The 113,144-nt window shown below is 41.8% G+C and overlaps 1 protein-coding gene and 1 non-coding gene across 3 annotated transcripts; one reads left to right on the forward strand and one right to left on the reverse strand.

Moving 5' to 3' along the window:
* The first annotated feature begins 2,212 nt into the window (after positions 1 to 2,212).
* Positions 2,213 to 2,316, forward strand: LOC111753887 (U6 spliceosomal RNA). Its single transcript, XR_002788656.1, has one exon. It is a non-coding gene; the product is annotated as a U6 spliceosomal RNA (small nuclear RNA).
* A 24,921-nt stretch (positions 2,317 to 27,237) lies between these two features.
* Positions 27,238 to 76,720, reverse strand: Slc6a2 (solute carrier family 6 member 2). 2 transcript variants are annotated; one of them, XR_010046917.1, is made up of 16 exons: positions 76,142 to 76,720; positions 75,326 to 75,653; positions 64,868 to 64,999; positions 62,872 to 63,109; positions 48,352 to 48,490; positions 40,997 to 41,131; positions 39,237 to 39,340; positions 37,283 to 37,407; positions 36,208 to 36,320; positions 34,940 to 35,068; positions 34,442 to 34,541; positions 33,373 to 33,473; positions 32,817 to 32,984; positions 31,516 to 31,587; positions 28,084 to 30,967; positions 27,238 to 27,496 (listed from the first exon to the last, which is right to left on the reverse strand). XR_010046917.1 is itself a non-coding variant. In XM_023560645.2 (15 exons), the coding sequence occupies exons 1-15, from the start codon at positions 76,586 to 76,588 to the stop codon at positions 30,944 to 30,946; spliced, it is 2,355 nt and encodes a 784-aa protein (XP_023416413.2). In that variant the 5' UTR covers positions 76,589 to 76,720; the 3' UTR covers positions 27,238 to 30,943. The 2 variants fall into 2 exon arrangements, 1 of the variants encoding a protein (XP_023416413.2); XM_023560645.2 differs by having other exon boundaries at positions 27,238 to 30,967.
* Between the last annotated feature and the right edge of the window lie 36,424 nt (positions 76,721 to 113,144).

Here is a 113,144-nt window from a genome sequence, read left to right on the forward strand (position 1 = left end):
AATAAATAGAAACACCACAGCTTCATACTTGAATATGGGCAAGCACCAAGACGGCAGGTTGCATCTAATTAAGGTTCAGACAATGTTTAGGCGATTAAATGTGCTTTCCAAAAATGTTTTTTTTCTTTATCTCAGGTCATTGTTCTGTTACAAAGAAAATAAGCTTGTTTTGGCCAACTTCATTGAAAATTCCTATCTACCTTTAAGTAGAATGTTTCCATTGGTTTGTTTTGAAATCGTGAGTCTTTTTTCAAACTCTCACCCATGGTCTGGACATTTTACTGGTCCTGGATCTTAGCACGCTTGGAGGAGATTGCATTTCTTAGGTTATAGCTTTAAACTATAATTCACTCCAATTTTATCTATGGCTAATTATTAAGAAAATGAAGAAAAAGAAAAAAAATCTCATCTTTTTTTGCTTTTTGAGTCTCCTTTGCTTTTCATGTAGCCCCCAGTTTTCTGACTCCAGGGCTGCTAAACTCTAACTCCCTGCCTAATAACACTGAAAGAATTTGAAGCAGGCAGTACATTTAAGAGAATTGTTATGGCTTGTACCTAGATGCCCCCCAAAATCTCACGACTCATAGGTGATGTTCTTTAGAATTGGCTAGACCTAGAGTATGTGAATGAGGATTAAGGGTGTTTGAATATGGGCTAAGGATATAATAAGTAAGTTAGTTCACTGACTGGGTCAGCATAATTCTGGGTATGTATAGTGGAAAGGCCCATCCTGGGTACAGGTGGCATCAACCAAATGGTTTGTAGCATGGATAGAATAAAAGGGAAAGAAACGCTCCATGCTGCTGCTTTGCTCTCTCCTCCCTGTTCTGTTTCTCTTCTGCCAAACTACCTTGCATTGGAGCTAGCTCACTATGAATGAAAGTCTCTGTAAACAATGAGCCAAAATAAATCTTTCTTTCTTTATCTTGTGGATGCCAGGTATTGTACTTTACTGACATGGAAAAGTACTAGTACAGTCAGAAGCAGATAAACAACCAGTAACAAAAGATAAATCAATCAACAACCCTCACTTAAAGTTAACATAGATGTTAAAAGTAATACACTGAAGACAAAAAATAACTTTTACACAAACAAATTGGTAAGTTAAGCAGAGTGATAGAAACTTTAAAGAGTAAATGGAAATGTTAGGAATTTTAAAAGAAACCTAAGTGTCTCTAATTGACTGTAAATTTATAAATCTGAGGAAAGAATAAATGAGGTCTATAAAAGTTACCTATCTTTAAAAAAAGAATGACATAGTAGAGGAGACAAAACAAGACAGATGATTCAAGTGCTATGGGATAATAGCTTGGTGCAACACATGTATAAATGAGATTTCAGAACAAGGAAAGAAAAAGAACAGGCAAGAAACAATATTTAAAAAGATAATGACTGAAAATTTTCTAAAACTAATCTAAGAAGTTCAGAGAACCCCATCTCGACATATAATAAGAAAATATTAAGGAGCCTAACACACTTTTTGTCAATTTGTGGCATAACCATGGATGTCTCACATTCACATTTATTCTTTAGAATATTTCTGTTGGTTAGCTATGAACTGTAATTTTATGAGCTTTTTCATTTTAAACAGTGAGTACTTAACACTAAAAATATCGTAAGAATAAAGTATTTCATGGTTAATATTTATTGAGTTCACATACAACCATCACAATTTTCAACACTGACTGTTTTGGGGGGTACAAAATCTAAAAAACATATTAGAAATAAATTCCCATATAAACTACAATAAAAATACCAATAGCACTCTATTAAAAGATCTTTACCTCAACTACCACACCTCAGGTGGTCTTCACTTATGACAACAGCACATTCCATACATGGGTACCACTTATACTGACAGTGCATATATTTTGCATTTCTGTCTTTTTTGTAGGACATACTTGGCATGTAGTTCTTCTTGCTATTTTATCAGGAGATTCTTATTTTATTATGCAATGTGTAGTTACCAGGAATATAAAATGTCATTAAAATAAAGTGTTAAATTCTTAATACTCATTGCACACTTAGAATAAACATCAACATTTTCACACCAGCTGTGTACTTGCTTACAAAACTTAAAAGATAATGTAAGAAATAAATTCCAATATGAATTATAATGAAAATACAATAACACTCTACAAAATAGTCTTTACTTCAATTATCATACCTAAATAATGAGAAAATAAGACGTCAATAAGATAAAATATCAAGTGCTCACTTCGGCAGACATGTACTAAAATTTGAACAATACAGAGAAGATTAGCATGGTCCCTGAGCAAGGATGACAAGCAAATTCGTGAAGCATTCCGTATTTTTTTGCACTATCAATGTTGAGTGCCTAGCCACTTTTTATGCTTTGATTTTGTGACTTTAACAACTATTTTTAAGATGACAATATGTAATGTATCAACTGGAAATTTTATGATGTTAATTTTTTAAAATTCTGTGTTATTGTACCTTTTTTCTTTTTTCTATTTTGTTTTTAAATTTTCTTTTTTTTTCTTTCTTTTTCTTTAAAAAAGATAATATGCAATATAACAACCATTGTTAAATATCTTTCATTCTGTTTTGAAAGTCCATAGTTATTGTTTGGGGTTTGTTGTTGTTGTTTGCCCCTTTTGCTTTTTGTTTTTCTTCTTAAAGTAAAAAACTAATAAATGAAATAAAGTAAAATATCAAATATGTAATGAGTGCTTAGAATAAACATTAACATTTTCACATCGGCTGTGTGCTTGCTTATAAAACCTAGGAGATAACATCAGAAATAAAATCCATGCAAGTAAACACAAACAAAAGTCTTCCACAAAAAGAATCATTTCTTCAACTGGCAGTCTTTACACGTGACAGCTCCATGATCCGTGCACACATCTGGCTTACACTGAAATCACATGTGCTTAGCTTTCCTTCTCTATGGGGCAGGCCATTCGTGTCACCTCTCTTCTCTTCCTGTTTTTTCAGGAACTTCTCATTATGTTGTGTAATGTGCACTTCAAAGGGAGATTATGCTTGTCACTGGAGGAGCTCGGGGCCTCCGTGTCACTGAGGATGGCTATGGTACCTTTCAGGACAGCCCTGGTCTTTCTTGTGAGTGTGACTTCTCAGCTCCAGCATAGAACCTTCATCCCACCAGCACAGCTCCTTCACCCTGCTGGAGTGGACTTTCTGGCTTCCACCGCTGACTTTGGGCCTTCCCAGCACAGATCCATAAAAGAGATTGGCGTGAGTCCTTCTTGTGGGCTCTGGACCTCCAGCTGGACTCACGGGAGGCATTGTCATAAGCTCTGGGTTTTTATCTGGACTGATGTGGGACATCTCTGTGGGATTTAGGCCCTTGACTAAATATTCTATGTCTTTGGTGTTGCAGATAGATTTCCTGCATTTTCTTGTGTTAACTGATGGTGACCATTACAAAAATAATACTATAAGCTCCATGTCCTGATTCTAATTGTTCTCTGCACAACCCTTGACTACAACACACTTCAACTAATTTCCAACAGGGAATGTCAGTACTGGAATTCTTCTCAACACCTTTCATCCTTGCCAAGAACTTTACTATATTTTCCAGTCCAGTTCCAAACTTGGATCATTCCATCTGGCTGAATGAACATTTCACAACATTTTGACTAGCAAATATATCTCACACAGCTGTTTTCTTCATCATCTGAATCAAGGAGGTGTGTATTCCCTATGTCTATATCAGTCGATTTTTGCTATATTTCACTGCCGCAGGAACTTTGGCTCACATGGTCAGTGTCAAAGTCATCATCATCATGATCGCCATCATCACCATCTTTATCTTCATCATCTATATGCATCACATGAAAGCATGACTTTAGCCATAATGAATTATCTTTGTCATCCGTGATTGAATAATCTGATGATTCACTTTTGACTTCTTTCAAAACTTGCAAACTTGGTTATTTATTTACTATTGTATTGAACTGGGATACTTTTACTAGAAAAATCAAAAAAGAAAACTTATTTTTAGCAAATCCTGGGATGGTGTGGGTCTATTGGACCCACTGTGGTGCTCAAGTAAATATATGAAAAAAACAGTTCCCTGGAGAATAACGTTGGTGCAAACCCTGATTTGACACTTTTACACAAGTCCACCCACAACGTTTTTCATTGTACCAAGTTAATTAACACAAAGATTGCTTCCTATCTCCTTCAAGAAAATTACTGAGGTGCACAGCTGGCTACTATTATGTTAAAGTAACAGGATCCATCAATATGCTGTATACATTTGACTCGAAACACATTTGACTCGAAAGAAAATTCATTGAAGGAAGTGGAAGGAGACAAGATAATGTTCCATGTGATGGGGACCCAGAAAAAAATCAAGGGTAGCTAGTACATTAACTGTGGGGTTGATAATAAAGTAATGGTACTTTTATACATTGGAAAGCTATTCAGCTATAAAGAAGCATAACTTCGAGGCTCTGATCATGTTCGTGGGTGAAATGGTTTGTACTCACATGGTGAACATTATGTTGTCTCCCTAGTATAAAAAACTGAAGGAGTTAGTGGGATCCAAAATGTGTATTAGACATTGTGAAGGTGAAAGGTGAGGAAATGTCCAAAAGGGGAAGGTGGTAGCCACTGTGAATTTCCAACTACTTTGTTTTGAAGTCCTGTATCATTTTCATTGTATTGTTTGGTTTGGTTTTACTCTGTTTTGTTATATTCTATTATTGCTGATGATATGGGCAGCTATTTTGAAGATAGCAAGATACAGTATTCTAACCATTGTTGATTTCCTATTATCTTGTTTTGAAATACTATATTGATTTGTTTTCTTTTGACTGACTTTATTCTGTTTCATTTTGCTTGGCTTTATTCTCTTTAAAATAAAATTTTAAAAAATAAAGTAAAAAGTTACAGTGGAAAAGTAAGGGGGGAGGTGTATGTGGTACCCTCTATTATGCTTGGAAGTTAAAGTTAGACAAAGGGAAATACCATTATATACATTGATGCCAAGAAAAGCATTATTGCAGACTTCTCATTGGAAATTACACAAGCCAGAGAATGTTGGAACACTATCAGTGATCTTCATGGTGCCAGAACACTTTCAACTCAGGATTCTAAATCCAGCCAAGATAAATAATAAAGACTTTACAAGACAACAATTGAGTTTTATTATTAGCATTTTCATGCTATAAAAATATTAAAGGAATTTCTTTATGAAGAAGGGATATAAGACAAAAAACAAAGACTTGCTGTATACTAAAGAGGTAAAGATCCACAAAAGTGTAAAATTAAAGGAAAATGATATCTCATTATCCTAAGTTACTGTCTGAAACAAAATACTACCAAAAACTGTGGGTTTAATGCATGTATAAGAGCAAAATACATAACAGGAACAGCACAAAATATATCATATAGGAATTTAAGATAATGGTTGTAAGGTTTTTACACGTCATATGGTTGGTACTAAATATAATGTAATTAAGCAAAGGTGTGTATTGTGTACCCAACCAGTGAAAAAAAAATTTTTTTTTATTTAAGAGGAAAAAGAGAAAAACACAAAACAGAACAAAGCAGTGTAAGGTTACACATAATACATAACTACAAAAAAAAAACATAACAGTAAGAAATCACCTGTTAATAGATTACATAATATCATCTTGGAAATAGTTGCTCAAATCACAGTATCAAAGAATACAAAGTAGACATTCAAACGGAGAGACTGCAAACAGCTGTGTTCAATGATCCAAAAACATTAATATAGTCAGCTATTTAACATCCCTAAACACACTTGTTGTTATATCCGTTAGAGCTCTTTTTTTTTCCCCTCCCTCTCTTTTTTATAACAAAATTTATACATTTTGGATTTTATTACTCCTCAGTTCTCATTACTCTCTTGGGGGGGGAGAGAATAAAGTCAAATATGGCAAAACAAAGCTGTAAGTCCAAACCAAGGATAGACATAGCACATGATGTAGAACAGAGTACAAGGTCATCAACAATGGTTATCAACATTGTCTCTTGTTTCCTTAAAAGGAATTGTCCATCTCATTAGATATTATAAAGCCGGACAAAACAGTGGAGAACAAGACCAATAAAACTTAGGCATTGTGAACATTACAGGACTTCCAAAGGAGACAATAGTCAAACCAGAATGGGCATCTTTGTGAATCTTATTGCCTTCAAATTAGTTGCCTATACCTTCAAACTTGCTACTATCGCACAGAATGGAACAGAGTCTGATCAGTCAAAACAAGATCTTGGGAGTATTACAGGACTTCAAAACAAGTTAATAGGAGATCAAAAAGAGTTACTACTATATATCCTAATTTTTTAAGTTTTTCCCTTAATTAAAATAAACATAAGAAATAGCTAAATAATTTTTTTTAAAGAATAGTAGTTACCATAGTGTCTGTCTTTTTCCTTAAAATATTTGGATAAAACTTCATATACTATAGCTTCAAATATTTCCATATCAAAAAGCCCAGAGTAAAGCCTTTCTAATTAATAAGTGAAAATTTTATAAGGCTTCAAGGCCACATAATGGGGAATCATGATTATCACATATTTTTATATATTTGAATCATTACTTACATTAGGGAAACTATTCGGTATTCATACATGCGAGATTGATTTATTTCACTTATGAGTATGGTCTCAAGCTGCGCCCATTTATTGATAAATATCTCAATGCGATCCTTCTTTATAGCTGAATAATACTCCATTGTATAGAAATACCACAACTTTTTTATCCATTCCTCAGTTGATGGACACTTGGGTTGTTTCCAAGATCTGGCGATTACAAATTGTGCTGCTATAAACATAGGTGCACATATATCCCTGTGGTATGATGCTTTCAGTTCTTCTGGGAATATGCCTAGAAGTGGAATAGCTGGAATAAATGGGATTTCCAATCCCAACTTTTTGAGAAACCTCCAGACAGATCTCCACAAAGGCTGTACCAGTCTACACTCCCACCAACAGTGCAGGAGAGTTCCTTTTTCCCCACAGCCTCTCCAGCATTTGTTGTTGTTGGTTTTCTTGATCCTGGCCATTCTTTCAGGAGTGAGATGGTATCTCAGTGTGGTTTTAATTTGCATTTCTCTAATGACCAATGATGATGAGCATTTTTTCATGTATTTATTTACCATTTGCATTTCTTCATCTGAGAATTGCGTATTCATCTCAGATGCCCATTTTTGGATTGGATCTTTGAATTTTGAAGGTCTGAGTTTTTTTAATTCTTTATATGTTTTAGACAAGAGTCCCTTGTCTGAGAGAGAGTTCACTAAAATCTTTTCCCAGTTTGTGGGTTTTCTTTTCACTATGCTGGAGATTTCTTTTGACATGCAAAAACTTTTTAATAAGAAGTGGTCCCAGTTATTGATTCTGGGAAGTATTTCCCGTGCAGTTTGAGTCCTATTCATGAATTCTCTACCTACTCCTATGTCTCCAAGGTTTCTACCCAATTTGTCTTCCAATAGATTTAGCGTTTCTGTTTTAATATTCAGATCTTTGACCCATTTAGATTTTAATTTAGTACATGGTGATAGACATGGGTCTAGCTTTAGTTTTTGGCAAATGGAGAGCCAGTTTTTCCAGCACCATTTATTAAAGAGACTGTCGTTCTTCCAGTGAACCTGCTTGGCTCCTTTATCGAAGATAAGGTGGTTGAGTGTGTTTGTAGTTGTGGTTGTATCTTCTAATCTATTCCATTGATCTTCAGCTCTGTTTTGATTCCAATACCATGTTGATTTTACTACTGTTGCTTTGTAGTATAATTTCAAGTCAGGGATTGTGATGCCTCCTGCTTTGTCTTTGCTGCTTAGAATTGCTTTTGCGATTCTAGGTCTCTTCTGGTTCCAGATGAAATTTAGGAGTGATTTCTCTAGATCTATAAGGTATGTTGATGGTATTTCTATTGGGATTGCATTGAATCTGTATAAGAGTTTTGGGAGAATGGCCATCTTCACAATGTTTGTTCTTCCTATCCATGAGCAAGGGATGTCTTTCCATTTTCTGAGATCATCTTCAATTTCCTTTTTCAGTGTAATATAGTTTTCACTGTATTAGTCTTTCACTTCTTTCGTAAGAGTAATTCCTAAATATTTCATTTTTTTGCTTGCTAATGTGAATAGTCCAGTTTCCCTTATTTCCCTCTCTGTGGTTTTGTTGTTTGTGTATAGGAATGCTATTGATTTCTGAGTATTGATTTTGTATCCAGCCACATTACTGAATTTATTTATTGTATCTAAGAGTCTTTCAATGGAGCTTAGGGGGTCTTCTATGTAGAGTATCATGTCATCTGCAAACAATGACAACTTAACTTCTTCTTTTCCTATCTTTACCCCTTTTATTTCTCTTTCTTGCCTAATTGCTCTGGCTAGTACTTCCAGTACTATATTAAATAGGAGTGGCGATAAAGGACATCCTTGTCTTGTGCCTGATTTTAAAGTAAAGGCTTTCAATTTTTGGCCATTTAGTATGATGCTGGCTGTTGGTTTGTCATAAATGGCCTTTATTATATTGAGGTAAAGACCATCTATTCCAATTTTCTGTAGAGTTTTTATCATGAATAAATGTTGGACCTTATCGAAGGCTTTTTCTGCATCTATAGAAATGATCATGTGATTCTTATTTTTGGCTTTATTGATATGGTGAATTACATTTATTGATTTGCGTATATTGAACCATCCTTGCATTCCTGGGATGAATCCCACTTGGTCATGGTGTATAATCTTCTTGATGATTTGCTGGATCCTATTTGCCAATATTTTATTGAGGATTTTTGCATCTGTGTTCATTAGGGAGATCGGTCTATAGTTCTCTTTTTTAGTTGGGTCTTTCTCAGGTTTTGGTACTAGAGTGATATTTGCTTCCAGGAATGACTTAGGCAGGATTGCTTCCCTTTCAATTTCATTGAATAGTTTGAGGAGTGTCGGCATTAGGTCTTCTTTGTATTTCTTGTAGAATTCTGCAGTGAATCCATCTGGGCCTGGGCTCTTCTTGGTGGGTAAGGACTTAATTACATTTTCAATTTCAGTAACCGAGATTGGGTTATTCAACAGTTTTACATCCTTTTGATCTAGCTTTGGCACTTCATATGCTTCTAAGAAACTGTCTATTTCTTCTGTGTTATCAAACTTTTGAGAGTAGAGGTTTTCAAAATAGGTGTTGATGATCTTCTGTATTTCTATTGGGTCTGTAGTGACTTCTCCTTTTTCATTTCTTATTGCATGAATTTGAGCTTTTTCTTCCCTTTTTAAAATAAGGTTGGCTAGGGGCTTATCGATTTTATTTATTCTTTCAAAGAACCAACTCTTTGATTTGTTGATCCTTTGGATTGTTTTCTTAGTCTCTATTGCATTGATTTCTGCTCTGATTTTTATAATTTCCTCTCTTCTTTTGGCTTTGGGCTTGACTTGCTCTTCCTTTTCTAGCTGTTTGAGGTGTAGCATCAAGTTATTTATTTGTATTCGTTCTGTTTTCCTGATGTGGGAACTCAGTGTAATAAATTTTCCTCTCAGAACGGCTTTCATTGTATCCCACAGATTCCGGTAAGTTGTATCTGCATTTTCATTTTCTTTTAGGTATTGTTTGATTTCTTCTTTAATTTCTTCTGTGACCCACTGATTACTCAAGAGTGTGTTATTCAGTTTCCATGTGTTTGTGGGATTTTTGCAGTATCTTTTATCATTAATTTCTAATTTCAGAGCGCTGTGATCCGATAACATGCAAGGGATGATTTCAGCTCTTTTGCACTTGTTTAAATATGTTCTATGAGCTAATATATGGTCTATTTTAGAAAATGATCCATGTACTGCTGAGAAGAATGTGTATTCTGATGTTGTTGGGTGGAACATTCTGTATATGTCTATCAAACCCATTTGTTCACAGGTATGATTCAGTTCTGTTATTTCTTTACTCATTTTCTGTCTGGTCGATCTGTCCCTTGGTGTCAATGGCGTATTAAGGTCTCCCGTTACAATTGTGTTACTGATAATTTGAGTTTTCATTTCTGTTAATAATTGTTTTATATAACTGGGCGCTCTGGAGTTTGGTGCGTATATATTTAAGATAGTTATCTCTTCCTCTTGGAGTTTTCCCCTTACGAGTATGTAGTGACCTTCTTTGTCCTTTATGGTCATTGTTGGTTTAAAGTTCACGTTGTCTGCAAACAGAATGGCTACTCCTGCCTTTTTTTGGATTCCTGCTGCATGAAGAATTGTTTTCCATCCTTTGACTTTCAGTCTGTGAGTATCCTTCTGGGTTAGATGGGTTTCCTGTAAACAGCATATGGTTGGATTTTGTTTCTTGATCCATTCTGCTAGTCTGTTTCTTTTGATTGGTGCATTGAGACCATTTACATTAATGGTTATTACTGTTAAATGTTGTTTAATTGTAGGATTCTTATCTCTCTGCTGTTGCATCTTTATCTTTCTGTTCTGTTTAATTATTTGCTTTGCTTAGTGGTTTTTTCCTTTGTGTATCTAAACTGTCTTTCAATATTTTTTGCAGGGTTGGTTTGGTGTTCATGAAGTTTTTCAGCTGTTCTTTGTCATGGAAGTATCGTATTTCACCATCTATTTTAAATGATAGTTTTGCAGGATATATCAGTCTAGGTTGGAAATCATTTTGCTTTAGGATCTGGAATACTTCACTCCATGCTCTTCTTGACTTTATTGTTTGTGATGAGAAGTCTGCTGTGATTCTGATAGGTTTTCCTTTATAAGTGATCTGTCTTTTCTCTCTGACAGCTTTTAATAATCTATTCTTGTGTTGGATTTCTGGGATGGTGATTATTATATGTCTGGGTGTAGTTTTATTTTGGTTATGACTATTTGGAGTTCTATATGCTTCACTGATCCTGATGTCAGTTTCTGATCTCATGCTTGGGAAGTTTTCAGCTATTGCTTCTCTAAATATCCTCTTGATATCCTTTATGTTGTCTCCTTCTTTTTCATTAATCCCTATCATTCTTATGTTATTCTTCTTTGCATCATCTTGCAGTTGTTGAATTGTTGTTTCCTGATTCCTTGTTATTTTTAAAAGATCTTTCCTTTCCTGTTCACTTGCTGCAATCCTGTCTTCAAGGTCTGAAATTGTATCTTCACTTTCATTAAGGCGGTTTTTACAACTTTCAGTGGAGTTTTTTATTTCCTGTATATCTCTGTGCATCTGCATTATGTATTCTGTTTGTTTCTTATATTGCTCGTCTAGGGATTCTATCTTTTTGTTTAATTCCTCCAATTTTTTATCTGTGTTTTCTTTAGATATATTTAGAATCTCTTTCATTTCTTTTATCATTTCTTCTTTTATCTGGGAAATTATTTCGAGTTTGAATTTCTTTAAAGCTTCCTGGAGTTGCTTGTCAACTTCAGTAGCTATTGTGTCTAATATATGAGGAGGATGGGATATATTTTCTTCTAAATACACTTCTCCTAGGGTTTCCTGAGATGGGCTGGAGGTTTGAGGTTGTAATTTGGTCTTTCGTTTTGTCATTTTCCTATATTTCTGTGTTTCAAGTGTTATTTGAAAGCCTCCTCAGGATCTGTTGAAAATCCCCTTCTATGTTTGCAGCTACTGAGACTCTGGCACCACTCTACCCCAGGCACCGATGGCCAGGCGCGGCTGGGCACAGGCCGAGGTTCCTCAGGAACCCGGGACCCCTCCTCCTCCAGACAAAGGAAGGGGCCTCTGCAGGCGGCTCTGGATCCGCGCAGCTCCTCCTCCGCACACCGACGGCCAGGCGCGGCGGCTCGCACCTCAGCCGCCTCGCGCTGCCTCTCCTCTCCCACCTCCTCCTCCGTTGCCGCCGCCGCCGCCGCCGGTCTGCCTCAGCCGCAGGCGCCGACGAGCAGCCCCATCTACAAACTCGGGGCTCCTAGTTAAGAATTAGAAACGCGCCTCTCGCCGCCCCGCGCCTTGCACTCCCTCCGCCTCTTTCTTCGCTCCCCACACTCCTCCCGGGCTCGGGTCGCTGCTGCTGCCTCCGTCGCTGCCGCTGGCTGCCACCGCCGCCAGCACGCGCGCGGCAGCCTCTCCTCAGCCGCCCTCCTCCTCGTGAAAAAAATTTTAACATGGTACAAGTAATACTCCAAGTGTGAAGATAAAATAAATCCTAAAAATTCTCAATCCAAAGACAAGTAATTAAACAGGAAATGGAAACAAAGAACACAAGAACAAATGGAAAAATGGTGTTAGGATAACAGATTTTAATCCAACCATATCAATAATTATATGAAATAAAGTGACTTAAATCCATCAATTATAAGAGCTTATCAGTTGGATTTTAAAAACCAGGGAAAACTACATACTGCGCAAAGAAAGTCTGGCTCCATTTTATGTTATTTGGTTGCTGAAAACTTTCAAGCCTCTCCTGCCCCTTCTTTGTTCCTTGTCTGGAGAGGCTGATAAGAAAGCCCAGGCATTTTTCTTTCTTTGGTGCCAGCAGAGAAACCAAATCTCATAAAGCTGATGATGGCCCATGCTCCAGTTAAACACACACACACACACACACACACACACACACACACACGGGGTGGGTGGGGGGAGAAACCTAAGCCAATGTCCTTTCCTTCCTGTCTCAATGCTGGCCCTGCTGGACAGGCCTGCTTTGCTTCCCTCGAGACCTCAATGAAGCTGTAACACAACTGCTCTCACTGTCTCACGGACGGGGTTTGGTATCATCAGTTTTGACTTGCAAAAAAATTTTGGGTAGGAATACACGATAAAAAATAGGATATAATAAGGTTAAAAGTAAAAGGAAAGAAAAAGACACACAACACACCTTTGAAGGAAAGTTTGGTGGTTATGATAGTGTTAGGTGAATCCTTGCATGAATATTACACAGAAAGAAGAGAAAGGGACATTGAACAATAACAAAGGGGCCAATTATCCAAGATGTGATAACCTTCAATGTGTACGCACGTAATAATAGAATCATGGAGGCTTAGTGTGATATCTTAGGCTTGTTCCCCTCAAGAGGAGGCTGTGAGACAAGAAGTTGAATGCAATCTTATGGTGTGTGTGTGTGTGTGTGTGTGTGTGTGTGTGTGTGAGTGTGTGTGTGTGTGTTGAGGGTGTCCAAGAAGTAGTGGGAAAGGAGTATATAAGAAAGACAAGGATAGAACTAGGTAATGCAGGTGTGCTGTGAACAAGTTTCCTAGTGGGCAACTGGAATCAGTGATCAGAACCAACAGGCGATAGTATAGAATGAACCCTAGACTTAACCTTCCACATGAGCAGAAGGGAAGATATGTGTACACCAATTCTCTGTCATGACTTAAAGACTGTTCCTGGGCACTACGACCTGGCTGGTGCATAAGCTCCTGGTAGCTCTGCTGCCATATCAAAGATGGAAAACCCCTGGCAACTCTACACAAGCACAGAGTGAGGCTTAGAGAGAAGGAACGGGTTCAAAGTCCCCTAAAAGTTAATAACAAAACCACTGGAGCCAAACTGAGGCCCCTTGTTCTTACACAGTATTCCCTCAACCACACTGCCTGGACACCCCACACTGACCGCACTCCACTTGGGTGTGACACACGTTCCCTCTTGATTACACTGCTGTCTATCGCTCTGCATCTGTCATAGCTGCTTCCCTCCTCACACATCTCCAAGGTGTGAGGCAGACTCATAAACACACATCACCACCATTCAGAGAGGAGTGAGGGGCCTGGGGCTCTGGAAGACTCATCCACAGAGCACATTCTTAAAACCCAAAGACCAACCAAGTCCTGGGGAAATGTGGCTGCATAAGTTTGACCTTCATCTACAGAAAGAGATGACTCAAAACAGAGACACTACAGCCAGAGAAAGAAAGGAAAACACACACACACACACACACAGAGAGAGAGAGAGAGAGAGAGAGAGAGAGAGAGAGAGAGCACAAGAAAGCAAAATTTTGAAGAAGAGATCGTAGATAAGAAAGTTGAAGAAGCATTTAAGAAGCAAACTCCTGCAGAGGCTGAGTTATTGAATGAGGACCCCCTACGTGTCTGCACATTAGTACTACCTGAGCCATTGCTCATTTTCCAACTTGATTCTGATTCCTATTGCCCAGGAAAGGACCTGGACATTGGAATTTATTCAGCTTCCTTGTTCTGGACAAAGAAGAAAAAGTATGCTGTGCTTCTCCCCTTGCCAAGGCTCAGAGAGTAAGCTCCTGCCTTTTGAGACAGAGCAAGCAGATATCAATTCTGCAGCGAAGAATGTGATGGCACCTTTGACCCATGCAATGCCCTCACACATCCCCATGTTGGGTGATCCTCATGGTGGGTTCCCAGAGGGTCTGACAGTTGTGGGTATTAGGAAAGAGCCCCCTGACCTTGCTTCAGCTCAGTTTTCTTTCACTGAATAGGGTAGGATGTGAGCAGAAAAATAGAAAAGGAGCCTGCCCTCTGGTTAGCAGGTGCTTGGTGACTTATGCAGCATTTGCAAGTCCACAGTTCCTCTTAATCTTCTGATAACCCAGGAGCAGGAAGTTGTTTCCCTCCGGTTGATCCTTAGGGGGAAGAAAGAGACCACATAGCAGGTATAGTGGAACAGAAACACAGGTATGGTGTCTCATCCTGAGAGTCACAGCCTTCAGTCCTTGTCCTCAACTGTGTTTGTCTATACGTTAGTGCAATGAATCAAAATACGGTCAGGTTCAACAGTGAACACAGGTTTCCCATGACATTGTGAGTTCTTGGGTGTGGGGACCAAGGTCAAGCTTGTTTTCATGGAGCCTTAACGAATGCTTGGCAATGGGACCAGAGGAATTGATTGACAAATGGCCAGCCAGGTAGGAGGACCTTGGCCTTTGGTGATTATGAATCACACCTTTGAATCCTAAATAAAGTAACTAAAATTTAATGACCATTTACTATGTATCTGTCATTATAATTTTATATTACTTTATTAATGTTAATTCACATAATTTTCAGGGCAAACCTAAGAGGTGAACACTGGAAATCAGCCCCATAAAAAGCAACTCAAGCCCTAAGAAAACTCATCTACTATATGACAGAACCAGCTACATAATTTTCTGCACCAAATAAAAATGCAGGATCCCTCATTTTAAAATAAATTAAGAGCATTAAGACAGTGACAACAGAGCACTAAACAACCATGGAATCTTGTGAGAGGAGGCCCTGTGGCCACAAAGTTCCATGACATGAAGCCAGTCTTGGTGACAGAGCTGGGATATGAGCCTAGGAAGCCCAGATACAGAGTCCGAGTTCGGAAGTGCAAGGCAATTCTGCCTCCTTATCCAGGGCTTTGTCCTGGTCTCTAATTTTAGAGGCCTTGATTCCAACCGAAGACATAAATGGACTGATTCTCTGCTGCCCTCTTGTGGGAAGTTTGTGTATAGTCGCATCTTCTTCAAGGACTGCGTTAAGGTTCCCACCTCTGTCCGAAAGTCATTAGGCTTCTTAGGGCACATTTAGAACAGCATTAAGACTGATTTCTTGCTTCTTTCAGCATCTGAAGTCCAAATAATTCAAGGTTCATATGGGTAAGAGCTCTTCAATTTAAGAGCTCTTCAACCTATATCAAATGCCTTTGGGTTCAATAACCTGCCAGCCTCTAAAACAGTGCTAATTCTGTTCCTGGAACCTCTGGAGTACCCAGAAAACTCTACAAAGCATTTTTCTGCACAGACTGTCTTTGCCTCTCACCTGATCCTCAATAAGGAATAATCAGGTTTTTTCCTTCTTTATGCACATGCTCCTTTCCAGTGAATCACTTCTGACAATTGTGAGGTATCAATTCTCCAGTGGATGCCACTCAACTGTCCTAAAATTTATCTCAAGTCTAAAATACTACTCCAGTAGATCACATCAGATCTCACAGATCTTGGGCACCACCTCAGAGCACTGTCCCAAGAGTCACATGCTAGTCACAAAGCTCAGGTTGTAAATGAGATGCAGGTTCACCACGCACTGGCTGCAAACCTGTCCAAGTCTGGTGGGACAAAATAACCTTCATACCAACTTGTGTGAAACCAGTGCGTCCTCTAGACAGGCAGCAAGGGACAATAGAAGCCAAGCATTTACTGCCTTTGTTCATTCAAAGCCCCAGTAAAGCTGGCTGGAGTAGATGGGGTCTCACTTGCTCCACAGCAGGAGGACCCCAGAAAAGCAGCTAGGCCTGGGTTTTATATCCTGGTGTTAGTATGAAACACTAGGTTGAACTGTCATAGCCCATTTTGTTCCAGGTGGAGACTAGAACAAACCCCGAGCTGTACTGGCTAGTAGCACAAACATGCACACACACTCATACATGCATACACATACACACACGGACAGTCCATTCCCATCACATTCTCCAGTCCTTATTAGGAATTATAAGCAAGAGAGAAGAGATCCTCGGCTGGTGAGCTGTTCAGTAATAGTCTGTACTCTGACCAACTGGTTATAAATCAAATGTTTCTTTGACCCCCTCCTTAGGTTTCATCAGTTACTAGAATGGCTGATAGAATGTAAGGAAATGTTTACATTTCCTGGATTATTAAAAAGGATTTTACAAGCATACAGATGAATAGCCAGATGAAAGAAAAACCTAAGGCAAAGAAGAGGGGAAGGGATGTAGAATGTTATGACCTCTCAGTGAGGTTCTACCTTCCTGGCACTCCTGAGAGCCCAGTAGCCTGAAGACACCAATGCCTTCCCTTTGGGAATTTGTGGAGGCTTCCCTAAGTAGGAATAATTGATTAAAACAGTGGCAATTGTGGATCAACTCAAAGCCTCTCCCTACTTTGGAGGTCCAGGCATGAGACTGAAAGTTGCAATCTTATACCCACATGGTTGATTTTTGGCAACAGCCCTTCCTTTGAATTCTCTAGAAACCCCTAGTCAACAATTATCTCATTAATATGAAAAAAGCAGCTATCCCTTCAGAGATTCCAAGTGCCACAGGGTTGAGGGAAGCAGAAGGCAGATACGTATCTCATTATGCCATGGTTCACCCCTTTGTGCCATGCATGTCAGAAACTACTTATGGCAAAATAATGCACAACTCAAAAGATATCAGCACATGACTAGGGTTCCTTCAGTTCATCATGACATTATATGTAAATTTCTCAGTTCTCTGGACTACAGACATACAGGGGTGGCTAATTTAATAGGTCAGTTAATAGGTCAGCTAATTTAATAGGTCAGATCTGCGGCACTTTCCAAGAGTCCCATGGATTCCTAAACTTACAACATGATTGTTCTAACTTTTGAGTGACATATTCCACAGCAATCTGACATTTATATACCATCTAATGCTGATAATAATCACATTGCTCTGCAAATCTAAAATTCTTTGATGACTCCTTATTGCCTTCTGGAAAATTTTCTATCTCCTTACCCCAGCACAGGAAGTTCTTCTTCTAGACTTTACTGCAGACATTCCATGCAAACCTACAAATTCCACTTGAATTTGCAAATTTCAGCAACTTCTGCTTCATGCTTCTGTACTGCTCTCTTTGCTAGTCTCATAACCCAGAATATTTGTTAAGGCTCTGTTAAAGGACCTCTATTATGAGGTGCTTGCTCTGGTCTCCCAAGGAAGGGCTCTGTGCATGATTTCTCTCCTGGCTGTCTCATTCAGCTCTGCTTTCCTAGCCATCTGTTGTATAATGAAGTGGTTGCTGAGTCTCCAAATTGTTGGTCCCTTGGAGGAACATATCAATAAATTGTGGTAAATGCAATGACAGCTTTAAAAATAAAAAAGGAGTGTGACAGCATAAGAGACAGAAGTGGTCCAGTTTCAGAGAGATGGGAAACGTCAGGGGTGAGGCCCACAGAGATAGTGTGTGTCTGAGGAACTGCAGCTGTTTCAATGTTTTTGCTGAAACACTGAGTTAGAGCAGGGACATGAGGTGAGATGAGAGAGAACACTGATCTGGGTTTGCATTAAAGACAGTAAGGAACCATTAGAGGACTTTAAATGGGGCTGCAGTAGGTACTCAATAAAGGTCTCCATATCTGCCAGCAGTCTCACCTGTTAAACTGAGGATTTCTCAAGGACAGAATTATTAGGTTCTACCTTCCTAGCACTTAGTAGGACTGAAATCCTGAATAATGAATGAATGCAAGATATACAAAACCATAAGAATCCAGACAAGAATCACTTTTCACTTTTTTGTTTCAGAAGGGTTCATGCAAACTCTGTGAAAGATCCAGAAGATTGCTAACCCTCTCCACTTCCTTCAGCCTCTGCTTAGCCCGAGAGTGTGTGCTGGTGCCACCTGGTGGCTACAGTGCAGTATTCTATTGTGACGAGCTTCCTTCATCAATTGCGAAAGGGCCTTCCAGTGCAGGGAAAGGAAAAGCGAAGACTGTAGCAAACAGAAACATTCCTAAAGACTTGGCATCTCAGAGGTGCCTCTGTGGACAGATATGTCTGTCCTAACCCTGTAAGACCTGTGTCCTGAGTCCCTGTCTCTTCACCCTAAGAGAGTAACTGACTCAAATCATGGGAGACAGAAGTCCTTACCTGTAGCCTCTCTGTCCACAGTACTTTCTACAGGGTCCTTCTTTTGCTCAGCCGATGATGGAATTCAGACAGGGAAACCATAGACCAGGAAACCATGATTAACTGTCCTCTGCAAATCCTTTTCCGAAGAGACTCCTGGTTCTGTGCAGAACAGCAAGGTACTTGCTTAAAGCTTCTTCCCTCTCTAGACTCGGAATTGTCATGTTTCTTCCCAGGATCTGGCCAATGGGATGTAGGCAGACACTAACATAGGGTTCCAGCATGACCTAACAGAAGTCCTTTGATTCCTACCACATTGTATGCACTTAAATGTATATCAACCTATTTATTTTTATTAATATATGCAAATAATATGGGTTTATAAATTATATATGTGCATGCAACTTTTATATGTGTGTGTGTGTGTGCACATAAGCAAACTTATTTATTGGTGCATGCACTATGGCTGGGAACCAGGGAAGACAGCATATCAGAGTGGTTAAGGGCACAGGCTGGAGTCAATGTTTTGGGTTCAAAACCCAATCCCAGTTGCTGTGGCAAGCAGAAACACTGAAAAAACACCCAGGATGTGGAGGCAGCTTTTTTTTTACACCAACAGTCACTGTTTTCAAAATATCGGGCCCTGATCTCTGCTGGTCTAGGGTTTATATGGGATAAGCAAGCAGGAAGTACTGAGGCAGAGTGGCTTATCAACGGGAACTGGTTCTTACAGTGTGCATCAGAGTGACCCCCTGTTTCTAAGAGACAGAAGCAACCAGAACTGGACCAGGAACTGTTACCTGGGCAACTAGGAAACTGAAGTGTACTGGCTGCGGGGTGCCATTTTCTGTTACTCAACAACTTATAGATTAGTTCACTTCTTTGTGTATCATTTTTCCATGTTTATAAAAATAAAAATAATATTCAACTGGTAAGTGGAATTCTCAGGAGGATTTATTGGTTGATACTGGTAAAGCAGTAAGAAAAACACTCCCAGCACAAGACAAGACAATCTGTTTGCTAATTAAATGTCAAATAAAGTCATTGCTCTGTCCGAGGTGCTGATGTTGTGGAGCTCTCAGCATCCCTGAGTAGCTTAGGCTTCTGTGACTGTGAAATGGCTCCACTTTCTCAGCTGAGTTTTCAAATAAACCATTATTGTAGCTTATATAAAGATCCCCCACCGCAAAAGGCCTCATGCATTAATTGTGGGGCTTCTGTGAAAAATTCCATGACTAGATCATGGGTATGTGACACTGGGTTAGTCCACTGAGAGTTTTAGTATCATTCTGGGTGGGAATGGTGAACTTCCTGAAGAAGGAATGTCCACTGAGGATGCAGGTGGCACAAACCAATAGGTTTCTAGCATGAATGGAATAAAAAGGAATTCTTTCTTAGAAGTTTTGCTGTTTTGGGCCAGGGATTTTTCAAGCCCTTGGCTGGCATGTGTGAAGTCATGAGTTTGATCCCCAGTACCAAAATAAATCATTGGGGCCAGGGGTTTAGCTCAGTGGCACATGCACTTGCCTGGCAAGCGTGAGGTTGTGAGTCTGATCCCCGTATTATGGCATGACATCCTGTCATACATGGATGGTTTCTCCTCTGCAATGTTCCCCATACTATGCTGACCATCCTTGAAACCAGTTAACTACTGGTTGAAACTTCTACAAACTATGGGCTAAAATAAAACTTTACACCTTCAATGTGTGGGTATTTTGTTCAGGCAATGACAAAGTAACTAATACAGTGAAGTACTTCAGTGTCATAGTTCCCTTCCAGTTCCAAGGTTTAAGGGGGTATCTGTGTATTTATAGAACCAGTGGTCTCTCCTTTAATCTCTGGCACTCCCTTGTCGACTCTGCCATTCATTTGACTTGTCTCAGTTGCAGTGCTTTCACAGGATCTGAGTGGCCATGCGTCCAGTATCAGCCCCACTCCATCACTGTTCCCCACAGGAAGGGCTTTGCAGTTCTCAACTGACTGGAGATGTGGCCTAGAGGCTGGTTGCAACTACAAGGAAAATTCAAAGGCTGTGATGCAAGAAGAAAAATGTGTTAGGCCCAGGATGTGGCCTTGAGAAGGGCAGCAGGTAGGTTCCCTATGGCGTGGCTGACTGTGTCCAGGGTGCAGCTATTCTAGGCTTCTCCTCATCTGACCCTGAGTCTGTTGCCCCTGAAGATGCAGGGGCATGAGAGGTGCTCTTCACCTAGTTGCTGTTCTCTAATGCAGAGTTCATGGATCTATGGTTCTTGCTATTTCCAGGCCATGGCTCTTCCTGAGACCTTCCCTGGGGAACAAGCCTGGCCTTCCTGGATTTCCTGCAGCTGAAACATAGCCATCACGACCTCCTACACTTACCTAGGTTAGCCTTTCCCAGGCCTGAGGCTGACAGACCCGACATCTAATGAGATTATCCAACATCAGAACCCAGGTAGATGCCAGTTCTTTGAGGAGGCTCAGGGCACATACCTCTGTTTCCTCTGCTTCTGGGCTTCAGCTAAAGTCCAGGCTTGCAAAGAGAACATCTCCCTTTATAGTTGGCTGTATGGGACAACAGAGGAGGGTTTAAAGGGCAGCTGGGTTCTACTGAGCGATGCTGAGGCAGGTGACTATTTCCAAAACCTCACATCTACTGTTCAAATGATCACTGAGTCCTAGGGAGACTTATATTGGCTATGTGGACCCACATTCAAACCTTGAGCACCATCCTACGGAAGAAAGACCAAGGGAACAAAAAAGCAAGTATTATCCTGGTTACATAAAACATCCATAGATGGATTGCCTTGGAAGTGGACAGAACTAAATGGGGAGGATATAGGCATTCAAGGTCTGGGGATTGAACTCAGTGGCACAAGCACCTTCCTGGCAAGCACAAGATTGTGAGTTCAATCCCCAGTACTGAAAGAAAGAAAGAAAGAAAGAAAGAAAGAAAGAAAGAAAGAGACATTCATCACATAGCTAATAGGGACCACTCATAGAATAATAGACTGTGTAGCAGGTCCTATTCTGGATATCATACTAATAAGAGCTCTTTCAAGTGATGGTCACTCTTGTCGCTCCTGTTTATAGATTATTAACTCAGGCAAAGGGAAGTTAATTTGCAGGCTGGTGGTCTCACGCTGTCGGGCGATGGCACCAAGGTTTTTTCTTTTTCTTTTATTCCTGCTTCCCCGAAATAAGGCCTCTGAAGGGTTGTATAATTTGTCCAAAATTCTGTAGTGGTGAGTAATAGAGCTGAGGACTGAGAGTGTAGTTCAGAGGGAAGAATGATGAAGGGAAGGAAGGAAAGAAGGAGCAGAGGAGGAAGGAAAGAGGAAGGCAGGAAGAAAGGAAGGAAGAAACGAACGAACTGGAAGTCAAACCCAGGTGCGATCTAACTTTGAATCTTTCACTCTCTCCTAAACTAAATACCTGCAAACCAGACTGCATTTATGATCCAGAACAATCTGTTTTTGAAGTAAAGTTCTTTTCATGCTATAAAAGCAGAGTTCTGACAGAGATGTTTACCAAAAGAAGTTTGCAGGTTCCCACATGAAACCTATAATACGGATAAAAAGCAACTGCTCCTACTTTAGTCAATCAATGTCTGCCTGGTGAAGCAGTCACTTTTCTCATAGTACGAATCAGTTAAGTCATCTGCTCTGTGGTGGGAGATCTTGCAGAGTTAAAAACCAAAAGGATTTTAGAAACTCATTTAGTCCAACATTCTCATTTTACAGATAGGAAGGCCAAGACTTACTGATAATTTACCCAGCACACGTCAGTCATAACATCAGGGTCCCCGCTCTCAAGTGGGTAGTAAAGATACAAAATGTTTCAGTAGTTTTAACCTTTCACCTCACTGATCCATCTAGACTTACGTGGACCATCCTCCTCTGGCTTATATGACAAAGTGATCTTTCCAATACCTGCATCAAGCCCCATTCAGATGAACTCAGCCTTAGAATCCTGCTGTCCTTTCCCAAAGATCAAGATTTTTCAGATCCCTAACCCTGTTTTATTTCCAAAATATACTAAAACAACAGGGAGAGCATTGACCCTGATGTTTGGGACTTGACTGTCCTTCAGCCACTATGTGACTTCCATGAGTCACTTCTCAACTCCAGCCTCAAATGCGTCATCTCTCCAGGGGGGACATTTTGATCCTGATTCTGCTGCCTCACAGGATTGACAACAGGAAAACTAACAAGGTGTCTGAAGTGGGATGGGTGGAAATGAATAGCCAGCATAGTGCAGGTGATGGAGATTCACAAACTGGCTGCATCGACACCTTCATGTCGTATGGAATATGAAAGAATTTTTCCCTAGATAGGATACTACAGCAGTGGGAGGTGGGACCAAGGGACATTTACCTTGAGGTCACTTTCCCCACCCCTAGGCAACGTACCTGTGGCACGAAAAGAGTTCCAATCAACTATTCGCACATCAGCGAAGCCACCTTTAGGCACCACCCCAGTCAAAAGGTATATATATGCCCCACGTGTCCCCAGCAGAGAAACCCAGACCCCCAGTGGTCATGGGGTTTCTCTCCACATTCTTAGAATAAAGGCCATTTGTACTTTATATTCTCTCTTTACCATGCCAAAAATCCTATCAGTGGTTCCCCGACTGGACAGGCAGTGTAAATGTCTCCTGGAGTCCTCCCAGTTTGAGTCTCCCTGCCAATTCACGGACTGGACCGCATTCTGGATTAATTCCTCATTTCTCAACATGAGGGAGCTGCTCAATTTGTCACCACCGGCCTGCAAACAACACTGGCCTACTTCATTTACCTCAGGTGAGCAAACCTCTGTCTGAGGGTTTCTCTGTGACTGTGGGCTGGGCTCACGCTGGGTTACCTATTCTGTCCCTGGACTGGGGTAGCAGTTCTTACATTCCTTGGACAGTCCAAGGCAGAACTGTTACTGTGGTCCTCTGGGACCCACCTGTGCCTTTTGGTGACAGCCAATAGGCACGAGTTGGAACCGTTCCTTTAACCGTGCATCCAAAAATAGATGATGACCTTTTTTTCTGGCTAGCCACGGTCTGGTTCTTGGCTCATTTTTATTTAGATCATGGAAAATACTTTTTCCTCTTCCCCCAAAAACACACCTCCGGGGTGCCTGGTTCATAACCTTGGCACCCTTGGCCTAAAGAAAAACCATATGAATTAAACAATTAATCTTTTACTGCCAGGAGGCTTGGCCAACCTACAAACTTAATGGCAGTCCATGGCCTAAAGAGGAGACGTTTGACCCATGTATTCTCAAAAATTTATAAGACTTTTGTTACATTGGTGACAAGTTAGCAAAAATTCCATATATACAGTCTTTCCTTACCCTAAGAACATGCTCTTCTCTTATTAAATCATGTACACCTGCTAAAATACTTTAGCTAGCTCTGCTGCACCACAAACTTTCCCTTCCTGCCCTCAAGACCCCTTAGACGATGTGCCCCCGTCTTTAACTCCCCCTCCTCCCTATCCCCAAGATCAAACCCCGCAGCCTTCTCAGCCAAAGGTTTATGTACCCGCTGTGCTGACCTCTCCTCCTCCCTTCCCTAGGGAGGAGGGTCTCTAAACCTTTCCCTAGGGTCTCAGCCCCCTGCAGACTAGTGGGTGCCAGGCATATTGGGGCCATAATTAACTATACTCAACTGGTGTTAAATGACACTGTAGCTGGTCTCTCTCCTAAATAAAAAGGTAAAATTAATAAAACAAGTCATCCTCCAAAAATCAGATGGCCTTAGACATTCTAACAGCATAAGAGGTTATACAATTGTAAAACCTAAATGTGTACATGTCAAATGAATGACATGTCAGTTTCTAAAATTCCCTGGAACTTATCTTCCTTATGGAAAGCCATTGCTAAAGTTGATATATACGTTATAAACAGTCTCTATAGGGAGTATTGATGGCCAACCTATGCATCCTTTACAGACAGGGCCTATTTCATGCAGGTTCCAGACTCACTTCTTCTCTGGTCAATCCCATAGTTTGAGATACCTCCAATCCCACCTGCTCTACCCATGCCATGCCTACTTTAATTCATCTCAGGTATCCTTCAATTTCTCCTTGTGTTCCCCAATATCCCATAGCTCCCAAACATTTACAGGGACTTAAACCTATAATTAAGCACCTTTAGACGATGGTTTCCTTAAACCTACACATTCACCCTATAATACTCGCATTCTCCTGGTACTCAAGTCTGATGGGTCTTACCATCTAGTACAGGACCCTAAGGTAATCAGTAGTGCTGTTACCCCAATCCACCCAGTGGTGCCAATCCCTTATACCATGCTCTCTCATATCCCTCCCTCCACACTCACTTTACAGTCATAGATCTTAAAAATGCCATTTTTATTCCTTTGTGCTTATGCAGACGGACCCAGACACCAGACAGTCTAAGGTCTCAACAACTTACACCTGTTATTTCTAGTAAAACCTCTCCTCAGAGACACATAGCACCCCCTTCCTTTCCTATTCATCAGTTTCTCAGAAACAAACCTGGTCAAGACTGGCAGGTAGATTTTGCACACATGTCCTGCCACAAAACTCTCAAATATCTTCTCACCTTTGTTTGTACTTTTTTAGGATAGGTAAAAGCTTTTCCCACAACCAGGGAGACTGCTGATATACTTACTAAAGTCCTATTACAGAAAATCATCCCAAGGACTATAACCAACGTGGAGCAGCCTCTACCTGGTCTTCTTGGCAACCCCAACAGTGGTCAAAGTTACTGGACTGCCATCCTGGTTCCACATCACTCAAGTGGTGTCCTCCTAGCACTAAATTTAACCATCCTATTGCCCACTCATCTCTGGTTCACCAAGGCCTCACAGCCACAACTCTCAGGCTAAGTCATGTTTTGTTATCCAGCTTGGTTCCTAATTTCTTACATTCTATTAATTATCCTTTTTACAGCAGGACTCCTAACAGTCTTTCCTAAAGACTCCCACATCATGTGTAAAGATCATCTTCATGTTTTTCTACATGACAACTGTCTTAGTTCTCTCTACCCTTAGCTGTTTAATCAAACATGAGATCCCTGAAGGCCTAGGCCCTTACCTTCCTTATAGTGACACAGCCATGGCCAGCCCCACCCTTCTTACTCTTTCCAGCTCAACTCCTAGACCAGAGACAAGCCCTACCTACCTACACTCTTAACTTTTATCCTTTCAGATGAGGGAATAACTATCTCTCATAGCTTCACTCGTAGAATAATCACCTCTCATAACTTCACTCCTCCTAACCCCATACTATCATGGGTCAAATCACTCTTTGCCCCACGATCCTTGGAAAGTATGTTTTTACCTTTTGCATTGTTGTGTGCAAGGCTAGGTCTATTGTTGTCCAAAGAGAACTCAGAAGCCCAAACAGGAGGTAGCCCAATGGATCTATAGCATCTCTCCTCAACCTCCCTACGTCACATTCCTGAGACCTTTCCTGCTGTCTGATTGATATAGGGGAATGAAACACCCAACCTACTATGTCCACCAGTTCGTGTTCTCTAAAACTGGAGAACGAATTTTAGGAACAATGAAGCTGAAGGGTAGAATATATTTATTGAGAGAAAGAAAGCTTCTGTCTGAGAGAGACAGAAGGGGCCCTGAGCAGGTTGCCAAGGTCTTTTCCAGGGATTTTTATAGAGTAAAACCATGGGTTCAAGGTGGGGGAAGACTGGGAATTCACAAGGCAGATGGGAATAAGGTGGAATATAAGTATAGTTAGCCAATAAGATCAATAGTTCAGGTAAAATTGATTACATTAGAGACAAATGGGGAAACGAGTCACAGAAAGCGGGCAATCTTTAAGAGCTGTGACTCTTTCCTAGGGGGATGGGAATTATTTAGGGTATGGATGCATTTGTATGGTCTTTTGTCTTTAGGCCTGGCCCACAACAGGAGGTGTCAGTCCCCCCCCCCACACACACACAAGTTACCAGGTATCTACACTACCTCCATTGAGGATCTAGCCCTGTCTCACTGCCTATAATATTTTTAACTAAATCAGCTGCCTGCAACATGATGGGGAGTTCACCACTTCCAGCAATGGTCTTCTCTTTGTTTAAGTCTAATCTTGCAAGCTGACTCCTCAGACTTCCTACTGTTGGCCTCCATTCGGCCATGAGACCCGAAACTTACTCTCTGATAATGGTCAAAAACTTAGAAGACTGAATTGTTATTTGATATTTTACTAGTTTTTTAAGCACTATTATTTCATGTAAGGTAAGATATCCATTTAAGACCACCACATGGACATCTTTCTACTCAATGTCTAGTTATTCGGGTACCTCTATTAGAGTGGTGTTATCATCTATCTGCTAACTTGTATTAAAAACAAAGCTCTATCAATTTATATCTTCCCCAAGACACTACTACACTCCCAGGACCTTAGTGTGACAAAGTCCTTCTTCTCAGAAAAATCCACATATGCACTATATTGCACATTTGGTTCAATCCAGCTGATCTGATTGTCTTGAAAGTCAGCCCTAGAGATGAAAAACAAAAACAAATCAAAACTAAATAGCTTAACCTGCTGTCCTTTGGTATCCACTTTCTAAGTGGTGTCAGGCTGTTGGTGCAACTGTCTCCAGCACTATATAAACACACACACACACACACACACACACACACTGCATCAGTCTGAGCTAAGATTTCAAATTTAACCCCCTATGGTCTCCTGTTCCACAAGTGATTTTAAAAAATTATTTGGCTGTCAAATGGGCTGCTATGACCAAAGCTTTTCTTTATTCGCTAGAGTTGATCATAAACAAACTCACTTACCTCAAATAATTCATAGCATTTTGCTTTCATAGCAAAACACATCCATAACCAGATACATGCCACAGGAAATATCATTTATTTTTCTTTACATTTATTCTTCCATGAAGAGAACAACTTTTAAAACAAATCCAAGTCAGACAATAGAGATTTGCGGGACACTACCACATCCAGGACACAGAGAGGACATTATTGAAATAGTCTGCATTTTCACAAAGACTGAGATACAGAGAGACATGGGCAGGCACCCCACAATGTCTTCACAGTCACCAGTGCAGTCATGCTGTTTATGGGCATGACGGAATATCACCCTCCAGTTCTGTAAAGAGAAGGGCTGGTGTTATTTAATTCAAATACCAAGGATTTCTGGCATCTGCTGGAGAAATATCTGAGAAAGTGGAACTACTAAATATCTAAAAATCTCAAAAGTTTTAGAGGACAAAAATCTGATATTTCTAAGTGGTCTGCTTATGATTATAAATCATTTTGGAAAATCTTATAGCAAAGAATGTATTTTCTTCATTGCAAATTTAGCACAAGAACACTATGGAGCTATAAAGGTTGTTTGGCTTTTTTGTTTTTAATTGGATGGGACCTTTCATTATCTGATCCAATCCCTGATTTTGCAAACAAATAACCTTGAACCAAAAAAGATGTGAAGCTTTTCTTCCCAGGCCACCCAGCTAGACAGTTGCAGACCCAGGTCTTTGCAACTCTTAGTGTTCTGCTTCTCCACCACCCTGTGTACACTGTGTGATTTTCCCCTCCGTGCCTTTCAAAAGAAATTAAAAACACATAAAGTGAGTCCAGTGGGATTAAAAGTAATGACTTCTTTGGTAAGAAGGCTTCAGTTTTTACATGATCAAAGATGGAAAAGAGATCACATGGCAAGAAACAGATTCCCACCTGGGCAAGAACCTTTCTTCTCTGAGAATTAAGGCAGTTTAGGGAATCTTTTTCAGCAAGATATTTGGCAAGAGTTGGCAGCTCCCCTCTTCCTTTGTCTCATTTGCATCTAGAATAAAGACTAACATGTAAATATTAAATAACTAGACATTGAGTAGAAGGATGTCAACATGATGGTCTTAAACAGATCTCTTACATTTCATGGAAAATAATAATTCTCTTAAAATCTAGTAAAATATCAAAAGTGTCTAGTGTCGTATTATAATACACAGGAGTACCCTGGTCCTGGGTGACTTCTCCTATTAAAAAAAAGATTACAAAAAAGATGTCAGTCATTACTTAGGATGAAGCATATAGTCTTTCTCTGTTATGTGTAGCTAGAAAGGTGAACCCAGAGGTCTCCCAGCACCTCTGTGAGAATCTTCAAGGCCTTTCTGGGTACCTCTACTCCCTCAGGGTACCTAGGATTGGAACTAGGAACTGCTCCATCTACCCCAGACTCAGGAGTCAACTTCACCCCGAGGCAGCACCATGGCATTAGTTTGATGATCATTCAGCTAGCACCACTCCTCTAATTAGCCCCGAGGACAGTGTCTAGAGGCAGAACGACCACAGTGCAGGCGACTAAGAAAAAATTAGCAAGCTGGCTGTGATCTAATGCACATGAGCCTTTCTGAGTGGGTGCTCAGGTCAGCCAGATGAATTTAGCTTCTCAGGCTCCACTGTTCAGCAAGTAGTTATTTTCATTAAAAGGGTGTACAGCAACTAAACCATTTCCTGTCTGGCAAGCAGCCAGGTAAGAATGAATGCCACTCTTTTCTCTCTTCTCTTTGTTCCAACACATTGTTCTTTGGCTAAGAAGTGCTCCTTTGCTTTTGAGTAGATTTCTGGGTGTTCTGTGTCTCAAGACAGTCCTAGGTGGGATGGACCATATGGTGAACATATTCTGAGTTCTCTGAGCTGAGAGCTGAGCTTATGCATGAAGCACCAACTCAATTCCTTGGAGGTCAGTCCTTCAACTACATGAACTGAAATTCCAGTCTTAGTTTTCTCACCAGGGAAGTGGGGAAATAGGAGCCAGCCTTGCTGTACACACACATGGGGAAGCTAGGGGACAACATGGGAAAAGTGCTTTGTTAAAATTTAAAAAATGATAACATTTAGGAAGGAATTATCTCTCATGGAAGGAGTCAAGGGATCTAGACCAGCACCTGATCCATTCTATCTGTGTGCAGCTGGCCTCCTCTTTCCCAAGGGCCCAAGCCACTTAGGCTACCTCAGGTCATACACTGGCCTTCTTTTAATGAAAGGTCAAAAAATTGTTCCTCTCTTTATTCTCTAAAGAGTGACCTCAAGATTTTGACTCAGCAGAAAAACCCAACGGCTCTCAGAGATAAGCTTTCACTGTCTCCAAATGACTCAATCTTGCCCTCAAATTGCAGTATCTAAGGGGCTCACAGACATCCTGGCTTTAGCCACAGCACATTCTCGAAGTTCTTCCCACTCCCAGGGTAAGTGAAGTGGTCTTATGTGCAACAGGGACTCACACAGTCAAAATAGGAATGCACAATTTCTCAATGACTTCCTGTGACTCAGCCCATAAATAGAAATCTCGAATGAATGCCACCAGTTTTCCAAACCACCAATCATTGCTCATCGAATTGAAACCAAGCACTTGGGAGTTTTACCAGAAGTAAAGCCAGGAATGTCAAAACCCACCAACCCTTTCTTCCACTCAGAATATTTTCTCAATTTGAGTGATTAGGTTGTGGAGTGTTTTGCCCCACTCCACCCCATCCAAGGTACCCAGGTGTCTAGATCTTAACAAGAGACAAAAGGAGTTTTCAGGGTCAATTCCCCATTACTCACGCTGGTGGGGTGAGGGAAGGTTTTCCTAGTGTCCATGAACAGTAAATAGGATAGTTTGTTACTCCTCTGGCCCTAAAAGGACAGCAGAGTTCCCTATGGTTTATCCTCACACTTGGCTTACCCAAGACCCTGTCCAATTTCCCCAAGAAGATCTCAGGAAACACCAATGAGTTTTTAGAATCCCATGTGTCTCATAGGATAAGATTAGCACGTGCATTTGAAATACACATTTGGCCTCGTTGCCTCTACCTAGTGCAGATTCTCTGGGACCCTGCTTTCCCTGCTTCACCTGCATTCTTTACCTGGCATCAATGGCTGTGGGCCATCTGAACAACAGAAGCCAGAAGAGCATTCTGGATCAGACACAAATCAAATTCAGATAACCAGGGTAAAAACTATGAAGATTTCTGCTCTAGGTCCCAAAAGCATCAATCTACTGATTTCATTTAAGGACAAATAAGCTGATATTCCCAAAATGAAGTTGAGACACCAAAGTGCTTGTGGTGGGCAAGAGAAGGGGAACATAGGAAATTCCCATTCACATACCAAATTGGTCTGGATACATTTTGGTGTCTGATCTAAAACCCATCCTCTCTCAGACTGGGTGAATGAGATTTTCTTCTGTGGCCCAAAATATAAGTAAACATGGTAAAGGATTCTACCTGAGCCATGGATTTCAGCTTGGGCGAGCTCCCAAAGTAATGAGACCTACCCCCCAAAACTGGGGTTCCCACACAAGTCCTTTTTACTGATTCCTCCTCTCCTCTTCTTTGAGGCTCACCAGTCCTTCACACTCATAGGCCCTAGGCCAGATGAACAGAGGTGAACAAAAATCATAGTTACTAAGTCATTTGTAACCAAGAAAAGAAGAGGGGATTGGAAAGAGCGTCTTCCAGGAGAAGAATTCCAAGACAGTGTCCAGGGTCAGAGTGAAGCAGAGGCCTTTGACCAGGACCTGGACACAGTGGACTCCTCCTCCTCCAGGTGAAGTTCAGATGGCCAACCAATGCTGCACCTGTAGAGAAAGATGTCAAAGTGTCTATGACAGGCCAGGGCAGGTGGAGAGCAAGGAGACCAAGCTCGCAGGGTTTCAGAAAGCTAAGAGAAGGCAGAACAAACAGCCCCATCCTTTCACAGCCCTTGGAAAACAAGCAGTTTGATGCTCTAGTTGTCACCTTGGCCCAGAAAGTGCAAAGCAGAAGGTGTGGGTGGCCTTTACGAGCCACCTAGAGCCTCCTCATTCCCAAATCCTGACATTTTTGGGTGAAAAGGGAAGGATGAGGGCTCAGCTTAATTTGATGACATTCCATATTGACAACTCAAAGAGGCAGAGTAGAGTTGAAAGAGAAATTGAGCATGTGACATCCCAGGACCAGGGAACGGGGGGCAGGGGAAGGCTGGGTAGAGCAGAGCACAAGCCCCTCTCCTCCACTCCAACACCACAGCCCACAGACCTGAGTTTTCAGACTGTGGAGCCCTATTCTTAGTTGGGTACCCTGCAGGGAGCTTGGAGGGACTGTTCCAAACCCCAGGCCCCGCCCCAGTTATTCAGGCTGCATCTACCTGGAATTGCCTGATTTCTCTCTGTGCCACCAGATGGTGCTCATTCTCCGGTGTGATGCCATAAGCCAGTCTCTGTGAGGAGGAAGAAGGAAGAGTCCTTAGTCTGGCCATGGAACACCTTCCCAGTCCCCCAGCTGACACCTGTGATTTGGTCCTCAGCTATCTGGACCTGAACTCCCACACAGATCTATAAAAGACATCCAACCCATCCCACCTTTGTTTGTGGAGCTGGTTGATGCTCTTTGAATCATGCATTAGTGACTGGTTCTCAAGCTGAGTACTGTGGCCAGTACTGGGCTGGGGCTGTGGAGCCCTGCAGTCTCCACCTGGGGGAGCTGACAGCCATGAAGGAATTGGCATTGAGCAAACACACAGAGATACACTGTAAATCAGTAAATGCTGAAGTGAGAATATGAAGGGGTCCCCTGCCCTTCATGAGGTCAGGGAAGACCTCCTGGGGAGACACTCCCAGGGATTCAGTGTGAATTCTGAATCACAGCTGGTCACTGGATTGCAGGAGATGTCTTCCCTCCCAAGTGTGAAGAATGAAAAGCCCTGTCTAGGAGAATGCATTGAATATGGATTCTCCCTGTGGCTCAGGACACAGACGTCCTGGACAGAAAACATCAGCTGAAGAACTGGGAGGAGAAGGGTGAAGACAACAACCTGTGACCCTCTTCCTTAAATTTCTGCATGGCTCACTCCCCTATGGGCCTGTTTTATCTGTCTTATCATTAGAATGGGAGCTTCAGAAGGTCCGCAAATTTTGTTCAGTGCCCAGAATACCAAGTGGCACATATTAGATTCTTAGTAAATTCCTGCCCCATGAGTAATGAGTGATGAAGGGATGATATCTTTGTTTTACAGTCTCTAGTCCATGCTGATCATATTATAATCAGGAAAGAGGCAAGTGAAACCAGAAAGACCAGATCATAGCATAAGGGACTTAGAGAAGGAGATTTGGGACAGGGAGAGAAAAGACAAACATTGGAAGACAAAAACAGAAGCCAAATTTAAGCAATTTGTCTGACTAGCCCTCACTGAACTACAGGGCTAAACTATGTGAACTTTGTTACATAGACAGCAACAGTCACCTAGGAGCAGCCGTAGTGGTGTGCCAGGTGCTGTACTGAGCAATTCCTTTTCCTTTTCAAGGTAAGCACTGTTAGCCTCAGGTTACAGATACAGAAACTGAGGCTTGGTGGGATAACAACTTGGTCAGTAAGGTGGATGTCTGACTCCCAAGGAATGCCAGCCACCGCCTGTCCCATCCCATCCCCACTATGGCTGGCCCAGCTCACCTCCCGCAGGGAGCCCCGCGTGCTGAGGCACTTGTAGATGATGTAGGCAGGAACCAGGGCCATGGATGAGAGAGAAATGGCCCATCCGAGCCAGTTGGCCCAGGTGGGGAAGACGTAATCATCATAGGTGAGTGGTTTGAAGTTGACGATGCTGACTACCACCACAAACTAGGGGAGAAAAAACAAAAGAGAAGGGTGGGGAGAAGAGGGGGAGGAGAGAGGGAAGAGAGAACATAGCAAATGAAGAGGAAGAGGTGAAAGGACAGACAAAGAAAGAAAGGTAGAAAAATGAGAAGCAGTGGGTGAAATGCGTGATAGGGAAAGGGACAAAGAAAGAAGAGTTAAAAACAGAATAGGGACTTGAAAGCTAGCACAAGTCTCCCAGGTTGGACACCCCTGCTAAGGTAGAAGCCCACCATTACACCAATCAGCAGACTAAGCATCCCAGGGCCGCTGTCTACATGGCCAGGTCTTCAGATCCCAGTGCCCCCTCCCTTAAGAATCAATATTCCCACCCTGTTCTACCTTGAACACACCCTGAACACAAGCTACTCACCAGGAGGAAGGCCGGGCTGAAGAACTTCCAGCACAATCTCCAGTACAGGCCCGGCTTAAACCCCATCATCTGCTGGATGTCATTGCTGAACCTGTCCACACCTGTTCACATAGAAAAGACTCGTTACGGTGGCCCACACAACCCGTGGCCCAGGAGTCCTGAGACGCTGGTCCTCAGATGGACAGCAAGGCAGTGATCTGCTAATAGGGGCTGACACTTAGCTGATTCAGAGCAAGGAAGAGGACAAAATGAAGGACAGAGTTACCCTTTATGCCTCACCCCAATTAACTTGTAAGAGGGAAATCAGTGTAGAGGGAGCTTGCCTCAGGCTACAGAATCCCAGCTTTTTCTTCTTGATCACTCTTTCTTGGAAAATGACAGTTTTGTATGCAGTCATTGTACCCGCATGTGTAGGCACATGTGAAATCCTGACTGTAACCATGTAGAAGAGTTCAAGTTCCTACATTGCATTCCTTTCTGATTCTTCCCCGGGGAAGGAAGGGAGGTGCAAGACGAAGATTGGGGTGTTATATGGGGTGAGGGTAAACAGTTACAGTACAGTTTGTAAAATATTTTTTCAGTTTGGTTCTAAGATAAGCTTATCAAAACATAGGATACACAGTTAAAATTGAAATTCAGATAAATACTGAAATGGGAAAAAACATTAACATAAGTATGTCTCATGCAATATTTGGAACATATACATACCAAAAGAAAAAAATTCAAGTTTAACTTTTTTAATGCGAAATTCAGGTTTAACTGGGCATACAGCATTTTGTTTACTAAATCTGGAAACCCTATGCTAGAGTGAATTCCACAACTTGAGGACCTATGGCTTCTTTTGGGTTCCTGCGCAGAGCTGACAGTGGATGCCTTCAGAAGTTTTTGTAGCCTCCACTGAAAGGAGTATATGTTTAAAGCTGAGCTGAGGTTAGGAAGACTTGTCCTCAATAAGCAGCCTGCTCATCTCTGGAGATCCAGGGACTGCCCTGGGAACAGAGAGCCCTTTTGTCCAGGTAAAAGGGCTCCACAAGCTTGGGAACCAAAGCTTTGTCACACACTCACATACCATAAAACCAGGAAACTCCAATGGCTTCTATGAGTACCGCAAACAGGATGGAGGTGCCTGCCGCAAAGGTGTCCAGGAGAGTTAGGACGTAAATTCCACCCTGGGCCATGGAGAGAAAAGACCTGAGGCCATGTTTGACTAGAAGCGGTCACTGACTGGTGCATACATCAATTCTTACCTATCTCCTTGCCCCACCTGTTCAGAACTGTCTGAGAACTCAGGTGACAGGCTTTGAGTTGCACTCTAAAGCCTCTGGAAGCCATTCAATCTAAAGCTAGGTATTTTAGCCAGTATACAGTGATTTGAATTTCAAAGGGATTTTTGCAGCCCCCAAATCAATATGCAGTTAGCAGGCAAAAAGGCAGAAAGAAAAAGCCATGTGTCTCTCCAGAGAGAACTGGCCTGGCTTAGGCACCCCAGCTCCAAGCCTGGAAATACCTTAACTTTGTTGAAACGCAGTCAGAAGTTCCAGGTGACACAGGCCGAAACCTTCCTCACCTTGGTTATGCAAAACAGAGCCAGAAGAAAGGTGCCAAGGGTGACTCCCAATGTGAAGAGTTTCCGGTGTCTCTTCAAGACTTGGAAGTCATCAGCCAGGCCTGTGATGACCGCCTCCATGCCTCCCATCTGGAGGGAACCAGGCAGATGGAAAGCAAAAATGAGGATCCACCACGTATATGATGAGGCCTGGGACTTAGGTACCCTGGCTACTGCCTGGTCCCCATCATCTCTTCCCTTTTCTGCCCTGCTCTCAACCCTGCTCTCAATCTGGTCCCTGCTTTTCTGCCACCTGCTCTTCCTTTGTCTGCCCTTTCTCAACCTTTGAAAATGTGTAAGAAGGTGAAGAGATAACTGAACTCTGATATGTTCCTGGTAACAAGTAGCTGCCTCCTGCTCATTCACTCAGCCTCCCTGAGGACTGATAAGTTAATAAAGAGTGAAGGGACATAAGTGACATATTTGAATGTAATAGGGTCTTCTGCAAACATCTACCAAAGAAGCACCCCAAGACATTTGGCTGTTTTTCCAATTGTCAGGAAATTGGTCACCTCAAACACAGTCTGAAAGGATGTCACATCTCACTGCTCTGAGCCCATACATTTCTTATGAATCACTGCTGTGACAGAAAAGAAGTGAGCATGCTCCAAACTCCCCTCCTCTTATAAGACCTTATTTATCAAAACCAGTATTTTTCCCTAGAAACCCCAAAGCAGCCTCCGAATCCTTCCCAACACACTGCTGCCAGTGAAAGGCAAAGGCAGGGAGAGGAATCTATTGGGAAGCCTTACCAAAAACTTTTTGGCAAACCTCCAACCATAGACAAAGACATAAGAAGATGTAAAAAATCTGCATTTACAAATGGGTAACATAAAAGGATCTAAGAAATTAATGAGGTTCGAAATATTTTTGTCGTTTTCTGGTGAATTCTAAATGAATGAGAAAGAGCCTAAAGAATAAGACTTATCAGTGTTCTCCCTGAATTTCTCTGTCTGCAAGAGGACCAAGTGTTAGGCTAACTTTTCTTAAGTCCTTTCTGATTTTGATTTTTATATTGCTAGTGGAGCTACCATTGGTTCTTGACTTTGACCAAATCTTATTTTTTTGAAGGTGGACACATTTCTCTGTTAGCATTTAAGTAGGGTCTTTGGAAAAACTACTAACCAAGAGTCCAAATGGTGAGAACTTTAGGCTGAGTACTATGTGTGTGTTGGGGTGAGGGTTAAAACCAGACTAGGGGTGGGGCTGTCCTGAATAGGGTCACTCACTGAGCTGTCAAGGCCCAGAGTCAGTAGCATGATGAAAAACAGGATGGCCCAGAATGTAGATCCCGACAGGGTAGAAATGGCTTCTGGATACAGGATGAACACAAGCCCCGCTCCTGTAAGAAACATCAAGGACCTCATCAATGGCTAGGACTGTTGATCAGAGCTGCAGGTGACAGAGGAGCATTTAGCTCCGAGGCCCAGTTAGCTCCCACCGAGCCCCAGAACACTTGTGGCCACTGTAGACCAAGAGTCTACAGAGGAAACCAATTCAGAATTTTAGTTCACTTGTGTTAATGTTTCAATCTTTATGTTTCCCAGAGGCCCTTGTATTAAAGGCTTCAAATCTACTAACACCTGCCTCACAGCATTGGAAGAATGAAGCAGAAGTGTGTTTCTATGGTTTGCATACAGTTTGTCTCTACCAAATCTCATGTGGAGGCTTTGTCTCCAGTGTAGCAAGGGAGAGAGGGGATGAGGCTATGAAGAGGTCATTAGGTTGTTAAAGAGATTAATGCTTTTCTTTTGGGAATGAGTTCTTCCTTCTTAGAGACTGGTTATTGACAATGGATTGTTACAAGGTGAGACTATGCATTTGGTATTTCCTACACACAAGACATTTCTTCTTCTCCTTCTTGGTTATGAATTTAGCTGTGTATTGCCTTCATCTCTCACCAGGAACTCAACAGAGGCTGGCACCAAGCTCTTGGACTTCCAGAAGTGTGAAGTAACAGAACCTTTTTCATATGTAAATTGTTCGGCCTCAGGTACTTGGCAGTTGCACTAGAAAATGGACTAAGATATATGTCAGCTGCCTAGCACAGGTGCTGGTAGAATAGAAACTCCAAAATCTTTTCTCTCAGACAGACACAGAGGAAAGTTCAGTTTCACACCAGGGCCCAGGATTTCTTAGAATCTCCATTGACAGACCCAAGGGAAAACCTATAAATTGGACTGTGTGAAATCTGTTATCAGCTTTCACCTTCCTATAGACACAGAAGAGTGGTGCAATCAGGAATCAGGTGGCTTTTCAAGCCTATTATTTTTTGACTAAAGTAAAAGCACTCTGCCCACCTACCTTCAGTGGCAACATCCTCAATGTTGACCTTGTGTTCATGGGCCATGTAACCAAGGATGGAAAAGATGGCGAACCCAGAGATGAAGCTGGTGACACAGTTTATGGTACTGGTCAGCATGGCATCCCTGCGGGAAAGAATTGCTGCTGGTTCAAGTTGACCTGACTGTCACACCCCAAACCTGTTTGGGGAACACTGACCCTGTATGAGAACTGAAGTCTAGACTCAGCCTCAGACTCCAGCTCTCCTGTACCCTCCTCTGCTGCCACATGGACTCAGGCCCTCTCATCACTTGATTAGAACCCCCTGGTGCAGGCAGTAGGTGAGTAGCTCATTGATGGACTAGTTTGACACTAGTCTCTGACACCAAATTCTTATTTGGGAATCAACTCATCAGTCACATTAAGCAAATTTTTCTTGGCTCCCCAAGGTTTCCCAACTCCTTGCTTGGCATTTAAAATCTTTGCTAAGAATATCTTTCATCTAGGCTTATTTTTCATGACTCCCAATATAATAATTTAAATAAACAAAAGCATTCAACTTACTGACCCACAAACACCACCTCTCTGCCTTTCTTCATGCTGTTTCTCGCCACACATGTCATCTATTTTGTGCCTGCCTATCATAATCCTAGTTGGTCCCTGAGCTTTGCCTCAGAGAATCTCTTGCTAGTATCCTACCAAGGGCTCAGCCATCCTATTTCCTTATCTCCTAAAGCTTGCCCTACTATATGCACTCATCCTACTCTTTCTTCTATCAGAAAATCTGATTCTGCCTTACTCCTAGGATGCAGTGATGAAGGTGGGCCCAAACTGCGCATCTTCGAAGCCCTCACAGCACTAGACCTGTAGGAAGCAGCAGTAAGTTTTTATTAATCTGAGTTGGAGCAAATATGCTGACTATTTGCCATTTAGTCTTATCTACAACAGAACCATGTTTCACTAGCCTGATTATTCTGCCTGCCAGAACATTTAATGGGCAATCAAGCGGTACCATTTTCTCTGAAAGCCACACTGTGTTCCTCTGTCCCAGGTACAGATCTCCATAATATCTTGACCATAATGACATCACCTTTCTCAATTTGGCATCTTTGTATTCTGGTTTAGATGTAAAATGTTCCCTGGCTTAGTTACTTTTCTCTCTCGTTGAGACAAAATACCTGATGCTCGAAGGTAGGGAGGTGAAGATTTATTTCTTACAGGTTGGAAGTTTCAGTCCATACTCACTTGGCTCCAACCAGCAGGGTGGCATGGTGGGGCTACCATAAACAACAAGCTAACAGCAAAAGAGAAAGACACATCTTCTTTCTGCCTTTACACTGTATGTGTGCTCCATCCCTGGGCGGGTACAGCACTCACACTGCCAAACCCAGTGCTAGACAATGAACCAATCACAAATGCCAGATTCAACTGCCTTCCTGATTGCATGAGGCTTGAGGGGACACCAAACATAAATCATAACATCCCCCTAAATATCTTATATATTTGGAGGCAGATTCTGCTCATAAGACATAGGTTACTGGTAGCATGATTTAGAAGGACATATTCTTGTCCCTAAATCCTCCTTTTCCTCTCTGGCTGTCATAGTGAATAGCTCTCCTTCACCAAAATGCCATGCAGTTTCTGCCTTGGACACAACCAACCATGGACTGAGCCCCTAAACCTATAAACCAAATTAAACTTCTACTTCTTTAAGTGACAGGTGTTGGGTACTTTTTCCTAGCCATGGGAAAGCTGACTAATACATTCTGTTTAGGAGGCATCCTGGAGTAAATGGTGCTCATTAGAAGCCCATAGACCATACCACAGTTCAGAGAATGCCTATGATGGCTCAAAAGAAGGAAATTTTACTTGTGCACGAACAGTTGGCTTTCAGATCAGTCAGAGTCCTCTGTCCTGTTCCTAAAAGGATCAGTACCCAGGATTCAGTTTTTCACAGCTCTGAGAAGAAACTTACCTGTAACAGTTGTTGTCAAATTTGTTGTAACTGGCAAATGCAACCAAGACTCCAAATCCAGCCCCCAAGGAGAAAAATATCTGAGTTGCAGCATCAATCCACACCTGAAATCAGCAGAAAAAGCCATTACTTTCTTCTTCATATGTATTTGGACTATTCCAGTGGTTGGGAAGGGTTGAAAAACCCAGGGAATATTCTGAAAATAAAGTACATGATCTGAAGTGGTGATGGACAGTCTTGAAAATCACATTTTCCCACAAGACAGGTTAGGTTCTCCTTAGAATCTCCTAGCCTGGGGTATTCATGAGTTCTTTGGAGGAACTCAATGAATCATTTAAAACCCTGATTTTCAAAGAAAGCAAACAAACCAAAAGTCTGAGCTAGAATGTTGATGGGACAATAGCAAAAGTTCTGTTCATTTCAGGAGTTTTGGGATAAAACATTTGCATAAAGGGAAAGTCCCTCATAGTAGACCTCGACCAGCACAGGATAGAGATTACTGAGGAAGAGAGCCTTGGGGAAGCAATGAGATTTACTTGTTCTATCCTTTTGGTGATGAAAGCATATGGCTAGACGTCTGAAGACCTGAGCCCCTCTCCAGCTTCTCTGTCTAACTGGTTATCCCTGGTCAATTCCTTCTGTCTAATACCCTAGTTTCCTCATTTGTATGCTGGAGGCATAATTATACCTCCCCAGTTAAGAGCTGAAATGGATTTTTGTCAGCTTCCCATTTGCATAGTTCCAGTTTCCTCAACTTTGAAAACAGCACAATGAAAGGAGCAGTTTGATCAAGGAAATCGATCTGCTCCTTGAGACTACACTGACAGTTTCATTTCTACACATCTGAATGACTAGGAGGAGCTAAACAACTGCAGAACAAACAGAAGTCTGCTGTGTTTCACAAGCCTGAAGACTGGTTCATGTCTTATGTTATCTTTCTGATGGTTACTAGGGAAATAAGTTTCCTCTTGGTCACTGTTTTATGACAGTGATGCATTTGGGGCTTGATTTATGGGAGTAGCACACTGGGGTGCTTCCCTCCTAATACCATGTTGCCTACTAGTATCACTGTGGACACAGATAAAATGTAAAAAAATTTCTTGAGAGTTGTGAGAAAAAAAATGTTGAGATTTTCTTTCTGTGGGAACCTGGAAGAGGAGACTAGAATAAGCTTAGCCATTATTTGAAGATGTGATGGTCTCTCCTCCCACTCTCATTCTGCCACCTTGGATTCTGCTATCAAATTTCCCCCCTTTCATTACAATTTGGACCTCCAGGTAGAATGGTGAACCAGAGGCTGTTGCAGGACAGAGGTGTCATGCTCATGTCTCCCTGATGGCTAAGGCTGCTCTTTACAATGACAGCATGGGACAGTGACAAAGGCCATATTAGGGATTAAGAATAGAAATAAGACAAGAGTGGCTGACATGGGCTAATATGCCACAGGTACAAGACAGGAATAAGTTCCAAGAATATCATGTCTCCTTCATGGGGTATGACTCTCCTTGCAAGAGTGGTTTGTGAAGGCCACCAAATAGAATCACAAATATCCCAGACCATCAGAACCAAATGGGCTCAGGGAAACTTCCGGTGCAACTTTGCATTTATTTCATGGAGAAGCTGCTGCTCAGAGAAGAATCTTTTCCAAGGCTAACTCCAATTTCATAAGAAAGCTGAAGACAGACTTTTTCCATTTCAACACTCAGTGAGAACCCTCCCAACCACCCTGGCCCAAGGCCATGTGGTCATGGGACACTGACCGTGGCGTCCTTTAGACGGTAGAAGTCGATGTGCAGGTAGGCGCTGATGCCATTGGAGGCGCCGGGCAGCGTGATGCCATGGACCAGGAGCACAAACAGCACGAAGTAAGGCAGCGTGGCCGTGATCCACACCACCTGGGGAAAGCACAAGCTGGCCGTGAGAGCCTCACACTGTGACCTAGTAGTAGGTAGTGGGGATCTTAAGTCTCTCTTTCCCAGAGAAACTACCATGCCTTCCCACCACCTTCCTTCACCCAATCCACATGCCACGGGCTCTGTCTCCAGGCAGGTCCTAAACCAGAGGCAGTGACAGAAAAGTTGATAGAAATTAAGCCTGGTGGCTCACACTTGTAATCCTAGTGTTTGGGAGGCTGAGGCAGGACGATCATTGTGAGTCAAGAATAGCCTGGGCTACAAAGTGAGCTCAAGGCCAGCCTGAATTGCATAGTGAGACTCTGTCTCAGAAAGACAAAAAAAAAAGAAAGTCAATAGACATGGGTACATTATGGGAAGGCTCAGAACCAAGTAAGTGAGGTGCTCGGGGAATACTCTTGAGATAGAAGTGAAGGTCACAAAGCAAGGGATGCCACTGCCTCTAAACAGTGCCTCTCTTGACCCTCTTGAGTTGCTTCAGAAAGAAGGAGCAGACCCACATTTTTGCTTTCCACTTTCCCTGCGAGTCCTGCATCCATCACACCATTGGTATGGGTCGCTGCACTTACCTTCCCCCACCCCAGTACTGGAAATTGAGCCTGGGACCCTCACACTGAGTTACGTCCTAGCCGTTTTTAATTTTCATTTTATGTTTTTATACAAAGTCTTGCTGAGTCACCCAGGCTGTGCTCGAACTTGCAATTCTGGCTTAATCTCCAAGAGTACTTAGATTTCAGGCATGTGTACTACACATAGTTTTTGCTCTCTCTCTCTCTCTCTTTCCCTCTTTTCCTTTTCTTCGCCTAATTACATACATCTCCTTACCACTGCCCAAGAAACAGAAAGTAGAATCTTTGGCTGTTGCCTCTCTTGGTAGGAGGTAGATGGATGGATGGAGAGAGAGAGAAAGAGAGAGAGAGAGACAGAGAGAGAGAGAGAGACAGACAGAGAGTGAGAGAGAGAGAGAGAGACAGAGACAGAGACAGAGAGAGACAGAGAGAGACAGAGAGAGACAGAGAGAGAGAGGCGGCATTTTTGGTGATCAGAAACACCAAAGGAAGCAGTTTTCCTCAGGGCGAAAGGGAAACTCCATTCACTGCCTTGTGCAGGTTGGGGAAAGGAGAAGGAAGCTAGGGCAGGGGAGTTTATGTGGACTTTTCAGTATTTCTTCATGTTGCAGCTACATTTTTGAGTATTCTGGGAGAAGTCATTGGTAAGAATGTAAAGTGCAGCCAGGCATGGTGGCACATGCCCGCAATCCTGCTAGTCAGGAGGCTGAGGAAGGATCCATAGTGTCACAAAAGAGAAAGGAAGAAGAGAAGGAGAAGGGATAGAGGAAGAAGAAGAAAAGAGAAAGTAGAGGGGCAAGAAGAGGGGAGTTGGAGGGGGAAGAGGAAGAGAAGCGTAAAGCTTAGTTTTTGGTCTTTAAAGTTTTTGATTTAATTGGCATAAGATAAAACCTTAACATCAGTATTTTTCAAAAGCTCCTCAATTGATGTCAATATATAACCAAGGTTAAAGACTTGACAGATGCCGCCATGAGAAGTCTTGCAGAATAAAGAACTGCACCCAATCAGAAAGTCACGTCAGGCCAGAGGAGTCAGACCTAAGGAAGACTCAGCTGAAACATATTTTAAGGACAGGCTGGCTTCTCCCCACAATACTCTGGCATTGTGCTGTCCCAAGTGTCTTCACACATCCCCTAGGGAGAAAATGGAAGTCTTAAAACAAGACAAAGGGAAAATAAAGTTTTTGTCAGCCTAAAAATGTTACAGGCAGCTAAGCTAGTTAGAAATATAATAGGCAGTCAAACAGGGCCAGGCCCTGGAAGAAGCCAGCAGAGCGGACCTGGTGTCTGATGACCTTGGAGGAGACACACATCTCTTGCTCTGGGCTAGATCCCAGGGCAGAAGGCAAAACAAATACAACCACACCCTTAAGTATAATCCATAGGGATTAAGTCTGGATCACCTAGAGAAGCCAAGAGTCACCATCCCAACTCCCTATAGGAAGAATCACTGACTTGCTTCCCCATTTGTCCCTGATTTGGTCAATTATACCTGAACAATTAAACTTATTGTTTGACTATAGCTCTGTGCTACCTCATGCCCATCTGCGTTGTGAGTTCCCAGTTTTCCCCCACTTTAGACCTGCCTTACCTCATGATTTTATTCTATAAAAATCCTGAAAAAATACAGAATCTTTGGCAATCCCCTCAGGACCCCTTCTGTCTCTCTCTCAGACAAAAGCTTTTACTCTCAATAAATATTCGTACTCTTAACCTCCGTTATTCCTAAAATTCATTCTTCTATGTTAGAGAACACGAACTCTTACCAAACATTAGTAGGTTGGGAGTTTCATTCCCCTATATCAGAAAGATATGAGCTCAACACAAAAACTGAGATGTAGAAAATAGAGCCATGTTTTCCATACCTCTTTAAAGATTGGGATTTATCCTGTTTCATTATCATGAGCCCCTTAAAAGAAAATTCCTACAATTTTTTCAACATACATAGGTCCTTTAAAATGTTTGTTGGATAAATAATTGGACAGCTGCACAGATGATTGTTAGATGGATGAACACATGGCTGGTTGCATAGTCATTGCTGGATGGTAGATGTTTAAAGTAAATAGATAGGTGGTGGATGGCTGCAAAGAGGGATGGACATATGGATGAGTGGGCAAATGATAAATCACAAGGTTAGTGGATGACTAAATTTGTCAAAGAATGAATGAACACATGGACAAGGGAGTGTAAGAGAAAATAAGTCAACAAGATAGTAGACACATCAGAAGTGATCACATCTGGGCTCCGGGGAAATCAAAGAAGGCTCCAATTTCAATGTTATCCAGTTGTTCCTCTATCACCCCCTTGTTCTATGAAGTGCTTTGTGGACTCAGCCTTTTGGCTTCTTTCTTTTTTTCAGGACAGCAAGAACAGGGAGGACAAACTTCCAATGACAAATGAGGAGAGAAAGATGTCCTGGAAAATAAAGCTGCCTCAGTTGGGTGGGCTCACATTGATCTCAGATTCAACCTCCCAACTGAGACAAATGGTCGAAGTCCTTGGCAACAGACACAAAGAAGAGCTTTTGCACAGCCCTGTGATGAGTTCTAACTAACTGTGGTCCCCTACAACTCATGTCAACAGCTGCACTCGGGCTGCACTGCCCAGTCCAGCTGGCTGGGTGTGACAATACTCCCTCCATCAAAAAACAACACAACTGTGTTCTTACTTCAGGGAACCTCCCATGGAGCCTGAAGGTGGCCTTGAATAGACCATGTGTGAGATTCCAATGTGGATTCACTTTCCCAAAGAAACACATCAGGAAATGACTGAACTATGACGACAGTCAAGCATCAGGAAGGGGGAGTTTGTTTTGACTGTGCATATGTGTTTAGTGCTAAACCATTCAAGTCTTATTGCTGAAGGTTCTCAGAATTGATGGCAGATGTGTGTTCAGCTGCCTAAGAGCTTGTGTCAAATGTGACTCCTAGCTCCTTGGGCAACATCTCACTCATGCTCATGTGTGCTCTGTATGCACACTGGGTGAAGACAAAGGAACATTCGAGTTCTATTGAACTCCAGCCCAGAGCAGCCTTTCTGCTCTCACACTTTCATGTTTCAGTGTAAGTATGGCCATGAGAACTCAGACTTCATCCATCTTTAAGATTTACATATAAAAGACAATGAATGAGCACAGCAAGGTATACCTATAACCCCAGATATTTGTAAGAATGAAGTAGGGGAATTGCAGTTTCAAGGACAGCATTGGTTGGAAATGTGGCTCAATGGTAGGGACTTACTGAGCATGGACAAGCTCCCGGGTTCAATCCCTAGTGCTGGAGAGATACAGAAATGAGAGACAGATGAAGAGTCAGAGTCAATCTGTACTGACACAGTGGAGGGAAGTATTGGCTAGAATCGTGATTCAAATATGAAAGTGACAAGGTTACTTATCTATTGAATGGAACTCAGGTGTCCTTTGAATCAGTCTGGCTTTCCCTTTTCTCAGTTCCACCAACTCTGCCAGAAGTCACAAACCCAGTTCAATCTTATTCCTATTCCCCCAATAGCCTAAAGGCTAGCAATGAAGTGGACAGAGCTGGGATCCCAGCCAGCATTGTCATCTTCATTAATCTCTAGGCAGAGGGAAGCCTGAGGCTTCTCAAAGTTTACTCCAGTATAAAAACAGATTGGGTGGGGACTCTGGCGATTGAAAGGGCTCAGCATTGCAAACACTGTACTGCTTCAGATCTCACTCGACACTGAGGTGCTCAATAGGCCAGCAGATTTGGAGAAACCCCTTTCCCTGGCTCACACTGTACCCCATCCTACACCATCTCAGGGACCAGCACATCTGCTTCTTCCTGAGCTCAGTCTTCTCTTGCCAAGTTGGGAAGTGTGTTTGCAAGTCATTTCAGGCCGGCTCTGGGGCTGTGGAAGTCCGCTAAAAAAGCTTGGTGTCCTGTTCCAGACACATTCTGGGAAGAAATAAGCAACACTCTTGGCTTTCTTATGAGCCAGTTTATGAAAGCAATTAAAGAGAGGGCATAGGAATGTCCTCAGTGAAGCTCCTCATTCTAGAAATACCCTCATGGACTGCCTAGGGCCTTTTCCTGCTCAACTGCCAGAACATTGGGAGACTTACGCAAAATGTGGCCTGTGGCTTCAGTTGGCTCATGTGAAGGCATATTACTCACTCCTCATGTTTCCACATGAGGGGACCTCCCTAGTATAACACTATGGCCCTGCCTCTCATGACACTCCCCTGGGTCTCTGTAGCACCACTCAGCCAACAAACTACTTATACTCTGCTTTGGGATTGGAAAACTAGATGGAGTAAGTTTAATTCCTTTGCCAATAGCTGTGGGAAGCTTAACCTTGGGTTGCATTATTAGGGCAGATGGGAGCTCCACACAGGTGGGCTATGACTCACCTGGCAGCCTCTCTAGACCCCAAGGGGGCCTGCTCCTGGTAACCAAGAAAGCTAAGGAAAGTGAGAACAATGCTAGTCTGGACTTCCAGAGCTCTGTGGCTTGGCTCACTCAGTTCCTTTCACTGAAAACCTATTCTTGACCTTGCAAGATCTGTCCTTGCAGATCCAGTAAAAATACCATCTTTTCCATAATCTTGGCAAACTGTCTAAGTTGAAAGAGCTTAATCTACTAATGCAGCATCTCACACTTTTTGACCATGACCCGTGTAAAGGAATACACTCTCTCTCATATAAAACCGCACATAAACACATAGGTAACTGTAACAAATACAAGTCCACAAGACAGCTCTCACACTTATGTGTGTGATATACTTTTACTACGTAGGCTATTTCATATTTTTAAATTGTGATAAATTGCTAAATGAGACAGTGACAGTTTAAAGACCAGCAACTTGTATTTTTATTAATGTAGAACTTGATCTCCTAATGTGAATCATTTCCAAGGTAAAATTAAGTTTAAAACTAAAAAATAAGATACATAATAGTATATAGAGTTTATGATTATTGATCTTGATTTAAAATAGGACACATGTACAGCTCTGAATTGAGACACAATACATTGTCCAATCCACAACTCCTCTGTATTAAAAAGCTCCTATAAGCAATGAAAAAAACAACTATCTTACTTACTCATTTTTCACTTGTATTAACATATAATTGGTGTTCATAAATGTTTGAAAGTTGAATTGAATTCCAAAGAATACTTGATGTAGTCCTCAAAACGTATTTATTCACCTTTCCTCAGTCTTTCAACAAATATTTACTGCAGACTGAGTATATGCTAGCTTTGGGATATCAGCGATCTTAGATTGGTTTTGCTCTATGCTCAATCTTTATTTTGTTTGAATACTTTTTTAGGGCTGACATTGTCTGTCCAACACGCTATTAGGAAATTCCATCTCCAGTTCTTGACAAGGTTGCTGTTCTCCTGTCCTAATCTTTGTTTTCAAAATTAAGACAAAAAACCAACCAACCAACTGACCACTAGAGTATTACAAAACACTCTGATGCATTCCCCTCCTTTTCAAAACCAGTGAATAGCGATGCCCTTGTGAACTCACGCTTCCGTGTATTGCCCTCCCATATGAACTCTAGGCTTTAACACAAGACACGCTTTAGTCACTGAGACAAGACAATAATAACAACACTGCAAGCATAAATTAGAAGAGATAATGCACACTGGGAGTTGCCTGCATGGAACATGCTGTGGAAACTCAGCTGCCACACTGTGAGATGCAATCTTGAAAGGCTTCATGGAGACAATGAAACGTATTCGACTGACAACTCCAACTTTGCTCCCAGCTAGTAGCAGTTCCCAGCAATGTACGTGCACCATTTAAACTGTGCCACCCAGTTGAGACCCAAGAGTTAGCCCACCCCAGTTAATTCTTGGAATCATCAGAGACAAAACATGGTCATTGTTTAAACTACTACATTTTGGGGTGGTTTGTTACACAGAAATAGTTAAATAAAATGTTGGAAAGCACAATTCCCAGCTACGTCTTCAAGTTCTAGGCACCACAAGGGTCCCATTTGTTCCCTTGATGTCCCCTAGACTAAGAATCAGCACAAGTGATTCTTTAATGTAGCCAACTCTGACAGGTTGACCATTAGAGGGCAGTGTCGCTCAAATTCAGAATGCCACCTTCCTACTGGCCCTCAAAGGTCATATGACCCTGTGTTCTTTTCTCCAAACCACCAACACCCTTGGTTGTGCATAAGATAGCATAAAAGGAAGCACAAAACCAAAGCATGGATATCTTCTGGAGGATTCTTTTATACTCAAAAATTTAAGGGAAGACTTATTGATTTGATAATACAGTAAATGGTTATATTTCAGAATAGACTGCAACATTCATAGTAAGTTTTAGGTCAGAATTCAAAATATATCAAAAATATGTTAACAGTAGCTTTAGACTTTGGCTCAAGGCCCTTGGTAGTATCCCATTCCCTGATCTCTGCTTTTCACAGAGATTTAGAAGTAAACAATGAGCCCATATTTATTTGTATCCACTCTTGCTGGCAGAGAAACTCAGGATTAGGAAAAAGATGTGCTTTTCTATATAAGAGGCATATCTCAGGCTGACCCAGGCTTGAGCTCCTAATTCCAAGTTAGCTTTTCAACAACCATATGGTTATAGCCAGAAAAATATTTTTTTTCAAGACCCGCCTCCCCCAAATATAGAAACTAGGAAGCATTACCTTTCCTGATGTCTTCACTCCTTTCCAGAGGCTGAAATACAGGATGATGACGACAAGCATCAGACAGAGTAGAAGCTGCCACTGGGGCAAGCCAATGTCGTGAATCCCGTCACTCTCGTGAAGATGTAGGACCCCGCGCCTACTCAGAGGAGAGGGGAGTGGACCAGGGAAGATAGCATCAGGGTAGATGTTATGGTTTAGATCCAGAATACACAGCAAAACTCTCAGGTTGAGCGTTTGGAAGGTGGTGAGGTCATGGGAGTGCTGTGTGCACCACTGGATTCATTGACAGTTGAGTGTACTGTTGGAAAGTGAGGCCTTGCTCAAGAGCAGGGCAGCTGGGGGCCTGATTTAGAAGCTTCTCTTCCCCCACTCTCCTATAGCCTCCCTTGGCCCTGTTTCCTGGTCACCATGGTGGGAGTACCTTTTCTCTACCCAGGCCTTTTCATGGAGCAGTTTCTGCCTTGAAACCAGTCAACCAGGGACCATCACTGTGAGCCAAATTTAACTTCTTCTTAAATGGTGGGTTTTGGACATTGTGTCTCAGCAACAAAGAGCCAAGGATAAGATGGAAGTCAAGCCGAAAAGAAGAGATGGGACAGAAGTTTAATTCCATCCATTTAAAGTGCTATACAGCTAAAGGCAAGACTAAACCAAGAGGTTAGAGGGATAAAAATGTATCCCTTGGGATGGCGAGTGGGAGTTACAGCCTGGAGGGGACTCGAGGATTTCTAGTACACTTGTCATTTCTACACCTGATCATGTGGCTGTGTTCAGCTTGTGACATTCTTCTCCTAATATGTTATCCTTCAATAAAATGATGTGTTTCTAAATCAAGGTCCAAACAAATAAGAAATACTCTGGAAGTTTGAAAATATTAAGGTCCTTTATACAATCTACAATGAAGGAGTCATAAACAGAATTGCAAACAAAATGATCATTTACTAAATAGAGTCTAAAATTAAAGTCAGTTAGAATCAAGGTCAAATAAGACCAATTGTTGAAACAATAGAGCAGACCCCAGGGAAGGGAAGTCCCTCACCACCGACAATTTCATACCCTGGCAGACAAAACAGGAAGAATGAGAACACCTTGCTGTCTGTGGGGTTTGTTCTGTGCCCAAACCATGCCATCATCTCTGAGGGTTGCCCTTCAGCTGGCCCTCAGACACACTCAGAGGACTGCTGTACACAGCCCCTGCTTTTGTTCTTTGTATCCTGAAGGTAAAATTAAATATACTTTAAAAATAGGGTAAGTTTGGGAAGGGTTCACGGATCTGCAGGATGCACCTCTATCCTGTTTCTCTGAGTTTCACATCCTCATGCTGTAGTTTACTAAATGACTGCCCAAGAACACCTTTAGATTCTCAGCTCCTATGTCACCTCCTCCTAGGAGGCTCTCTGGATATAAATCTTTCATCTTTTCATTTCCTGGGGCATCTGGCTCATTTGCTACCAGATGCTGCCACTATGACATCAATCAAGGTTAACTGTATGGATGGGAGGACGGCTCCAAGGTCTCCTCATGGACACCAGAATCTGTGACTGTTCAAGACCCTTTTATAAAATATTATTGCATTTCACACTTACTTTCTTTATATTTTAAATCATCTCTAGCTTACTTGTGATTGTTAATACAAAGGGATGTAAATTGTTGTTATATTGTATTATTTAAAGGGAACTAAAACAACTGTGTATTCATGTTCAGCACTAATACAATTTGTTTTCAAGTATTTGTAATCACTGTGCTGAATCCTGGAATGCTCTCAGATAGGAAGGCTGAGTGTGCAACACTCTTCTGAGATACAGAGGTAAATTAATCATACCCAGGTCCCCAGAGTTCAGCCCAGGAATAGCAGCCATACCTGCTAGAAGCAGATAGTTGGGTTAGGAAGACATAAATACCCCCAACTTTTCTTGCAAGCCCCAACAATCCATCTTCTACAAAAGATGATCCCCTAGGACCATCCCCAAGAAGTTGGAAAGATCAACTTCTTGTGTACTCTCATTTCTTCTCTTAGCATCTCCTGCCCAGAGTCATGGGAAACTTCCAACAATTTGTTCAGTTATTTCATACTGCCTGGGCTAAGCACAGTTTCCCACAGAGGAGCTTAACTTCCCTGTGCCTTGTTTCACAGGTGTTTTCTCTCAGCCTGTGGTTTGTTCAGAAAGAGGCTGATTGACAAATATTTACAAAAGGGATAGATGCAAACAGTGATTTAATATATCTCTTTCCCTGGCGTGATGTTTTAATCCCAAGCAAGAACTCATTGATGGCAAAAATGTTACACACTGCAATGGGTAGGTGAGTCTCTCTCTCTCTCTCTCTCTCTCTCTCTCTCTCTCTCTCTCTCTCTCTCTCTCTCCCCGCTTCTCTCATTCCTTCTTCCTCCTGCTCTTTCCTTTCTCCTTTTTCTCCATCTCCAAGGAAAAGTACAGGTAAAGAGAATCAATACAATTTGACCCCTTTCAACAAATGTAGTGTTCTTAACCCACACATAAGAATCATCTAGGGAGCTTTTAAAAATTACTAACTTAAAATAAAACTTTAAAAATATCTTATCATTAAAAAGTTACTGCTGGCACAGTCTGGGCAGCATTGGGTGTTGTGTCTGTGTGGTGCTGAGAATGAAACACAGGGCCGCTTGAACACAAGCAACTCTCTACTACTGGCTCACACCCCTAGCCCATGTTTTAAGTTTGTTCATCTTCTTAGTGGATGCCTGACTCATAAATGCTTAAGATTATTCATTTCTGACTTCCAGGAGAACATGGCAGATAGATAGCAGCAGCTATGGAGGCTCTCTGAGATACCCTGCTTAAAATCCAGGAATGGTACAGTATGAAGAGTCCTAAGCAAGGGGAGATACACCCTGTCGACCCAGGAATGAACTAAGCTAAGAGAAACCAAGTGGAAATCCAATCCTGGTGCTATAACAGGAACAGATAAAATCTCAGCACGGAAGCTAGAACCCACGTCACTGGAAGCTGTGATTTGAATTTCCTGCTGCCATTACTGTGTCCAAATCTGCAGGGCAGGGAGAGAGATGTGCAAAAGCTCTGAGAGCGGGAATCTGTGAATGGAGTTGAGAGCAGGACTAGCAGGGAGCCCTACATCGACTTGCGGTGAGTGAGCGGAACGGGGACCCTTTCATAGAGTAGGAAGCTCCAGCAAAGGACATACTGGGACTGGGCAGACTTGCCAGAACAGGACACTGTAGTGACATTAGCCGCATATTCCCCTCTCAAGCGGGATTGGTGGGGAGTGCCTGGCCTGTGTGATGCCACTGACTAAGACCCAGTAGGTTAGCCCAAACGAGGTCCCAGTGCCTGGAGGTGCACCCTAGCGGTGAAACCTTAGGTAGGTTGACCTGGAGGGGCAGGCCCAGCATAGGCTGCCCAGGTCTGTGTCTCCCTAGTACACTCCTAGGGAACACCTAGCTGGTGCAATTCAAACAAACTGTAACTGACAAAGAGAAAAAAATTGGGCCTCCAACATTTGCTTGTATGGAAGGAACAAAAAGTATGGGAAGAGGAAGCAACAAGAAAGGGTCCTCAGTCCCCAATCCTGAGAACACTGATCCAGGAAAGGGAAATGCAAAGGAAGACAGAAAACATGCAATATCAGACACGGCACTAATAGACATAAAGCGGTATCTCCAGAGCCTCATAGATGAGTTCAAAAGTGAAGTATTTAGTGCAATAAAGCAAGATATAAGTAGAATAGTGAGAGAAATGCTAAGTACCGCCCAAGAAAAAACAGATGGTGGAATGGAAGAACAGAAAAAAAGGGGAGAATTGTTTGATGGAGAAAATAGAGAAAACATAGAATACGTGAAGCAGGTTCAAAGAGATTACCAGGAAACTAGAAACTCTATCAAAAGCGGGCATAACAGCTTGAAAGAAACTAAGGATAGGTTATCTGAATTGGAGGGCAGATTTGTAAAATGGGAACAGGAAATGAAAAACTTAAAAACGACAAGAAAACAAACAGCAATAATACAAAGGCTAGAAGATGATAAGAGGATCTATAACTTAAGAATTAAGAATATAAAAGAAGAAGTAGGGACACAAACAAATGGACTACAAAAGCTATTCACAGAAATAATCCAAGAGAATTTCCCTAATTTAGCAAAAGGTAAAGATACTCAGATGTATGAGACATACAGGATCCCAGCCACCTACAACCCAAACAGAGCTACACCCAGGCATATAATAATCAAAATTCCAGAAATCCAATATAAGAACAGAATACTAAAAGCCATCAGAGACAAGAAACAGATAACCTACAAGAGAACACCCATCAGAATTACAGCAGACTTCTCGGCATAAACCATCAAATCACGAAGAGCATGGGGGGAAATAATTCAAGCTTTGAAAGATAACAACCTCCAGCCAAGATTGATATATCCTGCACAACTGTCCCTAGAAATTGATGGAAAAACAAGGTGCTTCCAGGATAAAGAGGAACTAGGGGAATTTGCAACCACCAATTCAACTCTACAGAGAATACTGCAGGATATTCTAAAAAAGGAAAATACCAAGACTTCAGAAACAGTGGCAGAGAGGCCACAATGAATGGAGCAGAAAGTGAAATGAAGAAGACAAACTGACAACAAACGACAGAAAAAGAGCTCAACAGAAATGAGGCAGAGAAGATTGGATGGTAGGAACAGCTATTTTGGAGAAAACAAGACATCATAATAGCTAGTGCTGATTTAGTATCATCTTGCTTTGAAGTCCTATCAAGCTTTTATTCTTCTGTCTCCATCAGTCTTAAAAGGTTGTATCTTATTGGATTTTATTATATATGATAAGTAAAAACTTTTATAGACAAGGAGATTATACAGAAACCACTGTTCATTTTCTGATAGTTGGTTCTAAATACCCTGTAATACTGTCATTCTCTTGAATGGTTTTACATTGTCTTGATATGTTTGGTGCTACATTATACGAAATTATACTTAAAGATTTCAAGGAAAGAGACACTATGGTAACTACTTTTATGTCAGGATATCTTGTGGTGCAACACTATTTTGCTTAAATGGTTATGCTTTGACCTGCGCTGGTTTGTTGTTATGCCCTCTTTTATCTCAATCTCCTTTTCTAAAAATTATTTACTTCTTTATCTTTTTAATTAAGGGAAAAATTTAAAAAGCAGGATACATTATAGTAACCCACTTTGATTTCCTATTAACTTGATTTGAAACCCTGTATAGCCCTCACCATCTTGCTTTGACTGATTTTCCTCTATTCTGCTTTGCTTGATAGTACCAAGTTCGAAAGTATAGGCAAAACTGTGAAGACAATAAGATTCATTATGACGCCCAACCCAGTTGACTCTTATCTTCTTTTAAAGTCCTGTAATGTCTCCAATGTTTTGGTTTTGTTCTTTACTGTTTTGTTCAATTTTATTATAACTGATGATATAGGCAATTCTTTTTAAGATAGCAAGAGGCAGTATGGTAACCATTGTTGATCACCTAGTATTTTGTTTTTACATTATCTATTATGTCCATCCTTTTGATTTGATTGACTCTGTTCTGTTATGTCACATTTGGTTTTACTCTCTTCAAAAAAAAAGTAATAAGAACTGTGGGAGTAATAAAACCCAAAATGTGTAATTGTCATTGTACAAAAGAAAGGAAAAGAAAGTTCTCTAAAGAATATAACTGCATATATATTTAAGTGTATAAGGTAGATAACTATATTACTGAGTTTTGTTGGATCATTGAACAAAACTGTTTCCAGTCTCACTGTTTGAAAGTCTACTTTATATGCTTTAATTTTGTAACTTGAACAACTATTTCTAAGATAACAATATGTAATCTATTAACTAGAAATTTCCTACTGTTTATGTTTTCTGAAATTCTGTATAACTTGTACCCTTTTTCTATTTTTTTTCTTTTTCTCCTTAAATAAAAACAAGGAAAAAAAGATGATTCACTTCCCACTGATGCTTTGTTTGCTTCCCACCAGTTTCTATGTGTAATGCTTTTGAACTGATCCATTCAGAACAGCTTTGATTTGCATTAATAATTTTTCATTGACAATAAATTATTTAGAAGTGTGTTCCTTAAATTCCAAGCCAGTGAAGTTTTTCTGGTGATCTCTTTGGTACCAGTTTCCAGCTTTCTTCCTTTGTAGTTAGAGTACTTGGTCTGTATGAAATCTGTTCTTTTAACTTTGGTAAGAGTCACTTTCTGGCCCAGTTTTGGCAATGGCATAATTGCTGTGTATCCTTGAAGAGTCTGTTCTGTAGCTGTTGGGTACAGTGTTTTATGCATATCCATCAGGGAAAGCTTCTTGCCTGTTACTGACTTTTAATGACTGTTTTGTTCACTTATCAGTTATGGAGAACGGTATGTTGAAATCCTCCACTAAGGGTGTCGAGTTACATTATCTTTGTAGTTAGGATGATGTTGCCTTAGCTCTCTTGAGGCTCTGTTATCCACAGCCAAAACATTTTAAATTGTTGTGTCTTTTTTTGAATTCAACCTTTTAATCATTTTTGATGATCTTCTTTATCTCTTATAATCTTTTTTGCCTTAAAGCCTATTTTGCTGAATATTAATAAAATCACATTAGCTCAGATGAATTTGCAAATTACATTGCTGTCCTTTTACTTTGAAAAAAAAAGTTACTGCTGTCTGAGTCTTTCAATCAACCAGTTAAATTAGAATTCTTAGGGAATGAGGCCTAGAATCCCAAATTTTTCAAGTGATATGAAAAGACAGGTAAAGCTTGAAGCTAAAGGATCAGAGACCCACTCAAACTGTAGATCAACTGGAGGAAAACAAAGTTGCCAAGAAGTAGAGTACTTGTGGGACAAAAGGCCCAAAGAAGCTTCTAAGAAGTGCTTTTGGAACTTTTTTGGGAGCTTGGTTGGTCAAATAAGCCCACAAGAGAGAGGTCAATCAATGATTACCTTTCCTAGAAGCAGTAGGAAAGGCCCTGTATGACACAAGGCATATGAAGAAAATACGCATCTCAAGTGTGGAAAGCTGTCTAGCTTATCCTTTACTAGGGTAATAATTTATTACCCTAGGTTTATTTCTGGGCAGATGAAAAGCCACCATTAGTGATGTGTAGTTTGTTTCATTCACTCATTATTCATAAGAAATGTCTACTATTTGCAATAACATGAAGTAAATAGAACAATGTGGCATACAAGTTATCCAGGATTTGGAATCAGACAAAGCCGGTTCCTGTCCTGGCCCTGTGTTAAGAACCTGAGATCTCTCTCCCTCTCTTTCTCTCTCCCCCTCCTCTCTCCTCCTCTCTCCTCTCTCCTCTCTCTCTCCACTCTCCCTTCTCCCCTTTCTCCTCTCTCCCTCTGTTACTGGGGACTTAACCTAGGACCTTCACACTGAGCTACATCCCAGTCACTCTCCTGTCTCTTTTCTTCCCTCTCTCTTTCTTATATTTTTTGAGACAAGATCTTACTAGGTCACTAAGTTCTCCAGACTAGGCTCAATTTACAATCTTTCTGCCTCAGCCTCCTAAAGTGCAGTTATTACAGGTGCCTGTCACCATATCAGGCTTCCACAGGCTCCCTGAACTCTGCTGTGAACCAGGAAATGTGCAGGAGGCTGGTGATAAGCTGAGGGCAAAAGTCTACACAGAGCTCCCAAGCAAGGGGACAGTGCGTATGCAAACTTGCCCTGTCTTTGAGCCTTGTACCACTTCAGTAAAATGGCTCCCATGAAGATTAAATTATAGAGGGTGACACACTGCAGGAACCCAGGAAAAGGTCCACAAATGACCGCTGTAACTCTCAGTATGACTGGGTCCACACCCTGTAGGCATCAGCAAAGAAGTCAAGGAGTGTCAGCAAAGCTCAACCCTAGGGAAGTAACCAGCTGGACTTCCTCAAGGAGGTGGCTGGAGCTTCCTCTGCAGGCCACTGGGAGGGCAAGATGAGTTGATGGGATGCATAGGTGTAGTGAAAGGAAAGGGGCATGTAAGCATATGTGGAAAAGTGAGCAGAGTTGTGTAGGTGATGAAGATTCCCCAAGGGAGGTGCTCCCTCCTCCAGAAAAGCCTCTGTCTTCAAAGCCCCAGGCCAACCACTATGGCTTTGAACTGCTTGCCCTGTCTCAACGCTCCATGCATCTGGTCACTACGCCTGGCCATCTTAAACCTGTCTCTTGCACAGCTCCTCACTTTCCCCTAAACTCACTGGCCCCATCTCAGGCCCAACCCATATTCTGTCCCTCCAGGACTATTGAAAGTTACCCCATAACCCCCCAAACCTTGTCTCTACCTCCTGATGGCCTCCTTTGATTCACAGTTTGTACTCCTGTGTAGCAATCCTTCCAGTGTTACCATAACTGTATGGACCCAAAATCTTGTAATGACTCTTGTCACCTAAAACAGTGTTTCTCAACAGGATCCCAATGTGCAGATATTTTTGGCTGTTATGTATCTGGATGGAAGGAGGATGCTGCTGGTTTCTGGTGGGTAGAGGTCAAGGATGCTGCTAATATCCAAATGCACAGGAAGTAGTCACCCTGCCCCTACTTCCCAAGAAAGAATTATCCAATCCCAAATCAAAAGCTTCAAGGTTGTGAATTTTTGATCTAACAGGCACACATGTCAGTCTTTCAGAATCTGAGATCTGTCATAATCCACCCCTGCCAAATTCATTCCCACTTTGCCACACCCTGTTCTTTGTTCCTGGCAATAGCAAGTCACTTTCTATAGTCATTGGATGTTCTGAGACCTTTGGGAATTAGAATCTTCTATTCCTGCAGCCAAGAGCACATCCCCAATCCAATTAGCCAGCCTGAAAAACCTTATCTGGATGGTCTCGACTCAAAAATCATCCCTGACTTAGATATTTTGCAAGAGAGAAAAGGATGGAAGAAAAAGAAGGGAAGAGAGAGGAAATAATGGGAAGGGAAAAGAAGGGAAGGGAAGGGAAAGGAAAGGAAGGGAAGGGAAGGGAAGGGAAGGGAAGGGAAGGGAAGGGAAGGGAAGGGAAGGGAAGGGAGGGAAGGGAAGGGAAGGGAAGGGAAGGGAAGGGAAGGGAAGGGAAGGGAAGGGAAGGGAAGAGAAGGGAAGGGAGGGAAGGGAAGGGAAGGGAAGGGAAGGGAAGAGAAGGGAAGGGAGGGAAGGGAAGGGAAGGGAAGGGAAGGGAAGGGAAGGGAGGGAAGGGAAGGGAAGGGAAGGGAAGGGAAGGGAAGGGAAGGGAGGGAAGGGAAGGGAAGGGAAGGGAAGGGAAGGGAGGGAAGGGAAGGGAAGGGAAGGGAAGGGAAGGGAAGGGAAGGGAAGGGAGGGAAGGGAAGGGAAGGGAAGGGAAGGGAAGGGAAGGGAAGGGAAGGGAAGGGAAGGGAAGGGAAGGGAAGGGAGGGAAGGGAAGGGAAGGGAAGGGAAGGGAAGGGAAGGGGGTGGCTGGACATATCCAAAGATATAGACCATCCTGATCCCATCTGATGCTTAATGCTTCATCTTCCCATGGTTTTGTTTACCAAATATTAAATGATGCCAACCATCATTTCACTGCTTTCACTATTAAAATCACGAAAAAGTCACCAAGACATCAGTGCTTTCCCTGAAACTTACTAAAAATGCTTCTAGTGACCAAACAGATGGCTGTGATGTACCCTTTGGGGCCTGGATGATCCCACACACATCTGTTGAAGGCCATTTTAGAGTGGCAGTGGGTGTCTAGACATTTTCTTGATAAGATCTAGAGTCCGGAGTTTATTGCCTGGAGAAAAAATGAGAATCTAGACTTGTCTGTCCAGCAGGCACAAGCCATAGGGGTTGGTACAAGAAACTTGGGTTCATTTTAGTTTTCCAGCAATTTAGTGAAAATGAATCATTGTTAAGAGAACTGTCCAGGCTTTCCGAAGCCTATGGCCAAAAGGGTTCAGTTTCTCACTTGACATTTGAAAAAGCAGAGCTCTAATAAGTGGGTAGGGGGAGATCCCTCTTCCTCACCAGGAGGAGGCGTAGGATAAACATTTTCTAGTGCCACTCACATGTTTCCACAAAACACCCTTACACAGATAAAGCCAGAGCTTCAGAGTCTCTTTTGAGCTGTGGGGCTCTTTGGCTTCAGGCCCGGAGCCCAGGGAGAATAACGGTTTTGTTCTCTTGAATGACATGTTCACCCTGTCACCTTAAATGAATGCAATATGGTAACAGAATGGGCCAGGAGGTGTGGGGAAAGGAAAAATTATCTGAGCTCCTCAGGGTTGGCACTGGAAGTCCCAACTGCTGGCTTCACAAACTGAGAGGTTTTAAGACAGAAACACTGAAACAAAAGAATCACTGTGCTCTAAGAATGCAGAGGTAACTCATGAGTTAGTACCATCCTCCATGAAGCACGCAGGCAGGGCCAAGGTGAGGAAGAAATGCAAGAACAGGTCTCCTATTGGCCTGAAAACAACCCTGTACATCTAAAATATAGCCCCACTGGAGACTCTAACATGACAGAGGATAAGGACAGAAGACAGGCTCCATATAGGGTGCAAATCTTGCATCAGCTTTGGTTCAGATCCTAGTTCTACCATATGCCTCAAACTACATTTTATTAATTTTTAAAATGAGAGTAATTTTCACTTCCATGATCTGTGACGATTAAATGGCACTTGGATATGAAGAGGTGCTAGGACCTAGTTCAGGATAGCTATGAGATTGCAGGAGTGGAGGGTGAGTTAAGAGGAGAAGGAAGGTCTACAGGGCAGAACACTGCAGAACTAAGGTTCTTCTCCCCACCATAATCCCCCAAGATGCCTTGACCCTCCAAACAAAAATGTACTATCCTGCCACCATATTCTGCTCATTCCTGGGCCTGGAGGAAGTTTAGGCTAGAATCAAAATTATCAGGTTCTTCAAACTCAACTCTCCTCTCTATCTCCTGTTGGGTGTCTCTGCTGGGGTAGATACACTGGCCATAAAGACATCAGAGCAGGAATCAGATACTAATGACCCTAGAGAGGACAAAGTCATCTTTTTCTGTTATGATTTATAAGGACTGAGATTGCCAAGAGCCAAAGGAAAAACATACTTTTTCCTCTCAGAGAGAATAAGAGGGAAAGAATGCAGCCAATCACATGGATTAGCAGCCCCCTCTGCCCTCCATCCTCACCGACTCCCTGTTGAAACCACACTCATAAAATAAGGAGACTTAAAACCTCCATGTGAAAGCTCTCCAGAATTTCTGAGATCTTCTGAGGTCATGCTTCTTGGGACAAGAATGAAGGTGATCCGAGATTTTTCCATGACATGAGACTGAAGGGGTCCATACTAATTCCTGTCTGACCCCAATGGGTGTCTTGTTCTAACACAAGGGAGTACTGCAGCGAGGACAAAGACCCTCAACATTGGCTCCCAGAACCATGAGAGAAACTATTAATAAAAATCCACATGTTCTGGTTATACCAAGAAATATGAGACCAAGTGTCTGGGGCACAGGATCCAGGCAGCAGTGTGCTTTAAGACCCTCTAGGTGATTCTAATGTGCAGCCAAGATTGGAACCTCTGGGTTAAGAGCTTGAGCCCTGTACCATGACTATTTGGATTCAAACTCACTTTGAATGTCATTTCTAACCTGGATGGCTTCACACAAGTCATTTACTGCTTTGTGTCCATCGATTCATTCGTAAGATAAGTTTAGACAACAGTGGTCAGTTTTAAAAGATAGTATAGAAGAACTACTTTGCACAATAACCAGGAAAAAAAACAACCTAAGTAACAGATAAATATAGGATGTGACTCTGGTAACACCTCTCAATAATAAAAGCCATTTACAGCACACAGACAGCACACAGGTTAAGGCGATACGCTTTTCAGTTTTGATGCCTGGAAGATCTGGGACCACAGTGAGGAAAGCCGGGCCCCCAGCTCCAGCATTAAACCAGATGTTCAGCCTCATGGTTTTCATGAGCAAGGGCAAGTACTGTCTCGGTCCAAATCTTGTCTCTGCATAGAACTAGCTATGTGGCCATGGGCTTTCTTGTCTCATCTGTGAGGCCTCTTTGTGTGTGCAGGAAGGAGAAGAGTCACCAAATCTTTAGTACACTGGCATGAAGCTTCAGTCCAAATAATTCAGATGAAAAAAGTGGCAGAGAATCCAATACCTGGTAAATGGTCTGTTAACATGTCAGTGAAGAAGACAGGAATTAACATGGATACTTATACCAGATGTTCACTTTAAGTAACAAGAGTATTTCTGGGTCCATATAATTTTGGGCTCGTCGTCTGGAAATCTAGTTGAGTCATAGATGGAGGCAAGTGGACATGCTGGCAAAGGACCCTTTATAAATTCTCCAAGCTGGCCCACTAAGGCTAATTATTGGTCCTGTGCACACAGATACACTATGAATTAGGAAACACCAGACTTTACAGAGATCATTTTTAGCCAAAGAGGACCTTCTGCTGCACCAAGATGACAAGAATAGAGATGATTGTAGGGTACCCTCAAATTCTAACAACCAGGACTTGTTTCTAGATCTTTGGCTTAGGGAATCCATAAGATGAAACAGAGTATGTCTAAAATTTTTTTCTCGTTCTCCACTCCTGCTTTCCCACATGCAAACCTCTAGTTACATGTATCTGGTGAAAGATAAACAAATTAAAATTGAATAAAATTAAATTTTCAGTTCCTCAGTTACTAGCCATATTTTGACTGCTTGGAAACCACACATGATGAGTGAATATATATCAGAGCATGAGGTTTGGAGCATTTCTATTATCTTAGAAATTGCAAAATCTTGCTGTAGACCAGGAAGAGCAGACCACACAGCTCCTGGGTCAACTCTGGGTTATTGCCTGTTGAGACATGTTAGCCAATCACTTTTAGTATTTTAAAGGGTAAAGTTAAACAAGAAATTATGTAACAGTGAACTATGTATTGTACAAGACCCAAAATGTGTAGAACTGTGTAAGGACTTTTGCTGTAGATCATATGATGTTAACATGTCAGTGAATCATATGAATCCTGAGGATGGAGATCCAATAGGATTTATCTTCTCTGCCTCACAGCTTATAACCTGTACTTTGATCATATGAATCCTGAGGATGAAGATCCAATGGGATTTATCTTCTTTGCCTCACAGCTTATAACCTGTACTTTGTGCTTGCTTGCTAGCACATGTATATGGGTTGCTCACATGGGACTCACCTATGTCTGAGTAGGTGGTAGTAGATGTTACAGTTGACAGTACAATCTCAGCACAGATCAAGGTGAATATTTAAAATTTTTTGTGGCTAAAACCAATATTATCATTTCCTTCCTCAAGGACATACAAGGATGCAATAGTGATGACAGGATAGAAAGGGCAACAAGTTAAAATAAAAATGATTATAGATTATTTTATAGAATAAATATTCAGGAAGCTATACTAAGATATATGTGAAATAGAAATCATAACAAGGCAAACACTATGGTAATGACTTTTGGTTGACATCATGTCCCCCTGACAAGATGCACTGAGAAAGACACAGCATCATCTCCATGTTTTTTTTTTTTTGCCAAAAATGCACACCCTCAGTCTAACTATGAAAGAACAACAAACAAACTTGAATCAAGGAATAGTTCACAGAATAACTGGCCAATATTCTTCAAAAGTGTCAAGATCATTAAACTCAAGGAAAGAACACAGAACTCTCACAGATTGGAGGAAGCTAATGAGGCATGATAACTCAGTACCAGAAGATGGAATTAGCTAGTAAACTGGGGGAATTCACATGAGGTCTATAGTAAACTAGCTAATGTGTACTATGTGAATGATAATTTCTGAATTCCATAACTGTTCTTACTTATATAAGGTTTCACCATTATGAAAAGTGGGTGACAGGTAAGTGCACAAATGTTAAAACTTTGCTATGTATAAAATCATCTTAACTTTTTCTTTAGTTTTTAACAATTTTCTATCTTTCACCAGCATCTAGAGTCCTTTATACACACACACACACACACACACACACACATACTTCTCAATCACTAAGCTGTATGTACTGACCTGCTTTAACTTAGCTTTCAGCTCCAACTACTTTCCCCATGGAAGCCCTCAAGGGGCAGCAGCACAAAGCAGATCAGAGGACAACTTTGTGGACAGGTTGACTTGGGTTTTAACTGCAACACCCTAACCTCGTGGGTGTCTCCTTGGCTGACAGCGTCAGTTCCTAGGTTGCCACCTCTGATAGGTCTTTCTTCCCTCCCCAGTTAAAGTCTTTCCTTCCCACAACCAACTTCTCCCACTCACTGGCTTTAGTTCCTTAGGGAATCTTTCCTCTCCAAAGTGCTTGTTACTTCTTAAAGACCACATCTGTTCTCTCACACCATCTTGCATCCTCGTCTGTTTGCAGGAATATCGGCTCTCCATTTCTACTCTCCTGCTTCACCCCAGAAGCTCCTTCAAATTTTGTATCCTCATCCTCTAACTCAGCCTATAACATCATGAAAGCTGACTAGTGTGCCACTCCCTTCTCTCATGATTTGTTTTAGTGTTGGGTTAAGATCTTGCCCAGGCCTCAGTGCATGCAACATGAGGAGTCTGTGACTTACTCATAAAACTCTGCTGCCGGTGTGAACTTGTACTTGGAGTACTTGGTGTGGTTGCCCAGCACAGAGCTGTTGAAGAGTTTAGGGTCAGTGCAGTTGGGGCTATTCCAGGCGTGGCCACAGTCCGTCCAGGGCAGGCTCAAAGTGAAGGAGGCAAAGAGGTAGTAGAACGACCAGGCGATGATGGCATTGTAGTAGAAGCCAACGTAGAGGGCCATGAGGATCACAGCATAACCAACTCCTGTGTGGGGACACAGAGGTTTGGCTTCCCCAAGCCCAGCCCTGGAGCCGCAGCTCCAGGGGAGTTGGCTCTGAGCACTGCACTCCCCAACACCTAAGACTCCTTTTCTGTAATGGAATGTCAGAGTCTCACTACATTCCACAGGCACCCACTATTCCTTTTCCTGACTCTGTCTTGCCACTGTAGCCCTCTGTGCTCACTTAATTGGGAGTTATGCCCCAGGGAGCAGCTGTGTAAGGAGTATCAGAACTCTCTCTCCCCTTTTCCAGAAAAACATGGTGGAATATTTCATACTCCATCCTCATGACCTGATGACATGCCCTTTATGGGATGACTCCCTTTCCTTATTCCTGAAACCGTTTCCCCAAATGATTTGTTACACTTAAGTCCTTGCTTTGGATCTGCTTTCAGGAGAACCTTCACCAATCAGAACTTAGCCCAGTTTGCTCTGTGAATTCCTCTCTCAATTACCTGCTTCACTGGCCAACATATTGCCTTTCTGAGTCCATGAACAGTTCCATTAGGACTAATTGTGTGGCTTTGTCATAAAGAAGACAATTTTTTTTCTTGCCTACCCAGCATTGCTTATCTATTGCTTAGACTATCCTTAAGCAAGTCTTATCCTGTGAGGTTTGCTTGAGAGTAATCACCTGAATCCTTTGTCTAGTCATAGGTACATGATGCAGGACTGGCCAATCAGAGAGCCACTTCTCTGTATCCACAGTTATTGGTTAATAGGTAAGCATGTGAGTCAAGTCAAACCAATGAGAGTCTTCTCTTGGACCTTCAAAGAAGCAATGAATGTATAAAGTATTTTTATTAAACTTGGTAGGCCATTGTTTATGGCTATCTTTGCTAGCAATTGAGAGAACATATGTAGGAATGATACTAATATAGAAGAAAACAGACTTGATCCTCAGAGAGAAATTTCAGACAATACAATTTTAATATCTGGAGTAAGCTGTACTTGACCTGATCCCTGGATTTTACTGTCACATTATCCAAAAACTTCCTCTTATGTTAATTCCAGTTTGAGCTGAGTTTATGGCAATTAAACAGAAAAGATACAATACATGTCTTGTAAGACTTGTGTATAGGACTGAGTATACAGAATATACTTTAAGACACTTGCAACTCAGAAAAGAGTCAAGGAAATCACATTTGTCCTCATCACCACTGGGAGACTCTAATCACTACTTGGGAGACTCTAAGTTTTGCTCAGTGTCACCAATGATCTAGGGGCCAAGGAATGACTGTTGTCATGGCTTTTTCCAGATATACTCTAAGATCCAAATGCAAGTAGGCCCATCTGAGATCCCAGTGGTAATTAGTCAGCTGTGGATATTGTACTAGGAATTTTGTGTGAGGTAGCTTTCTTCTTGAGCTTGAAAATATCCAGCATCAACTTATCAAGTCTGGAATGGTCACAAGAATAGAGAGCAGAGAGATGTGTGCTGGGTACTTCTGCCATTTCTCTAAGCATTTACCATGCATAAAAATAGACTCTTTCTGGTCATACAGCTGGCATAGTCTGGACTGAAGGCCAAGTTTTCAGACTTTCTACACTAATACTATTCTGTTAACTCCAAATATCTACATGTGACTTTTGAATTAGTGGATGCTCTTGACCTGATCAATACTTGTGATCCTCACAAGAGAGTTGGTCTATCTTATATCTCACCTTTGGAGCAGATTTCCTTGGGTCAATAAGGAAAAATTTGGGGAAAACCTTTGACTTCTCCCAGGCTGGTTGTTTACCTTTGAAGAAAGGGCAGATCTTCCACACTGTGGCTGCCCCCTCCCGGTTGTACTGCCCCAGAGCCAGCTCCATGTAGAACAGAGGCATCCCAGCAATGATGAGAAACAGGGTGTATGGGATCAGGAAGGCACCTGAGGGACACAGAAGCAGAGTGTGATCTATGAGACACCACTCCCTTGAAGTGCTTGGTCCGTGTCTACAAGAGCTGCTAGGATCCCAGTTCATCTGTTCACTTGGCCATTTCCCAGGGTGTGTTTTATGACAGGTAAATAGAGTTATGCATAGCAGTTAAAACAAATCACAGCAGAATAATAATATCACTAGTAATTGTGGTCATAATGATGTTCGATAGACAAATTAGTAAAGTCTAGGTTAAGCAAAGCTAAATAGGTTTATTTCTGGCAGACTCTTCCTATGAAGCACAACAAGGAAAATTCCAAGTGTGGCCTTTACCAAATTCATGTGAACACGTAAGCTTTTTGAAATCACTCTGGCAATGTCAATCTAACTCAAACCTTCCCTTTTATAGGTAATAAGTTGAGTTTGGAGAGAGACTAAAGCTAGCTACATATGAGCAGGTTTCCAATTATGATCACATGGATGTCAGAGGTATCACTGTAAAGTCAAGTACATGTGGCTGGGATCTCATTGAATTCATATTAGTCTCACAGCAGCCCACACACATAGTATGCAGCCAAGGTCACTTTGACACCTAGGAAATAGAGGGACAGAGAAGAGAACTGACTTTGTGGGTGGTGTTACTGGTACATGACAGAAGAGGATTTACATTCAAGTCTTCCAATCAGTTGAACTTACACTACTACAGGCAAGAGCTAAAACCCAGGGAACAGAAGCTCAAGGCTCTGACCAGGGCAGATGCCCACCCTGAGCATGGCAGAAATTCCAGGCATTCCTCGACAGTGAGCAGAAACTAATCCCTGGGAGAATCCCTGATGAGACTAGAAGTGTCATAGTTCCAGAGTCATCTCTCGGTGTACCCTGGCAACTTCAGGTGAATTTAGTGGATTCTGACACTGCTGTGTCAGTCTAGGCTGAAAACCACCAGCTCCTTCTCCACGAATCCTATTTTACAGTCAAGGAAACTGACAGTGAGAAAAATTAAGTTGCTGGTCAGAACTACTGAGTATGCAGTTTGGCTACAAACCTGGATCTGTCTGAACTGCATCTATTTCTCCTCGTGGATGAGTGGAGCCAGAAGGAGGAGCAGGAAGTAAGGTACTAAGCAGTCCCATAGGTCCAGTGACTCAGTTCTTTTCTACACAGCAAGGGAGGCAAAAATGACATCTGCCAATTAACTAGGCTCCTAGCTTTGGCCTGAGTTTACAAGTTGAAACCTCCAGGCAGTACTACCAATAAGCAGGTGAACTGCCCAGTCTGAGAGCCATCGCTTCTCTCGCTGATTGAGTCAGAGCAAAAGGAGGGTACAGAAGAGAACAAGGTCACTGGTGGAGTGGGCAGGTCTCTTCTTGGAGTGGTTTTGATGTGAGCCAGTCAGAGCTTCATTTCAATGAACATAGATCAAGAATATTCAAGAATGATAGAGTGGTTGAGCAGTATGAATGAAAATCAGAATACTGACCAGTGGACATTGCTACTTTGTAAGCCTTCTAAAAGAGGGCATCAACCAGCTGGCTGGCTTGAGTTTGCTTACAGAAAGAAAGTAGGCAGAGCCGAAGAGTCATATATGGGTGTTAGGTTGACTGAGGTCTGCTGAGAAGCAGCCTGCAATGGCTCTGTGAAGCCAAGGCTAGATTCAGCTCTCCTAAAAGCCACTGCCTTGCTAGGATCATACCTGCCACATTTTTGTGTCCTGGATACACTTCACATGTGGTGGTGCCAGCTACAACCAACCTCACACAGACCTGTGAACTTCAGGAGCCATAAGCCTCAAATTCTGTCTTGGCTTAAGGCCACTCTTGCTGTGTTGGTGCTGGGCTGACTGGAAGAGCTTGAAAAACACAGGCAGGACATATCAAGTAAGGAACTCAGCACCAAGAAATGCACAACCCCATTGCGATATATATTTTTTTTCACAAAAATATATGCAAGGGAACACCTAGACTTTGTGCACTGACACATAATCTCACAAGGAAAAGAAGCGAAAGAGGTTCAGATCCATTTTTTAATGGATTTAGTTTTTTAAAAATAAAGCATTGTCTTATGAGTGCATCTCACAATGTCAGACAGCACATCATTAAATCCCTGCTGGTTGCAGGGGGATACTGGAATCCTCTATGCAAGTACCAAGTCCTCAGAAAAGGAAATCAGAGGTCCCTAAGGTCATTAAAGTGGTTACCTATGCAAGTAAGGAGAACCTCAGGAAAAGAGAGAGGGTGGGAAATGATCAGTAAGGAGTGGGGTAGCCCAGGAGTGATGGGGAACTGGAGGAGGCAGAGGGAGAAAAGGAAGGGCTTGAGAAGAAAAGGTGGGGGTCTTCCGAAACTAGTCTGCAGGAGGCAAGATTTCTTGGATTGAATTCTGACCACATTTTAAAATATCCAAGTGGAAATCTACAGAGCTATTCCTTTAATGCCTACAGCTCATCTCTGACCTTCACTGTCTGTGACTAAGGAAAAGTTTGGTGAATGACTGTAGCAGCAAGTTTGTCCCCCATCCTCCAAACCTTTAAGAATATAGTGAACAGAGTGCAAAAGGGAATGAGATACCAGTCAGAAGACAGTTGCTCACAGGGGTCCTGCCCAGTACTGGCAGGGCTGGGACAAGAGGGCTGGGCCACACATGGTGGTCTACGGTCCCCATGTCAACAGAGTTAAAGATGAAAATCAAGGCACAGCTATTAACTGAAACACAGTCTATTTTCCCACTTTGACAAAGAGACCTTTGCAATGGTTCAATTATAAAGTTCAAATGTGGGATTCTCAATTCTTGGATCTCTGGGCTGGAATCTGGTTAATTAGAAACAACCCTGTTCGCCTCGTCCTCCACCTTCCTCACCTAAGCTCCACCCAGCAATGTGAGAGGGGTTCTGTATGTGCATGTGAACTCTTCACATGTGTAAGCTCTGCTCACAACCCCTGTGGACAAGCCCCTGGTACCCCTCAGAGCTGGAGCTGTGCAGACCTGCAGCACAGAACCCATGATGGAAAAAGAAACCAAGAAAGGGGGTCATGCTGACCTGAAAGAGGACTTGGAGCTGTTTGGATAGGAAAATCCAGCATCTGGGTACCTGGAGCACGGTGTGGGTGGGAGAAAGAGTTCTGGGTGGGAAGCGGAGGGGGACAGAGCTAAGTTCTCTAAAGGCCAGGGCACAGGATAGGCCCTTTGTCTGGAGTTAAAGATGACCCAAATCTTAGCCCTGCTATTTACAACCATGAGTCCTTGCACAAGTGCATTTTCAAAGCCTTAGCTGCCCGCTTCTTTGTAAGTCAATACAATAATACATGAGCCACTCGTTTGGTGTGATAATTGGAGATAGCCGAGATGAGGGGTCACACACTTGTTGAGTGCTCTGTAAATGGGAATTGTGCCCTGTCGTCACCCACAGGGCTGATGGGGCACAGCTTTGTCAACTGGAGACAGCAAGTAAAGGCTCTCTGTGTGACTGACAGTAGCCAGACCCTTTGCAAAGCGCAGCCCTGCACACAAGCCAGAGGCTTAGCAGTACAGATCTTGAAACAATCCTTTGGATTCCTTATTCCCCATCCCAAGTAAGGCCAGCTACTCCTCCTTCTATCCAAACAAGAATACTGATGACAAATGATACCTCGGGACATTCCTAAAAGGAGCTCCCCTAGTGCTGTACAGCACTTCTTTCAAGCATGAAGGACTTATTCCACTAGTAGCAGGGAAGGCTCAGTCCTTAGCTGCCAGTCCTTAGGGAGTTGCCTTTACTGAAGACAGCCTCCTCACACAAGCAGGCTTCCTGCAGCAGCTGGCATCCCATGACTCATCACACCCGGGCATAAAGTCCCAGCCCCTCACCTCACCTCGTGACAAGTGAGAGTTCGTCTTAGCTTCAAAAACCTGTGGAGCTGGCTGAGACTGCCTCACTGTCCATCCTTTCCCTCTGGCTAGTGCTGTTGAATTCCCTCCTCTAATCCCCCTACAGCTACACCTGTTGATTCCCTCCTAGCCTCCACTCTCTATTTCTCCCTGTGGAAAGTAAAATACATGAATATTCCCTAAAGAAATTCTTTATGTCATTAGCCTCAAGCGTAGGGTCCCACACAGAGGCTTTGCCAGTCATATCTGGGATCCTATGACCTTTTCTACAGGAAAACTCTCTGTCCTTGTAATAAACCAAGCCCAGATCATTCAGGTTTGGCAACACAGAAACTCTCTGCTGGGTTTAGGATGGCTAAACCATGTAGAATCTGCTTTATCCTTCTTCTGATCCAGGTTGATCTCCTTAGGACCCTGGACAACCACCAAGGATCCCGTTAACTGGCTTCAGGTTCCTACAACTTTGGCCCAGATGCTACTTTCCCTTGACATCAGTGACTAGCCCGGAGCATCTGTATAAACCATCTACACAGCACAAATCCCTGGTGTCATGAAAAGGACTATTACACAAAATGATGAAAACTGGCCTTTCTGGTCTAACGAAGGATCAGTCCTTCTCCTCCATCTTCATCTTCACCTTCATCTCCGGCTAACCCTTTGTTTTAGACTTGAGACCTGGAAACAGGTTCAGAAAGGAAACACTGCCAGTCCTCAGTAAGTGAAACCTAGCACATCTAATGAGAAGAATGAGGTATAATTCAGAGAAATGGGTGTTGGGGCTGCTTCTTCTGAGCAGTTTTGGGTTCCAAGCTCCCTTTTGGTCTCTTTACAAGTGACAAGTCATGTGCTTGGAGGGTTCATAACTATGTGGTGAAGGGGAATATAATCTACAAAGAACAGAATATAACCTCACCTCCCTCATTTGGAATGTAATATCTTCAACAATAGAATTAAAGTGGCATTAACTTTTAGGATATCTCCAGTAGACTACGATCTCTCTAAAGACAGCAATTTTCTTTTGCTCCTCTTTGTATTCCTGGCGTATGGTGATAGTTTAGTAAATGATTTTGGTTAAATAAGCAAATTCCAGAAGTAAGTTGCATAGAAGATACAGCGAATGAAAGCCCCAAGGCTAGGTAGTTCAGGTTGGCCTGGAACTCACTATGTAGTCCAGGTTGGTCTTGAACTTTTGGTGATCTTTCTACCTCAGTCTCCTACAGGCTAAGATTACAGGTCTGTGCCACCACCCCAGCTTTGCTCTGTGTTTCAATCTTTATCAAGGCAGTTAGCTTAAGATCCACAGGACAGAATGCAACATTTTCCCCTGTTAAATCCTTTCTTGTTGGGGCTTTCATTAGCTGTATTCTCTCCAGATATTTTGATCAATTCAGTTAACAGGCTAAATCATGCTGGTGACTCCAGACTGAGGTCCTAGATACATCCCTCATCATTCCTGCAAAGGGTTGTGCAGATTCACCAGCTGGAGCAACACACCAGCTGGCCGGCCCGCTTATTGTGTATCCAAGCTGAACAACCAATGCCAGCTCCCCAAGCTCTGGGGCAGAAGATCTGCTGCAGCCAGTCTGTATGTGAAGGCACTGAGTTTGGGATCCCCACTTTTCTATACCAGGCACCACCTCAATCCCAGCTACATTGACTGAAATAGTTCCCAAAAGCCCAGGACTCTGTGCCTGCTTGAAGAAAGATGGGAAGTCCACTGGAGACTCAGAAGCAGCATGTCTTGAGACCAGGGCAGTAAATGCAGTGAATCCCACTTTCTAGATGAGAAATTCACAGTGAGACAAGATTAGGCTGTTTGCATGTGGAACAAAGTTCAGCTCCTATTTCCTCTGCCATTCTCAAGCCTCAGGCTTATGTAAGACCTTTTGACCTTACTAACCTTCATCAGTTTCTTCTCAGGATAAATTCCTCTCCCTCCAAAATCAGGGTATCACTCCACTTCTGAATTTAGCATGCAGTCAATGTCATCAAACAACAATGAAGAATAGCATGAAAATTTGATTATGTTATACTATTTCAAGCACTTTGTATATATTTTCTGGTGTTATCACACACTGTAGAAGTTGCAGAGGATATTCCACTTTTCTGTACAAGGAAACTGTGGCTCAGATTGATAGGCTATGCAACTTCTACAAGGCCACATTTCTAGCAAATGTGAAACTTGGATTCAAATCCATATCTCTCCAAAGCTAAAAGCCATATAGTCACCACAAGGTACAGTGCAGAGAAGTCAGCATATGTTTCCAAAAGAAGAAGGAGGAAGAGGAGGTGGAGAATTAAGAGGAGAAAGAGGGTGAGAAGAAGGGGGAGAAGAGGAAGAAGAAAATCGTGGCAGAGCGTAATTCACAGTGACCTGTTGCCTTGCAGGGAACCAGACTTGAGCACCCAGCCCATTTGCCTGTTCTCTCCAGGGACCAGCAAAGACCAGCACCACAGGTTCAGATGCAAATACAACCCTGGAAATGGCCCCAAAGGCCTGAACTCCTCATTAATGTTCAGAACTTTTAAAGCACTGAAATTTCTAAGAGTGTTTGTGGCCTCCCATGTCTTGTCAAGACAGCATGGACTTCAGGAAGATATTCAGACAGGTTGCTTTTTCCCAGTAATTCATTCAGAAAATATTAGCTAGGGGCCTAAACAATTGGCATCTTGATCATTTCAAAATATCTTCCAGTCTGGGCCAGCACAAATGCTCAGACCTGGAGAGTTTCTGTTAATATTGGCATCAGGAGAGCATACAGGCTGGCAACTGATAAAGAACAGGGTGTAGCCCTAAGCTAGGGCATTGGAGATGAACTAATTTAGGGAGTCATCTAAGCTCATGTGCCTCTCTACCGGAGAACCTGAGGCTCAGACAGGGACTCTGTGATGCCTGTGGTCACAATAACTGAACTGCGATTCAAACTCAAATCTTTAGGTTATTTTCATAATTGAAGGAATTTCACTTGTATCCTTTCTCTGTTTTTTTTTTCTTTTCTCCTTAAATAAAAATTTAAAAAAAATGTTATGTAAAAAAAATGTATAGAGATAGCGGGAGGCATTATGGTAACCATTGTTGATCACCTTGTATTATGTTTTTACATTATCTATTATGCCCACCCTTTTGACTTGACCGATTCTGTTCTGTTATGTCACATTTGGTTTTACTCTCTTCCAAAAAAGTAATAACCGTGGGAGCAATGAAACCCAAAATGTGTAATAGTCATTGTACAAAAGAGAGGAAAAGAAAGTGCTCTAAACTATATAACTGCATGTATATTTAAGTGTATAAGATAGAAAATGATATCACAGAGTTTTATTGGATCATTGAACAGAACTGTTTGCAGTATCATTGTTGGAATGTCCACTTTACAAGCTTTAATTTTGTGACTTGAACAATTATTTCTAAGATGACAATATGTAATCCATTAACTAGTGATTTCCTACTGTTCATTTTTTTTCTGTAAATCTGTATAACTTGTACCCTTTCTCTGCTTTTTTTTTCTTTTCTCCTTAAATAAAATTTTAAAAAAATGTTATGTAGGAATTTCAAGATACCCATTTGACCATCTCTGAGACTGATTTCAGAGTCACTGAATGAGAACTGATTGACAAGGAACTGGAGGGATCAAGTAGAGATCAAGCCAGCTAAATATTCCTGCAGGGGTAATAGGTAAGTTACAATAGGAGCTGCTGGATCCTCTGAGACTGGGGCTGCCCTGCTCCCCCATGCTAATTTCATACATGCTAACCAGAAATAGAAATTCACCAGCATAGCACCCTTACCCTATAGCCTAGCATTCGAAGCCTGTGTAGCACAGCCTCAACTTTCCTCTCCACTCTTATCTTTTCTATCTTGCACTTCAGCCAGCCTTCACTCCCACCCTGAGATGACCCCTCATATATTCTTGGCCATGGTGCACAACTGGAATACTATCTCCCCTCCCAAGCCTACCCATACCCTTCCGGTCCAGAACAGCTAAACTCCAATCACAGCCAACCTTCCCTAAGCACTTGGTAAGGCGCTCCTCGTAACTTTACAAGCACTTATTGCCTCTCCCTTCCATTTCACACATCTTTCTAATGACACTAATGAAAATCAGAGCCTGTTTGTCTAAGCCATATCCCATGCCAGGCTTTCTAGGGGCATGAATATATTTGGTTTTCAATCATGATATGAAATGAACATCATTATTTTCATTTGACAGATGAGAAAACTAAGGCTTAGAGAGTTGCTGAAAGACACACAGCAATAAACTGAAACACAGAATTCCACAGCTAAGAATCCTAACATCTAGGGTGCCAGGTACTACATTCCTACATTCCTAGGCATGACTATCTTAGGCATTAGAAATACAGGGATGAAAAAAGATAGAGTCTCTGCCTAGAGTCTGTTTGGAAGAGATATACAAAGAGAAAAATTATTGAATAACTAAGCATGAGCCATTACAAAAATAACAAGCCCAGGAGAGAAGGTGATTGATCACTCATCATAACAAATTTGCTCCATTTTGTCCCCTAACCAGCAGTCTCTCCCATACACAGCAAGGGTTCTACTGCTATGGTGGAGATGGCCATATGAACACAATGTCAGTGAAAGCCCTAGAATATCTATCTAGCTCATGTGTCAAATTGGCCATCTGGGGTGCTTTTAGTTTCAACAAAGAGATATAACAATGGATAGAACTTGTCCCAGCATGACAATGAGGACCTTTGGTGATTAAAGTTCCTGGCAGGCAGAAGTATTGGTTCATACATCTAGGTGACCCCTACAGAGCTGAGCATTATGCCTCACACTGAGTGGCCCCAGAAAAACAGTGCTGATTAATGGTAGAGACTTCAGCTGTCTAGGGACAGGCAGTCTCAGACGGTCACTGAGGACATGGAGGGTGGCACGGCCTAAGGTTTTCCAATCTGTCTTTCATTCATCATCTCCTGCCTGCTAAAAATACGGAGAATATATGTTTTTCCTTCTTTGAGCCCCAAAGGCCAGAATGCACAAATTTCCCCAGAAACTTCTGAGATGTTATGGCCTTCAAATGTGAAAAAGTTTTACTTCTTGATTCTATTTCCCTTTTTTCATTTTTCTACCATACCCTTGACTGACATAGGGCCAGACACAAGTGCTGAGCTCCTAGAATATTAGGGACCCCTGGGATCAGATCCTAGGTCCCAATTTCTCCTGAATTCAAGACTACTGTTCCAAATGCCTTGTCTGACAGTAACCTGACTGTTGCAGACTTATTTCAGGAGATGACAGAGGAGACCATAGATATAAACTTTCATCTACCATCTTCAACGTAGGGCTAGCTCCCTCAGAAGGGAGCTAAATGCTTCTATACACGGCATCCTATGCTCAGAGCTACACAGTCTCTGTCCACTCCCTTTGCCCATTCTAAATCCAGTGTCCAGAGAACGTATGAAAGCAAGAACCATGTGGGCCAAGGTCATGAGCTTTCCCCTTACTCACCTCTAAATTTTCAGCCTCCCTACCACTGACCTCCCTCAAGCCCTGAGCCATCACCACTGCCAGATAGGGTGCAACAGTGAAGAGAGAGCTTTCCGGAACTGGGTCAGTTTCTTCCTCTGCAAGGTCTTTCAGTGGGCTCTCTGCAGAGGAACCCTAAGCTTATCATAGCTAAAGTGGCAGGACTTGGGTGTTCTGCACACTTCTGGGCAAAGCACCCTGACTTCTGAGCTGCTTGCCTAGGGATTTGCCTTATCTTGTCCTTGGGGTTTAGGGGACCCAGAGGCTCTTGTTCCAGTTTAGGTGGATAACCTTACTAACCACCCCACGGTGGGCCAGCGGAGATTGCTCCACTGTATCCTCCAGACCCTTCCAATGACACCTCACTCTGCCATGCGGCCAGAGACTTCACACACTCACCCAAGTCCTCTGCTCCGAGGAGCAGGCCAGTTCTTGGCCAATACTGACCTAATGCTGCCTAGGCTGTATATGCTGATACCTGAACCAAAACTACTGCCCCATTGAGAGTAGTATTCTTTCCTACACTGGTTTGTTTCTCTTAGTGTGTTTCTCTTTCCCCAAAGGCCTCCCGCTCTGTCAGCTCCTGGCTCAGAGAACCTGCCCACAGACTCAAGGTGCAGGATTTAGAGTCTCTTTGCCTCTGTTTGTCACATTCTCTAGCCTGCTGATGCTCCTTCAAGCTCTCTGAATCTCCACCTCCACTCCTGGGAACCATCAAAGATCAGAGTTCCTCAACCAATTGGGGGCCCCAATTCTACTCTTCCACCCACGCACCTATCCCTGTCCAAAGTCCTGTCTCGATTTCTCGCGTCACCAAGAACCCCAAACTTGCTTTCTCCATGAGCCCTGGTTGGCTCCCTCCAATGCTCCAGTCTTGTCCCCTTCCATCGTTCTGTTCTCCTAGGTGGCTTTGTCCACTTCCAGTACCGCGTTGTACCACAAGTGGCTTCCTAAGTCCAAAGCCTCATCCTGACCCCGCACTCACCGCCCCCATTCTTGTAGCAGAGGAAGGGGAAGCGCCACACGTTGGCCAGGTCCACCGCGAAGCCGACCACCGACAGCAGGAAATCGATCTTCTTGCCCCAGGTCTCCCGAGGCTGCGCGTCCCGGTCCCGGGGAGCCAGGAGGCACTGGACGCCGTTGTGCTCCTTCACTACCAGCAGATCAGCGGTTTTGCATCCCCGAGAGGGTTGCAAGGACTCCGGGTCCGCCCCGCTGTTCTCGGGTTGCACCTGCGGGTTCATCCGCGCCAGAAGAATGGGTGCGGCCGGCGAGAGGGACTTCATGTGTGCTGGCGAGAGCACGTCGAAGCTCTGCTTGAAGAAAAGGAAAAGAGGTTCTCACTCAGGGCTCCTGCCTGCCTGGGCCAACTTTAACCACCCAGGAGCACCGCGGGCATCGGAATCCGCGGGCTCTGAGCAGACTCAGTGTTACCAGAAAGGGGGCGCGACTGTTGGAAAACGAAGGACTCGGGGTTGCAACGCGAGGGACCGAGGCAGACCTCGGATTGGAGACCGCCCCTGAGCGCCTTGCGGGTCGCTGAAGACCTCGCCAAGCTTGCTAAGGGTCACCGGCGCTCTGCAGCCCCTAAACGTCTGGGTCCGGGCTCCCGAATCTGAAGTTTCCCACGCAGTGAGAGGACCCAGTGCAGCCAGTTTGCCGCCAGGCGTCCCAGCTCGGGTGTGCGCCGCCTCCGACAGCCAGGCGCTGGCCAGTCTACCCTTCGGCTCACGGACACTCCTCCTGAGGTTCAGCAGGGCCTCCCGCCCACCTAGCCTGGTCCCGCGACACCGACACTCACATGTCCTGCAGCTGGGGGATCCGCACGCCAAGCGCTCTGCTCTGCGGGCTGTGGGATGCCACCCGGCCGGGCTCCGCCGCGTGGCACTGGGGCGCGGCTAGAGGCGCTGGGCAGCCGGCCGGACGGACGCAGGCTGGCTCTTCTGATCGCACCGGGCGGGGGCCGGGCTGGTAATGTAGCCTGTGCCCCAGGTAACGCGCCGATTGCATTAACCCAGCTCCCAGCCCGCTCGGTCTGGAGCCTGTTAGCGCTAATGGAGACTGACAGGGCAGCCGGGGATGGGCAGGGGCGGGGGCGCGGCGCGGGCTCCTGGGCGTCGGGGCCAGGCTCCCAGGACTCCGGGGACCCAGGGACCCGCTGCTTACTTTTCCTCTCTATCCTGGAGTAGCACACAGCTCTCCTAAAGTCACCAGGCTCTGACTTCTGACCGAAGGGAGACAGAATCATAGATTCTGAAAACTAGGATCCGAGTCCCATCAAAAGGGACTGCCAAAGGACCACAGAAAGCAGCGACCCAGGAGCACAAGCGCTGTCATTTGCTGTCATCAGGCCACTTAAGTTACCCTAATCAAGCCCGTCGATGAAATGGGAACATTTTGCTGGATGCCCAGGGCTGTGATTTTTGTCCGTTTTGTTTTGTTTTTCTGGTTCTAGGTGCCGAAAGGTCACAGCCCAGTATTTCCTTCCCAGGTCTCTGTTCCAGCAGCCAACAGAACTTTTGACACCGTGACCGTTTTCCTGTGAGGCTGAGAACGGATCGCCTGTTTACTCCTCCGTTTGTTTCTGCACCCTCCTCGTATGTGGCAGTCTGGGTTCTAGAGTCTCACGAGTGGACAATAGCCCCAGATATTCCTGACAACATACTTTTCATTCAGCAAGGAAGACAAGGGGAAACAGGAAACGTGATAAATATACACACTATAACGTAAGGGAGGAAGTAATCTGTGCCATGAGAGAGTAAAACACGGTGAGGGATGAGGGGCTTGGGTTTCAGTTTGATTAAGGGGGGAAAGAATTTGAAATGGTAACGTTTCCATACATACAAGCCTCAGTCACTTGGACCCAGTGGTTGCTAGCTCCTCAGTTGCCTTATCCACTGATTAATTCACCCATCCATCAAAGAGAGTCTGATCACTGCCACATGCTGGAACAGAGCCACTAGGGAAGCTGGGAAGGTGGTGTCTGCCATCCACGAGCACCCAGTTCAGGGCACAGAGCTGCCCAGCACAGTAGTCAGGACTGGCTGTGCCCACAGGAGCATGGTAGTGAAGCAGAGTTGAATCAGCAGGTGAAGATGAAATGGGTAACAATTTGTATAAACTCAGCAACACTGAGTTTTCCTGTTTTCAATACTCCAAGTTTGAACGCATTCCCAGGCCCTTTAGCTTTGCTGTTTCCTCTGCTTGAGAAGTTTAGATTTCAGTCCAGAGGTCCTTTCTCAACCTCGTTATTGTAAAATACACCTTCACTATCTATCACAGCACCCTACTCTATTCTCTTCATTACATCACTACCCAGATTTACTTGTGCTTTTGCATCACTCCATCAGCAACATATGAGCTCTGTGAGAGCAAAGACCTGTTTGCCCTACGTGCCACTGTGCTCCCAGCACCTGGAACTTGCCAGGACGCCAACTGGTGGTGAGGTAAGTGAATGAATGAGTCAGTAAATGAGTCAGTCAAACATGTAAGTGTTTCCACCATTTTTATCAGTGGAACCAGCACGACAGAGGTCCTCTGGGTAAGATGCAGAAAGAGGAAGGGAAACTTGGAGACCAGTAAGCTTGTCCTGGGAATCAGGGGTGGGAGGCCAGGGGCAAGGTGGTGCAGAGGTTGTAGCACAAGAACTAGAATCGGAGATTTCCATCCCTGTAGGGTATTTATCTCCTTTGGATTATACACTGCAAAAAGCCTGTGAGGGAAAAATGTATAGAATCATCTTTGCATTTTTCAGTTTGGGACACTGCGGTTCTGAGGGATCCAGGGTTTGTCTTAAGTCTCACAGTTTAGAAGTAGAAGACCTGAAAGGATCTTTGAACCTCCTTGCTCTGAACTTTTTTCCCCTTCACCAATTTATGGATGGAGACACTCACAATCTGTCTAGGAGTCATGTTCCCTACTTTCTCTCTCCCCCATGCCTTGTCCAACTGGTCATCATATCCTTGCAAAGTCACTTTGGAAACACCTGTGGAGCTCCAGTGTTCCCACTGCGCCCCTACAGAACGTCCCATCACCTGTCCCTGCTGCAGCCTCTTGACTGGTCATCCCACACTCAGTCCAGTATTGTCCCTGCCACAAAATCAACATCAGCTTGCAGACCTCTTTTATAAATTCAAGTCTTGCCACCTGACTTCTCGGCCTAAAATTCCTCTGGGATATACCATATAATTTAATTAGCCCTGAATTTGAAGAGTTTTATTTTCTTCTTTATGCCTCTTTATATATGCCAAATTGTCTATAATGAGCATTTGATACACAACCAAAATAGATAATCAAAACACCACCAGCAATACAGACAAGAATTTGCCTAGCTCTTCAAACATATCTATTCACATTCTAATTCTTTTATCATTTTGCTAAACATTTTACTACCTGCAAAATATATTTTATTCTATAGCAACATAGGAGATATTAAACTATAGTAGTTCTCTGAACTTTATGCTTATACTTTTGTACGTCACTGGATTTTTAAATATGCTCTATCCATCTTTTTATTTACTTAGAAAACTCCTACTCAACTTCTAAATCCTCCACATCACTTCCACTGTGAAGTCTTTCCTGATTACCACTTCCTCTTTACAATGGTTGTATATTTTCCCAATATAGTTATATGTATGATTTCCCTGCTGCAGACAAGAACAGTGCCTGACACATCCTGTTACATGGAGAGAAACTCCAAAAATGTGTACAAAATAGAACTAGAAGAGATATTATCAGAAGGAAAACCGAAACAAAGACTTAAATGCCAGCAGTTTATTTGGGAGATAATCCCTGGGAGCACTGGGAGAGAAGGAAGTAACAAGAGAGGAAGGGCAAGGAAACTGATGGAGAGTTAACCAAGGAGCAGTTAGCGCTGGGGCAAAGGTTATGCATGGTAATGTGTCCTCTGAGGCACGCAGCAAGACTCAGGTTGGCTCAATGGAGGATAAGGAGGCCCAATGTTTATCCATTAAGGCTATTTTTGATGGGCCAACTTAGCAGCCTCTGCGGCCTGCCTGACATGGGTGGGGGTGTTTTATCAAGAGGGAGAGAATCTTGCAGCATAGTTCAGGTACTGCAGCAGGAAGCCTCTGGGTTGGGTCTGCCCTGGCGGGCAGCGTGAGCAGTGAGGGGGTGTGGGCACCACCCTGGACACATTTGCCATGGGAGTAGAGGGAGGCTCATCTCCCCTCAACATGTACACCACCTGAGGGCCAATCAGCAAGTCCTTAGAGTCCCCCTGTGACTTCAGCGACATCAGGGGGTCAGCAGTGAGGATATCAGGCTGGGCCTGGGCTGAAAACAAGGCGTCTCCTCCATCTCCGGCCCAGACTCCCTGCTCACAGCTCCAACAGCCATGGGGCCATGTGGCTTCTCTCGGTGCCCTGTATCCTGCCCCTGCAGGTGGCCTGAGGGCAAATGGTGGGCAGGAGACTGGAGCATTATCAGAGCTAACATGGTCTCTGGGGAGGCGTCATTTCCACTTACCATGGTACTTGGTGACATAGGCCATGAGATATAAGGCAAAGGCTGGTGCTGTTAGCCCAGCTCTGGCCACTTCCATGCAGACACCAGGGCCTTGAAACACACAGGATGGGCTGGGTCCTGAAGACATTATCAGAACCTCCTCCTATACTGCACCAATGAGGAAACTAACAAAGACAACTGTCTGTCTGTCTGTCTGTCTGTCTCTTTGTCTCTTTCTCTGTCTCTCTCTCTGTTTCTCTCTCTGTCTCTCTCTGTCTCTTTCTGTCTCTCTCTCTCTCTCTCTCTCTCTCTCTCTCTCTCTCTCTCTTTCTCTCTCTCTCTCTTCTCTTTCTCTTGGTTTTATTACAGTTGATCTGCCCTGCAACTAATGGTCATTGATCTAAACTGTACTGTACTTACAAATAGCAAAAAGTTCCCTCAACACAAGACCTCAGGGACCTGAAATTAGTCTCCTTCAGGATACTTTCCAGTAATATCCTCAGGGTCTTTGATGCTTTGGCCCACACAGATGTGACTCAATCATTAGAGTCTTTGCTGTGAAGTTCCCAATCCAACTGACACCATTCAGGCACTGGCATTTTTAAAGAGCATCTATCCCTTGATAATTTTCAAATTTACATTTTCTGCATTGACCTCCCTCCAGGATCACATAGGCCTTTATTCAACTACAGACTAGACATCTCTACATAGATAATAAAAGGCACGTGAAGCCGGTCATGTCCAAACAGAATCGCTCTTCCTGATTACATACAAGCCTGCTTCTCCAAGCCCTCACCTTCTAGATAATGGCACCTTCTTTCTGTTCCTCAGACCTCTTAGATTTAGTCTCGACTCTTTTTTCTCTTATTCCAGCATTCATTTCTGCAGCAAAGTCTGTGGGCCATAAATCATGTCACATCTCCAACACCTTTGCAGTGACTTTTCCATTTTAAATCACAGCATCTGCTTCTGTATTTCTGAGCTGACCTCTCAGGGATAACTCCTTCCATTTCTCCCCTTGCCCTCCCATTACTGAGTTCTACACAGCTTCCAGAAAAATCATTTAGAAACAAGTTCAGATTCTGTGATTCTCTTTATCCAGTTGCTCCTTTTTGCTGTTCAGAATAAAATCCCAACTTCCCCATGTCTGATATAGACAAATAAGCAAATGTGTCTTTTTGTGGACGTGTCAACCCAACCCAAGCTAAGGGCTGTGGCCCCTGACAGAAGCCAAATCAGGCAGGGACATACTGCTAGGGGAGAGAAAGACAAGCGTGGCAGACGGCGTGGCAGAAAGTGTGCTAGGCTGGGGCCCAACACCTTGCAGGTTGACTTGGGATCTGCTGTTTTTAGGCTCTGTGGTAACAGCCATCTCCCTCAGCAAGATGGAATGAGGCCATGAGAAGAAAAACAGACATCATGTCAGGAAAGCAAGGGAAGGGGAACACAAAAGAGGTGTTCAGACACTTAGTCTCCTGGGAGAAAGGGAAGAACTTCCCTTACCTCTGTAAGTCCCCAGATGCAAATTTGTCCTTACCACAGGCATGAGTTACAGGGACATAGGTCCATACCTGGTTCATGTTCCTCTCAAAGGCAGAGAGGGGCTGTAGGGAGCTGACAGGAATGGGCCATGATCACCTTGTCATGAGGACTCGTTGTCTTCAGTTAGAAGATCAGGTGACACTCAGATGGATATAAAAAGTGGGCTCCCCTCCCGGAAATATGCGTGCTTAGCATTGTAAAATTTAGCATGAAGTACATCATATGTGGAAAAATACATAAAACTGTATGAACACTTCACAGTTCAATAAATAATACTTATGATTATTATAGGCAAAAAAGACCCCAAACAGCCCTCCAGATTAAGAAACAGAACATCTCCTTCATTCTCCACCAGATCTCCTGTGTCTCTCCCTCAGCATTTTCCTGTACTCCTCTGGCCTCTCCAGAAACAACCACCACCATGAATTTAGCAACCATGATTGCTTTATTTTTAAAGTATTGCCACCTATGCATATATTCCTAAAACAAGACAATGCTTAGTCTCAATCTTTTTTGAACTTTTTATGAAAGGAATCATACTATAGATACTACTCTGGCTACTTTGGCTCAAGGTCATATTTTAATTTTTTTTCATGGTAATGGAACTGGCCATATAATTCACTCATTTTACTGTTGTCATTCTGTTGTATGAATAATAACTACTTACTTCTTTATTTAATGTATTTAACAAGAAGGTCATTTAGATTTTTTGTATTGTTCCTAGATTTTTAGAAAAATGTCAAACAACACTGTCCATAAACCTGTTAAAAACCTGCTATATACACATGCAAGAGTTTATTTTGGCAGTTCATCTTACAAGTGTGTTGGTGGTTTGTAGGCTATGGATCCATTCAGCTTTATCCAGTAATGACAGTCTGTTCTCTAAAGTGATTGTTCCAGCCACAACTGTCTCCAGCAGTGGAGCAGCAACTCTAACTTCATTTCTAATCTCTAACTTTAGTATCATCTAAGCTTTTTACTATTAGTAATATTTTGAATGTGAAATGGTATTTTATAGTAGTTTTAATTGTGTGTGTTTGAGAGAAAGAGACAGAGCCAGAGCCAGAGCCAGAGCCAGAGCCAGAGACAGAGACAGAGACAGAGACAGAGACAGAGACTGGGACAGAAGACAGGGACTTAATAATGAGTTAATTTCCAGACACTTTTTAGTTTTTATTTTGAGACAAGGTCAGACTAAATTGTCTGAACTTGATTTCCTCTTGCCTCAACCTCCAGAGCTGTAGAGCTATTGGCATGGTTATTATATGCACATATACTACTGCATGATTATTATTATATGCACATATAAGACCTCACCCAATCCTCCAGGTTAAGAAATAAACCATTTTTATTCCCCACAAGGTCTACTTCCTCAGCATTTTTCTTTCTCCCACTACCCATTCCAAAAACTATTGAGGTTTTAGTTTACATTCCACTGTGATGAACATCTTCTCACATGGTTTTAGGTCATTGTGGGTTTTGCTTTTTTATTCTATGAAATGGTGACACATATTTTTTGCACAATTTTCTACTGGCTTATTTTTTTTTCTAATGTACGGAAGTTTGTGAAATATTCTGAGTATTAATCTCTATATTATGTTTATTATGTTACAAACATTTTCTCTTGGTTGTAGTACAAGGCTTTGCTTTATTTACGATTATTTTGATAGATTATTGATTTCATGATAATTTAATGTATTAATCTTTTATTTTATATGTTTTTATGTCCAGTTTAAGAAATTCTCCATGCCTAATATTTCCCTAAATTATATTTTAAAATTTGTTAGTTTTGTCTTTTATATCCATGGCATGAATCCTCCAGGAGTGCATTATTTTATGGGGTGTCAGGTAAGGATCTGCTTCATTATTTTTTGTGTGAATAACAAAATTAATTGTAATGAAGTGGTTATATATTTTCTCAGCAGAGAATTCTCTATCTTAAAGCTCCTTGTGTGGCTGAGCTTTTCCTGGCCTCTCACTATTCTATTCCATTGTGTGCTTGAGCCATACCACATTTTCACTTTGCTCAGTAGTAAGATTTTCTATCTGATGAAGCAATAATCTTCAGGTCTTTCTCTTTGGAAATGCCTTGACAGTGCTCTTACCTACATATTTCAGAATTAGCTTGCAGAATTCCACAAACAATTCCATTGGAGTTTCAGTGACAATTACATTTATTCTTTAGATTAATTCAGGGATAAATGATGTCTTTTCAATTTTCTCATCCAAGGGGAAAGTATATCTCTTCATTTATTTGTCTTTTTAATGTATAATGCATATTTCACACAGTTTGGAGAAATTTGTAGACTCCCACATAAAATTCATCTGAGAATCCTTTAAAAATATTGCCTATAATTCCCGTACCCTCTCTTCTTTTTCCTTTGGAAACATTTCCTAATGATTTCATTGGTAAAACATGAGGTCCACGTGGTTTTTGCCACTACCTTCTCACCTGAGTCAGGGACCCTTTGTTATCTATTCCTGAGAAACTTACCAAATTAAGCTTTCTTGCAGCGTGCAGAGGCAGAACAATATGAAGGTTAAAAGTACAAAACTAGAAACTGAGCGTGGTGGTGCATGCCCATAATCCCAGAACTCAGAGGCTGAGGCAGGAAAATCATTGTGAGTTTGGGGTCAGCCTGGGCTACAAAGTGAGCTCAAGGCCAATCTGAACTGCATACTGAGTCTCAAAAAGACAAATAATAATAATAATAATAATAATAATAATAATAATAAACTTAGGTGCCACATTACCTGAATTTCAATCCTGGCTCTACCACTGACTGCTTGTGAAGTTTTAGTTAAGTTCCCTTATGTTTCTATATCTTAGTTTTATCTGTAAAGTGAGTAAGGTGATGCTTATGATAACAGTGCTCACCTCATAGGATTATTGAAACGATTAAATGAGTGAATTTATACAAACATTTAAAACAGTACCCAGATAGTGTATGGGCTATTTGTTGCTGTGGTTGTAAAAATGTTTTAATTCTTTTATGTGAATGGGAAGCTAATATCTTTTCCAGATTTTAAATCACTTTAATCTGACTTCAATTTCAAGACTGAAATGAAATAAAAAATGTGGATTGATATAATTATGTAGGTGATCTTGGGAATTTAAGAAAAAAGTCATCAAAGTTCAGCATCACTACTTGCCTTTTGGGTGACCTTCAGCTTCTAAGCCTCAATTTTCCCACCTGAGAAATGAGTATAGCAATACCTCTAAAGAGAGTTAAAGGATCACATTTGTCAAGTTCTGTGATGCTGGTAGCAATTATGACTACAAAAGTCACTGCTTAGTCCTAGAAGCAAAAGTGACTTTTTACACTTTCACAACTTTAGCCAGTCTAACAGATTTTAAAAGCAGAAATTCTTGGGCCTCAGGCCATAAATTTGGATCCAATGGGTTTTTCAGGGAGGTCAAGAATCTGTATGTTTATTCTTGTGGGTTGTTCTTTTTTTTTTTTTTTTTTTTCTCTTTTTGAGACAGGGTCTCTCTATGCATGCAGTTCAGACTGGCCTTGAGCTCACTTTATAGCCTAGGCTGATCTTGAACTCGCAATGATCCTCCTGCCTCAGCCTCCGGAGTGCTGGGATTACAGTCGTGAGCCACCACGCCTGACTGATTATTCTTGTTTTTTAAAACCCCAGTCTTAGTGACATATATCTCATAACACTACCAGGCTGAGAGTAGCATTAACACTTTGATTTGCATTGGCTTTGCCCCCCAAAATGCCTTCTCTCCCTAGTCCTGGTCTGACAATGTCTAGAGCAAAACACATGGCTGTTTCCTGGCTGAGCTGCCTTTCCTCTGGGAATTGTGTCACCCTTTGAGTGACGGAACAGAAAGAACTGCTTCACGTTCACTGTCTAGAGAGTCACCCTAGAGATATCAGCAGCATCCATAAAACCCCCAAAGCAGACATATGGGGTGCACATGGGGATAGAGGCATGAGCTGCTCCCCCTTCAAGGTAATGGTCATAAAGTCTCGGCACAGTGAAGCCAAGGGCTGGGGTCTGTTGCCCTCAGCCTGAGCTGCTCCAGCTCAGTTCTGCTCAGAACCCTGAACTAGTAAGCTGCCTAGTGACAGTGACATAGGCAGTAAGCCATACTCTGTGAGCCACACACAGAGAACACTGCGTGTTCTTCAGAAGTCTGCTGCCTCCTCTCCTTCCCCTCTTCCCCTACTCCTCCTCTTTATTGCAGTCCCCAAGATCAAAGTTGGATTGAGCAAAGCAGGGGACTAGAGAGCAGGGCCCTGGGCAATGGTTTATTGACCTTCTTATGGCAGATATCATTGTCTTTTCCTAGCAGTTGCTTAATGGACCCCCGACTTCCTGGCCTTAATGTAGCAAGCAGGCACAGTGACTCTCAACGTTCACACTAACAACATGGGTGTTAAATGTTGCCTCTCATTTACCGGTTGTGTCAACCTGGGTCTGCCGTGTGCCTCAGTTTCTCATTTATAAAATGAGGTCCACAACAGAATCTATCTGACAGGGTGGTTGTGAGGTTTAAATGCATCTGTGGGAGAAAAGAGCATGAACAGTGTTTAGCACATGCTAAACATGCAGTGGACATGTGTGAGAATGTGTGTAACACAGATCTTAGTCCTTTATATACTGGTTCTAGGCACAATGGCAGGTACTGTTTGGTAAAACATCCTTTAATGATATCCTCACAGTGTCAAAAGTGGCCAAATGTTCTATCATGAGTTGCAGGAGAGTGGAGCATCAGAAGGTGGAGTTGGGACTTAGATCCAGGCTGGCTTCAGGACATACACTTTGCCAGTTCTACTTCAAAGGCTCTGTGGCCTCCTGTTTGGTCCCCTCCTCCTTCGTGCCTCTCTACCTGAGCTTCTCCTACTCAGCAGGGCCACTCAACCTTTTTGGCTGGAAAAGTTGAGGCCTCATTGGGTGCATTTCTAGACTCTAATAGTCTCTCTCTTAGTTTGTGCTTTTGCTGCCTGGCCCCTCTCTAAGGCTGACCTACCCATTCCCAAGCCCTCAGAACCACCCTCCAAACGCTATTCTGTTTCTCCTCTCTTCTCCTTCACTTCACTGTCTACATCTATCCAGGCTTTCAGCACCTGGTGACATCTTCCCCCCTCTATTGTGTACCATGCTCTTTCTTCTTCCTCCCAGGTAACAGGTAGACCCTTCCAATTTATTAAAACTCCAGAGGTCACATAGATGAGTAGGACCCTAAGAATTCAGAACCTGGTCCCTGAGATGTGATCTCAGGGTCTTCCCACCTCCCACACCCACTCTATGGAGCACTCATCAGAGCAGGCGGTCACATCCTGAAGGAATGAGACAGAGAGGAGGCTGGGAAGACTGGGAAGCTGGATAGCTGGGAAGACTGATGTCTTTACAGTGGCAATGGGAGGAGAGTCTATGCTGGGTGGGATTTTTGGTGGTGAAAGAGTTAGGGAGAGCTCATCATGGGCCACTGCTGCTTCTCCCAGGGGTGAAAGACACACCACTGACTTTCCGGGCACACACTTCTCTGTATGGAGAAGCACAGTCAACTTAGGTGGTCAAGGATAGACAAAGCATTGAGTTGAAGTCTTCTTTAACACTGTGTCCACCCTTTGCACAAGGATCCCACTTGGAAGAGTGAGGCCAGGGAGGTGGGAAAGGCCCTCGAGTCTCAGGAAGAGACCAAGGGCTGGATCCACCCAGAGGAGGTGACAGGTTAATTCTGTACAACTCAAAAATGTCCACAAACACATACGGTTGTATCAGAAGTCACATAGGCTGCTCTCTGAGAGTGGGAGAGCTCTACTTCTAGAAGCATTCAAACTGAGCCTCAGAGTAAGAAAAAAAATCACAGGAGAGGTCTGTGGGACCGCTGGGCCCACAGCGCTGGGGAAGGGTCTGGAGACACAGGCTTTGGGAAGGAAGGAAGATTTCCTAAACATTTTCCAGGTTTTGATAATAATTTCTCTCTTCTGTTTTCCCTGTCTTCCACCAAAATACATAGAAGGGAAGATAGTTAGAGGTTAGCGGGCCCCTGCAGCTCATTTCTAGAGGCATGAATAAGCTCTGTGTAGGGCCTGCCTGAAGTCATGAATCCTTCAGAGAAAAAGTTCAACTCTTTCTATTCTTTCTTAATTATGGAAGAAATGAGGTTCAGTCCGGGACCAACATGCCTGCCCTCGGGTCAGCGTTCTCTGGTCAAAGCAGGGTCAAACTAGAATTTTCTGACCATTTTTATTTTCCTTGCATTTATTTTCAGTTGCCATGTATTGATAGCATGGGATCTTTGTTTTCAGTTTATTTCTTTCATAATTTATTTTGAGTCTAAATTTTTGAGTCTAAATTATTAATAAATTATTTTGAGTCTAAATTTCAATATCCAATATTGAAAACCTATATAAAATATAGAAAATAATGTAACAATTATACAGCTAGTCTAATAGCATATATGATATATATTATATATAAATTAATATATATGACATTATTCTTAAGAATAATCAACATTATATATGATATATATACCTAATAGCATATTTTCATTTTTATCAGTACCGGGGATCAAAATCACGACCTAATAGCATATTTTAAAAAGGCGAAAGATTTATACGATCTGAAGAGAAAGCAGTGTATTAGCATATTTTAAATATGTAATATAAATTCATATTAAATACATAACATATGTATACATAGATATATATTAGATATATACCCTTAAATTATGTATTCATAAAGTATTAGTGTGTGTGTGATGGTTAAAATTGACTGTTGACTATCCTGGGAGCCACACAGAGGATTAGTAGAACACATTCTGAGTGTTTAATGGGTTGTGGACGTGGCTTTGGGTAACATGCCTGGTTCATCACCCCTTCCTCCCTGGTGCTACTCTTTGGAGCTGCCTGAACTAAGAAGTTTACTCCACCACAACCTTCCACCACAGTGTTCCTGTCTCAGAGACAAATAACCAAGAACTGAATCACCTGAAAACACGAGCCAAATTAAATCTCTCTTCCTTTAAGTTGTGTCAAGTATTTTGTCCCAGCATCAGGACAGCTAACCAGTATAGTGTATAAGTCTCAATACACAGAAAAATGAACTAATTGTGGCTACATAGTAAATACATCCCTGTAATGACACGTAGGCCATCCAAAAAACTTACCAACCTACCAAAATTCCCCCTGTGTCTCCTCCTAGTCAACATCTTTCCCCTCCTACCCAAAGGTAGCCACTCTCTTGAGCTCTGATGGCACACACTTTTTGCCAATCTTAACAAGAGAAAGCACTATTTCTGTGTGTTTCCAGTTTGTGCAAAGGTTATCATTATGCATGAATCTTTCTGCAAATGTTCTTGAGAGTTTTGCATGTTGACTGAGTTTCCTTTTTAAAACAGGTGCATTTAATCAAGAAGGAGTCTATTTAATTGACAACAGCAAGTGCATACCAGGACAAGTTAAGCAGAGAGTGCCAAAATTTGGGAAATACTGCACTGAACCTCATGGCTCTCCCCTTTCACAGGTGTGCAAACTAAGGCCAGAAAAAGTAAGAACTGTGCACCAGGTCACTGTGTTCCCGGCACAGCTGGGAAGAGGCTCCAGTCTCCGATGCCTGAGGCCAAAGATCTTTCCTATTAGCTCATATTGGCAAGACACATCTTCCTCCACCTCATCTTATCCCACAGCCACAGATATCAGCTCGATTTCCTAGCCAAAAGTAATTCGTAATCTTGAACTACAGAAAGTAAATTGTTGAAACAATTATTTTAGAATGAAGCTTGCATTTGGGACTATGCTGTCTTTGGTGACCCAGTCCCACCAAGGCAGCTGTGTAGCCTTCAAAGTTATGACAAGTCTCCCACTAGGCAGCCCACCTCAATGACCTATATTTTAATGTGTGCTATTAGATTATTGCTAATGAGACATCTTACAGATAAAAGAATTATGCTCGCTGCCCAGGCTATGGTCAAAGTACAATTAAATTAAAGGCTGAAATCGTTTAGGACTCTGCTAGACAACCTGTCCCCCAGGCGGGGCCCGAATGGAGATATTAAGCATTGGAAATTACACAGGAAAAATAAGTATAATTGATCTAAGGTAACTTCACTCGTCTAAATTAAATAATGTGATTGTTACAGGCAGAAAGGCTTGGGATGAGGAGCTAGGGGAAAAGGCTTGCTATCTGCAAACAAAGTTATAAGTAAAAGCCCCAGGGATTGACTTTTCCCTGATGAGCCAAACACCCTCCTGATTGCTTCTGAGAGTCCACTTGGGCATCAGCAGAAAATGCACCTCATCTGAGTGCAAAGAACCTGAGGTTTGCCAGGCACCCCAACCATCATCCCCTATCCCCTTCCTAATACCCACGCCTGCTCATGTCCCCAAGCAGGCCACCTGCACAGCTTCCTGAGGAGCAGAGAGTTACCTGCTGCTTGCTGACCAGCAGCATCTGAGTAGCTTGTGTCCACTCACCTAAATTCTGGCCTCTGGAATACCAAAGGTCAGTGCCATTTCACTTCCTTGCAGCAAGTGTCCCTTTCCCCCATGCTATTATGCATCATCACACAGCAATGCACAGAATGTCAACTTCTGGCCAGCTCCTGAAGCAGAAACCCTGCATTTGCAGACTTTGGAAAGACTTGAGTTCTGTCCCCAAAGAACTCTTTTTGTCTCTGAGGTGCTCCAAACATGCACCAGACCAGCTCTTTCACCGAGTCTGCTTTATTGGAGGACATTTCTATGCCTAGTATAGCTCATGTAATGGTAGGTGTTTGCTCAGATGTCTCTAGAACAGGATGAGTTGTGCACCTGTGAGGGCTCAGATCTCTTGTCTCCATTCCATCCCCACTGCAGCCTCCCGAGGGCTCCCTTGAATTCTGTGTGTTTCCCCTGAGCAGCTTGGCTGGCCACTTATTAGGGCCATATGAAATATGGGGCTTCCAACTGTTCTCCCCCTGCTCCTAGATAATGCCCTTCTAATGCCTTAAAGCTCATAGATAAGCTTCATAAGTGTCACTCTTCTGGATAAAGATCAACTAGAATGTGTAAATGATTCCAGTCCATTGGACCTGGTAGCACATGCCTAGAATCCCAGCTGCTCAGGAGGCTGAGACAAGAATCATAAGCTCTAGTCCAGTTAAGAAAACTTAGCAAAACTCTGTCTCAAAATAAAATATAAAAAGGGATAAGATGTATCTAACTGCCTGACTGCTTGCCTAGCAGGCACAAGTCCTTGGGTTCAACTACCAGCACTGCAAAAAACTGACAAATAAACAAGAAAGCTTCCTCTCTCCCTGCATTGCTTTTATTTTCTCTTTTCCTTCTTCTCTTCTGTCATTCCTTTCCTCCTTCCCTCTTCCTTTCAAGTATTTTCCTGAATCACTGCTATGTATCAGGAATCGCCTTATGTGCTAGGACTATGACAGTAAACAAATGAACAGGGTTGGGGAAGTCCCTCTTTCAACCCAAGCAGGGAAAAAAGTCTAGAAACAAATAAATAACATAGGTATATACTGACAATTGAAAAGCTCTCCAAAAAATATGTCAGAATGAATAGTTAGATTTGGAAAGTCTTGGAGAGGCCATTGGCCAGCTTCTCAAGGATATCTTCGGGTCTTCCAATTGAGAGACAAAAAGATAAGGATTCAGCCCTTCAGGGAACCAGGAAGGATCCACTGAGGCCCCAAGATGGCACCATGGAAAGTTCTGACTGGCCCACAGGGAGACAGAGCTGCATGCAGGGCCATTCCCTGCACAGGGGTGAGCAAGAGGGGCACAACATAAAATTCAGAGGCAGCGGTGGCCTGATTTTAAGGTACAGTTTGGCCACCGTGAGATCATGGCTTTTCCCTTGAATGCAGTGAGAAAGCCACTGAGGGCTTTACAGCTATGCAGCATGATCTAGTTTGTACTGTAAGGAGTCTGATTGACTACACGGGCACTGGGCAGAGTGTGGAGCAGGGCTCTGGTCAGCAGGTTTCGGAGGGGCTGGGAGAGATGAGGGGGAGGAAAAGAAGAGAAAGATTGGTGAGAAAACAGAGAGTGGGGGTCATGACAGTCTGAAACCCATCACACAGGGACAGTGTGGGGGCATTTTCTGATTCTAAAAATCTGCACCAAAATGCCTAAGACTAAATGAACAAGCCTTCTCTAGTGTTTTACAGAGACACTCCAGGGCTCAGAAACTTGCCACACTCATTCCCTCCTGCTGAGACATTGTTTTGGGACTTCTCCCTTTCAACTTTGGATAGACAGGGTCCATTCAAAGGCTGCTGGTCCTCAGGTCTGTGTGTAAACAGGATAGAACACAGATTTTTACCATTCTTAAATGTATCCCCAAATCTCGCCCTGCCAATGAACAGGCAACATTTTGCATAAGGGACAGGAGAAATCTCTTTCCTTCAAAAACTAGTTATTGAGTTTGAGACATTTTTTAACATGAATCCCCAAAAGCAATGTCTTCTAAAGTAGAGGCACAAGCTGTAATGTTTTCACTATGAACTTCTTTTTATGTTAATTTATGGGAGAAAATGACTTGAGTCCTGTATGGCTCAATCTTGCCCCATTGTGCTTTAAGCTGTATCCACTCTCTAGCCTCAGCTTTCCATTCTGTATGATGGGTGAGAGAGTCCCTGCACTCATATCTGTTCTGGCATTCCATTTGTACCAAAAGGGAGTGAGCAGATGATGGATGTGTCCACACTGAGGGTGATGGAGGCTGACTCAGCAGAGAGTGAGTCTCCACCTGCACTTCTAAATGTGTGCCAGCAGGAAGTGAGGAGGGCTGGGGCAGGCGAGCCTGCTGCCACAAAGGACTCTCATATCAGTTGGTAGTTACACCTTCTTGGCTTTTCCAGATGTTCTAGCCACCTGGGGTCTTTGCAAAGCCTTTATTATTTTCCAATTGTCTTATTTTCCTGCTACCTTTATTCTTTGAAATTAGTTCTATCACTCAGCTGCCTGACTTGCGAATTTTAGGCTCCCACATTCTATCTAGTGGTTCCTGGTTTTCAGAAGCTGGGTTTATGGTTTAACTCTTTCTGGGGAGCCATAAACTAAGTTACCCTCCTGTGCCTCTAACATACTCTCATCCTATTTCCTTTGCAGAGAGCTCCTGAGTCTCATTTCCAAATTAGAAAGAAGTGCAAAATGTGTACATATTTTCTTCTAAAACATCATGACCCCAAATACAGCAGGTCAGCTCTACATCATAACTGATTATCATTAAAATAATGCATAAAATTTCAGGATGAAAGGGACTATAAAGTTCATCAATAGCATCCATTTTCTCTACTAGTGGCCATTTAACGTGTTCTTGAATTCCCCCCATGACACAGTGCTCGCTACTTCCAAAGGCAACTGGTTTCACCTTCAAACATCGTCAAACAGATTAAATTCTGTAGTTAAGGTCTATCTCCTTGCAACTTCTATTTACTGGCCCTGGGTTTAGCCCAAGAATCAATACAAAAGAAGGTGATACTGACTGACAGTGGTCTGCTTCCCACTAACTCTGCAGGTATTTAAGGATGGGAATAACTAATCTTGTACTCCACTGCCATTAACACCCACCCAAGTTACTTATTCTCTGAGGCCCTGCACTACTCAAGGTGTCTTCATAAGACACTGGTTCCAAATCAAAACTCCTGGAATTGTCTTTGGAATTCAGCAGCTGCCAAGGACATAAAAGCTAATTGCTTAAGAGGCCATGGGGACATATCTCAAGCCTTCCTCAGCCACTGACTTTTTCTCAGGTTTTCTTTATCTGGTTTACAACTATTTCATCCCTGAGAAATGCAAACACTCTACCACTTCACTACCCTGAGAGATCTGATCCTTCTCTCTCACCAGGGATAGGCCAAACCATTCAGGATTACTTAGGATGGTGTCCAAGTGTGAGACTCCCTCCCCGACTTTCTGTCCAGCCTGTGATGTTTAGTTTAGAAACCCCGCCCTTGACATTGCTTCCTCTTATACCAGCACTGCCCTGTTGCAATGGCTCTGTGTGGAAAGAATTATCACTTTACCTTTACATCACCATCCAGCGTCTTCTGTTCTCCTTAGTTATTCTGGGCATTCACTTGAACTCCCACCTACCTAAGCTCTACCAAATCTGTCAGGAGTATGTCAGACTGCTTTTTGCCCGCTTTGTCTTTGCACTCTATGTCATCTACCTCTTCTCTTTTGTCTGCTAAATAAACACATACCCTGTATGATCAGCTTCCATGTTCTTCTCTCAGACTGCTAGTCTTTATTTTGCTCTAGAACAGGAAACTTAAGTGTTACAGGGGTTTAAAGGAGTATTTGGATGGTTTCCCACATTCAGCAACAGTCTATGATTACCAAGGTTTGAGTCAGGTATGATGTGTCCAGGAGGCAAGACCCACTACCCTGACAGTTAATGGAGTTGACAGGATTATAATGTATGGTCCTTCCCAACTTGGTCCTAGGGAAGATGATGGGGAGGGAGTCTTTACTAGCACTAAATCTCCAGGATGGAACATGGAATTTCTCTTTGCTTTATGCTAACCTTCTGTTAGCTGTTGACGAGTCTGTTGGAATTGAGTCAGTGAGTTGAAATCTTTCAATAAGGCATCTGTTTCTCTATTGAAGTAAAACCATTAGTATGAAAAAGTCATCCATAAAGACTTTCAAATGGAATGAGACCTAGGATTTGGGGCATATATCTTTGATAGGAGATGAAGGCAGTTAGTAAGTGAGGCCATTGTGGGTCTCCTGAACCATTTTTTGAAGATATCTTTTTAGGGTCTCATTCATTTTTTTCTACCTTTCTAGTTTACTGAAGCCTCCATGCACAATGGAGATACAGAATGCCCAGCACCTGAGAGATACCTTGTGTGACTGTTGCTTTAAAAGAAGGGCCATTATCACCCTATAAGCTCTTAGGAAGTCTGAATCTGGGGATAATTTCCAAGACCAAAACCTTTACCACTTCTTGTGCATTCTATGTTCTACAAGGAAAAGTCTCAATCCAGTTTGTGAAAATATTTACCCTTACTTCTCGGCATAAGAGTAAAATTGAGATACCAATCTTCTTTGGGATATTTACTATGTCTCTGTGTACCTGGAGTAACTATTATCCTGTTAATTGTATTGCTCTTTTGACAGAGCTCATATGTCTTAATTATCTGTTGTATTATATGAGAAAGTCCTTTCCCAATAACTTTGAGGCCATCATCTCTCCCCAAGTGAAAGATTTGGTGGAAAGATTTAATCATTTTCCATTGACTAGTATTAGGAAGGAATGATTTATCATCATCTGACTGTAACCATCTGAATGGGAGGAATTGACAGCCATGGCAGAGAGTCCATTTGATTTTTGACTGAGAATATTTGGGCCAAGTATGATCAAGGAACCCTTACCAGATCAGGGGACCTGAAGAGAGGAGGGGCCTCAAAATACTGCCTCAGCCAACTGATTACTTTGAGATACTCATCAATTCCCTTGTGGTATTCTCCACAGTGAATTATTGCTACTTCAGAGGATATATAGACAGATAATAAAAGATCATCTATTTTTTATTATACTTTATGGGAGATCCATTAGCTGTCATATACTTTCTTTCCACATGGTTGTGAGGGCATGCAATAATAGAAAAACATATCTTGACTCAGGATAAATGTTGACTTTTTTTCTTTGCTGTGTTTAAGGCCCTGATCAGAGCTATGAGCTCTGCTAACTGAGGGCTATATCCAGGTGCAAGTGAGGAACTTTTGAGAGTCTGATGTAATGTTCTTTCTTGATATATATCCTGCCTTTATTGTCCTATCTTCCATGAAGGAACTGCCATCACAGAAGAGGGTCAAATCAGCAAGGGAAACATTTAACAAATCTTCTCTGGCTGTGCATGTATGGAGATTTACCTGTGTGAGGTCATATCTGAAGCTTTAATTTCCTCCTCTTCTGGTAGAAATGTGGCAGGGTTTAAGGAGAAACATGTCTTTATTTGAATGACTGGTCCTTCTAGAAGTAGATCCTGGTATATAAGAAGTTGATTATCTGATAGCCACAGGCTCCCTTTGGAATAAAGAAGTCCTGTCACATTGTAAGGGGTATATACAATGAGATCTTTGCTTCAAGTCAGCTTGGATACCTCTGGCACTAAGACAGTTACTGCAGCCACATGCAGATCTAAAGCATGCAGGCCATCCCTTTATTACAAAGTCTAATTCATGACTCAGAGACTCTGTAGGCTGTTGAACAGGTCCTGGGTCTTGTGCAAGCACTCCCAAAGCTATGCCCCACCTTTCATCAATATGCAAACTGAAACAGTGTCCTGTCAATAGGCTCAGGGTGGAGGCATTTAAAAGCATTTGCTTAATCTTCTGGAATACAGTTTGAAAGTCAGGTTCCTAGGTTAAAATACGGGTATGTATCTTTTGGGCTTCTTTTATGAAATGGTAGAGATCATGCAATTTCACCATATCCTGATACCCAAAGGCAACAAAAGCCTGTAATTCCTAAGAATCCTCTTAGCTGTTTTAGAGTCTTGGGGTATAGGAAGGAATGAATTAGTTTAATTATTTCTTTTCCCAGACTTCAGTTTCCCTTGGATATGATAAGACTCAAATCTTTTGCCTCAAGATTACAAAGTTGTACTTTACATTTAAAAATCTTGTAACCCTGTCTACCAGGAAAATCAGCAGAACACATTTACCTTGGCTAGAGATCTCTTCTGAGGGGGCACATAACAGTATATATCATCTACATATTATAACTGTGACCTGGGAAAATTCAAAACACACTGAGTCATGAAAGTACTTGCCCAAAAAGATGATACTGCCTCTGAATCCTTGAGGAAGCAAAATTCACATCAGTTTGGAGGCCTGGTCATGAGAATTTTCAAAGACAAAAAGAAACTGGGGATCTGTGTGTAAAGGAATTCAAAAGAAGGTGTTTTTAAAATCTAATGCTGAAAATAAACTGGCATCTTTGAGGATCTAAAAAAGAAGACTACAGGTTAGGTGCCACTGGGTGGATTGGCAATGCTGCTTCATTTGTCAATCTAAGGTGCTGTGCCAAGTTCTACTCCCCATTAGATTTTTTGAACTCCAAGATCAGAGTATTATTACAGGGATTAAGTAAAGCTTGTATCCTTAGGTTATCAATCATAGGCAAGAATTCTCTGTTAACTGCCAGTCTTAAAGGATATTGTCTCTGGTGAGTAAAAATAACAGGATCTTTGAGGTATAACTGTGCTGGGGCAGCTCTTAATGCCCTATTTTACCTTTAGTTGCCCGTACTTCAAGATTTATTTCTGTCTCCACAAAGGGGAAGCAGAGAATCTGACCTGGTTGTGTATATATATTGTGGTATTTTAAAAAGATAAACAATCTCTCCTCAAGAGGGGAACTGGACTTTCAAGCATAATAATAATAAATAAAAAGAAAGCCATCCCAACTGCAGCCTAAAGGCTGTGAGAAATGGTGAGATACCTCTTCCAGTGACTCTTTTCACTGAGCTATGATGGCTGGAAGGAAGCCAAAGCCGAAAAAAAGGACTGTGAGACACACACCAATGTCCAGTAACAGGCTGGTTTCTTCTGTACTCATGACTACGCAGGACTCCTCTATGGAGATAACAGTCCAACCAGAGGGAGAAGGGAGAGTGACCCAGGGTCCTTCATTCCTGCTGGACCAGCTGGTAAGATGAATGTAACCTCTGGGACCTCCACCTCAGAGGGCAGTCCAGCTTCCAGTGGTCACATCTGTAACTAGGGCATGGCCTAGGAGGCTTCTCATTGCAGGTTTTTTTTTTTTTTTTTTTTTTGTCTTTTTCCTTTTTATTGGTACCGGGGATCGAACTCACAACTGCCCGCTTATATCGCTGAGCTAAATCCCCAGCCCCTTCATTGCAGTTCTTTTTAAGGTGGTGTCATTTGCGGCAGCAGAGCACTGAGTTTTTAGTCACTGAGCTCTTCTTGGAGCCTCAAGAGTTAGATTTACAGTCTATTTTTTTCAAGTCTGCAATAAAGCCAGCTGCTTTTCCCCGGTTTCTTTGTTTTCTTTCCTTGGCCTCCTCCTCATCACATTTATAAAATACTGAGAAGTCAATTCTCACTAAAATATCAAGGGGCTTATCTGGAGCAAAACCATCTGTAGATTTTTTCTAATAGCAGAGGTTGACTGTATAATAAACTTGTCTTTAAGGATAATCTGTATTTCTCTCAAGCCAGGAAACAGGGATATACATTTTATCAATGCCCTTTGTAAACAACCTAAGAAGGTAAAGGGGTTTCATTTTTTTCCTATTGAATAGTCGATGATTTAAAATAGTTTAAGGGCTTAGTTCTCACCCTTCCCAGACCTTCAAGAGTACATGTCTGGAGATGTCTTCTAGTCTAATCTTCCATCTGGTTGTTAGGCCACTAGTGGTCTTATATAGGGATTGCTTGGGATCCAGTAGAACCTGGTTGTTGCCTTATCTTTTGGTATTCTAAAATTAACAATATGATATTCACCCCCAAAGCAATGAAAGCTTGTAATGCTATTTGTCTATCATTAGAAGTCAATGTTTAATTTAAGATAATATTAATCTTTCCAGTCTAGCTCTCAGTTCGGAGTAAGTCCTCTAAAGATGACAATGGACTTATCAGGGTCATCTGAAAACTTTTCTAGCTCTAGCTTGATTTTTTTAGACCGCTGAGAGAAAATTCGTGAACTCAGGTATTTCTAAATTCCCCATTTACTTCCTGCAAGGGGTACTGTCCTCGAAGATCTTCAACAAACTCAACTACGGATAGATAAAACCCCACAAGGCTTTGACTATGACTGATTTGAATCACACAATTAGGACCCAAAGGGCAAGTAGACTCCGTAATAGTGGGCAAAGCTTTGATTCAGGCTGTCTTGGAAACCTATGCTCAGTTCTAAAAGTCAAGAAAGAGCAGCCTCAGGGGTAGTGAATGCTTAAGAGACAACATTAAGATAGTAGATGTTTCAGATGACTCTAGTTTTCTTGTAGCTCACATTTACATTTTGAACATAAATAAAGAGTATTTCACCATGCAAAGAAAGTCTGAACATTAACCACTTTAGACAATTTTCTCTCTTTTTTACACTGTGACTATAGTTGTAAAATATCTTCATAATTAATACTTCCCTCTGTGTTCCACTCTGGCTCTAGGGAGTAGGTGGGTCATGCGCAGGTGCAGAAAAATATCAAATGGCTTGTTTTCAATGTGTAAGGGTCGAACATCTTCCCATGCTTAAGAATACATTCTAAAGAAGGAAGAGATTTTGACACTGAGTTTTCCATTTCTGAAATGCAAAAGGAAGGTACTGGCATCTCTTTACTTCTATTTGATTTCTATATCCTCATGGCATCCCTTGAGTTGATTCCATTCTAGAGCAGGTGGATGCTATTTGGGGAGAGACCAGATGATAAGATCCAACCAGCCTATCTATCCACTCTTATACTGGTTTTCAATTTCATTTTCCCTAGGAGCTCATGTACTTACTGAACTAGGTGTTTTTATAAGCATAAATTATAATTGACTTTAGCTGTAGTAGTCATGTTTAAAGAAGAAAGCATCACTTAGCACTAACACATTGTTTTCTAGTTCTTTGGAGGAGGACAAATAGCAAAAAATCCAAGTCGGAGCACATCTCAGTTTGCAAAGAAGATCACTTCTAGAGATAAACAGAAGCAACAATTGACTTGAAGGATTCCACAATGGGCCCTTTGTAAATAACTTCAGAAGGCAGAAGGGTTTCATTTTTTTCCTACTGAATAGTTGATGATTTAAAATAGTTTAAAGGCCTAGTTCTCATCCTTCCAAAGGCAAGAGGGCAAAGAAGTCTCCGAGAGAGTTGTAATATCTACCTAATCACATAGGCTACTTTTCCTAGCAATGAGCTACACTTTTTAAAGTCCATTTTAAAATTTTTATATCTCTGAAGCTCACAGGTTAAATTTATACCCATCACCTAGCAATCACAATTCACATATTAATAATGGCATATTTATTAGTCTTTTATGCCCACATGAAGGAATAAGGCTGACTAAAATCTCTTTCTTCCTCTTAGCATATGTAAAGTACAAATGTGAATCATTTTTCTGATAGCTGTTTTCCTCTATGAAAGCAGACAGATGTTGCAAGTTGCCTCAGCCTGATTTCTGGGGGGAGGAGTGGCCTAACAGAGGTGGTTCTAAAGTTATCTCTCTGACAGGTTGGAGAAAAATTGGGGTTTCTAACTTAATAGAAAAGAGAGAAGAGTGTGACAGACAAGTGGAAATTTTTCTTCTGGTTACTCAAGCCAGGCTGTCAGGACTCAGTTTCCAGTGAGAGTGTCTCTGGCCATTACTCCTCAATTCCTCCCTCAGGTTCTAATGTTCCACAAAACCAGCGTTCTGTCTCTGTAAAGATGCGGCTTCCTGGTCAACTTTCCACTGGCCATTAGCTCCAATGCAAATTCACCAGAAGGTGCTGACGACATCTGTCCTCTGCTTTAAGAGTGGAAATCACTCTAAGAGTGTTTAACTAGCTGGCAGAGTAATCACAGTTTGTTAAAATTCTATGAAAGATGAACAAAAGTCCAAGCAAAAATCATTACATAGCATGTTAAAAGTTTACAGCAAAACTTTCAAATTCCACAACTTATTATTAAAGCATTTTCTCTCCTGCACACATAAATAATGAGAACCAGACCTAGGAGGGGAGAGAGAAGTTTGGAAATTTTCCCTTAGGCTAAATGTATGTTAGGGCCTTTGGTTAGTTCCTTCTGGTTTTACCCAGAAGCCAGTTCTTTCCACAGGTCTCAGGACGCAGTCTCCTAAGGAAGACTATTGCCCAGAACACCAAGCGAGGGCGTAGCTTTTATGTGTTCTCCTGGGCAGGCAAAATTTCAATGTCTCATCAGATTCAGGGATGGGATACATAGTCCTTATCTAAGAAGATTTCCTTGCTTTCAGTACTAGCAAAGACTCCTTTTCTACAGGCTTTCACTTAGCTGTTGGGTAGAAGAAAAATGTTGGTACAGTTTAGAATTCATTCTTTAAGCTTCATAACTTCGTAAAGGAAAGCACAAAGTAGTAGAAAAAGATCAGGAAAGATTGTCTTCTCATCAGCAGAACAGCAGGCCAGAAAGGAAACAGATAAAACAGGCTTGACATTTTCTCTACAGTGTAGAGAAGGATTAAATCAGTTTGTCTTAGCGAAACCTGTCCCTCAAGTTTTTTTTTTTTTTTTTTGTACCGGGGATTGAACCCAAGACCTCGTGTTTGCCAATCAGGCTGAGCTAAACCCTCAGCCCTGTCCCTCAAGTCTTAGGAATGCCCACTGACCTACTTTATTTTAACTGGGGGGAGAGGTCTTTTGTTTTATTAATAAGCATGTATATTTTCTAAATATGAATTAGAATTCATAAAAGACCCATTTTACAGAATTTTATATTAAGTTCCACTAGAGGGCGCTCTAATGTTACTCTTCCTAGTACTGCTGTCTAACAAGTCAAACAAGAAATACCAGTAAGGGTGGTGAGTGGGGTGTGCAATATAGATCAGGGGCTCAGTGCCTGACAAGCAGGAGGTGGTGAGTTCAATCCCCAATACAAAATAAAAAAACAAAAATAAATAAATAAATTTAGCAACTAAAACCAAATGCAGCATACAGAAAACAGGAGTAAAAGGTCCCATCATAACCTTCCACTGTTTTTAATCATCATTTTAACAAAACCATATGAGACAAAGCATAAGTAATTATAAGCAATGAACATGGAGGCTAGAAATCTGAAACTAAGGTGTCAGCAGGGCCATGGTCCTTGAGCCTATAGGGAGCCTTTCTCACACCTCCCAGCTTCTGGCCTGAAGGGAGTCATGGGCATTCCTTGGCTCTTAGCTGTGCTGCTCAAATCTCTGTGCTTCTAACTACATGGCTATCTTCTCTCTGTGAGTGTCTATGTTGAAATTTTCTTTTGCTTTTAGGACACTAGTCATATTGGAGTAGGACCACCCTAATGACCTCCTCTGAGATGAATTAATCACATCTGCATAAACCTTGTTTCCAAAATGGTTACATTCTTGAAGCCATAGAGTTAGGACTTCAACACATGATTTTGCGGGGAACATACTTCAATCCATAACGAGTATCAAGACTTCTTTCATTTATAGCCTTTGCTACCTCTCAGCCAATGACCAAAGGATGACCTCCATAACAAAATCATCTGAGAGGTTGCCATGGATAAGCTAGGGCCAACAGGGCGCCTCAGCCCTCCCACTCTGGTCTACCCAGAGGTCCGTTGAGGGGTAATTATGCATAAAACAGGCTGCTGACACGCCATCTAGGGCATTTCCTAAACCTGTTTAATCTGTACAATGCTACTGTGGCAGGAATGAGCAAGTACCTGAGATACGCCAGTTCTATCTGAGTTGTAAGTAGCTGAGTGGAAGGAGTTCTGGTTCCTGAGAATTATATTCTTTTTCTTCCCTAAAGAAGATTAAATGTTTTGAGTTGTTTCAGCTGTGAAGCTTTTTGATGGTATTCCTCATTGGGTTCTGTTGAAACACAGTAGAGCACTGGGGATGTCCTCTATCTAGTGTGGTCTTCTCTTATATGATACAATCTCAGCCTCAGGTCACATCCATTCAATTCAGGTAATATAATGACATCTCAGTTTTTTTCTAGTACACTAGTTATTGGGTGGAGGAGGTGACTCCTATTGGAATGGATTTATAAGTACATCTAAAGGACAAGCAAAAGGTACAATTTTGGTTCCTTTTGTAACTATGAGAGAGTAAAATTATTGGTTTGATTCAAGCATAGAAAATAACCTTGATCCCATAAAACTTGGAGTTCTAGCTCACTTCCCAAAATCAGCCCATCGGACAAGATTAAAACCATGCTTTTTCTGAGGAAGGCAATTTGTAGTCTCAGGAGTTGTTAACAGAATGACGAACACTAAGCACAAAACACACACTCAACTACACCCCACACTGCCACCCAACCACCCCACAACAGAAGCTGCCATTTGACAAGCCTCAGAATCCGTTTGAGAGCATTCCTCCATTCTTTTTCCTTCAGTGGTGGCTCAGAAAATGAGCATCTATCTTTCTCAGTGAGGCTTAGAAATTGCTTAGCTAAAAGTGCTGACTTGTCACGTGGGTCTGCAGATAGCCAATAGGCAGCTCAAAACAGAATAAAGCTGGGCATCCCTGCCATCATTTTCTACCTGTCGTTGCTATGAGTCAGATTTCTGCTCATCTCTTCGTGTAGGCAGAGAAATGCTTATCTAAAAGCTGATAATACAAGATTTGTTAGCCCTAAATTAATCTAACCTCTCTTATCCTTCTTCAAGACTGAATGCACCCAGAATAACTACTGTATTATCAACGTATTGTCAGTTGCTAGCTTTTACAACATCCTGTACCAACCTCCCTGGAGCGGCGCCTAGAAGTCTCCAGGCATCCCTCTAAACTTCCCAGGAGCCAATGGAGCCTTGCAGACAGATCACCCTGAGGTCACCTCACCATGCCCAAGTAGAAGAAATTATCCCCTGGTAGGAACTAGGGCTGCCCCCTGAGCAGAAGCAATCATCTCATGGGAACCAGATTGTTCCTCAAGCAATGGCAGTGATAATGACTTCTCCAGAGCCCTCTCTCAGAACCAGAACTGAGAAAATGATCATCCAGACCAGTTTGATCAAGAATGATTAACGATGCATTCCCTTTCTGACTCTGTACCCTAATTATTACTCTGTTTACTATTTACTCCTAAAGCTCATGTCAGTAGCCTTGAAGACAAGACTAAGGGCCCTTGTCTTTCCAATAGGGCCATATTGATTGAATTTCTTTCCTATCCTACCATTACTCTTTGGTCTGCATCTGTTGGATGTCAAATGGCCATATCTGATTTGTTAGGACCCTGAGTCCAAGCCTTTGGCCCAGAATTCCAGCAGCATTACTTCTGGCTCTCTCCACACACCTTTAAAATGGGTACCCCAAGATCTTAATTAGAAGGATAGCCCAGGCAAGTTCTCCACTAAGCTTACAGAGCTTTGAAATGAAAGACATCACATTACATCCATCAGACATCCTGTATTTTCCAAAGCTTAGATAATAGTATCAGCTTTAAGTAAAATGTATTCCATTGGCATAGAATGTTGTATTTAACAGGGCATTCTCTTATGCATATTCTCTAAGTCCCTATCTTTGCTCCTATTACCTGCACATGCATACACACACACACACACACACAACACATGCATGCACGTGCGTGCACACACACATGATCTGAATTGATATTCACAAAGTTTCAGTAGGAGTAAATAGAAAAATTAGTATTCCTATTCTATACATTGGGAAACTGAGTCCTGTGAGGATCAGAGAGTCACAGGAACTAACACTTTAGTATGCTGATGCTGGCAGTCCTTTCTCCTCATTAGAGATTAGTTAGAGGAAGGTAAGTTGAAGCAAAATGGAAGCTCAAGATAGGGGAGATTGAGAATTTGCCCTTCTGCCTTCTTTAACCTCTTCTGGATTCAGTCTCCATTATCAGTGTGGTTAGACATCCCGGCCCCGAGCCTGGCCATTAAGCTCTCTAGGAATAAACAAGGCTTTTCCTCCCGCCACTGGAACGCTCCATCTCCCGTCTGTCTGTCTGTCTCAGTACTGGTGCTGGTGCCAGTGTAGGGTGTCCTGCGTCAGAGCTGTCAAGGCACTGGGGCTGCTGAGCTCCACAGGAACTTCTCCATAAATGTAGGAACAATGACTCAGGAAGCCAAGGTCCTCAACTCCCTTAGGACTGGTGAGGGGTGGCTCCATTCAAAGCCACTTTGCTCCTTCCACCTCCTACGCTTTCAGAACCATCTCCTGTCTCATCTCATCTGATCAGTACAAGACCTTGCTTGGTAGATCAAGCCCTTCAGAGATAGGAATCAGAAGTTCAGAGACATTGAAGTTGCTTAGCGTGGTGTACAGATGACCTTGGATTCCTGGGCCACCTCTGCTTCCAAAACTGTAGCACCTCAGTTTCCAGAATTGGAACCAAGCAGTCACTCTGCCTCCCAAGTCCTCAGTTTCCTCATTTGTAAAACAGTGTTAGTCCCTGCAAAACACTACTTGGGTCTAAAGTGGTAAATTCCTTTCTATGGCACTTAAGAATATTAAAACAAAATATTTCAGTTATATCATCTCAATAATGAAAAAAGGCAAACCTTAAGCATATTTAAGGCTCTAGTTTAACTCAAGCTCCAAAATCTTTCTCTGAAGAGCAGAGAGCCATATCACAAGACCAACTCAGGTTTCTTCTTTTCTAAACCATTTGCGAATCCTGTTTAAGTGACCTCGTTAATGATGTCCATGGTGCAGGTATTGCAGAGTAATGATTCAAGTGAGACAGCCTTGGAAGTGTTAAAGGCCACTTAACCACAGGTTGGGTTTCTGTTTACATATCAATTAAAGAAAGAGTCAAGTTTCCATTGGGGAAAGTGACAGTACTTTTCTTTCAGAATTTTGTGTATTTTTTCCCCATCTGATGTTTAGGTTGAGAGTATTGAATTACCAAGTTACTCAGAAGTGTCATGGCATGAAAGGGCAACTTAGGTAAGACCTAGAAATGTGCAGAATTTGGGTGGAAAGGAAATATTTTCTGTAAAGACAGAAGCAATATAACATGACAAAATACCTGAGATTATTAACTTACAAGGAAGAAGGATTCATATTAGTTCATGGCTTCAGAGGTTTCAAGGTTGCTTGGAACTTTTGCTTTTGGGCATGTGGTAAGGCCACACATGTTGGCCGAAGCACAGGACAGAGGAAATTCATTCACCCTGTGACAACTAGAAAGCAAAGCGAAAGATGGGCTTCCAGTATTCCCACCAAGGGGATCCCTCTAATGACCCTGCAGTAAGCCTACTTCCTAAGGGTTCAGTCACCTCTCAGTAAAACCAACTGAGGACCAAGTCTTTAAGACATAAGCCTTTGGGGGACATTTCAGATCCAAACCGCAGTACGTAGGCTGAATCTACTTCCTGAACAAACACTGTTTTATAACAAGACATTAGCTACACAGAAATCTGTTTTAGCTTTTTAATCTCTATTTTATTTGAGTTTTGAGTAGCCATTTGCTTTCCTCCAGCCTATGATTCTGAAAGTAACTCCAAATACCATGAAAAATATTTCAGCCCCATTCATGTTGCTCACAAGGCTTTATTTACCCTTTAAAGGAAATAACTTTTTCTCACAATTCCCCCAAGCGCAGAGGTTTTGCTTCAAACATTTCAATTTAATTTGGAATATTTTCTGGTTTAAAACAGTGACAAGGCCAAGGGCCCAACAAATTTAGAAAATTTTGCAAGTTTATATTATGACTAGTTTTCCACCAAAAAAAACTTTGCGTGTGAATACGTATGTAATCCAGTTTTCTGTCTTTGTGACAAAATGTCTGGGGAAGACAATTTAAAGGAGGAAAGACTCAGTTTAGCTCATGGGTTTCAGAGTTTTCGTATTCAATTAGTTCTGCTGTTTGTAGGCCTGAAATAAGGCAGAATGTCTGTATGCAGGAGTGTGGCGAAGGGAGGCTGCTTACCTGTTGGAGGTCAGGGAGCAAAGAAGTAAGAAAGAGAAAGGAGGTAGGCACGTGAGGTACCCGTTAAGAACACGGACCAGTGACACACTTCCTCCAGTGGCCTCACTTCCCAAAGCTATTAAGTTGTGACCCTATCGTAGAATACCCCCAAACGTCCCACCTCTGAATATTGCTGCATGTGGGGATGAGGTCTTCAACTCATGAACCTTTGCAGGACATTGCAGATCCAAACCATTACAATGTGTACAAAGTAAATTTAGGGGAAATTTCTATGATGGACAAATAGTTTGAAATTCCACAATAGTAATTGGAGTAACCACACTGCAAGGGCTTTTCCTTTCTCCCAACTTCAGCTCCCTGAATGTTTAAGAAGAATGAAGAATGTTTAAGTTGGTCCACTTAAACATCCTTCATCGGAGACACATGCTTTGTCTTTCTGCCTGCCCCAGATATGTGCAATGATTTATAAAACTACTTATTAGGGAGCTAAATCTGACAAATGAGTCTCAGTGAAATAAGGAACTGTAAATGTCTCATCTTTATTGACCAAGAGGTCTATTTACTCTATATTTCCACTTTTGGTACCTGTTTTCCTCACTGATTACTTAACACATTAAAGCCTGAAATATTTAGGCTACATCTGATGGTCCACCATGTGCCCCTCTGAAGTGGGATGGACAGCGATGGGAGGAACCAGTTTCTTTCACTCTTACTCCGAGTTGTTTAGGAATGGGTATAAAGCTGCCTTGTAATTCTTTCAGTTTACAAAATGAGTACATATAGACATTAGTTTTAAAGCAAATGGAAAGAATATCAAGAAGCTCATTTAGATGTTTGTAAGGTTGTCGTCTTCTCATGGCGGTGCAAGTAAAGTTTGGTAGCCCAGACATAAAAGGCTCCAGCAGATAGCAAGAACTGGAGGAAAAGATTTCACACCCAAAAGAGCAGTGGTGGATTGCCAGTCCATAAGAAGCTTTATCTGGTATCAGGATAAAAAGCACCATATCCTGGGACTTTAATTGCTTTAGGGCATCTTATTGCTACCTTGTTATAGACAGTCATTTATTAAGTTTTATGACTTTCTGAGGAGATAGAACTTGTGCAATCACCAAAGAAAGAAGGAAGGAAAGAAAGAAAGAAAGAAAGAAAGAAAGAAAGAAAGAAAGAAAGAAAGAAAGAAAGAAAGAAAGAAAGAAAGGAGGCACAGATGAAAATCCAATAGGTAAGTTAAAACAGAATCCTAAAAATATTTATTTAATCTAAAAAAGAATAAATAAAACAGAACATGGTAAAATGATATATCTAAATCCAACTAGCTCAATAATCTTACTAAATGTGATTGAACTGAATGTTCAAATTAAAAGACAGAGAATGTCAGACTGGGTAAGAAAGCAAGACCCAATATAACATCTATAAAATATTAATTGATATCTACAAGAATCATACTAGGCCAGGCATGCTGGCACATGCCTGTAATCCCAGCATTTGGTAAGATAAGGCAGGAGGATTGCTGCAAGTTTGAGGACAGCCTGGGCTATTTAGTGAGTCCAAGGTCAAGCATGAATTACATGGTGAAGCCTGTTTCAAAAATATTAGTCAAACAAACAAAAAATACAAGAAACGTACTAAGTACAAAGACACAAATATATTGAAAATAAAAATGATGGAAAAATATGTGCTATTCACTCAGTAAGCACAGCAGTCTGAAGTGGCTGGATTAGTACCAGGAAAAGATAAACTTTAAGAGGAAAAGAGCTAAAGAGACAAATAATGACATTTATTAATGACAAAATGTCAGTCAGAAATGCATTATAATTACTAATCCATACTTACCTAATAATAGATTTTTAAAGTACTTACAACTGAACTAAAATTAAGTCAATACCCAAACTAATTGTTTAAGATTTTAGTAACACTCTTGAACAATATCTAATACAGAAAAAGTGATGAGTACAGAAGGCTTGAAAAACACTGTCAACTAAGTTTACCTTTATAATGATGCATAGCAATTGGAGAACAGATATTATTTTCAAGTACAAATGTGACCTGTCCTCAACTAAGATATTCCCTGGACAAAAAATGATATGAATTTTAAAAATCTCTATATCATAAAAAATGATGGACAATCACAGGAAATCAAATTAGAAACCATTAAAAACAAAATCTAGAGAAAGTCAAAATTGTTTAAAATGGGGCAATTAAAAAAAAACAGTTGGGTCAAGGATTTAGCTCTGTGGCATGCCTGGTAAGCTCCAGGTCATGAGTTTGCTTCCTGGTACCATAAAAAAAAAGCAGTATGCTTCTAAATAAATCATGAACCAAAGAGAGCTCTAGGAGAAATTAGAAAATATTTGAAACTAATAATAATTCAAGTGCAAAGCTTGAGGGAGACACTTAAAATAGTGCCTAGAAAAATAAATTATAAAATTTAATTTTCTATTTAGGAAATGTTAAATAAAAATTATAGGAAGTCACTTTTTGGGACTGAGGTCCTGCTCTAAACCTCAAAAGATAAGACCAAAACAGAGATGCTCATGCTGAGTGACACATCAAACTAAAACTTTGAGGGAGCAAGAGAATCTTCAAATCTATATTTATTTATCATAATAAAATCTCAGAACAGCTCAAATGTCTATCATCAAGAGAATTAACAAATTTAGATTTGATGGGATGCAACTCATAGCATTCATCAATAAAATGAATTTCATATATTAATTAAAAGAAATTTGACACCAAAAGTGTATATTTATGTACTTAAGGTAAATACTTTATAATTTCATCTGTATAAACTTCAAAGTTAATTTGCAGATGTAGATTTAAAACGGTACTCATCTCTGTGAGGATAGGGATTATTGAGTATAAATGGAGTTGAACACTTTTTAAACAGGAGAATGGTTCACATTAGTGTAACTAGTTAATTTTATACATGTCAAAGTATAAAAATTTTACATAAAATCGCTATAAAAATAAAGCTGCATGGGCAAACTTTTATTTATAGTCAGAAATTTTATAGTACTTTTTTCTTTTCATATTTCCACCCCACAAATTTCTGCTTAAAAATCTTTTGAAGAGCATCTATGGTCATCTTATAATAATATGCTGTTTTTATGTATGATTTAAGGTTATAAATATTTTTGAAAGGCTTCCAGATTATGTGTTAAAAGAACTTTCTATATTGAAAGTGTTGAATTGAATGTATTATAACTTTTTATTCATACAAATATGAAGGTAACTTTCAGTGTAATGTCTTTATGGGTGAGATGCACATTACTTCTTTTTAATTTACGTATGTGTTCATGAATACTTAAGGTCCATCATCATTACAGTTCTCAGTTTTAGTTATACAGATATAAGCACCAGAAAATGTTTTGACATGTGTTGAGAGATGAAAGTGGAAGGATTTGTTATAGAAATTTTTCAAATTATTTTAAAAGTTATTTGGCAAAAATCATATAATTATTATTTGTCAAAATGCACAGTTAACAAGTTGATTGGTTCTCCTTCCTCTCCCTCTCAAATTGTTGAAATAACACCATTTGATTTACAAAAGTATTTGCTAAAGGAATCAATAAGTAGGATAAAGAGACAATCTACAGAATGGGAAAATTTTTGCCAGTTATTCCTCAGACAGAGGACTAATATCTAGAACATGTAAAGAAATTTTAAAAAGTAGACTACTCAAAATAAAAAAACCTCAATCTAGAAATGGGCAAGTGAAATGAACTGATGCTTCACAGAGGAAGAAGTAATAAATGATCAACAAATATAAGAAAAAACATAAAACATCCTCTGCCCATTAGAGAAATGCAAATTAAAATAACACTAAAATTCTGTCTTGAACCAGAAAGAATAGCAGTCATCAAGAAAACAAAAAGTAGCAAATACTGTTGAGGCTACAGTGAAAAAAGAACCCTCCTACCATTGTAGGTGGGAATGCAAACTAACGCATTACGGAAAGCAGTATGGCGATTTCTCAAAGAACTAAAATTAGAGAATTCTGTATGACCTAGCTACCCGTCTTCTAGGTATCTTCCTCAAAGAGCTTATGACATCATACCAGAGTGATGCACACACACCAATATTTGTAGCAGCACAATTTATAATAGCTAAATCCGAGAAGCAGCTTTATATACCCATCAACAGATGACTGAATAAATAAAATGTGGTATCTATAGATAATGGAATAATACTACTCTGTTATAAAGGACAAAGTTGAGACACTCACGGGTCAATGGATACACCTGGAAAATATAATGTCAAACCAAATAAATCACACGAGTTTAGATACGAATCTCTCATTTGAGGAAGGCAAAGTAAAACCAAGGAGCATTATAAAAGATTGACTAGAGACAAAGCACTGAGTTTCTTACAAGTGAGAAGGGGTCCAGGAGAATAAGGGTGAGGAGAGAATGAGAGAGGGAGGGAGAAATCAGTGCAGTAAAGATATGCCATGTACCTCAATGAATATAAATATTCCGTGTCATGAACTTAAGCTAAGATTAATAATATCAAGAATGAAATGAGAAAGGGGGCTGTAGAAGAGGTGGGAGGGAAGGACATGGGAAGGAAGGGAAAGGGGATTAAAAAAGAACCAAGCTCTATTATGCACAGGTACCCATTCCCCACGATGATTCCACACTGCACATTTTATTGTACATGCCAACATGTGCAATAAAAAGCAATAAATAAAAGTATTAGACAATATTTTTCTATTATTCTCAGGATCTGTGTCAGTCCTTCAATTGGTTCTTTTGTCCTTTGTTTGGAAAATTCTTTATACCCTGGTGGAAGGTTTGAACTTAAGGTTCAGAATACTTGAGAGGCGTCTCTTTTCTTTCCTGCAAAGTAGAGGAAACATAAATGTGGAAAAAGCATTTCTTGTAGGCCCTTAAAGGCAAAGTCAATAGATTGTAACAGGTCACTCTTCCCCTATACTCTTCCCAGCCAAACTAATTTTCTGCTGGTTCCATGAATAAATATGTCCCTCCAAATATCTTATTCTACCTAAAAAATCACTGCCCTCCCTACTCTGTGTAAATTATTTCTGTTCATCTTCCACATAGAAAGTACTTTTCCCCTCAATATTAGGTATGGTTTCCTTCTTGCATTGACCCAAAGTATCCCATTCCATTTTTGGTTAACTGATCACATGTATCACTACAGGTAGAAACTGTTTATCCAAAATTCTTGAGATCAGGTGTTTATAAATTTTGGCTTTTTTCAGATTTTGTAATACCTACAAAATCAGAATTCTTGGAAATGAACCGAAATCTAAACACCAAATTCATTTTTGTTTCATAGATACCTTATAACCATAGCCTGAAGACAATTTTATGCTATGTTTTTGGAGTGCTATAATTTGACTATGACTCACCATATGAGGTCAAATATTGACTTTTTTCATTTGAGGCAACCTGAAGGCTCTCAAAAGGTTTCACATTTTGGAGCATTTTAGCTTTCAACTTTTTTGATTAAGGGTGCTCAGCCTGTATTACTTTTTAAATATCTGTCTCCCCACTAGACTGTGTCCTGGAGAATAAGAACAATTTGCTTTATTCAGTATTCTGTCCTTGGTACCTGCAGGAGTTGTATACTGTGCACTCAAAAAATACTTACTAAATGAATTTGAACGAATAAAGAAGGTAAGAAATGTAAAATAGAAATCTTTCAATGGACTCATGTCTATACTATTGGTCTTCTCTACCACAGCAGGAATTCACTGTCTTACTATTATAATTGCTATGATTTTATAATAAGGTTTTATATCTGATGTGGCAAGTCCTCCAAAATCAAGCCCATTAAATTGTTTTTTTCTTCAGAATTTCTTTGTGCTTTTAGCCCTTTATATACACTATACACTATAATTCTATATACACTCTATAATTAGTTTTTTAGACTATGCTTATCAGTTCTGTACACATATAACCATATTCACCATTCACCAGAAGAAGCTTTATTGAAATTGCCTGATATTTATGAACTATTGAGAAATTTACATGTTTTTCATATGAAGTCAGCCTACAAATGTAATCATACATTTCTATTTTTCTCATATCCTTTAATCAATGTATTTTAATACTGTTGCATAATTTTTTCAATGAAGTTCTTGTGGATCTACTTTAGATTTATTTTCAAGTATCTTTCAAACATTCCCTTTTCCAATAGTTGATTACTAGTGTGTAGAAATGTAATTTATGGGTAGACGTCCTGCTGACTCTCTTCTTAAGTCCAATAATGTATCTGTAGATTTCCTTAAATTGTGTTCTTTTTCCTATTTCCACTCTGCTTTTTCTTGCTTTCATTGCAGTGGTGACTAGAGCAAGGACAATGGACACTTGTCTTCTTTCTGATTTTAGAGAAATATTTGTGTAACTATGATTTTAGTCTCTGGCAACCAAGTTATGGAAGTCTCCGCCCCTCCCCCTCCCTATCTCCACATCCTTATCAGTATCTGTTGGAATCAGGGTTTAATACAGCACACATAATAAGATTGTCTTATAATAGTCACTCAAAAAGTCAAATTTAACATATGTCCAAAAAGTCAAATACAGAAGAGTGCAAAAGATCTGTCCGTACACTAGAGGCCCAAAATATCCAGCTAAAGGCCTGGATCCCATAACACTGTCCTCCATGAGTCCAGCTGGAGTCCTAGAGCCCACAACAATGTCTCATGCAAGTCTGTATTAAAGATCTATACTGGGAAGACCCAAATGGTGGGATCTAGAAAGTCTTCAATAATGAGATAAAGGGTCTATGCCAGCAGGCTGAGGGATCTGCACTGGAGCCAGAAAGCGACACTCAAGCACCAGAACTCCCCCCAAAAGAACTGTAGCTATCCTCAACAATGGTAACAGTAAGTACCTGACAGCCAGTATGACATGCTTCTCCAGAAGAATTGGCAAAAAATATCTTCCTTTCAATTCTTTTATGCTGTTTGCAACAGCCCTCAGGTGGGCCTTCCATATGCAGATCCACACTGATTCAGTTCAGCTGGGTGTTACAAGCTGACCATTAGTTAATCCACCACAACATTTGATGTCATCCAGTATTTTTTTTATTCTAGCCATTCATATAGGTAAATACTGATTTCCCAGTATGATTTTAATTTGCATTTTCCCAGGGACTAATAATGTTCAACATTTTTCACGTGTTTATTTACCATTTATTATATTCTCTGTGGTGAAATGTATTTCATTTCATAGATTATTTTTTTTCATATTTTTCACAATTTTTCATATTCATTTCATAGATTATTTTTTTTTACTGTTGAATTTTGAGTTCC

This window comes from Cavia porcellus, unplaced genomic scaffold (assembly GCF_034190915.1).
Source record: "Cavia porcellus strain 051 isolate PalLab524CR breed Dunkin Hartley unplaced genomic scaffold, mCavPor4.1 scaffold_4, whole genome shotgun sequence".
Taxonomy (NCBI): domain Eukaryota; kingdom Metazoa; phylum Chordata; class Mammalia; order Rodentia; family Caviidae; genus Cavia; species Cavia porcellus.

What these genes read in the sequence shown, in the direction of transcription:
- Slc6a2 (XM_023560645.2), bottom strand. Translation starts at nt 76,588, where the DNA reads ATGATTCTGTCTCCCTTCGGTCAGAAGTCAGAGCCTGGTGACTTTAGG. An exon ending in TTTGACAACAACTGTTACAG is followed by an intron (nt 37,408 to 39,236) that starts GTAAGTTTCTTC and finishes TCTTTCCCGCAG; the next exon opens with GGATGCCATGCTGACCAGTA. An exon ending in TGAGGATGTTGCCACTGAAG is followed by an intron (nt 36,321 to 37,282) that starts GTAGGTGGGCAG and finishes TGTTTCTTACAG; the next exon opens with GAGCGGGGCTTGTGTTCATC.